This window comes from Manis javanica, chromosome 14 (genome assembly GCF_040802235.1).
Source record: "Manis javanica isolate MJ-LG chromosome 14, MJ_LKY, whole genome shotgun sequence".
Taxonomy (NCBI): Eukaryota; Metazoa; Chordata; class Mammalia; order Pholidota; family Manidae; genus Manis; species Manis javanica.
The window spans coordinates 62,388,318-62,532,496 of record NC_133169.1 but is presented as its reverse complement, the minus strand read 5'-3'; the positions used below and the strand labels follow the sequence as shown (position 1 = coordinate 62,532,496).

Here is a 144,179-nt window from a genome sequence, read left to right as displayed (position 1 = left end):
ATGCCTCTCAAACTTGGGCATTCCTGCTCTGCAGAAGGGAACTACTTCTATTGCTATTAATATGATGATGTAAACACTCAATAACTAGTGCTTTTGATATTGCAGTTGTACTAATGTGACATTTATTTACATGTGAAGAAAGTATCAGAAACATAGTTTACTCAATATCACATCACTGGTAAATACACCACAATCTATGTGACTCTAAAGCCAATGGCCATAATTTATACATGTGATTGCTTCTAGGCAGATGGTAGGAATTGTACTGTAGTTCTGAGAGCCAGTAGCATGGAATTATTGAGGTAAAATTGATAAATTCTGTAAGACTAGCCAGGCATCTTCCTTTCCAATAATTTTTTTTCTTAAATGTCTGGGGGTCACGATGCCAACCATATATAGAAAATGGTTAGTAAAAGTCTGAAGAGAAATACACTGACCCAGGAAAAGGCAGGGTGGGGAAAGATGAGATGATCAAAAAAATAGAAGATAGTTAAGCTAATGGACATATTCTTCCTTTAAGTAAATAGAAATAGTTTCCAGTATTGTTATGTGAATATGTCCCCATAACTTCAAATGTTACAACCAAGCAGTTTATATCTGTCAATATAGTATATATAGAATTAACTATACCTTTTCTGCTTCCAACCATTTCTAGAGTTTGAAATCTGGCCTGCTGTGGCTTCATAGGTAATATTCTCACTGAGGTGGACATGTTGTTTTCTGAAGGTGCTGCAAATTGATTATAAAAATTAAGCAATCTTATTTTACTTGGAAGACATGTATTGATATTTAACATGGTCTTTTAAAATGTTCACATTCTCCTTCTAGTTCAACTAAGCTAAGGAAAATTGTACTAGTGACCACATTAAATCTAAGCATGAAAAGAACGTAAATCTCAGATACAAATGTACATATTGCTATCAATGTAAAGCTATGAATTTTTAGTTTCTTTATACAAAATTAAGTACAACTTGTGACTATTATGTTTCATAAAAAAGAAACAGCTATGGTAAACATGAGAAAAATAAATATATGTAAATAAGGCAATTTTATCTTTTCTAAACTGATCATTTCAAACATCTATTGTATGACATAATAGAATCCCTTAGTTAATCGCAGTGTAAGGCAGATTTAATGGATGTAATTTTTCAGACATTTAATTTTTTAATTGCTTTCTCTTCAGCTTTATTAGCACAATGCCAACTCTAAGTCATTCCAACTTTAAGTAAAAAAACATTTCTTTTCTTCTGGTTTCAAGAAAATGTGCTATTCAGTGAAGATGTCACACAAGTTCAGGCATTTATACATAGACCTGACTTTCAGTGTTGCTAAAAGAGGCATCTATTGTTTAGCTTTTCCAGCAACTCTTGCCCCATAATCTAATAAAATTAACACTATTTTACTCTGGAACTCACCCTTCTTTAGCTCCATCTCTTCCAGAGAGCATGTCTACTATGGTGTCATCCCTAGCTCCCGACCACTACTAAAGCTATGAGATCCAGAAATCAATAAAATAAAAAAGCCCACAATTTTAGTCTTATTAACATGAAAGAATCTTGCCAGGACTTTTCCACAGCAATCTAATCAATTTACACAACTATCAGTAATGTGGGAAGATTTCTCTTTCTCATAGTCTTAATAGTTGGTACTACCAGATTTCTAACTTGTGGAAAATTAAAGTATGTGAAATAGTATCTCATTGTTTGATAATTAGCCTAACTTTATGGGCTTATTAATACATTGACTTACTCTTCTGTGATATTTGTTTTTATATTATTATATATAAGAAATAACTTTTCCTTTATTGTGTTCACTCAGTCTGATGCTACAGATCTTGAATTCTCTTGTATAATCTTTCAATAGAAAAAAATTGTTCTTTATAATTGTCAGGCTATCATAAACAAGACTTTAGGAAAATGGCATACAGACCTTTTACCAAGACACCTAATTTTTCATAATTTCATATAGTTTTAGTCAGAAAAATAGGAAGATATATTACCCACAGATAATCTTATCCTATTATAAGATGAAAGATGAATCAGAGTATTTCATTTGATTCGAAATACTCAGGTCTGATTTGTCCTGAGGTCAGTTTTCTATGCCTTGTCTTAACTGCAGACACTCTCCCTCTATTACTCAAGAGGAAGAATCTTACATGGTAGCTTATTCCCTTAACTTCCCATGTCTTCTCCAATCCTCCTCCCTAACAATGGAGCCCAAAGCAGCACAGGATCCATGTGAGACAGAAAATGATTGAATGATCAAGCCCCTATAGACATAGGTATTAGAATTAGAGTACTTCCCATGCCAGTGAATAATTTTCAGATTTTTGCATTGCAGTAACTTTCAATTATCCAAAGAGGAAACCTCACAATTTCCATAGCAATGCTGGACTTAAAATAGAAAAATAAGAATTTAAACATGATATACAAATTACAATGATTCTATAAGATGTTTAAAATGAAACCCTTGTTGCTACCCCATGTGCTAAATTCACTTTGTGTGTATCTAAGTCGAACTTCTCCAGAGATATAGGAGAGAGAGAAAGTTACACTGGATGGAGTTGAACAGCCAAGACAGGAGATTCAACAGGAGAGAGAGATCAATATCAAGCCACTGAAATAAAAGGCATGAAAGTTTTAAGTAATGGGGTTCGCTAGCTGAAAGTACTGAAAGAAGTCAAATCGGCACTTGGTCAATGTGATTAGACCATCTGTGTTTGTTAATTGTCAACACTTGGCTAATTGAACTTAGTCTGTAAAACAACCTGAGAGAGACTATCTTTCTTGATGATTACAGTTCAGTGGGATGGTGCCCAATCCTTAAGACAAAACTGGATGGTAAAATTGGCAAAAGTCTGGGAGAAGATTTACATTCCAAATAGGCAGAGAAAGAATTTACAATTCTGTTTCCTAAAATAAATGCGCTAAGAAAAGGGAGGTCACGAGCCTATAATCAGTAAGAAACCTGCCTGAAGTTCGATCAGGCCAACAGGAGCGTCAGTCTCAATTGGCCAATAGAAATGAAGGGATGTGTCAGCTGGTGTGGGAGAGTGAGAACACGGGAAGAGTGGCAGTTTATGATATAAGCGTGCTGAATTTTGGGAAAAGACTCCCTATTAAGAGTCTTACAGTATATATTCTCCAGCTATGTACCCTGAAGACTTTCTGGCAAAAACCATTATGTAAAATGTGGATGATACATTTAAGATTTTCTTTGGAATTAAAACTTTACTTTTGTTATCTCAATATTCTGGAATAGTCAGATGATTAAGTATACCTCAGCTCAAACTCCCAGAAGTGAAGGTGAGATCTGCAAGTTTATTTAAAAAACAAACACAATTTTGAAATAGTATTCTTAATATATCCATATGTAGATGGCCAATAAATTTGCTAACAGGCTTAAAATGATCCTTAGTTTGATGTTGACCTTTTTCAAACGTATTATTGATACTTCTTTTCATTGACTGAATATATTTTAAAAATACATTGAAATCAAATGAACCTAAGGAAGAATGCACTTTCTCCTAGTTTTTGGGAATTTATTTATAAGATATATATGCAGAAAAGAAAGAAGCTGGTAGACGCACTGCAGTACAATAACCAAACAAATAAAAAACATAATAACTGGAAATTAGTAAACACGTTATCCTCATTGTATCAGTTTCAAGGAACCTTATATATATATACACATTAGAAGTAATAAATATGAAGACCAGGTTTGTATTTAGGAAAGAGTATATATGTGTGGAAAATACATAGTACACTAGATTGCATTTGCAGGGTGAGTGAACCTCTTTAAAATTTAGAAGTAAGGATGTGTTCATTCAATTTGAGGGTGACTAATATTTTGTGAAGAATTTTTTAATATATTAAAGGTGATTATGCTAGTGATGATTTAAAAAATTATCACTAGCAGAGTTTTTGCATAAACCCCAAATCTCTTTACCTTTTCAGTTAAGATTTGAAACATACTTTCATGGCAGTTTCTTGCACAGGTGGGAGAGATACTGAGCTGTTGGGATAGTATCAGTAAGCCAAGAAGCTCGTAAAGCCCTTTATTTTCTAGGCTATGAGAATTACAAAAAGGTCTTTAAATAATTCCTGAAACTCATTACATACTTCTGCTATGAACAAAGCACCTTGCTGGGCATATAACCACCTGGGAGAGAAAACAAATGAGGAAACTAGGCACTCAGTGTTACATATGCTGAGTAAATATTCAGGTTATGCCAGAGCCAGTTTTTGCAATGCAATGTTCTTAATGCTACACCGTGGATCTTCCAAATGTATTTCAAAATAAACAAAACATTGATTTTTCCATAATTAATGCAGAAAGGACAAGGTATAAACATGTAACTATCCTCTCTAGAATGTGGAAATAAGACTAATAAAACCTGGATTTCTGCAACATATTACACCAGTGAAAAGAGGGCATTAATAATATATGGGGCAAAAGCCAAGATAAAAATAAGGACCACTTTAAGCTTTGAAGTAAATTGATTGATCATATTAATCAAAAACAAAGGGATGGTAGAATAAAACCATGCATGGTAGCTTATAATAAATGACTATAATTAAAAGCACACTTAGAATTCAACAAAATGTCTATTGATTAAAATATATATTGATTCCTGGGTCTCAGGAAATAGAGCCATTGTGTGTGTGTGTGTCACGTCACTAAACAGGACAAAAAAAGACATTCAGGATAACTTCCAAAAAAACATCAGCAAATCTGAGTTCTCTGTAAAAAACTCACAACAAACACTCTGATTTTTATAAACCTCGGTATACCAAATACTTGGAAAACATGATTTTTATATATTTTCACTGCAAAGGATATCTACATTTCAGATAAAAGAACATTTCTCAAATACTTAATAACATCTTGAAGGAAAAGCTTGAACTAGACAATCAGATATTGTTATTTAATTCTGTGTTTTCTGACAAGTTCATTAAACTGTGTATTGTGTTATCTTATTAAATGTAGCAATGGCACAATAACTACTGCCTTAAAGAAAATAAAAATTTGAAAAACATAGAATGAATTCAGACGGGTAAACAGAAAAGTTTTAACAAGTAAAAGTGTATGGGATTCTCCTTGTTTTCACCCCTATCTCTATTTGTTTCACTGCACAGAGTTGCTCAAGTTTCTGCTTATAAGTTTATTTCATATTAGGTGGAAAAACTATTACCTTCAGAGTAGTCAGCAGGAAGTCAGATACAGAAACTATTGTTCTGTTTTTATTATCAAATTCTGGTCTTAACACATAATAAGACAGAGGAAGGGAAGCCCTTCATCATCCTTACCTTTGTTGACACTTCGTTATGGGTGTATAGTTCTCCTCCATCCCTTTTAGTTTTAGGTTTAGCCAAATGATTTTACTAAGCAAGAGAACAGAGTAGAAGTTAACAGTGTGTCAGCTCTTAATCCGGGTTTAAGAAACCTAGGAGAGACCCTTTCATCTCGCTCATGCTGAGAACACGTACTTCAGCTCACCCACTGATTCAAGGAGAAGGAGAAACACCTGGAACAGGCAGCTCCCTCACACACTTGCAAAGAGAAATAGGTCCACACCAGCTGCAGCAGCTTCCAACACAATTGTCCAGCTGAGATCAACCTGCATCACCAGAATCTCAGAGGACCCACAGATGATGAAAGTAAGATATTACCATTCAAACCACTAAATTCTGGTGTCTGACTTCCTGCTGACTACTCTGAAGGTCTTAATTTTTCCACTGGAGACAAGTCTGAAGGAGAAGCAGAGCTGTCCACAGTCTGGCCTTCAGGATTCATCAGTTCTCACATGCAGCTCTGATGAAATCCCCACCCAGTGTTCACATCACCTGCAGTTTTGCAATCACATGCTTTCTCAAGATAGCAGTAACAGTATTGCCATTTTCAAAACCAAACTCCATTAATGATAATCAAATACTCAAAATTTATCTGCCATTTTTAAAATGTGTGATCATGGGGTGGGTTGCAAATCATGAACTCCCTACAGGTGCCAGCAAGATAATGAAGTCAGTGAACTTGGCAGAGTTTGCCTGTGGTTAAATGGAAAGGGTGCAGGTATGATTTATCTTCAGCTGATTGATGCCATCTGAAAAATAGGAGCCCCAATGTGTCTGATTATCCTGCCAGAAATATGCCAATGTTTAAAAGAAAGTAAAATAATTTTACAAGTATTTAAAAAAGTAAAGTGCTATGCAGGCCAAAGAAAATAGCCTGCCAGTTTGTATATTTTAGTTTAAATGTATATAAAACCTCAAAGACAGCTTGCATTTTTTAAATAAGACCTAGAACATTTGAAAATAGCCCATGGATCTCAACTGCACAGTAAATCTTGAAGAGCTTAACATATTTGTATATGTGTAGCATACATCCATTCGAGAATTCATTATGTTATATCCATCAATGCAATTTCAAAAGCTGAAAATCAACTACTCTGGAGAATATTGAAAAATTATCTGCTAATTATAATGATATAAGAGTTTATGGTGAAAAAAGACACTTAACCTAACTTGGCACATTCTAAAGGGTAGCTTATGAATCTCAGGTGATGATTAAAGTAAATATTGACCTTGATTAAAGCTTGCATGTTTCACTCAGTAAAAGTAGAAAAATAATTGGTTGGGGAAAGGGGACAGGTTTTGATGTCATTTTGAGGCATATGTTACTAAATTCCACATGACTAGGAAATCTGCCCCAAGCAACCAGAAACTTCTACAAACCACTTTACACTTTGGCTTCTTCCAAATCAAACCGTATGTTGGTCTCATCTCATTTTTCTCATCTCCTGAGCCTGCCATATACCATGTGACATTAGACAAGTCAACTTAAATTTGGATGTTATTTATTGAGAAATGGAAATGCTGTAAGGATGAGGTTTTCAAAATTATTGTTTAATTAATTCATTTTTAACTACATATTGTTTAAGAATGATTCTTGAAAACATTAAAAATATAGCTTGATAAAATATACTTTAAAAAGGTAAGAAGATTGATAGAAAGTGACAAAATGTTTAGAAGGTAATCTAAATCTAGGTATATAGTAATTATACACACACATACATGACAAAGACTGGAAAAATATCAAATGATTAAACACATAAAACAATCACAAAAGCAATAACTCCTCTTGCCATTCAAAGGTTTGTAACATATTTGACTCTAAACTTTCTAATAGCCAAACAAATGGAGAAATACAAGTAATGATCGGAGTGTCTATAGAGGAAGAAGAAATCAATAACTCTGATTTTATTTTTGATTCTCATAAAAGAGACTTTAACCAAAATTCCTCAAAGAATTAATGCTATGTAATGCATCTCCCTTATAATAAATATAGGGATGAACCCCACGGTTTCCTGTAATATCATTCAGGAGGGTCCAAATATTTCATGACAATATAAACCATTGGATAAGGAATATAATGCAGTATATACAATATGCTACATAATATACTATAATAAAATCCAGTTACACATTCATAATGACATGGCTTCACTTTGAATGAAGGTCATAAAGTACCTAGGATGGGGTTTTTCAACCTCAACATGATTAGTATTTTGAGCCTGATATTTATTGTTGCAGGAAGCTGCCCTGTGCATTACAGAACGTTTATGACTATCCCTGGCCTCCACCCACTAGAGGCCAGTCCACCCACTTTCCCAGTTTGACAACCTAAAACATATACAAATATCATCAAACATCCCCTGTGGTGGAGGCAAAAATGAATCATGATTAAGAAGTACCATCCTAGAGAAATAGAATGCACAAAATCCTCCGTAAATAGTTCTTTCCACTGAGGCTTTGAAAGCTAGTAAGTGCTGTCAACTCAAGCTCAGTGTATCTAAAAAATACCTAGAGTACAAGTATTTGTCAGAAAAAAAATGGTATCAATAAGGGCAGAGATTTAGACTTCATAAAATAGGCTTCACTGATGTTGGCTGAGTGAGAAACTCCTAGCTATTTACCACAAACTCACCATCTCTTTTTCCTGGGCTAGAATAAAAGGCATTTGCAGCCCCACATGTAAATAAATTAGGTCATATGGCAGCATTCTAGCCAATGGACTGTGAGTAGAAATGATAAGTACCATTTCTGGGCAGAACTTACAAGAAGCAGGTCGGAACCCTCCTTACTCTTCTCATCATTCCTCTCGTACTAGATGTAGAAAACGATGGTCTCCAGGGAAATGGTAAATTGACAAGATGGATGGAGCCCTAGTTCTTGAAAGGTAAGTGCAGAAAAGCTAATAGTCAACTAGGAACACCAGTGTTGGTCTGTTTTGCAACTGAGAAAGAAACTTTAAATATGTTTGAGCCCAAAAACAGTTTGGGTCTAGGTATCACTGTGGATTTGCTGACACTAATAGCACAAAGGATAATACCTTCTTCCAACCTGATGAAGCCAACATAGACCTCTGCAATTCATCTCATTATTTTTAAGCACTGCTTTAGTACATGGATATTTGTATGTACTATCATGTGAATATTAGTTTCATAAAAGTTTTTATCCTCAAAGGTGTTATTTTGAATGCAGATGATACACCTCATAACGCAGGACAGAACACAACAGAATAAAAGAGTAAACAAAGAAACACATAAATTATCTTGCATAAAAATTCTAAAGAGAAAAGTTACAATACTAGATTCAATTTTTATTCCTACTTCTGCACAAGGAATATTTAAGTTAAAGCAATTGGCTTTAATTCTTAGGTTGCCTCTATGAAGCCTCTAGAAATCAATTGCACTGCCCGTATCAGTTCTCCTTGATGATTTATCAGTTGCCATGTTACATTTTAAGCTCTCCCTTATTTCCTAAAATCATGAGAAAGACTGTGAGCCACTTGGGGTTAGAGCTGGGGTCATAGGTACTTTGTTTTGTTAGATAACATCTAGTATATGGTCTCCAATTTACAGAATAAGAAAAAAAAAAAGAAAGAATGAAATCAGAGAAGCTGAACTAGGTGTATGTTTGGTGGGATGGAACTAGGAGGGCATAACCATAGGTGAAAATTGCTAAAACGAAGAGCTCCACCAGCTCTTCCTGGCATGGCCTGAGGAAAGGGTGAGGCCAGAAGTTCTTAGTCTCCTAAATGGGAAGTCCCAGTGCCTCTGCAAGTGACCGTGAACCACAAGAAGCCCCAAGGAAGCTTCAGGTCTGTGTCTCCTTTATGTAAGGCAGATGCTAAGGATTTTGTGCATTCTATTTCTCTAGGATGGTACTTCTTAATCATGATTCATTTCTGCCTCCACCACAGGGGATGTTTGATGATATTTGTATATGTTTTAGGTTGTCAAACTGAGAAAGTGGGTGGACTGGCCTCTAGTGGGTGGAGGCCAGGGATAGTCATAAACGTTCTGTAATGCACAGGGCAGCTTCCTGCAACAATAAATATCAGGCTCAAAATACTAATCATGTTGAGGTTGAAAAACCCCATCCTAGATACTTTATGACCTTCATTCAAAGTGAAGCCATGTCATTATGAATGTGTAACTGGATTTTATTATAGTATATTATGTAGCATATATTATGTAGCATATTGTATATACTGCATTATATTCCTTATCCAAGGCATCCTCTACTAACTCAGACTAATCATTTAGACAAAGTTCTCAAAAATCACGGTGTATTCTTACTCCACAACTCCTTTACCCACTCCCCAAAATCCAGGAATTTTGAAAGAAATTACTAGGAATCAGAGTATGTTTGATGTTGGTAAAACCCTATCCCTATCATATGGATTTTACTGAACTTTTTTGGCCAGGTAAGCTAAGGGCACAATGCCTTTGTGTTGTTGTGAACAAGGACACAGTATGTTCAATTCAGAAAAAATCATGGATAAGTGTACTGAAAATAGTTATTATTTTCTAAATGTGTTATGTGTCATGTAAAAATGGCAATCTCTGATAGACTAAAAATAACCAAAATTCCTTGTGAAGCTATTAATAGATCCACCAATGATAATACAAATAAGAACTGATCCCTGAAATAAATTAACTGAAAAGTTCTAGTGTCTATTATGATTTGGTTCTGTGGCTTCTAGATCAGGAGTCATCAAACCTTCCTATAAGTAACTATCTAGTAAATATTTTAGGCTGTGAGGGTCATGCGTTCCCTGTCACAATTTCTTAACTGTGCCATTCTAGTAAAAAAAGCAAACATAGACATTATGAAACATTTAAATGGGTGTGGCTGCATTCCAGTAAAATTCTGTTTATAAAAACCAATGGTAGGTCAGATTTGGCCAGTGGACCATAGTTTGCCAATGCTATTCTAGATCATGTTATATAAATAAGGATCTGTTAAAATCTTTCTTCTATATTATGAGTGAACTTTAAAGGTCTAAAAATCCTTTTTCTGAATGTTGTTTCTTTTGCTGGAGTCTTTATTTTGCTTTCAGATCTGTAGGTAAAACACTGACATAATTAGTATAATTATTTAAATTCCATTAAAATTGGAACTTGACTCTAAAGCTACTTGAGTGGTAGTAGCACTTTTATCCATAAAAATAAAAGAGTAAATGGGAGTTCTAGGCAATACCTCAATATTTGCATTTCTGCAAGGGGAAACATTTCTCCATGTGACTTGCATTTCTGCACATCTTGGAATCAGTGGCTCTGGCAACTTTTGTCTGCACTATATTTTCCAGGATGTTTGCATAGTGAAGAGCTTCAGAAGGTAGAAACAACATCTCCATCTAGATCAAAATACATTTGCTTGCTGTCCAGTATAACAAAGATGTTATCTTCCTAAAAGGTAAAACTTGAGTGGGTTTTCTTGCAGCCCATTATAAAAGATGCAGCTTCCTTGTTTTAAGTTAACAAAGGACTGAGAAATTACATAAGAAATATACATTGTACAAAAATGCATGCAAATCTCTTTGGACTTTTGTCTTACGTAGCTCTTTGTTAGGTTCAGAATGCAGGTGAGGGGTTCTCACATGCCGGTAGTGTGTGAAGCAGGGTTCTCCTGGCTCAGATGATGCAATTGCTAAACTTTAAGGAACTTTGCAAGACGGTTGTTAAGCCACTGGTAATTTAAAATCAGGATAGTGAAATATTTACAACACCCAAATCAGCAATGCTACAGATTACAAATTAAAGCTCTTCTCTTTCTCTTTTCCTGATTTTTGAGCATATAACTTATGCCACAATTAATGACAACACTGCTCCTTGTTGCCTTTCCTGAATTTTACAAATGAGTTTTGTATAATATCCCAAGGTAAATGGATATGAATATTGTGCATTAAATACATGTGTGTTGTATGAATTTATTACCATTTGACCCAGTAATTCCACTTATAGGCTATTTATTCTTATAGAATAGTTTATCATATCACAGCTACCAAAAACAAAGACCTGAAGAACAAAAATGAATTATTTAATTCTTGTTTAAATGCCCTGTTCCTATTTCTAGTAAGCTAGACATTACTCATGGTTTAGGCAGAAAATAATATGAGGAAAAAATTTATATCACAAAATCATACAATGTAATCATCACTGTCAAAGTCTGGGAGAAGTTGAGAAAAAGAAGGAGGTATTAAAGGACAAAGTAACAAAACACTGTAACTACACATGTAAACTGTCCTGAAAAATAACTTTATCTCAAGAAGTATGAGGACCACACCAGAGTACCTATGAGGAAATGATCACAGGCAGCTGAAGAAGTTGCTTGCCTTGCCTCAAGACCTTTGATAACCTATAAGGATGTACACCTAATAACTTAACTGTATACTGTCAAGGACGTAAGCATTGTCTTCAGACTTAGCATTTAAAAGTCAAGGTCACCAACCCTGAAGATCCCACACAATAATATCCACTTGTACAATCTGACCCACAGGTTCCTGAACAGGGAATATATATTAAAACCTCTTGACCCTTGCTAAGTCAGGCTACACCATATTTTCTTCACAATCATTCTGGTAATAGTATTGAGAAAACCAGATACACATCCAACTGCAAAGTATTATCAAAGCAATAGGCAAGGAGAACATCACCTTTTCTGAACACCTGAGAAAAAATTACAATTGTACAAATCAAAATGTATGCCTGCCTAAATGCAGTATTATTACCAGTTGAAATGGAAAAAGTAAAGCAACTAATTCATCAGAAGATCCTATCTGTGTATTTCTCTGACCTGTGCTACCATGAAAGATTGCTATGCTTGTAGCCTGAACTGCCCTTAAAGATTTAATTATTTGTTGATGAATCAATGAGAATACACAGTAAATGCTTCAAAAACTCTTTGGTGGCATGGGCCAAATACTAGCTGTGTATAAGGTATATAAGGACTGCACTTCTCAAACTCTGACATACCTACTTATCACCTGGGCAAGTTTTAATATTTCAGATTCTGATTTAGTAGGTCAGGGGTTGGACCTGAGATTCTGCATGTGTAGCAGGCTCCCAGCTGATGACATTGCTGATGGTCTTCAGAGTAACATGGAATTAACCATGTGGATAGATTATTTTAATAACCCTTAATTATATTTTTCCCATGTAAGACTTTGGTAACTAGAAATTGTAACACCTGTCCCAGACATACCTTTCAGATACTTCATCAGGGGATAGAGTACACAACAGCCCTGCTTCCTCCATACACTGTTAAGCTAGGTGGCCCAGAATGAGACAGAACAAATATGGCTGCACCAGTATCAGGTCCCTAAACTGGCTCTAGTATATACCCTAACCAGCCTCTTACTAGAAGCTGTCTTCTGCCTTTGATTATTGATAGAATGGGCTCCCTAAAGCCTTATCAGGTGGACCAAGAATAAAGACATCACTTACAAACCTGGGGACCTTGAACAAAAAATTGACAAAAAGTTGAACAAAAAATTGAAAAAAAAATTGACAGTCTATAGTAACTGGACATAACAGTACTTAACAGCCAATCATTAAAATAAAATTCAACCAAAAAGTAATTCAAACAAAACCACGTAGCTACTATGAGTTATTATATTACCTTTTACTTTGCTCACAATGACCCAGACCATTGCCACCTTGGGAAATTATATTACCACTGCTCGATCTGTGCCAGCAGCTGAGCTAGCCCAGATGGGTCCAGATGGATCTGCCCTCAGTGTTCCAGCCTGTCTGTCTGACCATTTGAGATCTGACCATCTGGGTTACATAAAGATATTGTTCATACTGAGACTTACCCATGGAGTGTGAGCTTCCTCAGCTGCATATGTGATAATGCCAAAATTGTTATCAATCTGTGTGGATTAAATAATTGCATTCATTATAAATGGAACAAAAGCAGAGAAACTGGGAAATTTTCTTCTCTAGCACATGGTACTTACATATGATACTGAATTTGTTGAGATTTGCATGCTGCCAGTTTCAGGATTATTTGAGTCTTCATGAACTAAAATGCAGGCATTTTTCCTCCATCTCAAAATTAAAACTAATATCAGATACTGATTATGCAGTTCTAAACTTTCAGCTTTCACAGTGACCTATTTTTGCATTACCAATTTTTCAAGATTTATGTTAAAACATATATGCATGCTACATATATTAGGAATATGACTAATGAAGAGAGCATCCCCTGACCATTCTAAATAAATACAGAGCAGATTTACAAACATGAGTACTGCATACTTGCTACTACAAAATAATATTTGTTCATTTGCTTTAATATTTTTTCTGTTACAATAGCATCCTTTTTAATTTTGTTTTGATATCTATTTCTTGTGAATTTTTTGGTCAATTTAAACAAACAGTTCTTGGATTTACTTTCAATTTTCAGTGCTTTTCTGTTGCATTAAATTTGGATTTTATTTTTGTCATTTTCTCAATTTTTTTGTTTTCTGAATTCTCTGGTTAAATGATAACTTCTTTGTTTTAAACTGTTTTTATATTTTTTATTATTTCAAAAATAATGCATTCCTATTGTAAAATTTTAAGAGTATGGAGTAAGATAGTGATGCACCCAACCCAACCACCTTTCCTTTTTTATATAACTAATTTTTCTTTTAACTCATACACCTGACCTAAATATTTAATTATACAGAATTCATTGTAGTGGTTTAAAAATTAAAGCTCAGAATAGACAGATCTGTCCAGCTGTCCACTCATATCATTGATTTTAACTTGTACAGAGCTTTCCATTCTTTGAGAGTATCTTAACTGATTGAATTATTCTTCTAATATGTATTTTCTATGTTTCTGTTCTTATGTTGCTTTCAACATACTTGTCCACATATATCAGTGCTCCAGTGTATTTATATTGAGAATATGGATTCCTATACGGCAATTGTTTTATGTACATTTTAAAATTTGAAAGGCAAAATAAAGTTAACCTACGTAACCGTACCAATTTTTATTTTCACAGAAAGTGTTTGAGAGCACCTATTTTTCTATCTTCTCAACATTTCATTCATTGTCAGTGCACAGCTACAAAATTAAATCATGTTCTAATACTCATTGACTTTATTATACATGAAATTTTCTTTTTGAAATGACTTGTATCTTGGAAATCATTAGTAAACCTTCATATTGGATTATATTTTTGATTCAACTAGAACAGTGTTATTTTCTCTTACCACTGCTGATGTCAAAGAATCTCACATTTGCTGTTTCTGCTAGTTGAGTCCTTCTGATGGAGGGTTACCACCAGGAGTAGTGTCACCATGGATGTGGAGGTCAGGTCACTGGGTTCCTCCTCCAAGCTGTCTGACCCTCATGGATGTCACCTGATGTGAGTGACTGCCAGAGATATTCAAAACCCCTGAGAGGACCCAAAACACCAGAGAGGTTAATATGATGACTATAAGGAGAATAATAGCCAAAGATTGAAAAATTCCCCAGAGATTTGCAGGAGCCAAGATTTAATCAATCAAATAAATCAAATGAGTTCTAATCAGACACCGATTTGACCTAAGTCTGGCTTGTCTAATTGTGTCCTGTTACAAGGAGAGCAGATTCTTATTTGGCTTTTGTAAATATATACATACTATCATAAAAAATAAGAATATTTAATAGGAGTTTCCAAATTCAGGAGGGATCAGGTAAGGAGAGAAAGATTAAATGTTTCAACTTCTGTTTGCAGAACTATACTTTGTCAAATTGCTGTAAATTACTGATAGCTTAGAAGAGAGGAGAGAAAGGGATCTTTTAAATCTGGGAAACAAAACACTGAGGAACAGAACTGTTTTAAATGAGGTCATAAAAATTATAATCATCTTCATCAGTTTATTCAGTCTCATGTAATAAATTATTGTTTTGATCATGGGTTCGCAGATTTATGGTGAGTGTTCCATTACAGTTTTAGAAGTTTGTACCCAGTTTAGTGTTATGATCTAAAAGTTATCAGAACCCTGTATTCTAGAACAGTTTTCAGGGCCTTTTCCATGTGTCTCTTTGAAAATGAAGCATTTCTTGCCTGTAGCTGATTATATATACTTTTAGAGAATAAGAGTAAAACAGTAACTTTGAGTGACAAAGGACTTAAAAACAACCATGATTAAAAATCTGGTGAGAGTTCACCAAAAAAAAAAATGATGCAATTGAGAAACAAATTGTTACTTTTGTGATATACAATATTATAAAACAACTAGAATTATGACTGGTAACATTATACCAGAATGTGTAAGATTTTTACAAATTTCATATAATTTCTCAGTTATTTTAATGATCTATATCCCAAATAAATATAAGAAGGTTAAGCATTACATTTTACTTGACAATGTCTCTCATGCAACTTAACATATTGAATAAGCCTAAATAAGTTAACATTTCTCTTTTTATAAGGAGAGAGAACAACTCTTTTGAGATCTTCCAGAGGACTTCTGAAAAATCTCAGTTTGAGGTAAAAAAGATTTCATTCAGAATTTGATTTGGTGAAGTTTGTTAAAATATCAAAGATTTCAAGCATTTACACAAACAGGAGTGCAAGTCACTGTGTATCAGCATTTACTTACTCATTCAATTAAAGTAATGAAAATATTTTAAAGGCAAATACAGAAAATTACATAGTCATAAGAAATCTTAGCTCTTTTAATATTGGAAAGACCCAATTTTTCTAAGTAATCAAAAGCCTGATAACCACAACATGGAACACAGGAATATTTACTAAGACATAGGATCTTTATTTCCTGGACACATTACATTAAAGGCAAAGAAAAACCTTTTATAATCGTTTATTAAGAACAGACCAATAACCTAAGAACTTATATGATTTTAACAAAGAAAAAATTAAGCTCTAATTTGTTATTAGTACATTAATGAGTTCATTTTAAAAACCCTTATAAATCAATCTAATTAACCCAGCTTTAATTTCAAAACATATTATTTCTACAACTTCCTTTATCCATTTAGGTTCTGTCTTATTCTTTTTTTCTTTTCTGAAACAATCAGTTTCCTCTCTCACGTTTTATTTTAAACAACATTATTTTTCCTTAGCAAAAACTCTTCCTATATTCCTTCCAGAGTCTTCACCTAACACTACATTCCATTTTCTTCCCAGGCTTTGTAAATAAAGTTGTTCCCTTTGCTCTTATTGTTTCTAGCAGTCCCATTTTTATATATTGATTATATATTTTAACTATTAGTTAGTTGCATTTACTTTCCAGTGAAGTAAACTAGGAAGCAGGCAATTTTGAACAACCTTATATTAGCATCCTATAGTATAATACATATTTATAAAACTTATGCTTTCTAGAGACATTTTTATAGTACAGTTTTTAATGTGGCAAAAGGTACTTATTAGTAGACCTAAACATCTTTTGTCTCTCTATAAAAAATTAAGACCCGGAATTAGACAAATTTAAACCTACATTTAGCAACCAATGGCTCAGTATACTATCTTATTTGTAAATTATCTACAGTGAATTTCCATTATTTTGTCCAAGTTAGTATAAACTTTATTTTATTTACATTTATTTAAATTACTTGTTTTCAATAATTATGCTTAGATTAGACATCAAACAGCTGACCTTTATCTAATTTTTCTTGATAAATTTTTTAACACAGAGTGTGAAACAAGCTATATAAAAGAAATGTGAGTTAAATTTTGGAATGAAGAATTTGAACTTTCTAATATCCCTGCATAAACCTATGCATAGCACAGACATGAAGCTATAGTTTTAGGTAAGAGATTAGGGCTCCTCACTGTGAAGTAAGAGCTGAGACTTAATACACTATTTGTTCACCTAGGGGAAGTATATAGAAGAAAAATAGCTAAAATTCAAGGCCTCGGCTTGGTGTTTGAATACATATAATTAAGCAAAGAGATCAGAGCCAGCAAGAGAAAAAAAGTGTCTAAAGAAAAAGCTGAAAACAATAATGGAACTAGTATTAATACATAATACTATTATGCCCCTGATATTCACAAACAATGAGATTGATTCACTATCAATGTAACATACTTTGAGGCATTTTTTCTTACAGAAATCATGGGGAATATGTCTCCATTTTCACTCATGATCCAGAAGCATGATTTATTAAAAAGATGGCCCAGATTAAAAGTGAAGGCAAGTTCCAAGGTAAAAAATAAACCATCTGGCTTTATCATCCTCAGACCAATTTGGCTGTACAATTGCTGACTAAGTGTTCAATTCAAAAGACTGCAGAACAAAGAAGCAACAGATCCAGTGACTGGTCTCAAAGATATTCCAAGCTCAGGGCAGCAAGGGGACCGGACATTATGTTCTTCCAGGGAGAAAAAGCACCACATTGTAAGGGCTGAAATTAGAGACTTGGAGCTTAATGGGGATTTGAGAAGACAGATGATTGTGTCTTATGCTGAGGATGGATGCCTTTAAAAGGAAGAACCAGAACTGGGCATAAAGGACATGTGGCCAAAGAATGCATGCATGGCTTAGTCATCTTCTGCCCATGCTGCCGGTGAGAGATGGATAGTCACTCTAGGCCTACAGGGAGGGCCAAATACTAACACTCACCCTGAGCAGGTGAGACAGATGGCAGGTCAGTAATCACAGGTATAGTCTGGGGCAGAGGGACACATCATCCTAGGGAGGGTCCCATGCAGGGCACCCCTGGGAGCACAATGACTTGGCAGGGAGTGTGGGGAGCAGCCTTTGTACTGTCAAGAGAATAGGGTGACCCCTGGTTTCTGGGGGAGGATGTGGGTTTGAGCAATTCTGTGGGTTGTCAGAAACGTGAACCCCACTACTTGAGGAAAAACAGAAATTGTGTCTGGTCTCTGGGAGAAGGAGGTGGTCTGACTGTGGGCCTTTATCTGTGGTAGCAAAATGGGGAAGTAAATTGAAGTGGGGCCATTTCAGGCTGTCCTGGTTTCACCATGTATTATAGGCACATGTAATTCAAGGCAGCTCATTATACTGGGCCTCCTCGTAGCACTCTGAGGAGACCAAACATGGCCACACTGTGGAGATGGGAATGCGCAAGAAACGCTGAGGCAATGCCATCTGACACATATTTTAGGAAAACCTGAAGAACAGTGAGCAACAGAATGGGGTAAGGCTGTAGAGTTCCTGACAGCCTGACGCGTGTGGATTTTCCGGTCTAATTTGCATTTAATGTGCATTTTATGTTCTTCTTGTTCATCTTTATTATAGAATACAATTTCTTCATTCTAACCAGAAATCAAATTAAATTAGCTATAAATCTCATTTGATTTTCTTTGTTAATTCTGAGACAGGAAGTGATTTCTTTTGCAAAAATAATATGTTGGGTTGCAATCAATTTCTAGGAAGGAACTTTACCATGAAAACAATATATATGTGATGCATTACCTCAACTGGTGTTTCTCTGACAGTTATGAAGATGAAGCAAACCTTCCGAGTTTCCCTGTACTAGTGGGACCTGCCTCCACCAACTGATTTCAGGGATAAGAGGGTATTACTGACATCTGTCAGACGTTCCAGAAAAGTTCTGAGCATTTGAGGAGCCTGTCTTCTATCCTGGCCCATCTGGAGAACCAGGGAAAGAGCGAAGCCAAAGCTCATCAAGAGGCAGAATGTCCAAGGATCCTCAGTGAGTGGGAGCAGATGAGGCTCACTTGTCTCACCATTCAGCTACAGCAGTAAGACAGGCCATGTCGGTCCAGGGAGAGGGGTCCCATCCCACTGAAGCAGAGTTATAAACCCCCTGCCACTCTCAGGAACAGAAGGAGGAAATGTGTGAGAGGCTGCCATTTAATCTGTCAGACATCACCACCTTACTTACCTAATGCCAAAGGAGCTCTCTAATCCATGCCTGTAAAAGGCCTCCAGGGCTGGTTTACCGTGACTGTAGTGCCAAACTGACTTTGCCAGTAAAAGACCCTAGACACCTGCAAAGGGTCTGAATGTACCTTCGAAGTAGTCATACTCTCACATGCTAGCATTTTTGTTGCAAAGACAGAATTCATGTAATTACAGTATTTTTTGTTAATATGACATGATCATCTGTAATCTATATTTGATTACTATACAGTTTGGCTACTATATTTCTCATTACAAATAGTAATCGATGCAAAGTATGTATTTAAACTTTGTCTTTTGTACTGAATAGAAAGTCTCAAATCACATGCTCTAGAATCATGAAATGAGTCTGAAGACTGTTTTTAAGATTCTTCATATTTAATAATTTGTTGTAAATTATATTTGCAAATCCTTTTCAGTCAAGGGACACATATCAAAACAGTGAAATGACTTTGTAGATTCTTGGACATAATTCTAACATCATCTTAATGATCACAGATAAAACCCCCAATGCTCAGGCTTTCATGCTTAGTATTTAAAAATTCCCTTTGTATCTCTGAATAAATAAGTAAGAAATGTAAGTTATTTTTAAAGAAAGCATGTGTCTGTAAGAAATTCATTTTAAATATTCATATTATCACTTCCTGGCCTCATCTTTAGCCAAGGTCAGTTAATTCTACCCACATACTAAGATGAGAATCTGCACATGCTACCATAGATCACTGAGTAGTGTGTTTTTCATTTTCCAAGCCTCTCCCTTATTGTATTGTTACTGAATTTCATTTTGTTTGGAGATGGTACTATGTAATATATAATCTGCGAATCTTTTTTACTCTATACTTGTATATAAGTAATTTTGAAGAAAATCATTTAATTTAAAAATGTATATTGTCTAGTTTTAGGTTCAGTAATCAATGTTAACTGTGTAGTTAAAATCGGCTATACACTGAAATTACTTATATATTTAGTATTAGAGATGTTTTAAATATGATTGTGGGTTTATGAAATTTCCTTGTAATTCAATAAATTTCTGCTTTGTGTATTTTGAAACTATTAGGTGAAAGTAAATAACTTCTACATTTCCCTTGAAAAGAGAATATTCGTGCATTTTACTGAGGAAGTCCATTTATATCAGTAGATGTGCTAGGTCTTTTGTTCAGAAGCAATGGTTTTATTACTACTTTAAGTTTGGTTTTAGAGAAAGTAGAAATGTGCCTGTTTAAAATACTTGAGAATTCTTCGGAATCTCATGTCTGGATTCTCTCCTAAGTACGTAAGGCACAGAAGTAATACAGTGTATTAAAGTGTCTAAAAAATAAGAAATTGCTATAAACCCTAAATCAAATGTCACATAACGCATTTAAAAGCAAATGTGGGGGAGCCCCGGTCGGGACCCCGCCCTCCCCGCGCACCGCCTCCAGCTGCAGGGCGCGGAGGCGACGGGCGGAGGCGGCGGCGGGGAAGGCGGAGGCGGGGAAGGGGGCGGCGGGAGCGCGGCAGCGGCGGCGGGGGAAGGGGCGGCGGGGGAAGGAGCCCCGGGCGGGACTTTGAAGCGCTGGGAAAGCAGCGGTAAGACGTCTTTCAGGAGCGAAGCGCCATTGCCCGTCAGCTGACAAAGGACCTCAAGGGAACTTCATGGAGGTAAAGTCAACCTTCAGACTTTGAGAAATGATGAAAAATCGGCCAAAAGAGATGTTCAGAAGCTCCTGGAAATAGGTCAGAAACAAAGAGAACAAATGAAGTGTCTCAGGAAGTCCTGCAAAATCACCCTAAAGAAACATCTGAGAAAGCAGAAAACCTAGAGGCTGCTATTAATATTTTAAAGACTGAAGTGGAAAGAAGGAGCAAATTGATCCGAGATCTTGAGAACGAGGAACGTTCATAGGAAATGAAGACCCAAAGGCGCAGGGGGCCCGTGTGTTTCTGTGCGGGTTTGAGGGAGAAGGGGCAGGCGTGCGGACCTCTGGCTGCTGAAGGAGTGGAGAATAAAAGCCTGACAACCAAACTCTTGTCGGGAAACAAGCTATGTGACCTCCATGCACAAGAGTCAGAAAAAATTCAAGCCCCGCTGAAGGAGCCTCGTGTGGGAAGAGGGGTTTATTATGTAAGGCCCAGCAGCTTACTGGTCTGGAACAAAAATTAGCTGTGGCCAAAAATCTGCTGGAGAAAGCGGCCCTTGACCGGGAATGCCAGCCGAAAGCAGTGACGGAGACCGTACAGCGCTGCCCGTCAACCGTTTTCCGGGATGGGTCTCACCCTTTGGGTCCCGTCACCGAGGCCAACTCCGCCTCAGATGTCCGCGCGGCCCAGGACAATGACACTGACTCCAGAAGTAAGGAGCAAGAACAAGCCTAAGAACACACTTCTATGAGCAATGAGAGCTCTGGAGCTGAGACAAAAAAGGAAAAATATCATAGAGTTCTCCTGAGTGCAATTCTCAAAAATCTTTCACAGGAGGCAAAGATCTGCTCAATGAAGCACACAGAAAATCCCCCAAGAGGCGACATTAAAGAAGCGGAGCCTGACCCACAGAAAACTGCAAATGCCTCCTCGTCCTGAATGTGAGGTGAAAAAAAAAATCCTGAAAAGCAATTGACCAGCTTTGAAGGGAGGGTGATGAGAGAAGAAAAAATACTGTAAATACCAAGGAACTGTGTTAAAACAATAAAATAAAATAAAAGCAAATGTTGGTGTCCCGTGCAGTATAATGGATATGAAGTAGTGTAGAGAGAGAAACTGCAATCTGTGAAATACAGCCTGTAAATATGCAACTGTCCACTTCCCAGGGACAAATGACTATTTGTGCCAGGCAAGTGCTGCATTAATTTTACTGCCTATGCATCTCCTGGGAGGTAACTGGCAAACTACCACATTTTAATAAATCACATTCAAGTTTCCTCTGATCCATTGCCTTTCTTGTTTACAGACATTTTTTCAGATCATCAAATTTAAGATAAAAACACCTAGAATCTGAGATATAGAAGGCCAGTTTTTATATATATTTTGGATAAGAACTGAATACCAAATCCCTATTTTCTCTTCAAAATGGATTTTAAGAGGTATACTTACAGGATCCAGACCCCATCTTAACAGGAGCTTATTGTACACAGTGTTTAAATATATTGGTGCATTCCACATTCCTATCATTTTTTCCCTTGACTATTCCAACCGATGTCCCCATTCCATAACCCATAATAGGTGGAATGCTTTATCAAAAATGCAGCTCTTCCTGTGCTAGGCTCCTGTTAAATGCCTCCCTTAGTTTCCTATATACCATTCAATCTCTGTGTTTCTGGTGCACCAATCACAGTCATCTAATTTTTTCCCATTCACCTCAAATTTGACTATAGCAATAGCATGCTGTGTGTAGTTACACACACACTCACACATTCACACACATTTGTTTATTTTTGAAAGGGTTCTCTATATGGAGAAGTTAAGTCAATGTCAGACTGGCTTTGGTTACAACTTATATTTAACAGTATATTTTAAAAAGCTCTTCTATACCAAGAATAGATGGCATGAAATGACAGCTGAAAGCTACTCATCTTGTCACAACATTAGGAGGGCAGGCTGTAAAGAGCACCAAGTGATGCCTGAAAAATAGTATGGAAAATGGAAAAGTGAAAAGATAAAGAGGATTTTGCCTCCATGTGTAATGTTAATAGCTACTGTTTATCTACTGTAGCTTTACTTTTGAAATTAAACTTTCTAATTTGTAAAATGAGTTATGATACTCATATGCCCTCTTAGGTTGTTATGAAAAATAGTGCTGTTTAATAAAGAAAATCATCTACAGTTCCAGACAAACAATAGAGATTCAATAAATAGTTGACAGGATTCACCATAACTTAAGGGATCTATTTGATAACAGAATTCAGAAGGTTAAGGTAGCATATAAAGAGATTTCCTTGAATGATTATGGTTTGTTTTGGATGAATTATTTCTAAAAATAAGTTCACAGTAGAGGGACCAGGGGCAGGCTGTATCAAGATGTGCCATGGTGACATGAAGATTATTTCAGAGTTAAGAACTATCAAGGCCCAAAAGATTGAGAAAGAAAGTTTGACCTCCCACCCCACAATTGCATAAAAATAATTTAGATAGAGCACCTGCTCCAGGAGGAGAGCTAGTACCATAGATGGCTATATTATAATGTAAACTAGGTGTGGTAGACAGGGAGGGATGTGGCTAAGTCTTAAGTCTTGTTATTGTGTGGCCCGGTAAATATATGATTACCAAACATTTACTGTTTTCATATTCCTATGAATTACTTTCCTTTCGTTTGAAGTCTCAGGCCCCTGCCCCGTTCTCCTTGGTACATAATGACATACATACCTCATTTTCCCTGTCTTTGGAACCCATATGTATGGCTTCCCTAGAAGTATGTAATTAAACTTTGGTTTTTTTTCTCCTGTCAATCTGTCTCATGTCAATTTGATTCTTAGACCAGCTGGAAGAATCTTGAAATGCAGAGGAAAATTCTTCCTTCCCAGAAACAGCAAGGATAAGTGATAAGCTCCAGTAAATGGAGTGTATGATGAGAACAATATGCTTTGCCTTGCAGGGGATTGAAATCTTATCCTCACTCCCCTGTTGGTTACAGTGAGTTATAATAAGATAAAACTTAAATCTGATGAAAATGTATCGTTGAATTATCTGTTATGCTAACAGATAAGACTAGATAAAATAACATTGATTTATATATGAGCAGACACTAAAACTGTTTGAAGAAGGAATCCAACAATAAAACATGATGAAATGTACCTTTATATGAAGAAAGGACAGGAAGAAAAGTCCAAAACACCTTTTGTAGCTTAACAAAGAAATTGCACAATGCTGTAAAGCTTTTGGCAATAATGCTTCAATATAAATATAATCTAAATGTTAGAGTAGACAGTAGTTAGACATGAGCAGGAGAAAGGGGCCAGCCCATCACCAAAGAAGGCTCCTCCCTGGGCAACCCCTAAGCCCTCCTTAGATCCCAGCTCCACAGTCAAGGACACTTAGCTTCTCAGGAGTCCCAGACAGACAAGGACACCTAGATTGTCAAGAGGCCCAGGATATACACAAGGTCCAAAGACCTTGTCCAAAAGTGACCCCACCTCATTAAAATCACATCTAAATCTAATCAGCATTGTGGTTTGGGTCCTCTGTGAGCTTCAATTAGGTACTTACAGGTAAGGTGCCTGTGCACTAAGACCTAGAGTTGTCAATCAACCTGTCAATCAAAGGACATATGGCACAGGGCAGGACTTCCTGCCATCTTAAGCAAAAAAAAAAAAAAAGCCAATTCCACCCTATTAGCTGAGCTGCTTCTGGTTTCCAGACAGCTTGTTCTTCGGTTTACAGAGAGTGTGTTTTAGCTTTAACCAAATAAATTCCTCACTGCTTTTTCTTTTTCTTGCTATCTGGTCTCTCGACTGAATTCTTTCTTTCAAGAACACAAGAATCAGGGAAACACAATGTGTTCCACAGGTAACATAAATATAACAAATTAAATGAGTTAACCATTTTGAATTTTAAATTTTAATTATATATCATACTTCAGGAGACATAATAATTTCTCATTTATGAGACTGGATTCCTTAAATGAGTATTTTGCACAAATAACTTTATGGAGGATGTTTTCCAGAACAAGAATATACATTTTCTCACTATTTCTCATGCTGTACAGAATGATAGAGGACTGAAGATTGGGAAATGCTGCCAATTAGCCACTAATTGATAAGAAGGTTTATTCCTGATATGGTTTATATGCTTACAACTTTCCCAAACTTTTGTCTTGTGTGCTTGTGTGTGTCAGGGAGGGGGGAGGGGGGAGGAGTGTTGACTGACTCCCAATTCTTCAATGCCAAGGTCAACACCAAAGTCACAGAACAACTCCTCCAGAAAATCTTTGTTAAATCTTGCAATAAGTTTCCTCTGACTGCCTGCTTCTCTATGAAGTCAACTCTGAGCTAGATTTTAATGTGTAGGGCATTCATGAAGAAATGAATTCCACCATCTGTGGAAGAAAGGGGGAGAAAACAAGAGCCACACAGCAATGTTCTTCAGTAGAAGATTTCTCATTGTATCAGTGTCTTTAGTGTATGGTGCTAACTAAAGGAGAAAATGAATTTAGAATGAAGGAGCTAGTGGAGAGAATTATTAATGAACTAATACTTGATAACACCTAAAGAAGGCAAGAATGGAGATTTCTAAAAGAGAATATAGAATAACCTGGACAAGCAGAAAACAAATATCAAGGTGGGAGTTTTAAAAGCATACCTATATATGTAAATGAATTGCATGTAAAGAGAACGTGACAACAGATATTCAAAAATTAATTAATTGAATTTAAAACTAAATTCATCTGAAAGAGACTCACTTAAATATAAAGAATAGAAATTAAGATGTTAGTGGTTGGAAAAATTTAAGTAAAATATTCTAATTAGATTTTAAAGGAAAAAAATATGAAGAGAAAGCAAGAAATATTTTTATAATTTAAAAAGTATAAGGTCATCAGGAAAACACAAAATGATGAATTTCCAATCACCAAATAGCAGCTAAAAGTATGTAAAGTAAAACTGACAGAACAAAAAAAGACAAATAGACAAATGCAAGGTGGATTTTAGTACAGTTTTCAGAGTAACTGATAGAATATTCAGACAAGATAATGGTAACTAGTTGAATAAGCACATAAAATATCAATTTAGAAAGATGTATTTGAATAGACATTAAGATATTTTTATCTAATTGACATATGTGGAACATTTACCATATAACTGTGTAATACACATTATTTTCATGTGCATTTTGAACAGATACCATGATAAACTATACACTAGGCCATAAAGTAAGTTTTAACATTTTTCAAAGAAGGAATTGAAAATATATAGAGCTATCCTCCAATCATAGTGTATTTCAGCAAGGAATTTTTTAAAGAGAACTAGAAAATCCTCCTATATTTATAAATGAAGCAGTGTACTTCTAACTAAATGAGCAAATCAAATAAACAGAAATTAAAAGTGTCTTTTGCTGAATGATACTAAAAATACAATATTTAAAATGTGTGGGAGGATCTAAGGCAATGTTTACAGGAAAATGTATAGTACTAAATGTACATTTTAGAAAAGAAGAATATTGATGGTCTAATGATAGAGCTAAAGGAGTCAGAAATTAAAATTAAACTCCATGATGGTTGAAACAGAGAACCAATAAAAATAATTATAAATATCTGTAATACGGAAAAAAACAAAACCAAAATGAACCTCCCCAAAGAACAATAACCAAAAGAAATTCCATAAAATCAATGTTGGTTTTCGAAAAGCTAGTAAAATTGATAAGTTCCTAGCAAGAATGATCAAAATAAAAGGACAGTGTAAGGTTGGAGGCACCGGAGGGAGGGATGAGCACGTCGGACACTGATGACGTGCCAAAGTCCCGGACTGCTGCCCACTCCCAACCTGAAAAGTGTGCCTTGGGCTAGCCAATCCTTGCACAGCTGTAAATCTAAGCTCCCCCTCCCCCTACCTTCTTTAAAAACTCGCTGCCTGCCCTGCTGGGCGCGACTTCTCACCTGGGATTGCACTCAAATAAACTGCCTGGCCTTTTGTTACCTCTAGTCACCTGCTTATTTTGGTTAGAATTTATCTTACAGACAGAAGGTAGAAACCAACAATATTAGAAATGAAAAGGAACATCACTACAGATCTTTTCAAATATTGAACATACAGGAGTTCTATATGAACTACTTTATGCCAATAAATATGAAAATGAACTTGAAATACCCTAATAGCTTGAGAGAGACAAGCTATGAAAAATTATATTAAAAAAGTGAAAATAAAAATGGTCTAATATCTAATAAATAAATTGAATATCTGATTAATAGCTTCCCAGCAGGTAAAACTCCAGGCCTAGATAGATACATCAGTGTATATTTTCCCCCTATATTTCCTAAACAAAATACCCATACCATATACAATCTTTTTATGTTAAGGAGATATAACGGAGAAAGTTTTCAGTTCCTTTGATTAAGTAAATATAATGCTGATACCAAAACATGACAAATACATTAAGAGAAAAGAAAATCATATACCCACATTTCTCCTAAAGATACAAAAATTTTAAACAAAATATTATCAAACTAAGTCTACATAGCATATCATGCCCGTTTGCTTCATTTGAAGTAAATTTAACATTTCCAAACTCAATGTAATTTACCATATTAAGAAAATAAAGAAAATAATATAATCATACTGATAAATGATTAAAAGCATTTAATAGAATTCAATATATATGCAAGATAAAAGGAAGTGAAAATATTTTAGCAAATGAGAAATAAAAGTGAAATTCCTTAGGCTCATAAAGTTGTCTTTTTAAAAACTGTATGATATAACCTAATAAATGTTAAAATATTGCAAGATTTGGCTCTGACTTCAGAATGAGAAAATATGTCTTAGGTACAGCATTGTACTGGGGTATAAAGTCAATAAATCAAAATCATATATAGAAAAATTAAAGGTAGAAAAATCTGACATGCAAGCTACACAAATATGTATACTGAAAAATAAAAGTAACCTGCAGATAAACTATTTGAACTTATAATTAATTTTGGAGCTGCTGAATCAAAAATCTATCTATATACATATAAAGATCCACTGTATTTCTAGGTACCAGCCACACAAAGTTGTAAAATGATATTTAAAAATATATATATATTTCACTTGACATTATCGAAAACCATCAAAAAGCTAGGCATAAATTTAACAAATCTATCTCATTCAACTACAGAAAAATATAAAAATTACTCAGAGAAATTTGAGAAGACCCAATACAGGTATATGCCATTTCGTAGTATTGGAAGATTTTAAAGAAGGCAATTCTCCCAGCTTTGGCTACCAAATCATTGCAATAAAACATCCAGACACGCAGCCCGCGGACATCATGTTGAAGCTTCCGGGCGTCCCTCCCGCAGGCGGCGCCACCTTCCCGCGCTCCCTCCGCCGCCGGCAGAGCGCTGGTAACGCCCAGGAGCTTTGATGCTTTCCCACGCTCCCGTTAGCCTGAATTTAGGTGCAGAGATCCGCCCCTTTGGGCCCCTGCAGGCCTTGGCCCCTCCCTCCACTTCTCCCAGCTGTTCAAGGTAAAACGGGCCCCGTGGAGGATTGCAAAGTTTTCCCAGAGACCCCCAGTTGCTGGGGCGGGGTGAACCATGAGGTTCGTCCCCTACACGAGGCCAGTCCTCCAAGCCTGAGAGAGGCGGCTGTTGACCTCCTGCACAGAAGTCAACACGGAGTGACGCAGAATGAGGAACAGGCACACGTTCCCAACGAAAGATAGAGCCTGAAGAAAATCAAATGACAAGCCTCTCCAGGATGACACGGCTTCTTATTGGCTTCTTAGGGACCTGGCCGCAGAGTTCCTCCTGGAGGAAGGGGTAAGGGGGTGGATGGAGTTTGGGGAGCGGGGCCGAGTGGGCGGGGGCGGGGAGCACACTGAGGCAGGAGAGGGATGACTTAGGAGCACGCTGGGAGAGGAGGCTGAGCCATGAGCAAGGAAAAAACCCTGTCCCCAACCTCTTACCCTTGTCTTCCTTCAGTCTCATTAGATTTAGAGGGAACTGGCCCAGGTGAGGAATCACCTTCCTCCCGGAGCCACACTGGGATAATGAGGGAAACTGAAGGCATAGTTAACTGGTTAAATACTGCTAAAAGGTAAAGAAGGATGAGAATTTTCCAGGTCATAAATACTTTAGCAAGAGCAGTTTCAATAACTTCTGAATAGATGACTGTTAAGATGAAACTTAAGTTCAGGTAAGAGAAAGAGTCAGGTGGGGAAATGAAGACACCAAGTAGAGAAACTGTTTTCAATAATTTTGTTGTGAAAAAACGGAGAGGTTAGCTGAGGAGTGATGAGAGTTTAAATTGAGTTTTTTGTTTTGCTTTTTTTTTTTTTAATGAGAGAGCCTTGAGTGAAATTTTTACAAATGGGAAAACAGTATTTAGGAAATGGGGAATTTATAGTATAAAGTCTTTAAAAAGGCAGGGGCAATAAAATAATCAGAGGAGATGAGAAGATGGACAGATTATTTTTATGGAAGGGAACTGGATGGGCAGATAGGTAGGTAGGTTTTATGTCTGGTATCAAGAAAGTGGTACAATTCAAATTACCTGTTGTCTCTTTTCTCCCTCAAATAGGTGGTGAAGTCGCAAACTAAGAGCTGATGTTGTGGTGAGTTGAATGTTCAAGGAAACTGAAATTTTTCAGGTTGATACACATCATAAGAACACAGCTGACCAGCAGCCATTTACTAAACATAGTAGGGACTCATTCATAAAAAAAGTTGGCAATCGTGAATTCATTGTGGATCCAATCTGATCTTTCTCTGTGACTTTCTCCAACAATGATCCTCACTGCTTATTAGCTTCCTGTGTATTGAAGCTTTCTGCATAGAGAGAGCAGGTTTATAGTCAAAAGACAATGAGCCACCTATACCAATGTTAGAAAAAGAAAGGAGAAATATGAAGAAATTGGAATCCACAGAAATAAGGACTGCCAAGATGTTATCCATGAAGGAGAAAAATAGTCCAGTGACCCCAGATATTGTTCTCCGTGATAAGGAATAAAGAGCCAAAGTGGACCTAGCATTACATTGGAAGACAGACGGTGGGGTCTCCGGTGGGGATGGTGATCTTAATCTTTTTTCAGATAATGGGATAGTAAAACTCAAACTTAGAATGTTGAGTAAAATGAATCTCAAGGACAAGAGAATATTGTAATCTGATGACACCTTTTTGTCAAACATTAACTCAAAGTAAGTTTTTGATTGAAAATAAGTGAGATTTCCCAGGAAGTGAGTGAAGTGATAAAACAAGGCTACCAAGGAAGAAACTTAGCTTTCATTTATTATATCAAATAAATTAAAATGAGAGTTTCAGATTATCAAATAAATGTGTCCTAAAATAATAATTAGTTTGGTTTATAAACCAAAATATAAACCTCAATTTCTTCAGTCAAAGAATATGTATGGAAAATACTTAAAGATGACTTAAAAATACACCTCATAAATACAAGAATATAATTTTCTACATTCTGTAAGTGTGTGAGACTGGAAAAGTGTGTACATATTTGAAAAATAATATGGATTACATGACTGATTTTCTTCATAATCAAGGCCCCCCTTAAAAGGTACCCTTTAATTACTCTAGTTTGAAATCAAGTTATGATTAAGATTCTTATTTTTCTTATGTATCAAGTATTTTTTGATTTGAGTAAAAAATAGTCCATATCAAGTTCATTTATGAAAGATATCACTAACAAATTTGCTTACTCATTGTCTAATATATATTTAATAAAGTATAATTTTCATGAATAAATTATATAATGCTACATGGGCATTCTACTACCACATTTAAATGTTTTTATTGTTATAGTTTGGGGCTTTAATTACTTTAGTTTCCAGTAGACAGATCTATCTTTGAAATGACAGTGATGGAAGCACTCAATCCTTCTGACATAGGCAGTGTAGTTCTGGAAAACAGCCAAGCCCTGGGCGAGTCAGGAAAAGCTTGAAGCCAGTTCATGTGGCCAGCTGGCAGGGCAGGTTAAGTGAAAACAAACCAGCTAGATTCCAGGAAAATAACTGATGGCAAAACAGATTGCAGTTTCTAACCAGTTCAAATCAGCGAGATTTGGGAAATCAGAGAAAGCTCATTATACTCTCATTAACATACTAAAATCACACCCAATGGTGCTATGACAGTTCCAAGGTTGACCATATCAGGGCAAAGAGTGGGCATAGCCCCTTTTCCCCAGAATCCCCTCTGTACTGGGAGAAAATCCCACCTATCCCAATGAATATTCTACCCCCTGCTTAAACTCCAGCTGCAGGACTAATCAACCAGAACTGCCCTGTACTGCTGGCTCCTCGAGCGGACCCACACCCCTTCCTTGCTTGCATCCGCTCCACCTATTCATGAAGTCTTTCTCCATCAGAGTCAAGACCCCTATCCCAGGTAGAGGTCTGACTTAGCACACAAGGAGCCCTCCCAGGATTGGATTTCCCAACAATACTTCTACATTGTGTACTTAGGGTATTTCATATTTAGTGGCAACAATATTATTCTATTAAAGGCTCTTTTTTACTACTTTAGATAATTTAGGTATTTTAACTTCTCATGTACCATCAGTTCAAATAACTGAAAAGGAATAACACTTGAGAAATGCAAATAAAATCAACCTATTATTAGCCAAAGTAGTAAATGTGACAAGAGAGAAAAACATAGGTGGGGAAAATGGAAGTTCCAATGGCCAGGATCCTCACCTGAACCTAAACTACTTGATGATGTAACTGGCCTACTACTAGACTAATGCTCCCACACTCCTAGGCTTGCATTGACTGAGTTACTATATAAAGAGCTCTGCCCAGTGCTCTAGGCGGAGGCAGAGACAAGGAGGACTACAAGGAGGATCACAGATCTGCAGACTGCTGGATGCAGACACATCTTAGTGCTCGACCTATCACCAGGAGAACAACGGTGGGCAATAAACCCTTTTAGCCCAAGAATGTTCCATTGTCATTCCTCAATCTCACTGAATCCATAGTGAACTTGTTTGCAGCTGAAACCCATTGGCAAGACAGCAGACGACTTCAAGCTAAATGTTACACTAATGCATTTGTTCTGGGGAAAATAATTGGTAAAACAGTATGCATATTTATTCATTTCTTATGGCTTAATCATTTAATTCTCATCAATAAAATTACAAAGTTGTGCAAAGACAGCCATACTCTAATTATATGCATCATGTTTTTTTAGCACAGTAGAGAAGAACACCAAATCTGCTATTTAACTTAAATTATAAGGCATAATTTTTATAAAAATACAATTACATCTAAGTTTTTACAGCATTTTATAAATTTTACTAGGTTGCTTAATTTGAATACTTATTACTTCATCTTAATTTTGTATATCTTCCAATATTATTCATTGTTTTGGAGAAAACAAGTTTGAAGAATACTAGAACCAAAATCATTCAATTTTTAAGAATCACTTATCATTTATTCAACAAATATTTATTTCTTACTATGTGGCAGTTATATTTAAGATTCAGTTTATATTGATGAAATAGAAAAAATATTGTCATTTAAAATTAGTGACAAATCTATCATAATGATAAAGTGAAATCATTTTAATACAATACAAATAGCTCAGTAATTCTTGACCAATTCAGTTTTCAGTTAGTGGTCTAAAAACACTACTTTGTCTGACAGAAGAAATACAAACAAAGAGTTAATGCTATTTTACTCTGGTGTTTGAGGAGCCATAATTGAGACTGTGTGCAAGTTTGCATTTTTTGTAACTGGTTCAATTTGTCATAATCAGGAAGAACTATTGTTAAACATGGAAACTCCAGTTTTAAAGGCTGTCTTAAAAAGTTAGATATGCTTCCAATACCACATTCATTGTAATGTGAACATTCTAACATATGGTACAGCTCCTAAATGCCTTAGTTTACATTAATATTGAAAATTAATCCTAAAAACTGCCATTTGCCAATAAATAAAAATTTCAGAGAAGGACTTGAAAAAACAACACACATCAAAGAATTCTGAAGGGGAAAGTTTACTGAATCACGATGTGGAGAAACCTGATACATACATAGTTAATGGGCTGAATATCCAGGTCCAACAGAAACAAGTTACAAATATTTCAGTGAAAATTCCCACCATGGCTCCATTGGACAGTGGTTCTGCTGGAATTCCTGAGTTGAAAATAATAGCTATATGGACATCAATTACTAAGAGAGTAATTATTTTGAAATGGCCTAGAAATCCTTATGTATTTTGTTATTACTCTTTCTTTAGGCCTGTGTTCTATATAGAATATGCCCATTGGAATCTCCTACAACAATCAGAATAGTAACTGGCTCCGTTTTCCATTTACAGTTAGACAGTAATGCTGTGAAATGCTTTTGTAAATACCATGGGATAAATATCTGTATTTCCTGCTTCTACCAATTAAAAAGCAAAGTCTGTGGCTCACTGTTTTACATATTTTCTAACCATTGTTTGTATCAATAGTGTCTTTTATTTTCCCAAAAATGTCTTGCTTATAATCCAATTTTCTTAGCTACATTCATAGTGACATTTCAATTTTCTGTACTTCTGTGAGAACTATTTTGCTAATAATAAAATATTTTGTTTTTTGAAATTTAAATAAAACTTAAATGACTTCATACTGATGAATGCAGTTAAATGAATTTCATGAACGTTTGCACAATAAATCACATCAAACTGTATAACATAGGAGAAATTGATGAAAATACAAGAGAAATAGAAACCATATGGCAATGACGTATGGTATGAAACATAGTTCTTTATGCATTTCCAAACAATTGTTTCACTGAAGTATGAATGCCACCTGTCAAGCAGTGTCCTTCCTAGTAATATAGAGAGACATGTTCTTTGATAAGATTTCAGTAATAGCAAGGAGTTTTTGCCACTTTTCAGAAAATCCCTGTATTACATCTGCTTCTCACACAGACCCATCCATGATGAGGGGACAAAAAAATGCCTCTATCCATTCCCCCAGATATTGTATATTATATGTTTCTGTGGCATTATATATATATTTTTTTCAGAAACCAACAAATAAATGTTCCTTAGGATTCCCAGAACCTAAACTCAGCCCCTGCCTATACTCCAATCTACAGATTTACACAAACAAGAAAATAACATGACATTAATCTTAACAATCCTGAAGGAGAGCAAATTATTCTCTGACTATAAGGAAAACCTTGAGCAATCCTAAACTCAACTTTTCTGGATTAGTTTCTGTGTATCATTCAAGATACTTGTGATACTTCCATTTATACAAGGAACTATCAATACTAAAAAAAATGCAATGAAGGTTCTAAAACATGTTTTAAATACACCAGTATGGAAATAATAAATCAGACTTACCATTCTACAATAAGACTATATAAGAAATTGCATAAATATATTTCAAGTATGGCAGATAGCTATATTTCAGGGACAGGCACAATCATGGAGCAGCAAACAATTGAGATCTTCAGGTTTAAAGCTTCAGCTCACACATGTGTTGGTCATTCCCTATCTGCCCTTTCTTGTCCCCTTTCCAAGTATTTTTGCCTTGTTTTGTGCCACAGGAGTTTGTTCTCCATGGACAAAGACAAAAACCTTTTGTATCCTTTAGTTTGGTCATGTTTGAACAGTGATTTCCTATCACAGATCAGAGAGTGAGAGGAGAAAGCTGTTTGGTCCTTATTTCCCAACTCCCTTCCCACTGAGGCAGCCGGTGTCAGTACAGGGGTTACTCTCCCAAGGACCGCAGATCCTGCACAGACACCCTCTGGCTGTCCCCTCCAGCCCCTTCACACCTGCGGAGAGGAGCAGCTTCCTACTTTCATTAGCCCTGGACTCACTCACCTTCCCTGACAGTTTACAATAGTTTCTAAAAACCTTTCATTCCACCACCTGGATTAACTGTTTACATCTTTACATAATTTTGTTCAGATCTATTTTTTAAGTTAATGTAATTTTTGCAAAAATTATACCTTATTATACCAAACTGAAATGATGCAGAAAATAAAAATATATACAATTTGAAACATCTTAAATTCAAAAATAACTTATTAACATTAGGTAAATATTGGTGGAGTCCTTTTTGGTATATTTACATAAAGAGGAATATATGTGCTTTTATAAAATTGAGCTCATAGGTTCTATTTTTATTTAAAAATATTCAATTTAATTGTAATGAATTTAACTGAAGGAAAAACAACAAAAACAAAAATGAAGGCATGGCTGAATTGTTTTTTAAATAAAGTATCATTGATACACAATCTTATGATGGTTTGACATATACAACAGAGTGGTTTCAACATTCACCCCTATTGTCAAATCCTCACCCCTCCATTGAGGTGTCTTACTGTCTATCAACATAGTAAGATGCATGGTTGAATTTCTAATCAAATTGTTCACAAGAAAGACACTTTTCTCTCTCCAAAGCTAACAATAATAATTTAATTAAATTTAAAAATCCTTTATTAAGCCCATGCCAATTGCCCCTTGTTAGTGTACTGTTTTCTGCTGGGAAATGGACTGATATGAATGATGACATCTCTAAATCCTAGAGATGATACAAGTGTAAAGTCTAGTTTATCTTTGACACATTATTGATGCCTGTGGTCTTACGAAAACAAGGGGCTTTATGACAGCTTTCATAAATTCTGCCCTCAAAGTCCTGGATTAAGAAAAAAATTCAAAGCTCCTAGTGGATGATAAAATCAAGAGTGTTCCTATTCATTCTCTTTCATTAAATGCTAAAAACAGAAAGCACAAAAACTATAAGCATTAGTCTTCAGAGTCAAGAAGGCTCATACTGCATGCCCTACTCTATGCCATCGGTTTAAGGGATCTTGTTGCAATGACAAAGGCTCATGGAAGAGCCTAAGGCAGAACTAAGCCCTCCCCACCTCTGCACACAGCAGCTGGATCTGGGACTGGTAAGCATAGATGACAGCTGTGTGCTTTTGCAGAACCGAATTCTATCCACACGTTACACAGAAATATGGAATGGAGAGAAGAGAAACTTTGAAAATAGACATGAATAAAAAGAGCAGAGCAGTGAGTTAAAAAGCAGCACAGAGCCCTTGATCATCCTAAAATGCTGAGGTTCAACACATCTTGTTGGATCCGAGTTCTAGTGAGCCAAAATAAACATCAATTCTCAGGTTCCTGGTGAAGAGTGAGAGCCTGGGAAGTTGTGCAATGGGTACAGGACAGTGCAAGTGAGACCACAAAGGTTATGAAGAGGTTTTCAGTGTTCAAGGAGAAATAACAGGAATACATTGGCTGCCTTATTTTCCAACATCATTGCCAAAAGCCACAGCATAAGCCTATGTGTGCAGCAATGTGACTCCTCTCTGGCAGCTCTTCTTTCATCAAGGTTTTAGCTAACAATTTAGCAACAACTTGTTATCAGAAAAGCTGAGCCAAATTTCTAAACCAGTAAAAATCTCATTGTAGAAATTATCAAGGCAGACCTTTCCAATTTTATCAACTCAGATTATTTCCATTAGGACAAACATATTACATACAGCAACTGTAATAGCCAACAATTATGTAAACAGATTACTTGTGAAAAGAACTTTAAAAAAAAAGTACATATTTTGTTTTCCTTGAGATATCAAGGTAATCAAACCCAGTTTCTTTTCACCCCATTAGAACTTCATCATTCTTTATGAAGTTGTTTATATCCTGCTGATTTTTATGTGCCTGCTCTAAGAAGGACTGTTGGGTCAATATTCTGACCATCTTGGGTGTGTAACTATGCAATGGTTAATCTAAGTAAACATCATGAAAAAAGTGACATTTTAGTGTAAAGAAAAGACTGCTAAAATGTTGGAGGAAGCTGAGTATTTTTCTTTCCTTTCTATAAATACAGAATTTAGAGAAGAATGGGCTATCAGATTTCTGTTCAGCAATTTAGGGTTAAAGACCAGGGGCCTAGAGATGTTTAATCCATACCAGATGTGAGGAATAACAGCAGGAAAAAGGGAAAAAGTTTTCAATCACACATCACTATAATTTTTAAAAATGGAAACATTTTTCTTTTATGCTGGCTTTTTAAAAAAGTCATACACACTTAAAACTGTATAAGGGACTTGTTTTATCCCACTAACAATCAGCATGCTTTAATAATGTATGTGTAATCCAAAGATAGACAATTTTCAAAGATTATGCACATACAATCCCTAAGAAAATAAATGTTTCAAATCACTACAGATGACTGTTTTGTTTGCTTTAGCCACAGATATTTAAATTTTTACAAGCTTTTTTTTTAGGTTTCTAGACATTTAAAATTCAAGTATTCTAGACTATGAGGTCACTCTTTTATTTTACATTGTAAGAGAAACTCCTTTCACAAAATGTTAGTATCCAATTTTGTTTCCAGATATATTTCTATGTTAGGTATTTCTATTCTGTTTTAATGTCCTCACCAAACTCTAGCAGATCTTTTAAACTCTGGATAAGCTTTTCTATTTTTTTCTTTGCATTTATTTACTCAAAGTGATGGAGAAAAAATGGAAATTTGAAATTATCTTCCAGAAAGTCATAAAATTAATTTTTAAATTCATCTCTAATGAAATATACTTATCTCCTCATATTTTCATGTTATCTGCCTTTAGTGCATACACACTATTACCTTTGGGGTCTTTGATACATGAACAAAGGTCTATAGCTTGTGACATTTCTATTTGGCTGTCACCCTATGAACATCCTTAGTATTCTTCACCTGGGCACAAGTCTATTTTGGGTCATTAACTCTAAAAACATGAAATGAACCAAAATTCTTGAGCATACCACTTAAAAAAGAGAAGGAACAGGATATTCATTCCTAATTTTTAAAAAAACTAATACATGTGCCAACATGGATGTAAGCAATTATTTGTAAATTTATAACATTAAAAAATAAATTTCTAACACTAGAGTTAAATGTCATATTTTCTATAACATATGCAGGATAGAAGTTGAAAACACATTATAGAAGAGTATTTGCTAACATGGGATAATATTTTTCTATGTCGTTAATGAACAAAAAAGTAGGGAAATATGCTAAACAGATGAAATTAGTTCAGAGAATGTTCCTGTTAAAGGGTATATGAATAATTTTACTTTCGTGATGACTTTTCTCTCTTGTATTTTCATTTACTAATTTTCTTCATTTTGTAAATAAAGCAATTTAAAAATGAGACCACAGGAATTATTGTAGTGGAGTCCACTGTGTTTATTCTGATATCTCCATGTATTTATTATTTCAAATCACAACATAAGCTATGAGTATCAAAGTCAAAGTGTTAAGTAAAGAAAGACTCTTTGAACAAAACCTTCAGAGGGGCAAGGCTTTTATATTATCTGGTGGAGTAGAAAGGACATACTAGAATATTCACAAATATATCACTAATATTCTGTGGGGACAGAATATGGTGCCTTCCAGATCCTGCTTCAAAGAAGCATTTGCTGTCCCAGCTACAGGGAGTCAGCAGATAACATACAGCCCCTCCGAGCCTGCTTCCACTGTGAAGAGCGGCCTCATCAAAGGGATGCCCTATCCGAGGGGCTTACATCCAATAAGCCAATCCACCCAGAGGATAAAGGCCATCACCGCCCAACTCGGGATGCCTCTGAAGAGCTGCGTGTTCCCCAGCACGCAGTGCCCGATCTTCAGCCGCCCGTCGTGCTTCTGCTTCTCAGCCCCCTGCTCACGCAGCCTCACCCGTGCCCCGCCGCCGTGGGCTCCTCAGCGCGGCCGCAGCCACCGCGTACCCACAGTGCAGCGGGCCTGCGGGTAGGGGGGGTGGGGGGGCCGCCAGGGGGCACGGCGCCAGGGATGGGCAATAATGGTTAAAATTTTCCTAGGTTTGATAAAGTCTACAAATGGGCAAACATAAGAAATGGACCCCAATTACAAGAAACATACAGGCAGCTCAATCAAGGAACTGCCTGAATTGATTAATGATAATGACAGAAAAATCACAGGAAAAAACTGACACAGAGGAGTGAGGATGACACTTTTCTCATAGGCAACAATAGACACAGATTCACATGAAGTATCATTAGTTTTAATTTTAATCTGAGAAAAGTAAAGTACACACATTATCTTCACTATGTTTCTAGTCTTCCTGGATGTTTTAACGTATTTATAGTATTTTTCAGATTAACTATTAGATACTTTATTCCTGGTTGAAAGGGAATTTTGTATTCTGGTCTTGTACTATGGTTTCATTTTATGATCAGAAAAGGGTTTGCAAAACTACTAAAAACATAAGAGTACACAAGGAGTGTAGAAGCATAAGGAAAATGGAATTCTAAAGCAGCTTATCCTATGGTTTCCAATTTTTTGGACTTACTGTACATAACATACATGAAAACCCACCTTCTAAATGCTGAGATTATTAATTTACAAATGTCAACACCGACCTCTCAGAGTAACTGCAGGAAGCTCTTAAAGAATTTAAAGCTATTGGGATTATGTATGTAATTGTCTATCTACCGACCTACCTACCTTACCTGTATTTTGAATAAACGCAACAACTCCCATCTAACGTGTTACTTCTGTCTGCTTTGAAACACACAAAAGAAACACAAGTGAACATGGCATGTCATGATGGAATTACCTTTATGTACCTTATATTCTCAAGTCCACCTCTCAGTAGTAATATGACACTATTTACATGAATGTTTTTAGAAACAAGAACACTAGTATCTTTAATTTCTAATTATCAATGATTGCCACAAAATCAAAAGCTTTTAATTGTGCAAAATATATTAAACTTAGGATATCACATTTGATAAGATGTAGTCACCAGTATTTACAGAAAACAGTACAGCATGGGACAGACACAAAGATCAGTGACACAGACTGGCAGCACCAGGAACAGACCCACACAAATGTGACAAGAGGATTTTTTGACCAAGGTTACAAAAGTGATTCAGTGGAGGAGGAAGAGCCTTTTTTTATAAAATGGTGCTGGGACAAGTGGACTTGAGTAACCAAAAATTATCCATCTAAACCTCACACCTCATACAAAAATGAACTGAAGTGGATCAGATATGGAACTATGTGTAAAATCTAAAACTCTAAACTTGAAGAAGAGAGGAGAAAATCTTTGGAACTTAAGAGTTAGGTGACAAGTTCTTAGACATGACATCAAAGGCAGTCTCCATAAAGGAAAACAGCTGGTATGTCTGGTTCATAAAAATTAAAAACATTTGTTCTGTGTATGACCATGTCAAGAGAATGAGAACAACAAGCCACTAACTGGGAGAAAATATCTTCAAATTACATATACAACAAATAATTCATATCCAGAACATATAAAGAGCTCTATCAATAATAAGCAACCCAACTAATAGATGGGCAAAAAACTTAAACAGACAACTCAGAAAGGAAATATGCAAATGACAAGTACAGAAAAACATGCTTAGCAAAACTAGTCATTAAGGAAATGCACGTTAAAACCACACAAAACACTTCTGCGTTCTGTTAGAATGGCTTAAAAACACTCACACAATCACATACTGGTGAGGATGCAGGCAAACAGAATTACTCATACATCAGTGAGAATACAAAAATGGTAAGGTCATTATGGAAGCTGGTGAGTTTTTAAGGAAGATACATTCTTACCATATGACCAAACACTAACACTCTTAAGTATTTGTATGAAAAAGACGAAAACAATTTATCAAAAAAACCTCAACACTAATGTCACAGCTTTACCTATAATCAAAAATCATGCCAAACAGCATAAGGCCTTTGAATATATGATACGCTGAACTGTTCTACATCATGAAATGGAATACTCAGCAATAAAAGTAAGAGACTATCAATATATGCAACAACCTGGCTGGGTCTTAAGGGTTACGTTTGAAATAAAAAAATGTAAAAATCTCACAAGTTTATATACTAATTGACTCTATTTATATAAAATTCTTGATGTGAGAAGAAAAATAGAGATGGGGAGTAGGTAAGTGGTCACCAAGAGTTAGGGAAAGGAAGGACCGATGTAACAAGAGCCACATGAGGGATTGGCTTTGAGGAAACAACATCTCTTTATCTTGATTGCAATGATGGGCATATAAATCTATACATGGTAAAATGTCATAGAAATATACATAAAAACATAAGCAGAATGACACCTGCCATAGTAGTGAAATCTGAGGAAGGTCTGTAGTCTGGCCTATGGTGTTGTTCCAATCAACTTCCTTGTTAGAATAATGCACTGTGATCACAGTGGGGGAGCTACCTCAAGGGGTTTCTGCAACTTCTCGTGAGTTTATGTCAACATCTAAAAGAGTTTTCAAGTTCAGCAAATCTTAAATAATATAAACTAAAAAAATTAAAGACCCCAAGCAGACACATCATAATCAAACTGCTGATTCTCAGAGATAAGGAAAACAAATCTCAAAAAGAAATGAGAAATTATTTTCAGCCTCCATTTATGCCAGCCTCCATTTATGCATGGGAGAAATATCTTTACCTGTGTCTGTTACCTTCACAATTCCCATTATTTTAGGTAACATGCTCTCCTCTTTGAAGACGAGAGCACTGACACAAAAGTGTGCAAAACTGCTAAGAGTTGGTAAAGAATTTAAGCCCAGGTCTACTCTATTGAAGTCCAGTTATTTTGTATACATATGTAAACCTTTTCAACACAGCTTTGTAACTAATCAATAACAAAGTATACATACCAAGTGTAAGTATATACCCCTTGTTTCAGTACAAACTCAGAGGACTATAGTGTGCTACTCCTTTCTACCCTATACCATTTCAATGATTAAAAAGAAAGAAATTATCATGTTAAAGCTAATTTGCATCCGTTAAAATACATTAGATTACAAACAACAGTAAATGTCTGGCTAATTGAGGCAAAACAATGATTTATTGAAGGGATAATAAGGATGCGTAATCAATTAAAGTAACAGCTAAAACAGCCAAGTCCTTCAAAAAAGAGGTGGTGAAAGGGCCAGTAGTAGTGGCTCAGTAGAGGCTGGCCTGCTTCACTTTCACTTTTCTGGGGCCTGAAATGTCTGTTTACTTGCAGGAGGATGTGTTACTGCGAGAACGTTTTTGGTCTGGCAGGTAAACGTTCTCATCCTGATTTTCTCCTCCCAGTTCTCAGGCTCTCTTCTTGTGCTTGCTGAGCATCTGAGCAAAGGCATGGTTGAAAACATGGCAGCTGAAGCGCTCATGGGCCGCATTTTCCACGTGCGCCTGCAGGACCTCCAAGCTGTGGAAAACCAGGCAGCAGCCCAGGCACCTGAAGCCGCTGTCCAGGGTCCCCAGCCCCTTGGGTGTCTTGGCCCTGGAGCCCTCCTCCTGGGCTGGAGGCTCCCCTGCACTGTCAGCCGGCTCCCTCCCCTGCAGGGCATTGTTATCTGAGCTGAACTCCTTGTCAGTGAGGTGTTTTGGTGCAGACACATAAGAGGGTCTTCTCAGAAAAACTGCAGTCTGACTTTTTGCTGTTAAAAAGACCCCAGATATTGTTTGGGCCACTTGAGAAAAAATACATGGCACCATTCTGGTCTTTCTTGAGGCGGGCTCCAACACTTCCACCCCACCCCACCAGACAGTCACATCTCTTTTCAGAAAGACACGCCTGTAATAAATTTCCCTGATGGGTGCTGTGCCCACATGTTGTGGGGACAGAGAGGACCCACCCTGCTGACTCACAGGGACTGGAGAGGAGGAGGAGGAGGAAGCTTCCCGTTCCTCCCAGACCTGGGGCGGAGTCATCTCAAGGGCCCCAACATGAGGAACATCTTCAGGTAACTGGGTGATTCCTGGGAAAAGAAGTTTCAAACAAGAAAACTAGAGTAAGTGTGTGAAGTGTGTAGGAGTTGTGATGGTCTTGAGAATATTCTATGTGGGCACATGGCCCCCCAGGTACATATGTATGTGAAGTCAATGAATGCCATGTGTGGTATATTTTATCTGAGGTATGTGTGTGGTATGATTCTGTGGGAATGAGGGTGTGGAGGTCTATGCATGTTCTGGGACATACCTGGTGAGTATTTCTCACATAGGTAAGGGGGTGGTGAATGACTGTGTACATGTGTGTGTGGTGAGACAATACACGTGAACAGGGATGGTACATGTACTTATTGTGAAACAGTTAAGACGGAGTGTGTTGGAGGAAGTGTGCCGGGGTTCCCCAGAAGCGCAGCTCTCTGAAGGGCTGAAGGCTTTGGGCTGAAGGTTTTATGGGTGAGGTAGTAGGTGGAAAAGAAAGACTGCACATGAAAGTGCATTCCCATCAAGGCATTAGGAGTTTTTGAGCGCATACACTGGCTCTGAGGGAACTAAAACAAGCTACGTGTGTGAAAGGGTGTACATTATTTATGGGTTAGTCTGTAGACAGCAGAGTCTGAGAATGATTGCATGAGGAGGGAAGGCGCAAGTGTGTATCTGTGTAACACTTGTAGAGAATGGGAAAGACGCATCTGGAATGAAGGCTTGTGCACATGAGAGAAAGTGAAAAGGAATAATGCAGCTGTACCTGGTATGGAGGAATATAGGGTGTGTGTGTGTGTGTGTGTGTGTGCGTGTGCTGGCATGCGTGCATGTGTGTGTGAGTTTGTGCTGACCTGAGGGAAGAGGTGGTAACTGAATTCCCACACTGTTACCAGCACAGCCCACTATCTCACAGCTGTCCCAGTGTTCACATGGGGAACTGTCCTATCCTTGAAAGCACACCCCAAATTTGTCCCTCCACAGAGGCTTCAGTCTTAGTTCCTCTGCCCTGAAGCCCTTTCCTATTTTAGAAGGGAAAGTGAGATAAGCAGGGATTGGGCTGAGCCACCCCAGCTACTCATCCTGCCCAACCTTTGTGATCTTCCTTAATGTCCTCAGCAGCAGCACGAAGCTGTCCTGGAGATGACACGCAGGAGAAATACTCAGAGGCCGAGGACTGTTCTGGTGTGTGACTGCAGTCTCCGACCACCACGTGTGCCTCCGGCTCAGGAGAATCCCCTTGAGTCTTCTCGAATTCTGAGGAAGGAATATAAAAAAACAGATGAAGCACTTTCTGTGACCTGTATCCATTCCAAAAGATATGTTGACTGAACAATCATGTTGGGCATTGAAACCCCCCATGAAATTAAGCATTTGAAACCTCACTTGCTCCCAAATACAAGGAAACAACAATTACGAAAATTGTGTGTAGTAGATGTCAGTGTTTTGGGAATCTTGTGTGTGATATTTCTAAAGATGTATATAGAATATCAAAAACTAGTGACTAAAATTGGCTATTAGCTCCTTTGTCCTCATGGGAAATTATATAATTAGAGAGCATGGGTGTACAAGTTTTAAAAGAATTCTGCATGTCTGTCTATCTATCTAGATTCGTATCTATATTGTATGGAAAGATAGGGATGTCAATATAAATATAGAGAGGGGTAGAGATACAGCATTTTTGCAGGGAATTCCTGGGCAGCAGCCATGGTGCTGGAGATGCTCTAATGAAGATTTTACACACTTGCTCCGGACTTCTCTTGTGGGAATGTATTTCTGTATTTCTCCAAGACTCTTAGCCTCCCTATTCAGATCTTTTAAAAATTCTTTCAAAGGAGGCAGACACACCCACATGATACTTTTCTGCCCCTGGATTGGAAGCGAACACCCTGGGCAGTTCTTGGACAAGGAGTCATTTATGGCCCTGCTGAGGGAAGGGACTCAGTTCTGAGCCTGGGCCATCGCATTGCCCTGTCTCCCCGCCTGGCTCCTCCTCAGCCCCTTCTCGCTCTCAGCCCACACCATGGTGAGTAAGACCATCTACAGAACAGGTGGGGCAGCGGAGTGTGTGCCAGGCTGGGAAGCATGAACTGCCAGTGACTACAAAGAAGAAAAGCCTTCTCCCAACCTGCCCTCTTCCTGGACTTGTCTTGGTTTCACCGGTTTCAGAGGGGGCCGAGGCCCTGGGCCTGGAATGCCCTTCCTCCGGAGCTACGGTAGTCCTGACCATGTGACTAAGTTTTCTGCAGTGGGAAATGAGTGGCCAGGACACGTGCCCCAACCAGGCATAGGCATGAAGTCCTCCTCTGTGCCCTGCCATGTTCTTCCCTTTTCCATCTAACTGGCATGTTGATAACCTGGGGTCTATTTGAAAGCTAACTGTTAATGATAAAACGTTTTTATCAGCAGGGAGGCTTGCCCTGTTCCTTCACATACACTAATTGTTACATAAGAAGTAGATACATTCCTTTGTGTATTATTTACTAAGGCCTAAAGGACTCCAACTAATGAATCTACTAAGTTAGTGATATAATGAGTTTTGAGAAGCAAATAATTGGACCTGGTACATATTAAGAAAGCCATTACGTTAGAAATTACTGTCTTCCCCTTTGGTTATTTATGCTACATGTGTGTTATGTGCAAATTGGTGTGAATGCGCCTTACATGTTTCATAGTTTACACAAAAAATATCTCTGAACACGCGCTATTTGTATTGAAGCTGAATTGAAGACAGACTCACTTCCCAAGCCTCCCTCCAAGGCCCCACTGGGGTATGCTGAAATCCAAATGTCATGCTCCCTTCATAAGCCACCACTGGGACCCTCAGTTCTGGTCCTGATCTGTCCCCTCCCACTGCTGAGCACTGGCTCTTCCTCAAAGGACTTGTTTACTTTTTAAACCTCACAGTCACCACAACTATTTCAGTTTCCCACTTTTTCTAGAAAGAACCGAACCTTCTCAATTCAACCATTGTGGTTAAATGGTATTGTATGTACATATGTGTGCAAGTGCATGTGTGTGTGCCCTGCTGGTTTTTTATGTACATTTCATAAAGGAGCCTCACATTTATATCTCTATGCTCTGAGACAATGAAAGAAAGGTCTTCATGTTGGAGACAATCTAAGAAATCGAGTCATTTTCTATCTGACTTCACACTCTCATCCCTGCACCTCCAATTTTAGGTTCCCAAACTTTTTTCCTAAATATTTACTTACCTCTATGAGCTACACATTCTTCATAAACTGGAACAAGTATTATTGGAAAACGTATAACAATATCCACTTACTTAACAAATGCCTTCAGTTTTGTAAAAAAACAAATAAAGGGAAATACATTATATAAGAAAAGACATACTAATCGAGCACTACATCTGTGATACAGGAACCCAGAGCGGCACGATGTAGGGAACACAGGTCCTATGCCACAGAGACAAGGACCTAGTCACAGGAACCTGCTCTTGACCCTCAGATGATAGGATCCCTTAGAAAGACCGGTGCACTCACACTTCTCCTCCCTCCCGCCTTCCTGCCCTTTCTCTCCCATAAGTAGGAATCCTTGCTCTTTTTCTTTAGAAAACAATTTTTAGATCCCCAATGCTCAGAGAATATCACTGACACACCTCCTGACATCCTGGCAGCTTTGGGGGAACGTGTGGTTTCAAGATGTTTCCTTTTCCTTTTGTGCTTCATGGTTGAACACTTCAGAGAAGTGAGCCTTCCTCCCCGGAGCTCTGCTGCCAGAGGTTCGAGTGATGGCAGTGAAGAGTGAAGTCAGTATATCCACCAACAAGCAACTGGAAAGGCTCTCCACACTCACTATCCAAGAACAACAAGCAACTAGAGAGGCTCTCTCCGCACTCAGTCACTCACTGGCCTGGCCGGTGCTTAAGTACACCAGGAGGGCCATTATGATGTGACACAGGGTTCCGGAGCATTCTGACACGTGCATCAGAGCAGACCACTGATGGGGGGTGGGGGGGCTTTTACCCAACACAAACTCTTATCAACTTGAGTTTTTATCTTGCACTTCATATCAAAATTTGGGAACCAATGATGTAGATTAAAGGAAAGATAATTACTTTATGTACCTAGTGTAACCACATTACTAAATCTCCCCAAGGGTGAGAATAAGGCATTACCTGAATCAGGCTTAGAACCTTCCTGCCCCATACAACATGGTAACTGCCATATCTTAGCAGTACCATATAACATGTACATATAACTGATATGTGAGGTGTATGTGTATAGTGGGTTTGTAAACACCTTGTGATTCCACACAGCTCCAGCATTTATTGAATTTTCCCCACTATAGGAAACAGGCTCATGTATTTCAACAACCCACTGTCTCTTTTGAAACTCTCTTCCCCATCACTTCCCCAGAGCCTTCAGGGAAAGAGGAAGCCCCTGGCTTTACATCCCATGGCCCTCATCATGAATCCTGAGCTCGTCAAGCATGAAGGCTTCATTCCCTGCCTTCTGTTCTAGGCCCCGGTCTCCTGGAAACCAATGGGCTCTGCACAGGGTTTGAACTCTAGTTAGCTCCATTCTACTTCCACCTTCCCACTGACTGTCTGCTCCCTGAGGGGCAATATGTATTTCCTTCAAACTGAGCAGTTGCTCTACAGCCAGGCCATGATCCAGCCAGCTTCAGCCTTCTTTACCTCAAGTAGGTCCTGCCTCACTCTGTTCCATGCACATGGGCTCGGACTCTTGCAGCCACTAAACAGTAGGCACATTTCCCAAGATAGTCTCAGCCTTGTCAGCTATTGGAAAAACCCAAACCAAAAATTAGATATTATTTTACACATACCAAATTGGTAAAAATTAGATCATCCTATATAAATAATTGTAAGGATATGGATTAAAAAAGGAACCTTCATGATATAAAATGAAGTATCGACCTATGTAGCTGTGTTGGAGAATAATTAGCCAACATTAAATTAAATTAAATATACATATAACCTATGAACCTATTATCTCATTCTAAAACGTGATCTTTACAAGGGTGATATTCATAGCATTATTTATAATGGAAGGGAAGTGGCATTTTAGTTTTTAACTCAAAAAGAATGAATAAGCAACATATGGTTGATAAATATAACAGAATACATTTCCAAGAATAAAAGCCAAGCCCATTATACTATATGCCTATAGGGCAGGGCATCAAGAAGGAATTGGAGATCAGGAACAAAAAGAAAATATAAATCAATGAAATAACCATAAGCTAGTGACTAAGGAGAATTCTTAAATTAGTAGTCAATAATTAACTAAAGTTATTTCTCAAAATAAAATGGTTCAGATTAGGTCTAGAACTAAGAGAAAGGATTATTATAAAGATACCCTATGAGCTTCCTATTGCTGTTACAGCAGATTACCACTGTGTAAGTGGCTTTAAATACAGATTTCTTATTTTGCAGTTCTGGAGATCATAACTCCATTATGGGTCTTACTGCCTAAAATCAAGATGTTAGCAGAACTGCTCCCACCTGGAGGCTGTAGGGGTGAATCTGTTCCCTTTTCCAGGTTCTAGAGGCTACCTACATTGCTGGCACACCTTCATTTCCTTCATCTTTAGCATACATCACTACAACATCCACTTCCACTGTCACATGGCCTCTCTCTCTCTCTCTCTCTCTCTCTCTCTCTCTCTCTCTCTCTCTCCCCCCACTACCTCCTCCCATAAGGACTCTTGTGATTACATCATTCCCACACAGGCAATCCAGGATAATCTGCCCTTTTCAAAACCTTGAAATAAATCCCACCCAAAAAGGCTCTTTTGACACTTGCAGTAACATATTCACAGGTTCCAGGGATGAGGAGGTTGACTTCTTTTCCAAGGGGGTGAGTGGAAAGAGATTTTTTTCTCAGCTCCCACACCAAGACAAGCACAGAGAGTGTCAAAGTAAATTCACCAGCAGTAAAATACAGTAGGCTGAGTGAGAATGGAAATCCCTAATTAAACAAGAGCAATAGGAAAAAAAGAGAGCATAGCAACTAGGTAAACATGCTGAGGAAAACAAAGTTGAATGAAATAAAGAAAAAAAAAACCCTGTTTGAAAAATGTAACCCAAGGAATAGACAAAGAAGTACATTAGAATTCTTCATGCCATAGAACTGGCAACTGGCTTTCGTACAACAAGGGCGTCAAGACAAGATGACAAGCCAAAGCAAAGAAATAAAAATGGAAAGCAGAGGGGAAATAAAAATGTAAACAAGGTCAAAACAGGATAAATAAACAACTTAAGACCAGAAAGAAACAGAATAACAGAATAAATCTTCCAACTGAAAAACTGACATATCCACTTGAGAACAGTTATAAAGGGAAGGACAAATACACAATGAGAAGACAGATAAAAAAAGAAAGGTGAAATGATGTAACGTAACAATAAAAAGGTTAGCCAATAAACCAGACAAGTATGCAAGGTATGCCACAGTAAAACACCCCTTACAATGAAGACCTGTAACCATAAATTCCTAAATTGCAGTTACTTTTTTTTCCTAAAAGGATAAAACAAACAAAATTATTCAGGTATCCTAAGAGGAAAAGCAATTCATGGCAAGTGCTAAACATCAAGCTGGCTTTACTCTTCCATAAAGCAACATATATTGCTTGAAAATAGTAGAGTATCTGCAGATGCTGAGAAAAAGAAGGTGTAATACTGCAGTATGATCTGCAGACAACTTGTTTTCAAGTGTAAAAGCAACTGGCAGAAATTGTCAAATGTGCATAAAAAAAAATTGTTACAAGAGTCATTCCTGAAAAAGTCACTTAACTCTGCTGCCATAGAGCCAACTCAAAACATGAATGGAAAAGAAACAGAAACAAAGCACAAATGCAATGCTTCCTGCCAAAATACAGTACAATATTGACAATAAGTACCTGAGGGTGGAGATGGAATTGACTCAACTGCTTTGCACTAATTCCTATGAAGACAGTTTGGATCTCGGGACCTCAAGGGCCAATCTAGGTCCCCTGCTCTAGACTTTGTCATCCTTTTCTGTCTTTCCCTGTGCACAACACTATCTAAAATATAAAGTTCCCTGTGCACCACGTTTGTCATCTCTGTACTTTTGCTCACTCAGTGTTCCTGCCTCAAACACACAACAATGGGGGCTTAATTGTTATTGTATTCAGTACAGTGTATGGTTTATCAGTCAGCTTTAAAGTTCTCCAAGTCAGGAATTTCAATGTATACATCTCTGTATCCCGAGTCACGCATGGTAGTGGGTCCTCAGAAGTTAAATAAAAGCCAAGCATGAGTAACCATAAAGTTTTAAGAGCAACAGAATTCTCAGCCTTATAGCATCCAGAATGAGCCTTACTTGAAAATGCCTCCAAAAAACTTGACAATGAAATCCAGGCAATCAAGAGGTGATTTTTAAAAATCCGTCCTATACTGTGAATATGGTAAAATGACCAGAGGAGCACTGAAGAGATTTCAATACCAAAATAAAACCCAAGTACAGAGATAATGATCACAGAGGAGAGTACAGATTTTAGACATTTTTACAAAGTAGAAACAGCTGCACAAAGTAGGAGCCAGGGAGAAAGGAGGTAGAGAAAAATGTGCTTGCTTCATCCATAATGGCAGGATTGCATTGACACCACATAAAAATGAAACTTAAAATTATACCCATCTGTTTTCTGTTACTCTTAATCATAAGGGGTATTTTAAGTATTAATAAACTTCTATGAAATATTTAAAGTTCAACACTCTTAGCTTCATTCCTATTTTTTTCAGATAAATTCAAGTATAATTAAGCTTAGTATTTTAATTAAATAACTGCAGTATGATTCAGTTTCTGAAAAATAACTTTTTGTTCCTCTTTCTATACTCCATTCCTTTTTTACACCCAACTATTAATTTTTCCTTCTCTTTGTATTTAGGCACAGCTATGGGTGTTCAACTAGGAAGACATCCAACCAAATGTCAAAAATGGTTATATTTGAGTAATTTGGAGTAATTTTGAAATATAACTCTTAAGAACTTTTGGGTTCCATTTTAATATGTATTACTTATATAAAAACACTAAATTCATACTAAAGTTCAATAATGTAATCTGAGGAAAATAGCTTGAAAACTTTGGATAATCAGTTTAGCATTCCTTGAGTACCCCCTCCTTTAGAAGTATTTTTCTTAGTATTGTCATCACATCTTTGAAAGTTTCTGATTTTTAAAGGAATCTACTAGTCTTGATTAGTACTTTTGATTGTCCTCTTATAAGTACAAGGTGGAATTTATGTGATAGCTGATTATATTTATGTAAAATAACTTCAAAAATGACCTATGAAAGCACAGAAACACATTCAGTAACATTACTGACTCAGTGTGGTACCCCATCCAATGAGAGTAAAATACATATAATTATTTAACTATGACTGCCCAATGAGATTCCTTTCCATGAAGACATTCTCACAGGGTCAAGATTTTTTTCTGACCTCGGCCCTTTAACATTTAGTAGTCACTTAGGCCATGACATGAGTTCTAAATGGACAATTACAAGTATATACAAAGTTGGGCTGAGTCAATGATAAATTGCTTACTACTAAAATTTTAATGGAAAAAAAGTCCCCAGGAAACAAGACGTCCACCAATATGTAAACCCTCTAAAGGCTGGCTCCATGACCTACCTTGTGCATTGGTATATCTCTACCATTAGCAACAGTAGTAGACACCTGAAATTTAAGTAGACACCTGGAATAAAGGTGAATGAATTCAGATAATCACAAGTATGTTGAGCTCTTCTCTGGCTTTAATTGGTTAATTTACATTAGCTAAAGAAACAATGAATCTCATAATAGAACATGTATGTACTCTAACAAAATATTTTAGCTTTAAAACTTAAAATTCAAAAAACTGGATATTTCATATTTTATATAGAAGAAAGGTTGAGAAAGTTTCAGACTGTTAAGCAATCCTCTTGACCATATGACTAGTGAATGTGGAGTCTTGCTACTAAACTAAGACAAAATGAAATGAAAATGGTCTTTCCTGGACCTAGAGAAACTGTGTTCTGTTGTGAATGCTGCTCTTAATTATACAGTGTATAATCTTACTAAACTCATTTCTTATCAGGTTTCTATGTCAGTGGAAATCCTGATGTCATAAACCAGGCATGGAATTTTTAATAATGCTTCACTTTTAAACATTCCCAAACAGCACACTGTGTAAAGGTCAAAACACTGACCAAAATAATGTCTGCTCGATGCTGGCTCTCATGAGGTAAGCTTAGATAACAGACTTCACAACCTACTGTTAACATCCAATTTCTACCAAGTCTCTCTATTAAAGTAAAGCTGTCCAAAGAAAAGTGTGAGGCTGAGTACAAGGAAGAAAAACAGGACATGAAAAGTCGGCTGTGAGTTACCTTCTTGTTTTTTGGCCACTTAGCCTCTGTATCTGACAACTGGTAGAAGGTAGAATAGTAGGTCAGATAAGCAAAGAAAACACGAGGGGGCTGATATCCCAAACCCTTCCTTTGATCTTCTTTTGAACTCCATCATAACTCCATATTGAATGTGTAGCTTGAAAGGAAAGAGACAAGTGAGATTAATCCTATGATAACCTGGCTTGAGTCAGATTTATAAATGTAACTCAGAGTAGTTTAAGAGCACGGACTTGGGAGAAAGCTCTCAGCGTGAATCCCAAATGTGTCACTTAGTACCTATTGGATATTAGGCAAGCAAGTTGAACTTTCTTTGTCCCAACCTGCATATTAAAGTGATGGCTGGCAATCCTACAGAGTTGAAGATTAAGGGATAAAAGTCTGAATACCCTTCATGGGTGGTTAGTAACTCTCATCCATGTATCTATAAAGAGGATACACATATATCAAGAGTTTATTGCATACTGAGTATTTTCACGTAAGATGGATATAAGAAATGACAAATCTAAGTCAAATGCAAATTTAAGAGTTTAGCAAAGCAAATTTGGTAAAACTAATGTAAAGATATTTGAAATAGCTAATGTACCTTCAGTACTTATTCTGTTAAAATATTTTCACATCCTACTTAATCTTAATGTGAGTCATTTTGGTCAATTTCCTTTCCTTGTTCTCGGTTATTAGGCCAAGATGGCAATTCTTACTTGCTTTTGACAATCTTATGAAATAATTTCTTTCTAAAATTCTCCTGAAAATTGGCATTGTGCTGCTTTGATGAATATGTCACTGTTTTCTTCATTTAAATTTACTTTAAATTTGCACTTTAAATTGTGTGTGCTGACCAATTAGGTGCAAAAAGTGATGTTTTCTGGGAATGGCTGTCTTTTACTAACTGTGGTGATAAAAACATCTCTTCCCATGGTGATAAAAGGATATTTACCATTTCATTTTGTCAAATTACCTGTAGTTAAGTTTCTTTATGGGAGTCTGCATAATAAGAAAAAGTAATGTTCCACAAGTTTTTAATAAACTAACTCAGTCACCACAAGAGGAAGCAGTTACTCACCAACAGATGATATGCAAACATACATCTTTTAGCAGAGGCATAAGTGCTAGATGTCTAGTGCCACTATTTGAGATTTCTTGAGGTTCTATTTTACTTCATTTTGTCTTACTTTTTAAAGTATAATAAATTAATTTTTATTTGTATAATCCATTATCTGCATACCCATAATAAGTTTCTATCCTAGTTAACAAGAATAACCTTTAACAAAGATGATCTCTTTTAAATAGCTACAATTGCCTCATAATTTTCTATTATTAAATGTATCTCAACATTTAATTTCAAGGCAAAAAAGCAGAGCTGAAGCAGTGAACTACACTTCATGATTAGCACAAATGAGAAATATGAGGCAAGTATAGTCCCCAAATTATTTCATAGAGAAAACATTCTGGAGCATATTATTGAAAATCAGTTTGCATATATACTTGACTTGTAAAAGGTTTAGGTAAACATAACTTGAACAAACATATAAAAGGAAAGAAACAAAAACACCTTATTTCTTATAACACCTCCACAGAGATTTACTCAAATGCATGTTTAAATAATAGGCTAGTTTAGAAACAAAACAAAAAGACAAGGGATGTTTAAGATGGAAATGTTCACAAAAAGAACTTACTAATCCATCACTGATGCAAATTTCTCCCCTGAAGCAATAATTGTAGATTGCTTATGTTTTCACCTCTTGTTTCCCTTGAAGGATGCCAGGCAGCTTCAATTGCTGTGTTTTAGTTTTAAAGAAACTGATTTCTTGATTCATAGTGCTGAAAACATGGAGTTTCAGAGTCTGCTCTCTGTAATTGCTTCTAGAGTTTTCTATATTCAAATAAAGAACGGAAGAACACTGATTCCTTCCTGGCTTCTGTTGTTGTTTTTGTCATTTCTTACATTGGCATAGAGTTCACGTACATCTTTTTCAGATAACCCTTTGTGGGTTTATTTTTTTTGTTCCTTAACTGAAGAATGGCAACCACTTTCCTGAGTTCATAATGAAGAAGTCGTCACCACTATCACTTCCTCAGAGGAAAGACTGTGAACCTTTCTTCGTGTAATTCTTCTCCATCATTCTTACTGCCAAGAAGGTCTTACTGCCTGTGACTCCTGAGTCGTTCTGGGTAAGGAGGGTCGTGGCTAGATACCCTTTCAGTGTAGAGCAATCCCCCTGCTGGTATGATTTGTTCAAATATTTCCTTTCTCTTGTCTTTACCATGTTCTTCCATTTCTTTAAGTTAAGCTACAATGTCTAAGTGAAGTTTTCCCTGATGACGTCAACACTTAGTCTTTTCTGAATTTTTTCCCTATTGAGCCTGCAATTTAGAAGTATATATTGAGCCCTACTTTCTTCTATTAGTAAGTTACTCATTTTATAAGTTAGAATTCCTATAAAATGCACACAGGTGGTTTAATATATGCATTAAATCAACTGGAACTTCGCCTGAACTGATGGGCAGCATCATTGGACAAACCCCGTAATGCCATTTTTATCTTAGTACTGCTGAAATGCAATGCTGTGAACATACGTCCCCAAATTCAGTGAAACTGGGTGCTGCTGGATATATTGAAAGGCAGAAGTAATTTGCCAATTTTGAATGAAGTATTATTTTAGTAAACATAATCCTGGTAAACTTGGAAAATCTTGGCGGAGCTTTTTTTTCTTTTACCAGATTTGTAGGTTTAACTATGCAAAAAGGGTGAAAAGTACAAGCAAAGAAGGAAACAAATGCAGAAAAGCACGACACTGAGCAAAATGCAATGAGCAAAATGCAAACATCTCCTTTAGATTCTGTACCAAGAATGGGCAGTCTAAACCTCACAGGCTATTACCTTAAGGGGATTGACGCATGTTTTAAGTGTCTATCCAACACACAGTCCCAAAGAAATTTGCATACAAACAGAATTTCCTTATAAAAAGAAGGCAGATTCTGAGGTGAGAACTTAATATGAACCAACAAACTATATAATAAAAATACCTTTATCAAACGCCACAAACACACTCTGTGGTAAATTTATTCCCAGGATAGAAATCAAACCAGGACATAATCTAATTATGTTCCTAATTTTAGCACAAAAACAAAGTTAGTGGCCAAAGATCTAATTCTTAAAGGAGAAAACATACCAACTTGGGACAAAGAAACTATGAGCATTTTCTAGGGGTTTTTTTCCTACTATAATTTGTGTGTATTTTTTAATCAATTCTACCTTTTCCATTGATTTAAATATAACATGAATATCCTCAGTTAATTTTTCATACGTTTGTAAAATTATGCTAGCTATAACGCTTTTCCTTAATTTATTCTGAGGTTTTGAATGTTATCTTGAGATCATATTACAATTATCACCAGAAACAAGCATACATTAAGTATTATTTTGCCAGTGAAACATACCTGATAGAAGGTAGTTAAAAACCTTCCACAATCTGTCTTCCTCTGTCAGTATAGACACCCACCTGCATTACCCTCAGGAAAAAGGTGCCTTCCCTGGCAAAAATAGTTGATATACAAAGGGAAAAGTTCCCTGTTAACTCAGAACAATCCTTCTGTATTTTGGAAAAGAGAGATTTAAGAAACCCTAAAAACTGGAGAAAGAAAAGCTACTGAACAGTATGTGAAATTACACTGAGCATGGATAAGTTGTAGCAGCTATGAAGTCTTTCTTCTGCTTCCCTTGACCCTTTTAATCTAAGATTTCTGTTAGGCCATTTGATAAGATGCGTAATGTTAGTGAAAAGTCACTTCTTTTTAAGAGTGGAGAGAAAGTTTGCTGCTTCACAACAGTGAAGGCTAAGACAAAAAAAAGGAACTGTTAACAAAACTGAAAGTAGCTAAACTATAAAAACGAAGGTGAATACAAATGAAACAGACAGGACTTACTCAAATCATATCCCTTGAAACACATCACAGAAGCAAAGACTCAAAGAGTGTCCTATAGCTTTGGTGTCAATATTAAGCTTGTGAGTCCTGTAATCTACTGGGATTGACCTAAAATTCCAAAATGCAAAATTATTTTATAATTACTCAGCTTTTTTGTGTGCATTTTAGTGAAGTTTCATGTATGATTTGGGTTATTTAGATGACCACTTAGCCTGCAAACCTTTAAATGAAAGTAGGATTGCTAGGATCTCCATTTTCATCTCTAGTGTTCAATGTGAGGTATTACCCCCCCCTTTTTTTTGCCATTTATATAAGGACATTTATTGTAGCATTGTTTGCAAGAACAAAAAACTGTTAACAACCTAGAAGTTCATAATTATCGAGTTAACTCAAATATAGCACACCTATGTTATGAAGCATTTATTATGTGGCTGTTAAAAAGACCAAGGAGGATTTATAATGTAGATACAAAAAGATCTCTAAGATGTACTGTTAAATAAAAAAGCAGTATAACATCCCACAGCTTGTGTAAACCAAGTGGAGAGTATATACATATGTGCTTGCACACGCACAGCCGGTAACCGGGAGGATATATATGAGCCTGGACTCTTGGTTGTGTCTGTGAAGGGGAAGCCGGTACTCAGGGAGGATGACACGTCCCCTTCTGCAATGCTGGAGTTTTTAACTTACAAGTATGCAATTACTAGATTTACCATATCAGAATTTTAAAAAGTAGGGCTTGAAAGAACTGTGCCGATAGAGCCCATACATACGGTCTATACAGGATAGGCTTTGAAAGGTGAACGGTCACTGCTGTCCCCAGCACTGGGGCGCCAGCACTCAAAAGACGAAAGAAAGGGGACTACGCGGGTGGAAGGCAGTGAGGATGCTACGGGCCAGAAGGCGGCGCTACAGAGAACAGGCCGGGCTCTGCCTGTGGGGAGCACCCAGTTCTCAGAAAGTGACGCTGATGGTTTCCGTAAACACCCAAGAGCTGCCGCATTTGATTGCTGTACCCTTCAGAGCGGTCGGGTGACAATCGGGATAATTTGGGGAACCCTTGAGCTCAGGTTCAGGGCTTAAAAAATGTGTCAGGACCTCCTGTGGGACCCTCAGAGTGGAGCGCGTTACTCACTGGCGGCAAACACTTGCCTACAGAGAAAGGACCCAAGTTTTTCAGTCAGATTTGTCATCTGGCCACAACTTTGGGTAGAGAAGCGAGAGATTAAGTAAGCCACTCTTTTGGTAAAAAACCAAAGCGTACAAGCACAGCGGATGCTGCCCTGATGCTTCTTAAAAATGGGCTGACAGCGGAGCACAGCAAGGGCGCCACAGAGGCTGCGCGCCTGGGTAGCACGGCTGGACCGCTGACGGGCCGCGGCGACGCCGGGAGGGAGCCAGCGCTCCCCGGGGGGCGGGGTCTGTTTGTCGGCGGGGGCGCGCCAGGCCCGCCGGAGCGAGTGCGGCGGCCGGGCGGCTTGGCTCTTCCCGCGCGGCCGCTGCCCCGCATGCGGCCTGGGGCCGGACTCCCCGACGCTGGGCCAGAGGCGGCTGTCACTGGGGGTCCGGCCGGTAAGGCGGCGTGGGTCGCGGGGCGGGCTCGGGGCCGGCGGGCGGTGCCGCGGACGCTCGCGCTCCTCGTCCCGGAGCCCGGCCGCGGCCGGCGCGCTGTCGGATCCCGGAGGTCGCGCTCGGGCTCCGCCAGCGACAGCCGGGTGGCCCGTCGACCTGTCCTCCTCGGCCTCCGGGCCCCTGGGTGCCGTCCCCCGCTCCGCCTGTCTGGACCTCGCGGCCCTCAGCCTGGGAGGCCGCGCGGCGGGGCGGCCAGGGTCCTCGCACCGCACCTACCGCCGGGACGGCCCCTGCACGGCGGCGGCGGCGCCCCCGGGCCGGGCTGCTCCGGGGGCGAGGGGCGGAGCGCGCGGTCTCAACGCCCCTGCCCACGGGGGGGCGGTCCTGGCAGGCAGAGAAATTCCCTTGCCCCCAATGGGGCCAGGCGGGGGAGCCTTTTTCCCCCCCCAACTTTGAAGAGCAGAATACATCAACAGAACTGTTCCTGTGGCCAAAAATAAAAGTTTATATTTAGGAATTTAAGAATTTTGATGTAAATGCTTTCTAAATGTGTAGACTTCTTAACCAACATTCAGAATCTAATTAGGTACCTCAGATATTTAATGGAATTAAGTAAATTTACTGGTGCATATTAATTCCTAATCTAACATTTTTAGTGCCATTCCTGATGGTATTCACAAATTGCTTAAAAACATGCAAGAAAGAAATCTCCCAGATGAGCATTACTATCTACAGAGAAGAGCTACACTCTGGTAAATTACATCACAAATTTAATTTTAAATAAAACTGAATACCTCCCTCCCCACCCCTAACCACTATAGTTGTTATCATATGATTGAAAATACTGACTCCTGAAGAAGATACCTTTTGTTCTTAATAAAACAAGGTCTTAAAGTAAAGACATCATTTTACACTACATCAAATTGGCAATTAATAAAGTTTGGAGAATAAAAATGCTAAAATGTTATTTCTTTATTGCAGTTCTAATTGAACTAATTGGATAAATCTAAAGGGGACAGGTTTAATGTTTCAACAAGAATTCTCATTTCTTCAGCTGTCATCTGAAATTTCTGATGATGACATTTTGTCATTTTTGATAGCTCCCTTTTACTACATTTTGGGAGTAAAATAACAGATGCTCAGGACTAACATACTGAATTAGAACTCAATAATGGAAAAACAAAGTGTTTACAAGAATTAATAAGCTATGAGGCTACTTTGCCAATTTAAAAGGTGGACATCAGTGACACCTATTTAAACACTGTGTGCAATGAAATGGAACAAAAACATAATATGACAAAGTGACTACAACAGTGACAGAATCCTGATCGGGTCATGATTTGGAATAATTCAGTTCAGGGTCTTGTCCGTAGATGGAATTAAATCTCACTGATCTTGGGCAATCCTTATCACTACACAGTCTTAAGTTTCCTCATCTGTGATAGGAGAAAGTTGGGTCAATGATCTCTAGGTAAGTATCCTGCTTTAATGATTTCCATATTTATCTGACAAATAATAACTTCAATAGGGCCTGTGAGCACAGCAAAACTTAGCTGAGTCTGATTAAATTCTTTCAGTATTGCTGTAGGGAGGCAAATTGTCATAACTCCATCATAAGACATGTAATAAAAAAATGGAGTCAGATATCTCAATATAGTAGTAGCACAATATAATCAACTTACATATTTGGGGAGTGATCCCATGGAATCTATGCTTAAATACACAAACCAATGGAATCCTATTTATATTAATAAAAATTAAAATATCTATTTAAGAATGATCTTGGGAACCACTTATCTAAACCTAAACCAGTTCAGGAGGAAGGACATGGAGACCCAGAACCATGAAGAACTGCCTAGAGACAGAGTAAATGGCACCTTCACAGCTCAGATCCTGGCCTTTACATATCCTAAGTCATGCTGCTTTCTTTTGTCTACTCTATTGTGTTAACTCTCCCTTCTTATAAATAAGGAATACAAGAAACTGAATGGCCCAAATTCTATTGCTCTGAATTTAACTGAAAATTATTACGTATAAAGTATACTAAAAATTGTTCATTACATATGCAAAACCAAAACTGTTTAAATAATTTTACTATTTTAAATGAAGTAATTGAAATGTGTTTTTCTCTGCTCCCTCCTGAAATTGCAGTAAAGAGATTTAAGAAAGAAAAATGCATAAGCCAAAAAGGAAAGAGAATAGGAAAGGTGATTACAGAAATTAAATATAAAATTTGGAAGGCAGATATACTAGTATTAGATGACTTAACCAAACTCTAGACTGGCCAGGGAAGAAATAGAGAACAAACACTGAGGAATCAGAGAAAAATTAAGGACTTTGGAGGAACAGCCCCCCTGAAACTCAGCTACAGATTCTCTGTCCTATCCTGTGGATAAGAAATCAATTTTCTCCCTCCTTAGAAGAAAATCAGAATTTTCCTCTTGGAGAGATTTAACAAGAGAGATGTAGAGCTGGGAAACACATGGACACCAGTGAGGATGTGGAAACCAGATTGAAAGAGATTAAAGGAAATTCTTCCTATTAAACGGTGAGATACAATATCCTTCCTTCTACTTGGCCTGAGAATACCAGCAGCTAAAGTTAAACGCCTTTTAAGTACTAGAGTGGATAATTTCTCTCCAGGGAATCTCACCAGCTCCAAAGAAAAACCTTAAGACATTGAGAGGTGGGTATTTGACAATAAAAAAGGCCCAGACCTAATACCTACAATGAAGACCAGCAAATCCATAAACTACAACCATGCCCAAAATTCCAATGGTCTATTTTAATGTTCCATGTATCTTTCTGAAAAAGTATAAAGACTAGATTAAATGAAGTTGGTGATTTGGTCAAAGCAATGATCAGATGAAAAGTGTTAAATGATTTAATAGCTTCAAGAAAATAGGGAAAGTAACATCAATAAAATTAAGTGGTATAGAAGGCTATAAGAGCATCACATTGTGGAAAATAACTTACTGAAAAGTTCAAAATCTAATGGGAAAGAATTATATTTAAATACAATAGCTGGAAAATAAAGTTGAAAAAATCTATAATCCCTTTATTCATTTGTTTAACACTATTCAATGAACTCCTAGAAATATAGTAGTAAAGACACAAATTTTGGAGGGGGGGAGACATGATCAAGGTAAAGAAATGAAATAGTGTAAAGATAGTGTTGGTGCCCAAAGCAATATACATATTTGATGCAATCCCTATCAAATTACCAATAGCATTCTTCAATGAACTGCAACAAATAGTTCAAAAATTCATATGGAACCATCAAAGACCCCGAATAGCCAAAGCAATCCTGAGAAGGAAGAATAAAGTGGGGGGGATCTCGCTCCCCAACTTCAAGCTCTACTGCAAAGTCACAGTAATCAAGACAATTTGGTACTGGCACAAGAACAGAGCCACAGACCAGTGGAGCAGAATAGAGACTCCAGACATTAACCCAAACATATATGGCCAATTAATATATGATAAAGGAGCCACGGACATACAGTGGGGAAATGACAAATCTCTTCAACAGATGGTGCTAGCAAAACTGGACAGCTACATGTAAGAGAATGAAAGTGGATCACTGTCTAACCCCATACACAAAGGTAAACTCCAAATGGATCAAAGACCTGAATATAAGTCATGAAACCATAAAACTCTTAGAAAAAAACATAGGCAAAAATCTCATGGACATAAACATGAGTGACTTCTTCATGAACATATCTCCCTGGGCAAGGGAAACAAAGGCAAAAATGAGCAAGTGGGACTATATCAAGCTAAAAAGCTTCTGTACAGCAAAGGACACCATCAATAGAACAAAAAAGTATCCTACAGTATGGGAGAACATATTCATAAATGACAGATCTGATAAAGGATTGACATCCAAAATATATAAAGAGCTCAGACGCCTCAACAAACAAAAAGCAAATAATCCAATTAAAAAATGGGCAGAGGAGCTGAACAGACAGTTCTCTAAAGAAGAAATCCAGATGGCCAACAGGCACATGAAAAGATGCTCCACATCACTAATCATCAGAGAAATGCAAATTAAAAACACAATGAGATATCACCTCACACCAGTAAGGATCGCCATCATCGAAAAGACAAACAACAACAAATGTTGGCGAGGTTGTGGAGAAAGGGGAACCCTCCTGCACTGTTGGTGGGAATGTAAACACTTAGGGAGGTAATAGAAAAGAACAGTGTGTAAACTCTTAGAAATCAAGATGACGTGGGCTTTGAGCAGAGTGATAATGTTCATCCATTGTGGAAAGCAGTATGGAGGTTCCTCAGAATGCTCAAAATAGAAATACCATTTGATTCAGGAATTCCACTTATAGGAATTTACCCTAAGAATGCAGCACTTCAGTTTGAAAAAGACAGATGCACCCCTATGTTTATCGCTACATTATTTACAATAGCCAAGATATGGAAGCAACCTAAATGTCCATCAGTAGATGAATGGATAAAGAAGATGTGGTACATATACACAATGGAATATTATGCAGCCATAAGAAAAAAACAGATCCTACCATTCGCAACAACATGGATGGAGCTAGAGGGTATTATGCTCAGTGAAATAAGCCAAGCAGAGAAGGACAAGTACCAAATGATTTCACTCATATGTGGAGTATAAGAACAAAGGAAAACTGAAGGAACAAAACAACAGCAGAATCACAGAACCCAAGAATGGACTAATAGTTACCAAAGGGAAAGGGACTGGGGACGATGGGTGGGAAGGGAGGGATATGGGTGGGGAAAAAGAAAGAGGGCATTACGATTAGCATGTATAGTGCGTGGGGGGCACAGGGAGGGTTGCACAACACAGAGAAGACAAGTAGTGATTTTACCACATCTTACTATGCAGATGGACAGTGACTGTGAAGGGGTATATGGGGGTGGGGGGACTTGGTGAAGGGGGGAACCAAGTAAACATAATGTTCTTTCTGTAATTATAGATTAATGATACCAAAAAAAAAAGAGATAGTGTTGGAAGCTAAGAAGAAAAAAGAGGGGGATATGACATTTTGGAAGAGGACTGAAATTGCAGATTGGGTAGCCAGGGAAGGTTTCACTATGACTTTGTAGGAAAAGACCTGAAGGAACTGAGACAATCCGGAATCCCAACATCTGAGATGAAAACATTGCCAAGAGCATGGCTGGCCCATTCCAGGAACACCAAAAAGAAGTGTTCTGGAACTGAAAAAAAATGAGAGGAGTAGACACTTAGGGAGGTAATAGAAAAGAACAGTGTGTAAACTCTTAGAAATCAAGATGACGTGGGCTTTGAGCAGAGTGATAATCTGAGTCTGACACAAGTTAGGAGGAATGAAAAGGGGAACCTCAGAATTGAAAACAATATTGGACAGCACACAAAAGAAACAAACATTATGCAAATGTAATTTACAATGCAACCAAAAAGAAATAGAACTAAACAGTAAAGAATGATAGAGAGGGGAGGTGGTTTAAGATGGAGGCATAAGAAGGGCCTGAATCACCTTCTCCCATGGATACACCAAAGCTACAGCTACATACAGGAGCATTCCCTCGGAAAAAGACCTGGACACTAGCTGAATAGCTCCTCTGAACAGACGATGAAAGGGCCACACTGAGATGGAAGGAGAGGCAGAGACAGTCTTAACAACAGCCCTCCTTCCAGGGCAGTGACCCACAGTGAGGAGGAGCTCACATATGCGGACCTCTCCACAGAGCAGGGGGTCTGTGCCCCACGTCAGGTACCCAATCTTTGTGACCTGCACTGGAAAGATGACCCCCCAAAACATCTGCTTTGAGAAACAATGGGACTTATTTCAAGGAGACTCAAAAGGCTATAGGAAATTGAGATTCTGATTTTCAAGGGTTCACACATAAACTCGTTGACCCTGGGACCAGTGCAAAAGCAGCAGTTTGAAAAACGTCCAGACTGTATGAGAAGCAGATTCATTTGGTAATCTGAAATAGTCTGCTGGAGAGGCTGGGGCCTGGTGGGATTTTCTCAGACAACTGAAAACAGAGTGTCTTACATACATGTGCTAGATTAAAAACTCCTGTGGCTTTAACTCTGTATCTGGAATTCTTTCCTTTGAGAAGAGGATGGACACACACACACACACACACATAGCTTGGCATATATGAATCTCATACTAACCACAAACCAAAAACACATAATAGATAACACAAAAAAAAGTAGGCAGTTAGAGAGACAGGAGCAGGAGAGGAGAGAGGAAGGCAGCCGCCCACCCAGTCTCTGGCCAGAGACCGCCCTGTCTCCTTCAGACCAACCCGTTCAGTGGTTCAGCACAAACTGATAAACAGAAGATACGGTTACTGGGACCTTCCTGATTTTAGAGCATATGCACTTATGGAAGACCTTATTGTTAATGACCCTGATGCCACCATATCATTATTGTATCATTTACATTAAAGTTTTGACCCCACCATGCATCTCTCTTGGATGTTCAATGACAAACACAACTTGTACAAAGAGGCTGAAGAGGAGGAAACAACATCCAAAAGACCGTGTGAGAATGATAAAATGGGAGGGAGGAAACCAAATAAACCCCATAAAAGACACAATGTAAAGCCTAATGAGTGGCTACCCACCCTTGGGGTCAGCCTGCTTCTCAGTCTCAGGAGTGTACTGCCTTTTGCTTTGCTAAATAAAAACACCCTGCAGCTTTAACTGTCTATTGGGTCTCTAAACTGAATTCTTTCCTTCAAGACAAGAACCCAGGAGATCCACCATGCACACTGCCCAGTCACAAAAGGAATCTAGCCATAACATTAAAGAAAAACACCAAACCACAAAAGAGCAAGAGAAGAAGAAAGGAACAGAGAAGAACTATCAAACCAATCAGAAAACAATCAACAAAATCGCAGTAAGTACATACCTATCAATGATTACAGTAAATGTAAATGGCCCAAATGCCCCAATCAAAACACATATGATGGCTGAACGGATAAAAACAACACCCATCTCTCTACAAAAGATTCACTTCATATCTGGAGATACACAGAAATTCAAAGTGAAGTTATGGAAAAAGTTATTCCATGCAAATGGAAATGAAAAGGAAGATGGGGTAGCAGTAGTTATATCAGACAAAATAGACTTTAAATCAAAGACTGTAAAAAAGACAAGGGCATTACATAATGATAAGGGGATCAATCCAAAAAGAAAGTATAACATTTAAAAATATTTATGTACCTAATGTAGGAGCACCCAAATATATAAAGTGATAGTTAACAGGCATATAGGGAGAAATTGACAGCAATACAATAATAGTAGGGGATTTTAATATCTCATGTCAATGGACAGATCACCTAGATTGAAAATCAATAAGGAAACATTGGTTTTAAATGACACATTAATCAGATGGACTTAACAGATACACAGAGTGCAGTCCTTCCAAAAGCAGCAGAACACATATTCTTTTCAAATGCACATGGAACTTTCTTAATGATAGACCACATGTTTGGCCACAAAATAGGTCTTAATAAATTTAAGAATATTTAAGAGGACCAAAATCATATATTTTCCAACCACAACAGAATAAAACTAGAAATCAGCTACAGAAGAAAACTGGAGAAAACACAAACATGTGGAGACTAAACCACACACACCTAATGAAAGGTTCAGCAAATAAAGAGAAAATCAAAAAATACCTGGAGACTAATGAAAATAGAAACACAATGATTGGGATACAGGAAATCAGTTCTAAGAAGGAAGTTTATAGAGATACCTCAAAAAACAAGAAAGATCTCCAATAAGCAATCTAACCCTGTACCCTAAAGGAACTAGTAAAAGGAAAACAAAGCCCAGAGTCAGTAAAAGGGAAGAAATAATAAAGTGCAGAAATAAATGAAATGAAGACAAAAAAGCAATAGAAAAGGGCATTGAAACTAAGAGCAGGTTCTTTGAAAAGATTTTTAAAAAAACGATAAACCTTTATGTAGACTTAGAGAGGAGAAAAGAAAGAGGACTCAAAAAAATAAGAGGAGACATCATAACTATACCAAAGACTCAAAGGATTGTGAGAAACAGCTACACTTATAGCCAACAAATTGGACAACCTAGAAGAAATGGACAAATCCCTAGAAACATACAATCTTCTCAGACTGAATTCATGAAGGAGATTCTGAATCAGTAATCAGAAAACTCCCAACAAAGCCAAAGACCAGACGACTTTGCTGGCAAATTCTACCAAATAATGAAAGAGTTAATACCTTTCCTTCTTATATTCTTCCAAAAAACTTAAGAGGAGGGAATGCTTCCAAATTCATTTTATGAGATCAGCATTACCCTCATAACAAAACCAGACAAGTACACCATACAAAAAGACAACTCCAGGCTAATAACCCTAATGAGCACAGATGCAAAAAATCCTCATGAAAATATTAGCAAAATGAATTCAACAATACATTGAAAAGATCATACATCCTAATAAAGTGGGATTTATTTCAGGTATGGTTTGCTAAATTGAAGGATGAAAGTCATATAATAATTACAACAGATGCAGAAAAAGCATTTGACAAAATTCAACACCCATTTATGATAAAAACGTTCAATAAAGTGGCTATGGAGGGAATGTACCTCAACATATTAAAGGACATATGACAAACCCAGAGCTGACATTATATTCAATGGTGAAAAGATCAAAGCTTTTCCTCTAACATCAGGAATAAGACAAGGATGCACACTCTCTCCACTTTTTTTTTTTAGAGACCAAGTTTCATAAAAGTTTTACTTGAAAAAATTGTTTTACAAAATACCATTATTCTTCCAATCAAAGAACTTTCCCATGGGTACATGTAGCTTTTTTGCCACAGAGATGATAGATGACAGTCAAAGGGGAGAGGTTTTTTTAAATAGCCACCTAGCTGCAAAACCTAGAAGTAGTAGATGTTTTTAAGGTGCCTTTAAAATGCTCAAGCAAGTAATATAATTGTAGAATCTCTCTGAAATTTAAAAAATTTCTTTAAAATAGTCCATATGGTATGCACAACTTCACAGCTGGTACAAAACTGCCTGTAATTAGTTCAAAACACAAAAACAATGCATATGAACATATTCTTTGAAAAATAATTTGAAATACTTCCATTGCTTCATAAGGCAAACTTAGACAACAGTGTTGACAATATTAAGAGAATTAAAAAAACAAGTTGAATATTAAGGAATTCAAACATTTACTTTGATTTTGTTTAACACCACTGATAAAAGAGAACCTGCTGCCAAATTAATTCAGGATGCCTTATTTCATACTACATGTATTTTGCAATACATATTCTAAAGAGATGCAAAACTGGGTTCTAGGATGTAAACTCCCATTTCCTAGGCAGGCCTAGTTTTTCTGCTGCATTCTGGCAGCTCTGAACTTTGAAACTCTCTTTGTAGTTTTTTCTGATACTTCTGACAGAACTTCTTTTCGTTCTGGAATAGTGGGTAGCACAGGATAACCATGGCTGGGTGTGGTGTTAAGAAGGGTGATACACATTCTTTTTCTATCACAGTTCCAGAAAAAGCCTCAGGTGTCCCTGATAAGGGCAAAAGTTTCTTTTGATGGTTTTTGTGCTCTTCCTCTAAAACGCTCTCACTGGTGTCACTACAAGTAACCTCTTCACAGCTAATGCTCCTCAAAATGCCCCTCCTGTCATTGAAGTCAGCAGCACTGCTTTCGCTGGTATCACTGCAAACACTGTTCTCCCTGCTGCGACACTTCAGGATTGACTTAGGAGGGACATATTCTCCACTCACAACATCAACAAAGGCTGTGTAAATGTCAGCAGGAGCCCGGATAGTAAGCAGCTCTTGAGCAGAATGACCACTGCCAGAGCTGTTCTTTCATTTACACTTAGCTTCTTTCTTGTCACTGAATTTTAAAGTCGTATTTTTCCAAGTATTTATTCGGACCCTCTTAGGTTCGACAGTGTGATTGTTGGTAAAGCATTACTCAGCCCCCAATGCATCATGGCCATTTTTATTACCACCATCCTCCTCCTCCTCATGACTGTGATAAGAATTTGAACCATTCATTGAACAGTTCAATTGACTGTTCACGTGACAATTGAAGAGTTCTGAATTTGTAACATCCTTACAACAACCGCTGGGAGTAACAGGGCCCGTTGCTTGGTGCAACACATCCACATTTATGTTCCAATCTTCCTTTTCCTCCTCAGATGTTGGATCTTCTCTTTGCCGTCACAGCATCAGGCTTGCTATCCGGTTCACCCAGCAATTCTTGTCTCTTTCTTCAAGTCAAGCCCACACCGTTTCTTATCAGCAAGCAAATCCCTGGATTTCACATCGTTGGCAAAATCTGCTTCAAAAATATCTGAAGGTTTTGGGTTGGAGTGAGGTTTATGAGCAATTCGGTGTTTTGCTTTAAACTCAAAGCCACTTTTAATTTCTTCTGTCAACAATATCACCTGCAGCATCACTCATTTTCTGCAAATCTGTGAATTCAACTCTGAATTCAAAATTTTTGTCACTTTAAAAAAATCGTCTATTGTTTTTCTTACATCTTTTCCTGCTCCTCAAGGAGCCGCACCACTTCGGGGCGCAGCGGCCGCGAACGAGGCTGAGGCGTGGGGCCCGGGGTCCGGAGGGGCCTCCACGGAGGGGGAGTCGGTACCTTGGCGGGGCTAAAGAGGCCTAAACAAGTGTGTATGCAGGCGGCGTGGCCGGCGGCTCCCCGGTGCCCGCGGACTCGCCCCCACGCACTGCGCGCTCCGCGCGGAGGAGGCCGCGCCCGCCTTCCCCGCTGCAGCGGCTGCCGCTGCCCGCGCCCCGGCTGCCCGCGGCCGCATCTCACTCGCGCGTGCCGCCCGCCGCCTCCGCGGCTCAGAGCAGCAGGCGGGCGGTGGGAGCACGGGGCGCCTGTCCGGGGGGGGCCGGGGCGGGCCTGGAGTCCCTCCCTCCACTTTCATTCAACATAGTGTTGGGAGTCCTACCCAGAGCAATTCGGCCCGAAAAGGAAATAAAGGGCATCCAGATTGGAAAGGAAGATGTAAAACTGTCACTGCATTCAAACAACTTCATTTTATATGTAGAAAACTAAAGACTCCACAAAAAAATACTGTTATAACTAGTAAACAGTGATGATATTTTGGATCTGACCCCAAAAGCAAAGACAACAGAAGCAAAAACAAGTGGGACTACGTCAGACTACTATGCTTCTGCACAATAGAGGAAACCAACAAAATGAAAAGGCAAAACTTACTGGGTGGGAGAAAATACTTGTAAGTTATATATCCAATAAAGGGTTAATATACAAAATACATAAACAACTCATACAACTCCACAGAAAAACAAAAACCCAAACAATCTGGTTAAAAATGGGTGGCAGTCCTGAATAGACATTTTTCCAGAGAAGACATACAGATGGCCAATGGACACATGAAAAGATGCTTAACATCACTAATCATTAGGGAAATGCAAATCAAACCACAATCAAAATTATCCCAAACCTATAAAACTAACTATTATCAAAATAGTAAGACATAACAAGTGTTGGTGAGGATATGGAGAAAAGGGAACCATTGGGCACTGTTAGTGGGAATGTAAATTGATGTAGTCACTATTGAAAACAGTATGAAGTTCCTCAAAAAATTAAAACCAGAAATACCATATGATACAATTCCACTCTGGATATTCATCCAAAGAAAATGAAAACACTAATTTGAGAAGATCTGTACAGTATTATTTATAATAACTAAGATATGGAAACAACTAAGTGCCCACCAATGAATGAATGGATAAATGTGTCAAAAAATTAAAACCAGAAATACCATATGATACAATTCCACTCTGGATATTCATCCAAAGAAAATGAAAACACTAATTTGAAAAGATCTATACAGTATTATTTATAATAACTAAGATACGGAAACAAACTAAGTACCCACCAATGAATGAATGGATAAATGTGTACACACATATACTCAAAGGAATACTATTCAACCATAAAAAAGAATAAAATCTTGCCTTTTGTGACAATCTGGATGGACCTTGAAGGTATTATGCTAAATGAAATAAGTCAGAGAAAGACAGATAGCATATGATTGTGCTTATATATGGAATGCTTATTATTATTTAATAAGCAAAACAAATGAACAAACACAAAAATGAACTCATAGATATAGAAAACATACTGGCGGTTCAGAGGTGAGGGGATTTGGGCAAGTGCAAAATGAGTAAAGTGAGTCAAAAGCTAAACTTCAGTTATAAAATAAATCATGGGGATGTAGTGTATAGCACCATGACTGTACTCAATCATATTGCACTGCATATTAGAAATCTGCTAGGAGTAAATCTTGAAAGTTCTCATCCCAAGAAAAAAAAATTGTAAGTTTTGTATGGTCATGATGGTAACAGGGCTTACTGTGGTGATCATTTTACAGCATGTACAAATATCAAGTCATTATGTTGTACACCTGAAACTAATATAATGTTATGTTATTATAAAATTGTTATACCTCAGCTAAAAAACAAAAATAATTTTAAAATTATTTTTAAAATATTAGAAAGAATACAAAGGAGACATAGGACATCCAATATGTACACATTTATAGCACTTTCCAAAAGAAAATCAAAACAAGGTTTGTATGCTTTCCAAAAAAAATTTTTCTACCCTTCCAGAAACAAAAAGTTAAGAAGACTTGGAATATGCATATTGAAGAAATGTACATTATGTGTTAGATAAAATGAATTCAGAGTGGTTTGTGCTGACACATTCTTTCAAAATTGTTAGTAGAATCTAAAGATAAAGCATTCTTTGGGTAACCTAGCAAAAAAATGGTATAAGCCTATAAGTGGAGAAAAGTAGGATAGCCCCAGATTTCCACACAGTAATATTCAATCGAACAAGATACTCAAGGAAAGAAAATGTGAATCAAGTAGCTTATTTTCGGCTGTCTGTCCTTCAAGTATAGAAAGAACTTTCAGTCAAAAATTGACTTGAAAACCACTGCTAAAGGATTGACAAAGATCACTGTTTCAGTGTAGTATTACAATCTAAGACAAATGTTAAGGATTAAAATTACAACACAGAATATAAATATATGTTTCGACAATATGTTTAGATAGAACTAATAACTTGGAAAGAAAAGAATGAAAAACTATTTGAGGTAAAGGAAGTCTGTTGATGAACTTATTTATCTACTATATTCAGGAACCAAAGTATATAATTTACAACTAAACAAAGATGTGCTAACATATTTAGCAATTTCAAGAAATTCATTATACAAATGTAATGTTATTATCTAATACCAGATGGTAAAAGAAAGAAGAAAGGAAGAGAACTTTGGATGCCTTAACACTTATTACAGAAAAATAATAGTTATCATAAATATTGTTTAAAGATATAAGCCATTTCCAATAAAGGAAAAATGAGAGATTTCATATACTCTTCACACCTAAATCATCCTGCATCATTACCCAAACATGAGTTGAAAAATGTACGCAGGTTAATCAGCAAGTCTCATAAAGCACTAGAGAGGAGTTTCTCAACAAATGTGTCAAGCACACTAGGACGGTGTTGGTTTACGGGCATGCTGGGGTATCAATCTCACTGGGCTTTGCAAATTCAGGAAAGGGCTGGACTAGACAGACTCCTCAAGGGGTTATATCCATGTAACAGTGACCAGTCTTTTCTGTTAACCCCAGTATGTTATAAAATATAATCATTTTCAATATACTATTATGTAAAAAAGAAACTTTGTAACACAGCACTGCATGAACACATAAGAGAATTCTTACACTGTTCTTCAGTTACTCACTCATATGACTTTGTTATCCAGTAATTAACTCTAAGAAAACTTTGGAAGACTCCTAAAGAGAATTAAAATGAAACGCAAACAGGTAAATAGAAATACTGAGAGGAAGAAAAAGTTGTTAATTGTTGTAGATTTGGTTTTAATTAAGCTTTTAAGTGAATTTTTTTCTGACTTGCTGGGTTGAAAATAAAATGCTATAGCATTTTATGGAATCATTAATGAAGAGAAGCGATGTTTCTATGTTAAAATTCAAAACGGGAGGTAGGCAAAAAAAAACTCATTGTTTCTGAGATTCACTCAATTGGATGAAAACTAATTCTTAAATTTAGTTTAAAAGTTGCCTTCATGTTACCCTTTTTGAAAGCTGTTATACAATTGGTCTAATGGACAGAAAAAAAAGAGGAGAGGAGTAACACTGGGTATTCAAGCATCAAATTCAGGATGTTTCATTTTTTAAGGGTAGTAGATTAAGCATTCTACCTAAAATATTTTACGTTCAGAACAGTATGACTTCATAGCTCTTTTTCCCAAATGGCGCCACTGATGTCATTATGACAGCCCTCTGTGCTCTATCCCCAAGTCATTCTTTAATCCCAATAGGCACAAGTTTAAGAGTCTCACATTGTGATAGAAAAGAATGTATTCTGAGGTCCAAGGGAGTATATTATCAAAGTGTAACAACTACAAATGAGAGGACTGGATAATATAAACTATAATTATGAGAATCTCTGTAAAATCAAGTTTGCATTTCTAAGCATATTACCAAGAAAATGATTAAATTGCCAAAATATTTATTATCAGACTTGTGTGTAGAGGAAGTTAGTTGAAAGGTCTACTACAAAAGAAACTGGACAGGGTTACAGGCAAGAAGAGTAGAACAGCAACTTTGGTGGAGAATGGTACAAAGTCAGAACAGTACCCCAGGTGAGGCCAGGAACCCACTGTTCCTTAAAGACCTGCCTGTGGAGGCAGCTGGTTCAAGTGCGCAAGGTAAGGCCAAGTCTACAGGAGGGGTACCCAAAGCTTCAGCTTGAAAGATTAATTTAGTGTAATGCTTCAGGCAGGTCATTAAATTCGTTTCTCTTTTTAAAATTGAAATATACTTGACATATAATATTACATTGGTTTGAGGTATACAACAGTGATTTGACAATTCATTCCATAAGAAGTATGTATAATCAGGTGCACTGCATTGATGTTCTCAAAATGCACCTCTTTGAACAAAGGTTAAACAGTTTCTTTGGAAGCCTAGTGTACAATGTACATGCAAAACTCTTTGATACATTAAGCAGCTTACTGATAAGCTGACTCAGATAATTGTCAACGGAACATGATAATCTCAGAGTGTGCTTTACTTCACCAGCCTTTGTTTCTTGGAAGCAGTATTAACAAAGTTGACAATTTAGTTGTAGCATCTTAAGTACAATTTTGCTTTGGGAACATTGTTTGCTTTAGGAACTTCAGAAACTTAGGAGTAAGTGTAATTATGGAAGTTATCATTGTCTTAGTTTGAATTTCCCCAAAACAGACACCAAGACATAGTATTTGGCACAAGTGGTGTAGCTGAATAGTGATAAGAAGAAACAAACAGGAAAGTCGGAAAGGAGAGGGAAGACAGAAGAACCAATACAAGATAAGCAGTGGGTTACCACTATGGACAATTGGGAATAGAATTGTCTCACAGGTGCCCTACAGAGGGACCGAGAATACTGAACATAATGGCTGAGGTTGTTGAGGATTTTCCTAGCTTAAATATCAAGCACTTCTTTGGTGAAAGCACTAAGCAGAGAAGCAGACAGACGGAGACATGTGCTGCATAATATGGAATGCAGAATGCAGGGAAATTGAACAGTACAGTTTCAAGTGAATTCAGAGGCAAGCTGGAGGATACAGAAAAAGGAATTGTTAGAGTTTGCTACAATCCATCCCTTGAAACTGTTTATGCCCCATGTTGTGTGCATTTGGTTATTAATATTTCAAGGCATTATCCAGATGGTTAGGAAAGCTAAATTAATAACTAATGCTTGCAAGTTACTAAAGAAGCTGGAGTTGGAGTTTTATAGCTCCAAGAGGTGCCAATACAGTAAGTGATGTTTATCAGCTTTCTTTTATCTCCCATTCTAGATTTCTTTTTCTTTCTGTCATTACTTTCACTGATCTAGGTTGTTTACCCTGTGGAATGCACTATCTTTAATCTCTGAGAAATACGAGCCCCTAGTTATCTTGGATTGCTGCAATTGCACATTTACTGTTTCCACTGACTGTTGTTGAAATATCAAGAGGCACCACAGTGATTTCCAGCCTCCAGACCTGCTCTACCCTTTCTGCAGTATCAGCAACCTTAGGTCTTCATGATTATCAGTGTTGATCACATCCAAGAATACAGTAACTTCTTCCTTCTCTCCTGCTCTATTAGAAAGAGCAGACTTTTTAAACTAAGGGGGACACAACACTATTCAGTAACCAGTGGTTCACTATACACTGTATCCTGTTATCAAATATACATTCAGGCTTCAACCAAGACCATCATTCCTATGTAGTTCCTTAGCTGAGCTTTGAGAAGCCATCCCAATGTTCCCTCAGACAGCAGCCTCCAGATGGTGTGACAGGACTGCATGCCTATCCTACCTTTTTATTATAACCTCCTTATAATAAATGTGGTTCTAAGCCAATGTTGTGAAGGATCACATTTGATTTAGACATGCAGACACTCTACTCAGATCTCCTTTCAAGGAAGAAATTTCTGCTTTCTCTCAGAAGTGCAATCAACAGAACCCTCAGCTCTCAGTTTCAGCATCTTCCTGGGATAGTCAGTATTTGGTGACTTGATCTAGGAGCATAAAGCCCAACCATTTCTCCATGACACAGGACCACTCTGACCAGCAGTATGTGCTCCAAAGCTCCCTACTATCTGACCATGACTTGTGAGATATCCTCACAGCTCAGCTTCTCCCTGTACTGAACCCTGTTTTCCTCTTCTTTTCATAGATTTAGCTGCTAAATAACATGTTACACTCCTAACCCATTTCCGTCTGCTCCGGAAAATCCAGCCCAGAACAATTTGTTCCCAAAAGGCAAGATGGTAATTCCTCATGTTGCCTACTAGTTCATGTACACAAGCAGTCCAAAGTGCCCAGGTGGCAGCCATAATTTATAGTCCAATGGGACATTTGGTGTGTTCACATGGAAAAGACTGTCCCCTTGGGGATCAGACCCCCTAATCATGTGGAGTGCAGAGTTTCACAGACAAGAAGAAAAATGTCTCCCTCTGAGTCACTGGAAGTGATGCTAAGTGGACCACCTCCCGCTCCACCCCCTATGTTCTTCCTATTAAGGACAAAGTATAAATCTGGAGTATTTGCTACAATTTACATACTGCCTACAAGACAGTAGGATCACCAAACTGACAAAGTGTCGCCTGTAGCTTGGCATTTTAACAGGATCTTTGTTGGTTATTCTCCCACTCTACCATCAGGATAATTTCTGAATGGCGCAGTATATGGTAGAAAATGGAGATCCCACAGTCCTGGGTGTACTTCTGTACTTCCATTGAGGGAAAGAGGATCCCCTGGTTTGTTTTAATATGTGATATCCCCTGCTGGTGGACCAAACACCCTCTCTGGGTAATGGTGTTGACTGGAGCTCTGTATGGATGAAAGCAAATATACTTGGAATATATATTTTCCTGTAAGAATAAATATGTGACCTTTCCAGAAAGGAAGGGGTCCAATGCATCAACTTGTCCCCAGGTGGACAGTAGGAATTTCTGAGTAATTGTGGCATGTGGTAGCAGCAGTAACTAACTGAGCCTTGGTTAAAGAAAGCCTCTGCTGTTGGACCTATACATGGCCTCTTTTCTCTGCCACGATGGCCACTTCAGAGAGTTCTGAGTTGGAAAACTTGTTCAGGTCTAGAAACTGGACAAGGCATGATGAAAGCCAGAATTCAGTCTCCAAGATGTCCACATCTTTACCTTCTACTGGTACAAACTGAATAGTACCCTTGTTGGCTTCTCACTGACTTTTCCCTAGGGATGACATATTCTGTTAAACATCTGTAATACTTGGCAGTCAAACCCCCTTTATTTGCCACTCCTATGCTACCCCTCCTTATGACAAATGCCATCCAGCTTATGGAGGTTAACTGCTCCTATGTGGCTTCTACTTTTTCAGGATTCGGTCATCCCCATTATTATTTGTGAGCCTGTGTCAGTCCCCTTGGCCTTCCATAACATCCTGTTTGGTTTTCCAGCCTTGTATAGTATATTCTCTCCAGCTTGCCCACTTCTCAGACCCTTTTAATCTTTTCTTCCCCGACATGTCACCACAATTCTGACATTTCTACCTCACTTAGCATGAGCCATCAGTTTTTCCATAGGTCCTTACCAAGGTATGTAGTCATACCCCATGAGAGTGGTCCCAGAATGAAAGCCCACTTATATTGTGCTGATTCCTGACAGTTTATGAGACAGACATGGCTTAGGTCATAACTTAACCCTAGGTTATGACCTAGTGTCCTGAAAGGGCAGAGGGACTAACCGTGAGTGACACACATGACCTGTAGGGGAAAAGCATTTGCATTATCTTACATAATTTTAAAGCAATGGAAGAATTTTGCCTCTTAAAAGGGAAGGGGACACCATTTCTGTAGGCTCAGAGAACTCAGAAGGATTTGAGAATTCTTGATTTGGAGGGACATCAGCTCATCCCCTTTCCATGTATCTGGGTCCCATTCTTTCCCAACCAGGGTCCTAACCATCACAAGCAGATCCTGCCTTTGCTGAGAGTTTAGCTTCTTTTGGAAATTGTCTTTTCTGATAATCAGGCTCTAAGTCTGATTCTCAGCTTGATATTCTCTCCTACTGCAGGAGACAATAGCCTCTTTGTTTGCTACCAAGGAGGACTTCAGCCTTTTCACATATAGCTTGTAACTGACAATCACTTTTCATTTCCTAGGAAAAAAACAAAACAAAACAGCTTTTCCAAAGCATCAATGAAAATGGATAAGGATGTAGACTAAGACTGTTCCTGCCACCTCAGAGTTCCATTTGTATTGAGTATCTCCCCTCTGGTAAAATGTTTTAGGGTTTCATTTATTTCCCTTTCAGGACCTCTCATACAGGAGATATTCAAAACGATGCATTCCATCTACTCTGTATCTATAGCTTCATTACTCTTATAATCAAGTCCTAGTCCTAATTTTTAGCATAATCTTCTCTTCTGCTTCAGGAGGTGAGAATAGCTTTAAATGCAGTCATAGATATGTTTTGTTTTTTAGAGCATGCTCTGAGTGAAGAGTTGGCTGCTCTGATATTGCCATCTTTCTTCAAAACTTTTGGGGCAGTAAACAAAAGCTAGCCAGTATAATTCTGCATTCTTGGGGCCATATCCCTTACAGCACTCATGCTTCTGGAGAAAACCCTCAGGCAGAGGAGCAGAAAGAGTCAGGAACTTGAAGTGGACAACTATCACCTGTACATTAACTGTCTCTGGTGTTTACTCAGAGTTGAGTGGAGGCTATAAAGGGTGAACATAAAAAGTGTCTCCTATAGTCATTTAATTATTTCTCTTACAAAAAGCTCTTACAAAAACCTCTAACTACCCCATAATTTTCCAAAGAGTACATCTAAAAATAAAATGTATCAATTAGAATATATGGAATACATAGTTAATCAATTGCTTATAACTGTCTTCATGGTCACTTTAATAATATAAGCCATTCAATTTTAAAACATTATTTTTCCAAAATTTTGTGTATGTTTAAAGATAGAAAAAGTGAATGACAGTATTCTAAGATTAGTAAGTAAAGTTCTGAAGGACAGCAATCCTATACACAAAATATAATTATCATCTTCTTACAGGCAGACAATCTTAAATTTATATGTAAATTATAATATATTTTGTATAATGATTTGATCGGAGAATGTGTATTCAAAAGATGAGCTTTTTGCAATAACAAGTATGGAAAGGAGTAATCAATATTCTGTACTATTGCCCACTTAGCCATATATTCTATCCTTTTGTGATGAAAAATGGCATTATACCTACTTTCCCAACTGATATTCCATTAAAAAATATTTGATTATTAGTAATAAAAAAAGCATGTTTATATAACCTGTTTTATAATGTCATAAAATAGAAAAATTAGAATTTATGTTTTAAACTATTTTCTTTAACAAGTAGCTTAAGAATATAAGTGAAATGGAACAATGCATATTAAAATTTAAACCAAAAGGGAAATTCACAAGAGCTCAATAAAAATAAAAACCCAGCTTCCTAAACATATTACTTCCATTAATGTAATCTCCACAAATTTATTCCTTTACTTTCTATTATTTCTTTGCATATTATTTTTTTCTAATTTTCTATAGAAACGGTACAAGTTATCTCATACTAAGATAATTGTCTCACATTTGGTTTGCTCACTTGTTAATTTTTCCATTGACTTTCTATCTGGAAAAAAACAGTGTTTTCATACAACTATAGAGAAAAGTTAAAATGAAAACTTTTTTTCATACTTTCAAGAATACTTCACATTCCAATGATTTAGGAAGTCTCCAATCAAAGGGAAAAAAAGAGAGCATATTTAGGTCCAAGTGAAAAGAAACAATGCATTAGAGACTTACAATGTATTTAGAAAAAAACAAATTTAATGACAGTCTATGAAAAAGTGAGAACTATCTAAAAATGTGAAATATAAATATTTACAACACAGGCATTGCTCTAAAGCTTCAGTCCTTGTTTTTATGGCCATCTATCTTAAGTAATACATGATTTTGAACCACTCTTCTGAAAAGTGCTTTCCATAAACCACAATAATGATGATGCTAAATCATTTTTATAAGTCATCACAACAAACTTATTACTCCTAAGTTTAAGTTGTTAAATGACTCCACCTAAAGCATTTATACAATGCTGCTTTCAACCCCGTAACATTTCCTCGTGCCTCTCATTGACTGTCATTTACCAATCTCAACTCTTTATCCCATGGGTGCATATGCCTTTCCTCTTTACTTTCCTTCCTCTGAGTTCATCCCAAACACTCAGTTGTTCTCACAGGTGCAGCCACCACCAAAAAGCTTTATTCATACACATTTCCCTTTGCCCTAAGGGGCAGAGAACATGGAACTCATCTCTATACACTAGCATCAATCATTTTTTGTATTGCATTTTTTCCATTTCTAAAGATAAAATCAATCCACCTTTTGAAGTAATCCTACCTTGATTATGTTATATAATTTTATGTTAGATTTAGAACAAAGACAGCGTTACAAGACTTTCCTTTCTGAGGCATTTGATATATTATTGAACTCTATCCAAAGCATCTTTCCCACTAAAGACAGTATCTGTGCCATAATCTGTGGATTCAAAGTTATAGGTAGAATATTGGCCACAGAGTTTGTTAAAGCTTTTCATAAAAAAAAAAAAAAATAGCCACACCATGCTTGTCTATCTATCCCAATGTCAAAATTCAACTGAAAGAAATGGAATCTGTTTTTCAAAACTGACCCAATATTTAACTAGCAAAAATAAAAAGCTAAAGAAAGCTTATGAAAAACAAATAAAGATAATAATATCTTCAAATTCATACTTACAACTAGCAAGGAAGCTATTTTCAAATTGTTATTTGAAACTCTGTACATAAAATCCTAAAAAATAACTGTCATGTAATTTTATTTGCTTGTATCGTTGTGGAACCTGAGAATACTAATGGACCTAACACAGAAAAACCTAAGGCAGAGCTCCCAAATAAATGAATATTTAACGTGGGGTTGTCAAAGAAGAGGCCTTGAAAGAGACCCAAACATCAGACTAAAATACTTCCATATTATACAGGAATTAGTGGAGAGATATTTTAAGATTAATTTACAAGATGATATACGAAAACAGATTTATCTAGTTCCCAATCTAAGTTCTTCCCAGTGTTGCTTTTATTGATATAATTTGAAAAGGGAAGATTGCTAAACTGTCTGTCTTTATGATACGGCTGAGAACAAGATCAATTGAGTGCCTGCCTTCTTGGAACATCTAACGCTGAAATAAATTATTCCTGCTAATCTCACAATTACATGCTTTCACTGAAAAAAAATGAAGCCAAAGAGATAATTGTCTATACTCTCATAATCTACAAAATAGATTCATATACACATGATAAATACAATGAGATTTTAGATCAGAAGATAATTTAGTGACACATGGCATATATAAACCCAGCCACATAATCCAAACAAATATCAACCTAATAGCCTCTTTCCTTCCCTGGTTCTAGTGTTTCCTCTCTTACAGCTATTACAAAAATTTTAGAATAGCAAAGTTCGAGGATCACTATATCAGAGAAAGAGTAACTAATGAAGAGGTAAGAGAAAGTAAGTGCTAATAGATGAGTCTTTCCAGATTACAGAAGAGTAGGCAAACAAGAGCACAATTTGAAGATTAGCCAAAGAAAGAGCAGGATGAATCAAAATAATCTTAGGTTGAGAGCAGAAATTTAGGAAAGTTCTAAATTTACTGAATAGAGCCATCCACAGACATGTTCTGTCATGGGAATAGACAAATTTCAGAAGAAGGTTGGAAAATTATTGGACATTCTCAGTAGGAGAAAATGATAGAAAAATCAACAAGGAAGAAATAAAAGAAATAAAAGAATAAAAGAAACTAACAAATTCCTCCTCCTGGGGATTGTTTATTTATGAATTACCAAGATTTGGTGCATTTGCAGGTGAAATTCCTTCAGGTAATTATAAAATTCAATGGTTGGCTGTGTTGGCAAATGGCTGAAATAGCTCAGATGAAGTGTCATTAGATTTGGAGAGGGATTATGAAATATGCAGGGTCTGTTGTTATCAGTGGGATGCAGTCAAGTTGATAGAAACTGGCCAAGAGGAAATGAAAATTTGAGACAAATACAGAAGCCCTTGGAAAAGAGATTCAGAGAGTAGATTACTTACTCTAAGAGGAAATTTAATTTTGTAAAAGTTTTAGTCATGTGAACTGTAAAAATTAATAGACATTGAGTAGGCAAACCTCCCTACTTCTCACATGAGCCAAGGTGGTATCAGGAGACTCCTCGTGTAGGCATTTACTTTGTGGGAAAGGGAATCAGCAGGGGTAAGAGTAATTGTGTTTCCAAAATTTAACACTGTGAGAATAATGCTCCTGTCCCGAAATCCTGGTAGAAGGACTTAAAGTTGTGTTCTCATGACACACTATGACTATTAATATAAAATTTGGGGAGGGGATCTGATTTGAATGAAGGATACTTAAATACAGCTTAAAATAATTAATTATTGGGTAATGACAATCCTCCTAAGTCATCCCTTCCTGACATCAGTAGGAATAGAGGGTAGAAGAGGGGAGAAAAAAGGACAAATTGAAGGTGAAATGAAGGATATGCACAGCAGAAAGGGGTTTCTAATGACAGCTGAGAGAGTCTCAGAGTTGGAGGGAGGTGTAAGAATGGGCAAGAACAGGCAAGGCCTGGGCAGAGTTGGATCTAACGGTCGGAGAAACCACAGTGAAGGAGGGGATTAAACCAGAAGTTTCACGCTAAGGAGCACTAACAGTTTCCTCCTCCTTGGGATTGTTTATTTATGAATACAAAATTGATGGAGTTCACTTTAAATTTGTTTAAATTAACTGATAATATCTGATAAGGCATTATTTTAATTTTGCAATATCTTCAATTAAAATATTTTCCAAAAGGAGAATTTTATTGTAAAAATACAGTTTTGATTTTGTTATTGGAAATACTTGTACAAAAACAAGCCATTATAGTTATTTATAGAGTGTAAATACTATTTCTTTCACACACACATACAATTAAGTAAATAAAAATCATTTCACAATAACGATTCTTAGGGGAAATCTTGTAAGCATCTATAGGAATATATATTTTTCAAAAGTTGACCGCATATCTTTCTCTACTTATTAACTGCTAAGAAACATTGGATTACATTTATAAATGTCACATTAAATTTCAGTACACTACACTGTGTTCCAGCTTGGGTAATGACCCTATCAAAATATTTTAGAATCAGAAAGTGTGTATTTTATTTAGATAGATTAGATCAGCTTCAATGGTGCCATGATTTTCTCTTCTGACATTTCTTGCAAATTAGCAACTTTTTCTAAGATATGTAGGTTATCCAGAATGTATGTCCGAAGGATGGTGGTTGGATGATGATAATGGTAAACAGAAATAATAGTCTGAGAAATGTCAACTAAATTCAGAAAAATGAACAGCAGATACTATAAATGAAAAAGCTTCAGAGATTATTTTTAGGTCTTAGTCTTATGTTTCCAAAAGAAAATAAACCCTGGTTGTCCATGAAATGTGACCAGAGTGTAAATTCCAAGTTTAGCTTCTCTAGCCTGCTTCATTTTCTGTAAATCTAAAACTGCTCTAAAAAAATACAGTCTATTAATTTCAAAAATAAATAAAAATAAATGGTCTCCCTAGATTCTATATATCAATCTTTGAAATTCAACAAGTAATTCTGGAAATAGTTATCTAATTATAATTTACAGAAATTATATAAATGGTTTTCCTCTATGGTTTTCATTAGGACTGGGTATTTGGAAAGAAACAGAAAGGATTTTGATTTTACAAAATTTTCCAAAACAGCTTTTAGGTACCATTTAATTTTTAAGACCTATTTTAAAGTTCTTTAAAAAAATTTATGACATTTGTCTTGTTTAAAATTTATGACATGTACTGAAATTGCTCCAGGCTAACAGATAACAGTTCACAGTGCTTTTAGTATTTTCTGAGCAATTTAGAGAGTGAATAATATTTATTGCTCATCTCAAGGGACAAATATGATTCCAGGCAAACCTTCAGTCAAAAAAAAATGGATGAATTATAAGAAGGTAATGCATTCTTATGCTATCTTAATGACATTTTTGAATTATACATATGGACTCATCAGAAAGCTGAGGACAACTTTATACTTTTGAGCCTCCATAGGCTCAAATGGTTGAGGCACCATTAATTCTAGCACCTCAAAAAAAATTAAGACTCTACTTAAAATGTTTTAAAGGGGAATTCTGCTTAGCATGGATAATTCTGAAAGCATGGAAACATCCTAAATAATATATTTATCCTCATGAAGGACTTAAAGGGAAATTTGTGCCAAGAAATATTCTAGACCACTTGTGTTTGTTAGCACCTATCTGCTATTCTTGGCACAAATTGTCTCCGAAACCACTGAAAAAGTATAATTACCAAAGAAACAAGAGCTGAACTAATCTATCTAAATAAAATTCACACTTTCTGATTCTAAAATATTTTGATAGGGTCATTGCCCAATCAAAGAGAAATCCAATATTTGTATAAATTATTCAGAGAGGATTTTATGAGTAGCTTTGCAAAACTTTCAAACAAGGTTACAGGAAACCTTGGAGTGCATGCCCAGTGTGTGTGAATAAGCTCTCATAGGGTAAACTAAGACAGTCTTATTCAAAGATTTACAGAAGAGAAGTTAGTTAATGTACTTCATCAACAGCCCTTCAAAGATCTTTTAAGGTAATAAAAATGCAGGGCTCTTTGGAGAAAAATGCAAAGATCAATGTGAGTTTTTAAGTATAAAGACAAAAGTACAAAGACATTGTATTCTCAAAGCAGGCCACTTCCACCCCAGACCAAGCCCCTGGCTCTGTCCCTAAAGACAGGGAAAACATTGAGAAGCCCAGCTCTAATTTAAGTGGATTAATGTACTTGTATAAATAATGTTACTATTACTCCTGTCCTAACAGGGAAATCTTAGGAAATGAGAGGTCGCCACTTCTGGCACTAAGAAAGGATGATGAAATTGAATTTACTCATTCAATCATTTATTCATGCACCCAGTGCACAGGTATTTAGAGCCTACTCTGTGTCTTGGGGATTCAGCAACAAACAAAATAATCTCAGCCTCTCCTTTAGGGAATTTACACTCTAAGTGACCTCGTTGGTTACAGGAATAAATGGACTTAACCACAGAGGACTTTCAGGGAAGAAGTACCACTTCAGAACATAATTATATAATCTGGGAAGAACGAAGAGCATGGGCACCACTAAGATGTCTGTCTCTTCTGTTGTTCGTTATAGAACTTTCTTCGCACAATCCCTTTCTGCTTGCAGTGCCCAGACTTAGCTATACCCGGAGCCCAATCAGAGACCGCAGCTGTTATACTGTATATAGCACAAACGAAAAAGAGGAACTATTCTTCAGTATTTGAGAACCTTTATCTTCCTCCGTAAAAAATGTTGCTCAGGTCATTGACAACTGAGTGAAGTTCCAACATGTGCCTTCACTGTTCATTTTACTCATTATAACAAACAAATAAAATCTGCATTATTAACATTGTCCCCATCACTCTCTAGACAAACAAGACGCTTTCCTTCCTATTTCAAGCTACCAGCATGGTGCCACTGAATGCACAGTTGGGAAAAGATATGCAAAAGCCCACCATTTTGTAGTATTTTTACCATCCGGATTGATACAATAAACATAAATAACCTCAGTATCGTAAGTGAGAGGAAATCCCTAAATTAGAAAGTGGTAACTTATAAGTATTTATTAACATGTCACTATAGTTTACTGTTCATTTATATCATTTAATTTTTAATAACAGTTTAACAAATGACTTATAAAATTTCTGAAAATTTAACAATGGGCTCTCATGAGCAGTTGTGGACCAGCTTTAGCACAGCACTGCTTATGAGCTTCTAGTAAGCCCCAAACACCTATACACACACAATTCCCTTCCTGGTTTGCTCAGAACTTCTCAGGTTTTAGCACTGAATGTCCTATGTTCTAAAAAAGCTTTTAGTCCCAGCCAAACTGGGACATTTGGTTACCCTAATCCGTGGGCTCTCCAAAATACTTACGTAAGTACCTCATTAGTGATAGGGCTGGATCTTTTCTCTGGACCTACAGCCCTTGCAAAGTCTTTTCCCTCAGGGTTCCCCCCTGTGCCCCAGCTATTGGCTAGGGTGATAGACTGTAAAACAAACTACTGGCGTGGCCCCAACCACCATCAGATTTGAATAGCACACTGGTGCCATCCTCCTTGAATTTGTTGTAATTCATATAACTTGAATCCATCATCTCCTTTCAGTTTATTGGGACCAAGCCTTTGGCATTATTAGCCTTTTCTCTACGTAATGGGGGCTCCCAATGTTTACTTCAAAGAGTAACTGAAGATTAAATGGGACTATGATCATACAGTGTCTAGTATAGACATGCAGTAAGTAATAACTATTCCAACAATACTACAATTAGTTCTAGTTCCTTCTTAAACTAACCATTTTCTTTCCCTGGCAGTCCCTGCTGAAAGTTTTTCAGCTGAGTATATGCAGCTCTTCCATAGCCTGTCTCTATTGTATATGATTGAAGAAAGGAGTACTATGACTGGCACTTCACATGGAAGAATGAGGACCAGCCCAGATCTTGTTCCAATGATTCAGTCCCTGGTTGAGCTGTTTTCCAAGCCAGCTCTAAATAAACATAGCTAATTCTTGCATTTTACAGCAAATTCTTTATCTCACAGTTGTTTTGCAGATTTAACACATCCACATTTAGGAAAAATAACACTTGGTGTTATTACATTGGCTGGAAATCAAATCTAGCAAAATGTGGGTAGTGGAGAAGTCTTCAGTTTTCTCAGGAAATTACTTCTAGAGCTAACCTGAGAGATGATATAAAACATGATCCAATGCCCTACAGTAGAGGTTAGCAAACCCTTGACAGCCCTACATTCTGCTTTTGTAATAAAGTTTTATTAGAATGCAACCTGGGCCATCATTTACATGTCCTCAATAGCTGCTTTTGCTATTGACTGGCGCACAGACTCGGGTAGTTGTGACAGAGAACAAGTGGCCTGAAAAGTCTAAAATCTTTACTATCTGGCCCTTTATAAAGAGAAAAAGTGTGCCAATCCCTGCTTTCATGTCTAAGTCAAGAAATACTTTAATAGTTTTGCCTGATCAGGGGCGGAAGACTTCGGAAAAGGGGAATGAGGGTCTCTAGCTACAGCCAGATTTTCAAATAAGGAAGAAGACACACTCTGGTTCTTTCCCCAAATAAAGCCATGTAAGCTCTTGCTATGAATGCATTTACCTAGAATGACTGGAGACCAAGACTACAGCTACTGATTGTTTTGAAAGAATATCCTAATATCTGCATTGTCATATATTGATATGTTTATTCTAAAAATGCAGTGGTTGTTTCTGTTTGCCCTGCAGCTTTCAGGACACCATCATCATTTTCCAACATTATATCTAAATTTTCCGACAGCAAAGGATTAGCAAATTCCATCACTCTGGGCCAAAATGCAATGTGCCCTTCATGGAAAAATTTTTTCATCTTTTGTGTAGAGGAGTAATCATGAGTAAATGTTAAGAAACCCTTAGCATACACTGGGATTTATATAACAAAATAAGTATAAACATTTGTCAAAAAAATGTGTTAATAACACTATATTTTCTTATGCTTCACTAGAAAGTTGTTTAAATTGGCACCATTTCCATTTCTGTTCTTACATTGTTTTACTCTACATGTTTCAAAAAATAAAACCATATCACCCTGATTACTGAATTCTGTGACATCTGCTTCAATGACAGAGTGGAAAATGAGGTTACATTGTCTGGATCCTTATTCTTCAATTGTCTTTTTAGTCTCTTTAAAGAATATACCACATTCTTCTTGCCTAAAGCACTGACAATAAAAAGTACTAGATAGAACTGGGAAACTTTTCCAAGATTAGCATATCTTGACCAATTAAAAAAAAAATCATGTCATAAGTCTCCCTAGCTGAATAGTTGTCCTTTAAGGACTTTCCTGCAGAAAAAAAATTGAATTATTGAATCAGGCCCTAAAAAGTGGCACATTTCTACCCTTAACAGTAATAGAAGAAAAAAAGGCTGGAATAGAAAGACAATATATATACCTTATGAGCAGATGTCCTTTTCTGCTGCATTGCACACATGTGGGAATAAAGACAGGGGGAATAAATTGTTAAGGGTGTAGGGTCAGCCTGGACAGTTCTGTGTAAGTAGACATCAACAGTGACTCCCTCCCCAGTACCATGTATGGCTGTGTCTACGCACCACAAATACAGACACAGAGACACACACACACACATATGCACACATACTGAACAATTCATGGTTTTGAAAAAATTTAAAGTTAGATAAAAGTAGTCACCCCTCAAGCCAGTTTGAGCTCAAAGCACAAAGTACTGACTCTATCTAATTGTTCTGCTGCCTGCAGAGCCCAAAGCATGGTCAGAGCAGAGCAGAAACGACTTCTATAGGATCCCTTTTCACTGGGCTTTAAGCCAAATTTAATTTGAGCTTACAGGAGCATCTTAGGAAGGGTGGGAAGAAAGGTGGGCCCCAGTGATGATCATGAGGAAAATGGGTCACCCGTCCTTCCATCTGCTTCAGGCCACAGCCTCACAGCCATGTTTTCATGTGGTGGCAAAGGAGGAGGAGAAAGGCATCGGCTCCCTGTTGTCTCTGCTGTTAAAAGCAGCCCCAGTCTTGAGGGCCAATACTACCCTCTTTGAAAAACGTCACTTTACCTGCAGAAGCAAAATTAATAAGACTCTATTTACTGAAATACTCAGGAAGTTTGATTACAGCTTTACTTTAGTGCTTAACTATCCAGCACATCGATGCTTATATATGATTTGACTGTAACAGACAGTTGACAAACTGCTGAAGATTTTCATAATTTATTTGTGAAACCAACTTATTTGTGAGCCAACTCTCTCTGTTTTGCTTTTATCACTGCTAGTAATTATACTTTTTTTTTCTCCCCCTTCAAAAACCCAACTGTAAGTAAACTGACTCTTTCCAACAGGCTATACGTTTCTAAACAAAGCCCTAGTGATTTAAAGTCTTTCAAAATTGAGCAGAAAAACTAATACAAAATGGGATTTACTGAAATTTGTATTACATATTTTTCAAGATAAAATGTCATTGACTTAATCAATGTTTAATTATTAATACACATCAGTACAACTAGCTTGATAAACACTCTCAGTCTGGCATCTTTCTACCATAATTTGATAAGTGCTTAATGAATGAATAAAACACAGAAATGTAGGTGGTTGGGGGAGTTTTGACTATATTTAGTTTTCGTTGGAACTGTCCAGGAGCAGGGGGTGTGATTTTTACTATGTTAGTGGATTCTGGAGTGAAATTTGGGTCAATTTCTCCACCAAGTTGGAACTAGGCAGTTCTGGCCAGTCTGTTATCTATATTTCCACTCCCCTTGATCCCAAGAGAAAGCTCACAGGGAATGTGTAGACTGTAAGGAAGCATCTAGCCTAATATAAACACTGGCTGAAGTCCTGCCCCGCTCCCTGCTCATGTCTGGCTGTCTATCTCCTATAACACTTGGAGAGGACTAGAGAAAAGAGAGAGTTTGAACTTCAATCTAGAGCCTGATTATGATCTTTTATTCAGGTTTCACATCCTAGAGTGCAACAGGGAAATCTACCAATTAAGTCCAGTACCCCAGCTGGGTGACTTATGGATGGAGTGATCCAGCCAAGGTTTTCTAGAAAGCCAGCCTGCAGAAGCAAGTAAGCATTGATGCCTTCTTGGTATGATGTTGTGATTCATATTATTCATAATATTCATAATAAATATTTGGTCTTTGTGGTACTGTCATGTGTCCCCCACTCCCACCCCACCTTTTCCCTGGAACTGAGATCTTAAAACGCTTCAAATTTCCAGTGATGAGAACAATAAATTGTCTTGTGTTGAGTTAATGAGGTGACTTTCGAAAAGTACCTGGCAGGTTGACAGTTGAGCCAACCTTGTGATTAGGTGTTTGGAACTTTCAGTCCTACCCCCTTACCTCCAAGCAGGGGAGAGGAGCTGGAGGTTGAATCAATTGCCAATGGCTAATGGTTTAATCAACCATGACTGTGTAATGAAGCCTCTATAAAAACCCTAAAGAATGGGGTTCAGAGAGCTTCCGGGTTGGTGAGCACATCGAGATTGGGGAGAGAGGTGCTCTCAGACAGCATGGACACTCCAAGGCCTTTCCCCATACCTGGCCCAATCCATCTCTTCCATCTGGCTGTACCTGAGTTACATCCTTTTATAATAAACTGGTAATGTAGTAAGTAAAATATTTCTCTGAGTTCCATAAGCCACTCTAGAAAATTAATCTAACCTGAGGAGGGAGCTATTGGAGACTCCCATCTACAGCTGGTCGGTTAGAAGCACAGGTGACAGTGTGTGTATATGTGTGTGGCAGGGGGTGGGGGTGGGGGAGCAGACTCATAGGACTGAGCCTCTAATGCGGAATGTGGAATCTGACACTATCTCCAGAAAAACTGTCAGAATTGAGTTGAGCTATAGGACACCCAGCTGGCATCAGAGAATTGTTTGATGTTGTGGAGAAAAACCACTTCCAACCTACACTGGAACTGCTACCAGAACATCCATAAGATTTGGTAAGGTATAATCTTAGAGCTGGTGAGTGAAAGAATACATGAGAAATGATGGGAAGCAACTCATCATTTTGCTTCATGGTCCCATGTTGGCCATTGTTTTACATGAGCTGTTTTCTCAGCAAAGGCATCTACTTGGCAATGAGGGAAATCTTTTAACAAATTCCACAGGTAAATTATACATTGGGGAAGTTCTTCAGAGGGAAGCAGGAGAGAGATAATATTTGTCTTCATAGCTTTTTGGAATATTCAGTGTTTGCCATAGGAAGTCAGCTACTTCACAGTTCCAATGTGTATCATCCAGCTAGTGGGGTAGTGTTTTTTCGGAGTCCCAACATGCAATTGGCAGGAGATGCAAGAGGTTTGAGTCAGCAGGCAGTAGTCAGCCATAGGTAGCCGAACTGGGCAAATGTACAGAATTGGAAAGCCATGGCTATAACTGAGGCTAAGTAACAGGCCAAGAGTTGTGAGGCAAAGGAGGCTACAAGAATTTAAAGAGGTAAGTGAGATGCATCTCTTACACTGGCTTTAGTCTCTTCCTCCTCAGAAAGCTGAGAGGAAGTGACCATGCATTTGGATACATGCTGTTATGAGTTGACCACAATACAGCAGACCCAGTGGTAGCACCATCCCATCTAGCTTCACACACACTTTCAGAGAGCCATGGAAGAGACCTAAAAAATTTCCTGGGACCTTCTCTGGTATGGAAGGTGGTTGAGAATCAATAGACCCTTCATAAGAGGAAATGTGAACCGGAGAACTTGGCGCAGTTCCAAACAACACAATCTCAGGGGTAAAAAAATAAAGAAAATTACACATCTACATGTCTTGAATTGCAAATGTAAATTTAAAGTTACCTTAGAAACCAAATAAAATAAAATGCAAATCAATGGGTGTCACATGTCCAGTGTATAGCATAAGAATTATACGAAGCAGTAGTTCTCCTGACAGAGAGAGTTAATAACTGGAACATCAAAGAAAGTTAATAAAGATGGTGAGAATAAAACTGGGCCTCAAAGAATGCAAGAATAAGGACTGGCAGAAAGGAGCTGAGAGAGTGTACCAGGAATAGGGAATAAAGGCAAGAAAGGAAGACTTTTGTCAGTGGATTTAATATAGCTGAATATAGCAGGGAAATGAGCCTAGATCTTAGGACTTTGATGGCCAGAATTAAGCAATTGTTTTCATAGACATGTAAGGAGGAGAATATATCCACAACCTTAAGGATGGGACTGACATGAACCGAGGTAAGCTACAGGAGGAATAATCAAGTGCCACAATAGTCTTTTAGGAGTTGAAATAGAAAAGAGACAATGGCAATAATCTTGACATGAAATAATAAGTGCCTGAATTACAAGTGCTAACAGTAGAATCAGTAACAATAGAGAGGAAGATCAAGTATATTCTACTTAAGGACCATACTTGACATGGGATAAAATATAGGAATATTTCAAGGTTGACTGAATTTGGAAAGTGTATGAGTGGGTGATTTGTTGGCCCACACCAGAGAAATAAGAATTCCAGGAGGGATGTTCCAAGAAAAATAGGAAAAATTCAGTTTTTGGCTTATTGAATTTAAAGAAATGGCAAGACATATTAGGGGAAATACTGAATTGGCAGATATAGATGACATTATAACTCCAGGGAAAAAGAGACTAGGTCTGGATAAAGACTCTGCCATTCGTACTCTATCATGTAACAATAGAAGTCAACAGAGAAAAATGGTGGCCAGCATGACTGCTTTGGTGATAAAAGTGAATTATTACACCTGAAAATAGTTTATTAAATAAAAGTACTCCTGTAACCATCGCTGTGAAAGCAGTATTTGTATCACCTTAAAATTCATATGGTGAAACCCTAATCCTTAATGTGATGACACTTGGTGGTGGTGACTTTGGGATGCGGTTTGGTTAAAGTGAGGTCCTGAGGGTAGTTCCCTGGAGGTGGGATTAATGCCCTTGCAAGAAAAGGAAGAAACAGGAATGCTCTCTCCAATAGCATGCCCTGAGGCAAGGCCATAAGACCACACAGAGAAGGCAGCTGTTGGTCTACAAGCCAGGAAGGACCTGTGGCCAGACACTGAATGCTCGTGCCTTGACTGACCTTGTATTTTTCAGCCTCTGAACAGTGAGAAAAAAATTTCTGTTTTCAGCCACCCAGACTAAGGTATTTTGTTACAGCAGCCTGAACAGACTATAACAAGCATATTCTTCCAATTGCAGTCTGAAAGCATATGCCACTCTTTCATATTTTTTATAGATTTTTTTACTTGATTGTTAACATTATTTTTTGGAAGAACATTCCCATGCCTTGGTTCTAAGAGTGTATATGTTAAGTGCTTCAAAAAGAAAATCTAAGGATGCTTTGGTGACTAGATTTTGCAGAATGTTCTGAAAAATTCATATTTCTTTTTGTTGTTCTTGTTGTACATCAAAATAATTTTTTCCCCTTTCACTCCTTTCTTCTCCTTAGAGCAGCCACATTTCTGGTCTTGGATATCTGGGCTTCCCTAGGACCTGAAAAGAGGATTTGGTGCTCTGCAATGTCCTAGACTGGCATCAAAGCTTTGAGGGAGAAGGAAATGATGATCCAAGGACATGGAGAAAGAGAACTGGGTTTCAAAGGTAAGGGAGAAGCAACAGGGGTCTTAGAAAAGCAGATACCTTAATAAAACTACTTCACTGCACCCACGAAAGGCACTTGCAATCTGAATGCTATGCCCCTTACCATGGGAGCTCCAGCCACAGGCCAGAGCCTGCTGGGCAGCGAGGAAGGAGGCATTAAGGTTTATGGGGCTGCCAGCCTTGGCAGAGATTACCCCAGCCTGAGGAACTGAACAACTCGTTGTGACCATAGTGGACTGAACAGCAGAAGTTCTCCCGAACCTCCTTCTTTTCTTAATTCCGAGGTGTGTGCTGGGGAACTACCCAGTGAAACTACTAGTCCGGGCTGTCCTGCCAAAGCAAAAAGTTAACAGAATAGTATCACTTCAGGCTGCTCACCACATCTCCAGTGCAAGCTTGCACTCCCTCCTCGAGTGTGTACTTTGCCTTATTAAACTACTCTGCTTGTAATAATAATAAAAAAAAAGAGTATCACTTCAATTACCAAAGCACACCTAACTCACGGTGTCTGTAAATGAAGATGGGAAATAAAAGAAACAGGTCTGTGTCTAGCATCTTGCTTTTCAGAGATTTCCAGACTTGATATTTGAATTTAAATATTATTGTATAACAGGTTATTTTCCTTAAGAGGTAAAGAATAAATAATTTTTTACACATGATAATTTATATGATCACTGTGTGAGGTGTGTAACATAAGCTTTTGAATATAAGCTTTTGAAACTGATTATTACTCTAATGCCACCTTACAGCTGCTGCAGTCTCATTATTACGCACTTACCAAAGTCATGTCACTCTCATATTTTTAGAAACTAGTCATAGCTTGCAATCCCAAAATATAAAAGACCCAGAAATGCACAGAAATACAAAAGAAGCCAAATTACTATGTTTTGTCATTTAACCAACTACAGTGAAGTGCTATGGACCCTCTCCTGTAACACCACACAAGGACAGTGGAACCCCAGAATATTTTTCTCTGACTTGGATCCTTTGGATAACATTCCTTCTTAGAGAACAATTAAGAATTCACAGCACTGAAGGCTTCCTCTGCATTATAAAAGGACATTCCCATGAGACAATGTAGTTGACTTCATTTTCTTCTCTTCACTATATCATATGAAAATATGGCACTCATTATTTAATTAACTTAAAATACTAAATTTGTGTCTACTTTGTTTCCATGTTATACAAATCACAGTTCCAAGAAACTGCACATTTTTTATATACAAATGGCCAAGTAAGCCAGCTTACTGAGAGACTTGTGTTTAATTACAGGTGAAACACATTAGAAACCACAGAGGCATTTCTGGTATTTATTTTAACATTGACTATTCAAATCCAAGACAATATATATTAAAAATCTCTTTCTACATATTTTAGCTTCTCTGTCATTTGTTTTCTTTGCAGTGGAACAGGCCAAGTTTATCAAACCATTCTTCTATATAACACTTAACACACTATATTTCATTTTTATTAATAAGACTTTGATATCTATTATAACAAGTATTATTTCTCCTTCCTTTCTTGTAGTGTCTTTATGACATACATATTGCCCTTGAATGTGTAATAATCATATAGTAGCATATAGTTGCAAAGGTACACCCAAGGGCAGATGATTTTTTTATACTAAAAATGTATTTTTGTCATATTTTTATTGCAACAGACTCCAATCTGTACATAGAAGGAATCCTACCCACTAGTGGATATGGGCAGTTAAATTTACAGAGCTAAGTGAATAACAAATATTAGCATTATTTCATTGTGAGAGATACCTACTGCATATTGCAGAGTTTACAAATGTAATCATCACCTATTCCAAAACATCAGGAGTGTGGAGGCTGAGAAACTTGGCCAAGGCAAACATCAACTGCCAACTGTCAAATCTCATCTTACTACTTGGTTATAAGTGGTCCTCTGAATGATCTAAAATAAGGTCCTATCAGTTAATTTTAGATATTCATTTGAAATTTGTAAAAGACAAATTTAAAACCATTCTTTCTGAAAAAAAAATACTGAACTCCATCAAACTTAGAAAAGTTAAAATTCCAAGACAGTAAGAGCTATTATTTTGAAGAAGTTAAATTCCTTATATGAAACTCCCACCAGGGTCTGAGATTTCTGATTCTTGATCATTTTATTTTTCAGTCTGTGCATACCTACACATGTAAAATTACTATAAAATCCCAGTAAATTAAATCACCATCGAAAAACATTTGCTAGTTCCTTAATTGACTATGATATGATACAATATGAACATAAAATTTACTGCAGAATCAATGCTACATTGTAATCTAAGATCTGGGTATACATTTCCACAAAGCAGTGATGGATATGAGAAAGTCATAAACTAGAATTATAGATTAGTCTAAAATGAGAGTGCAATTCAGAAGACTAATACCATCCTCAAACTATCAAAAAAGGATTTATTCAGCACCTATTTTATGTGGCACAATCTTTATGAAGTTCAGTCTCAGATTAAGTATGTGTATCTTTCCTATCTACAAGTATCTATGTTAAGGAGGCTCTAGACAGAATGCCTAGAAAATAAATCCATGCCAAGGATAAAGAAACAAGAATGCCTTAAAGCCAAATTTGAATTTGCTGCAATAAAAATTCAAAATTCTCTATATTTCAGTTACTTTTCAACCTCTTCTAAATAGTTGTTGCTGTTAAAATGGAAAGCCACTGGCCCATGAGCATGTGCTGGGCCAGGTCACCAGACCAGGCCTTAATGCCCAGCCTAACTGCAGTGTCAACCTCCCCAAGAAATGTAGTCTTAGTCAATCAGGCATTTTCTGGCCAGCATAAATGAGGTAATCTCTCACATGAGCACTCTCCACCCCCAAAAAGAAGAAGAGGTCATCTATATGGTAAGACCCCCATGCTCTTCCACTAAGTGAGAGTGACCTTGCCTGAAACAGTCCCTTCTTTTCTTTTGTTTATAACATTTTGCCTATAAAAACCTTCCATTTTTGTATACCTCCTTGAAGCATCTTTCCACATGATAGATGGGCTTCTGTCCCATTCACAAATCAGTTAATAAAGCATATTAGATCTTCAAATTTACTCAGTTGAATACTGTTTTATAACAATGCAAATTGTGGATCATTCTTAATATATGCACTTGCACGTCCACCCTTCTAAAAGTGGCAGTATTAAGATGCCAGCCTAGAGATAGGGAGAAGATTAAAGATGGCGGTGTGAGAATAAAGACAGAGGCCTGCTCCCAAAATGACATATAATACAAAAATATAATTAATACAACTAAACCAGAAAGAGCAACAGAAAGAAGACTGCACCAGACTGCATACACCTGGAGAAAAGAACAAACCTCATGGAACAGGGTAACATACCAAAGTCATGATCTTGTGGGACCCAAGCCCTTCTCCAACACCAGCTCACCAACAAGAGGAAGAGAAATGGAGTGGGGAGGGAGTAGAGGCCTGGGACTGCTGAACACCTACCCCTGGAGGACTACTCTGGATCCACATCTGGCTGCTCTGGGACAAAAGAAAGGCAGGCCATCTGAGAGATTTCCTAACAGCAAGAGGGCTGTCAAAGGGGCAAGGTTTACACAGAGCTTAATGCTCAGGAGAAAGGACAGGTAGACAAAATTGTATGGGCTCACTCTGCACAGAAGATTGGGAACTCTCAGAAGCTTCAGGTGCTCCATCCCCCTGGCTGGCTACACAGCTCCAAGGACATCCACTGTGAAATGCAGCCTGATGTGCCTTTGACCCGGCCAGCCTGCAGCTCTTTCACAAACCAGCAGCCCCTGGCCTGTCATCAGATCAGCCAGAGGGAAGCCTCACCTACTGCAGCTAAAAACACAAAACATAGAGGCTTACACCTGTGTGTTCAGCCCACTGGTTCTTGCAGTGGGGACAGGCATAGCAGCTGGGAAGCAGGAAACAGCACTTTCCTCCCCCCAGGCACCAGCACCACTTCCCTGTGACCCCCGATATTGCTACAGGGGCTGAGCAGCTCAAGAGCATAGAGCTTCTGGGCACTAGAGGGCGCCACATAGAAATATGAAATGTCAAAGGAACCTGGTTCAAACCAAAATCCAACAAACACCGGAAAATGGCTCAAGTGAAACAAAACTCATCAATCTTCCTGAAAGAAATTTCAAAATAAAAATCAGAAACATGCTCTTGGAGGTACAGAAAAATATTCAAGAATTCAGGAATGAATTCAGAAAGGAGATCCAATCATTACAGAATACAATGGAAGGATTTAAAAGCATATTAGATACTGTGGTGGAGATGATAAATGAAATAGAAATTAGAAAAGAGGAATACAAAAAAGATGAAGCATAGAGAGAAAAAAGGATCTCTGGAAATGAAAGATTACTGAGAGAAATGTGTGACCAATCCAAATGGAACAATATTCGCATTATAGGGGAACCAGAAGGAAAGAGAGAAAAAGCGATAGAAAGTGTCTCTGAGGAGGTAATTGCTGAAAACTTCCCCAATCTGGGGAAGGAGATAGTCTCTCAGGACATGGAAATGCACAGATCTCCCAACACAAGAGACCCAAGGAAGATAACACCAGGATATATAATAATTAGAATGGCAAAGATCAAGGATAAGGGCAGACTATTAAAAGCATCCAGAGAGAGAAAAAAGATCACATACAAAGGAAAACCCACCAGACTGTCATCAGACTTCTCAGTAGAAACCGTACAGGCCAGAAGGGAGTGGCATGATATAGTTAATGCAATGAAACATAAGGGCCTTGAACCAAGAATAGTCTACTCAGAAGGATTATCATTTAACTTTGAAGGAGGGATAAAACAATTACTAGATAAGCAGAAGCTGAGATAATTTACCTTCCACAAACCATTTGTACAGTGTATTTTGGAGAGACTGCTATAGAAGGAAGTGTTCCTAAGGCTATTTAGCTATCAGCAGACATAATAAAACCACAGTAAAGAAAGTAGAACAATTTATTACTAAGCAAATGCAAGATTAAATCAGCTACCCCCAAAGTCAGTCAAGAGATAGATAAAGAGTAGACAATATGATGCCTAATATATAAAGAATGGAGGAGTAATAAAAAGGAGGAGAAAAGAAAACCCTTTAGATTGCATTTGTAGTAGCATACTGAGTTAAGTTAGACTCTTAGATAGTAAGGAAGTTACCCTTGAATGTTTGGTAACCACAAATCTTAAGCCTGCAATGGCAATAAATACATACCTATCGATAATCACCCTAAATGTATATGGTCTGAATGTACCAATCAAAATATATAGAGTCACTTAATGGATAAAAAAATGACCCATCTATATGCAGCCTGCAAGAGACTCACTTCAAACCAAAGACATACACAGGCTAAAAGTGAAGGGATGGAAAAAGATATTTCATGCAACTAATACGGAGAAAAACACCGGAGTTGCAGTACTTGTATCAGACAAAACGGACTTCAAAACAAAGAAAGTAACAAGAGACAAAGAGGGACATTATATAAAAATAAAGGGGTCAATCCAACAAGAGGATATAACCATTATAAATATCGATGCACCCAACACAGGAGTACCTATGTATGTGAAACAAATACAAACAGAATGAAAAAGGGAAATTGAATGCAATGCATTCTTTCTAGGAGAATTCAACACTCCATTAACTCCAAAGGACAGATCAACCAGACAGAAAATAAGTAAGGAGACAGAGGCATTGAACAACACATTAGAACAGATGTACTTAACAGAGATCTACAGAACTCTACACCCAAAAGCAGCAGGATACACATTCTTCTCAAGTGCACATGGAACATGTTCAAGAATAGATCACATAATATGCCACAAAAAGAGACTCAGCAAATTCCAAAACATTGAAATTATACCAACCAGCTTCTCAGAGCACAAAGGTATAAAACTAGAAATAAATCATGCAAAAGAAATGAAAAATCCCACAAACACATGGAGGCTTAACAACATGTTCCTAAATAACCAATGGATCAATGACCAAATGAAAACAGAGATCCATATATGGAGATAAATGACAACAATAATTCAATACTGCAAAATCTGTGGGATGCAGCGAAGACCATCCTAGGAGGGAAGTATATTGCAATACAGGCCTATGTCAGGAAAGAAGAATAACCCCATATGAACAGTCTAAACTCACAATTAATGAAACTAGAAAAAGAAGAACAAATGCGGCCCAAAGTCATTAGAAAGAGGACGTAATAAAGATTATAGCAGACATAAAATCGAGAAGAATAAAACAACAGAAATAATCAATGAAAGCAAGAGCTGGTTCTACAAGAAAATAAACAAAACAGATAAACCCCTAGCCAGGCTAATCAAGAAAAAAAGTATATACAGATAAACAGAATCAGAAATGAGAAAGGAAAAATCACTACAGAGAGAATACTATGAAACATTATACGCTAACAAACTGGACAACCTAGAAGAAATGGACAACTTTCTAGAAAAATACAACCTTCCAAGGTGACCCAGGAAGAAACAGCAAATCTGAAAAGACCAATTATCAGGAATGAAATTGAATTGGTAATCAAAAAACTACACAAGAACAAAACCCCTGAAACAGATGGCTTCACTGCTAAATTTTATCAAACATTTATTGAAGACCTAGTACCCATCCTCCTTAAAGTTTTCCAAAAAGTGGAAGAGGAGGGAATACTCCCAAACTCATTCTACAAGGCCAGCATAACTCTAATATGAAAATCAGGCAATGTCCCCATAAAAAAAGAAAACCACAGACCAATATCCCTAGTGAAAAAAGATGCAAACATACACAACAAAATATTAGCAAACTGAATTCAAAAATCCATCAAAAACATCATCCATCATGATCAAGCAGGATTTATTCCAGGGATGCAAGGATGGTAAAATATTCAAAAATCCATCCACATCATCCACCACATCAAAAAAAAGACAAAAACCACATGATCATCCCCATAGATGCTGAAAAAGCACTGACAAAATTCCACATCCATTCATGATAAAAACTCAACAAAATGGGTAAAGAGGGCAAGCACCTCAACATAATAAAGGCCATACAAGACAGACTCCTAGCCTGCATCATACTTAGCAGAGAGAGCTGAAAGCTTTTCCTTTAAGATCAGGAACAAGACAAGGATGCCCACACTCCCCGCTTTTCTTCAAAATAGTACTGGAGAGCCTATCAATGGCCATAAGACAACACAAAGAAATAAAAGGCATCCAGACTGGTAAGGAAGAAGTCAAACTGCCACTGTTTGTGGATGACATGATATTGTACATAAAAAACCCTAAAGAATCCACTTGAAAACTACTATATCTAATATCTGAATTCAGCAAAGTTGCAGAATACAAAATTAATACACAGAAATCTGTTGCATTCCTATACACTAACAATGAACTAGCAGAAAGAGAAATCAGAAAAACAATTTCATTCACAATTGCATCAAAAAGAATAAAATACCTAGGAATAAACCTAACCAAGGAAGTGAAAGACCTATACTCTGAAAACTACAAGACACTCTTGAGAGAAATTAAAGAGGACACAAATAATTGGAAATCCATCCCATGCTCTTGGGTAGGAAGCATTAATATTGTCAAAATGGCCATCCTGCCTAAAGCAACCTACAGATCCAATGCAATCCCTATCAAAACACCAACAGCATTCTTCAACGAACTGGAACATATAGTTCTAAAATTCATATGGAACCACAAAAGACCCCAAATAGCCAAAGCAATCCTGAGAAGGAAGAATAGAGTATGGGGGGGGTTCTCACTCCCCATCTTCAAGCTGTACTACGAAGCCACGGTAATCAAAACAATTTGGTACTGGCACAAGAATAGACCTGTAGATGAATGGAACAGAATAGAGAGTCCAGCTATTAAGCCAAGCATATATGGTCAATTACTGTACAATAAAGGAGGATTGGATATATAATGGGGAAATGACAGCCTTTTCAATAGCTGGTGTTGGCAAAACTGCACAGCTACATGGAAGAGAATGAAACTGGATTCTTGTCTAACACCATACACAAAAGTAAACTTGAAATGGATCAAACACCTGGATGTTTGTCATGAAACCATTAAACTCTTAGAAGAAAACATAGGCAAAAATCTCTTGAATATAAACATGAGCAACTTTTTCCTCAATGCATCTCCTTGGGCAAGGGAAACAAAAGCTAAAATGAACAAATGGGAAAACATCAAGCTAAAAAGCTTCTGTACAGCAAAGGACACCATCAGTAGAACAAAAGCCATCCTACAGTATGGGAAAATATATTTGTAAATAACATATCTGACAAGAGGTTAACATCCAATATATATAACGAACTCACAGGCCTCAAAACCCAAAAGGCAACTAACCCTATTAAAAAATGGGCAGAGGATATGAACAGACATTTCTCCAAAGAAGAAATTCAGATGGCCAAGAGGCACATGAAAAGATGCTCCACATCGTAAATTTTCAGGGAAATGGAAATTGAAACCACGATGAGATATCACCTCACACCAGTTAGGATGGCCAACATGGAAAAGACAAGGAACAATAAATGATGGCAAGGATGCGGAGAAAGGGGAACCCTCCTACACTGCTGCTGGGAATGTAAACTAGTTCTACCATTGTGGAAAGCTATATGGAGTTTCCTCAAAAAACTAAAAATAGAAATATCATTTGACCTGGGAATCCCACTCCTAGAAATTTCTGGAAGAAAACAAGTTCTCAGATTCAAAAAGATATATGCACTTCTATGTTTATCGCAGCCCTATTTACAAGAGCCAAGATATGGTAGCAACCTAAGTATCCATCAGTAGATGAATGGATAAAGAAGAGGTGATACATATACACAATGGAATACTATTCAGCCATAAGAAAGAAACAAATCCTACTATTTGAAACAACGTGGATGGAGCTAGAAGATATTATGCTCAGTGAAATAAGCCAGGTGGAAAAGACAACTATCAAAAGACTTCCCTCATTTGTGGAGTAGTAGAACAACAAAGCTAAACTGAAGGAACAAAATAGAAGCAGACTCACAGACTCCAAGAAGGGACTAATGGTTACCAAAGGGGAGGGGAGAGGGAGGGCAGGTGGGGAGGGAGGGAGAAGTGGATTGAGGGATATCATGATTAGTGCACATGGTGTGTGGGGGGTTACGTGGAAGACAGTATAGCACAGAGAAGACAAGCAGGGACTCTGTGGCACCTTACTACACTGATGGGACAGTGACTGCAATGGGGTATGGTGGGGGACTCGACAATAAGGGTGAATGTAGTCACCACATTGTTTTTCTTGTGAAACCTTCATAAGATTGTATTTCAACAATACCTTAATAAAAAAATTGTAATTTCTTAAACTATTTCTATCAGTAATTGGATTTGACATACTTTCTGTAGGAAAGACACATGTAGCACTCACATGAAATGCATAATTTCTTATTAGACCTTTTCATAATTTCTAATTATCTAGTTTTATCCTACCTATTCAACCTTGTTGATCTGTTTCCCCTGATAGAACATTATTTATACTATTGCTTCTTTGGCCTCTGTTGAACGTACAATTTGTTTTTTTAAATTATTAATATTTGTTATATTAATGACTGGACATATGCTAAGTAAGATATAATCCTGTTTGAGCTACAAACAATATAACAAATTTTAAGCAAGTGAAAAAATTCTAGCACCTTGTTTTATTTAGATCCTCACTGTTGGCCCTAATTATGCTGCTAAATCTCAATATTGAAAATAAAGGTGGTTTTTAACATTGCAGGCTGATGATGATGTCAGGCAATTGTTATCATTCCATCTAGGATTACTGACAAGAGGTTATTATTCATGATTGCTTAATTTAAGCACTATTAGAATTAACAAAATTTTTATCATCCAAATAGCAAAAACTGGAGCAAATCCATTTAAAATTGAGTTCTATTCTGATAAAGATATATAAAGCATATAAATCACCACATAGTCAAACATACATCATTAACAACCTCCCCCAAATGTGAAAAAAAACTAGGTCACCCAACAATAAATTAAGGACTAAGCCCTTGAGCATTTTAAGAATTTCTTCCTTTCATATTTTTCTGTTCAAGTCTTGTGTAAATGGCTCAGTGAAAATGACCCTTGGATTCCTCAGCTTTTTAAAGCAATTCCTTTATTAGACTCTGACTTTACCATTGATCTTGATCTCTTCATTCTAGGGCCTATGCAGTCTCTAGCATTCTTTTTTCTACTTCCAGCAGTAATGTCCTTCAGTCCAGCAATCATTTCTTGAGTTTAGTAATAGAAACTGGCTTCCCTGTTTTTCACCTTTGCTATGTCCTGAAACACAGCTGGTTCCAGAGAGGGGTCTTTCTATACTGGTTCACCCTGGAAATCAATATGACTAGTCAAACTTCAACCTAACTTTGGTCTCCCCAACACCCTAATTAGTTTGTGAATCCTCACCTCAAGATGATACATACCCCTCTGCCTAACCTTGTTCACTTCGTATTTCTCCTAGGAAAAAGAAAACTACTAAGGAACAGTAACATTTCAATTTGGTTGAAGTGAATCAAGGAAAAGAGAGGAAGAATGTAGTTGACTAGCCTACATGCAACATTTGATGTCTATGGAAAAATAGTATCTGTCTTTACTTACTCCCTGACCAACTGATCAACTGAACAGGATTAAAACCCCAGCGAGGCAAACTTTTTTCCAAAGTTGGTACTTATCTTCTAAAGCATTAAAGCAAAACAAACAAATCAAACAAAAAGCCCAGAAAACTCCTTGGTCAATTTTTCAAGCATGCTGAAAACAACTTCATTTTTAAAAGTGATAAAGACTATAAAGTATTTAACTTGCCTCTCCTACACCTGTACCCTAAAATAAGCAAATAATTGAAAAGGAAAGTTTCTCTATGGAAGTAGGATAACTCCTAAATGAAAAACTAATGACTAATTAAAATGTCACCATTTAGGAACCATTAAGAACTTAACAGAGCTAGACAATAATCAAAATAGGTACTGATGTCCAAGAATGTGTCAAATATTCATGCCTTCCCATGGAGGTACACAGTACTACCAAGTGTTTTATTTTTTAAAAATCAGAATCCTACTTAGCTTCCAGATCTAAGTATCAAATTACAGGAAATATAGGGGTCAGGGGACAATAGTAAACATTTTAAAAACTGAAAATATCTATAACATAAAATACACCTTGTTTAAAAGTATAATTAATACTGATTCTGACAGCATAAAGAAACTCTATACGTATTCATTCACTTCCTTTCTTTCAGGAATTACACCCCTGTGCTATTCTATTGTCCAATGTGTGAAAATTATGTATGAATTACATATGAATTCCCATACATTTCATATAGTTTTCTGATTGCTTACTGCAAAAAGTTATCCCAGATCCTGTTAGTCTCTCAAGGCTGAAAGATTAATCCCCTGCTGAAAGGAAAGGAGCTACACATAGCAGCAATTCACCGGAGAGTTCCACTTTATGAGGGAAAGGTGCTGGGTTATATAGGAAGGGGCATGAATTGATTGAGGTGTCACTTCTACGGGGCTAGTGGCTGTTGGCTAGGTGCTGGGATTGGGAGGGGGGCGAGAGGTGATTGGGCTTCAGGTGGCGCCGGCGGGAACTGAGGACCCCGAAGAGAAGCCAGAAGTTTGCCATCTTACTGGTGGGGACCCTTCATTCCCCCCTTTCTCCTCTATGGGTTTGTGGACGTTGCTTTCTCTCTGGCTGCTTCCTGCTGAACAGGGGCGGAGAAGGGAGTGAGGGCTTGAGGATTGGGAGGAAAGGGTTGATAGGACTCCCCGCAGTAAGGACGAGTAGATGTGGACTTCTTCAGGTTTGGAAATCAATGAAGGTTCCCTGTAACCATAGGTTGAGGACCTGTTGATTCCAATGGTGACAAGAGGATATGGGTGTCAGGAGCCAGGCGTCTGCGGCCATTGTTTACAGGAACAGTTTCCAGTGGAGAGAGGGGTCCATCTCAGCATGTGGTGAGTAGGTCACCTGAGGGTGAGGGATCTTCTGTGGCCAGAAGCTGGTAGTTCCTGAGTAAAAGCTGGTTGAAAGCTTGATTAGAGATTTTTCCGACTTGGGATTTGATGAACTTTATTATACAGGGTAAGAAGAGACAGGCTAGAAGAATGATTATTATGGGGCCTGCAATGGGCCAGAGCTAGGTGAGGAGGGGGTTTGTTAGTATTGAAGAGAATGGGTTGGAATTGGAAGCAGAGTGGAGGCTGGAGGCAAGGTCGGTGAGTTTGGTAATGTTAGTTTCTACAATGCCGGAATAGCAGCACTCTTCCCAGAGGAAGACGCAGGTGCCGCCCTTCTTGGCTGTAAGCATATCTAGGGCCCACCGGTTTTGAAGGGTGACTTTAGCTAGCAAAGTGACCTGTCTTTGGAGAGAGGCTAGAGAATCGGCAGTGGATGTCAGGGCTCCCTCAAGTTTGGCATTGAGATCTCTAACTGCCTATAGAGAGTGACCCAAGGCTTCTCCCGATAACCCTGCCCCAATGGCTGAGGTGATCAAAGAGCTACTGACCATGATGGGAAGGAAAGCAGCTCTTTTTGTGCATGAGGGCAAGGGAGGTTGGAGCTCAAGGAATTCTGCCATGCTGTAAAGTGTTAACTGTGGGATTAGGGTGACGAGAATGCAGGGTGTATCGGAGTTGAGAGGCAGTCAGTTGAAAAGACTACCATTACACCAAAAGAAGGGTCCCGGTTGCGTAAAAGTCTTAGAGCCGGAGGTAGGGGTGTAGATAGAGAGGCAGTGAAGTGCACTGGAGTGGGGGTGGAGTTGGGCCTACACAGTGGTGGATGGTGAGATTATCTGCGTATTCTGGTTCCCATAGGGGTATGTCTGCCAGGGGGCAGAGGGGTTGTCTTTCTGCATGGAAGGAGTAGTTGGAAATATTAAGGGGCATGGCAGCCAGCAGTGGGCGCTGTAGTGATGCACACAAGAAATAATTGGCTGTGTTAAGGGTGTGGTTGAGAAAGATGGTGGTGTCCTGAATGAGCTGTAATGAAGAGTAGGAGAAATGGGAAGAGTGGTGGAGATAAGAAGATGAAGAGGCGCCGTCAAGAGTTTGGATAATGACTTTTTCGGAATGTCTGATATCTGATGCAACTTGAGAGATCTGGGAATGAGAGGGAACATACTTTTGAGAGATATGAAGGGTACCGTGGGGGGTCGAGGACCCCCCCCCCATAGTAAACTGAGGCTGTGACTCTGGCAGCTCATCAAGAGTCCCAGGGATCTGGGATTCATAAGGAGAATGAGCCGTTGGGATATTTCATGAAAAGGTTGAAGGAGTAATACTGTGGGTACTGGAAGTTACTCATGTAGTGAATTGCACAAGACCAGTAGGGACATCTCTTGTAGGTGTCTGGCTATCGCCTGCAATAGGCTTGTTTTTGGTCATAGAGGAAGCAGAGGTAGGGAGAATAAGGGTAGCTGCTAGTGAACACTTCGTTGGAGGGAGGAAAGTGGAGGTATAAAGGCTCAGAGCAGCTTTTCAGAGGGCAGTGTGGTGTGGCAATGAGGGCAGTAACTTTTGTTTGATGCTGTGTGTAAGTCTCTCTGACTTTGAATCGCCATACAAAGGAGGCTGGGGTGGCAGGGAAGACAATAAGAATGAGGAAAAAAGCAAGAGAGCAGTAAAGGAGGAAAAAGTCATGATTCGGGTATGGATGGCAAAGGGGTTGAATGGGATTTTGGAGGAAAGAGGACAGTAAGGTGAGGAGTCTGGAGGGAGGGAGAGTCTGTAAACTTTTGTAGATTAAGAGATCTTTTAGGTGGTGTGGGGACTGAATGGTAAGGGGCGCCCTGAATGTCAGTTTATGAGCTTCTTTCTGCAAGAGCTGTCTAGCGGCTAATGCTCGTAGGCAGGGGGCAGATCCCTGAACTGTGGGGTCTAATTGCTTGGAGAGATAAGCTACTGGGGCAAAGGATGGGCCATAATATTGGCTTAGGACTCCTAGAGCTTGACTGGACTTCTCATGAATGTATAATGAGAAGGGCTTCGACAAATCAGGAAGATGGAGAGCTGGGGCTTCTACAAGGGCTTGACGGAGTTTAATGAAGGAGTGGCGGGGTGAGGAGGATAATGGTTTTTTAGGGGGGCTCTTGCTGAGGTCGTATAGGGGTCTTGCCAACAGGGAGCAGGGAGAAGTTAGGGATCTATGCTCTAAAATATCTAGCTAGGCTTAGAAAGGAAAGGATTTCTGTCTTGGTTTTGGGAATGGGCAGGTCAGAGAGGAGCTATTTTCTGTCTAAGGTAATGGACTTTCTTTGTTGAGATAGAAGGAATCTGAGGTAAGTGACAGAAGGGGAAGAGATTTGAGCTTTGACGGGGGATACTCGGTAACTTCTGGAAGCTAGAAGGTTAAGTAGGGAGGCAGTGTCAAGTTGAGACTGTTCCCACGAGAGACTGCAGAGTAGAAGATTGTCTATGTATTATAAGGTGGACTTGGAGTGATCATGATGAAACTGTTTGAGGTCCTGAGCTAGGACCTGTCTAAAAATATGGGGACTATCTCGGAAGCGTTGTGGCAAAACTGTCCAAGTGAGCTGTTTAGAATGTATTGTGTGTGGGCCTGTCCAGGTGAAGATTAAATAAATCTTGGGAGCAGGGGCTTAGAGGGATAGAAAAATGGGTCCTTGAGATCTAGGACTGAGAAGTGGGAAGCCGAGGCAGGGATCTGCGATAAAAGGCTGTATGGATTTGGAACTAAGGGATGGATAGGGACAACGGCTATGTTGATGAGGCGAAGGTCTTGGACAAGGCGGAAAGATCTGTTGGTTTTTTTAACAGCTAATATGGGGGTATTAAATGGGGAGTGAGTGGGTCTGAGCTAATTTTTAAGAGATATTGAATGATGGGTTGGAGGCCTATGAGGGCTGAAGTGGTTAGGGGGTATTGGGCCTGACAGATATACTGAGAGGGGTCACATAATTTGGTAAAGGCAGGGGGACATAGGGCCATGGAGGGGCTTGTAATGTGCCAAACTTTGGCATTTACAGGGTGTATGAGGGCGGAACTGGAGCTTTTATTGCGTAGAGGGGGGTCGTCGGTTATGAGGGCCATCAGAAAGGGAGTACTGGAGGCTGTGGGAGTGGATATAGTTATGGAAACGTGGAGGAGGGAAAGGATGTCTCCTCCTAGTAAAGGGATGGGACACTGGGGTATAACCAGGAAGGAGTGGGAGAAAGGTATGGGACTGTCTAAGATTGTGCATAAAAGGGGGGGGGTTAATGGGAAAATCAGTTTACCTCCTACCCCGACTATAGGAGTAATAGCTGGCATGGTAGGGCCCTGGTATTCTAACAAGACTGAGAAGGTGGCTCCTGTATCTAGGAGGAAGGAGATGGGGCGACCGTCTACTGTTAAAGTAACCCTGGGCTCCTGTTTGGTGATGGAAATGGTCAGACGAGAAGCCCCGGGGCCCCATCAATCTTCTTCTGCCAGGCCCACTACGGCGGGCTTAGGATGGGGGTTGTTCGTCCAGCCTCCCCTTCAGGTGGTTGGGCAATTAGACCCCCAGTGGCCCTTTTTGTGGCATCTGGGGCATGGGGTGGTAGGAGATCTGGGGGAGGGGCACGCCCTTGACCAATGTCCCTCTTTTCCACACTTGAAACAAGCTCTTGGGGGGGGGCTTGTTTGTAGAGGGGCGCCCAGGTTGTGGTTTTATCAGCTGGGCCAACATTTGGAAATTGGCATGATCAGCCTTTTGTTTATGGCGTTCTTTCTCCTCTTCCTGCTTATGGAAGACTTTAAAGGCAACTGTTAGGATCTCAGTCTGTGGGGAAGCGGGGCCCTGTTCTAACTTTTTGAGTTTAGCTTTAATGTTGGGGTAGCCTTGAGCTAGGAAGTATGTCATAAGGACATGTCTTCCTTCAGGTGTTTCTGGGTCCAGGCTGGTATACTGTAATAGGGCTTGAGTGAGTCTGTCTAAGAACTCGGAGGGGGTTTCATCTCTCTTTTGAATTATGTCTTGGAGCTTTTGAAAATTGACTACAAGCTGCCTTTTTCAGACCTGCTATTAAACAGGAGGCAAAAATATCTCGAGAGCGGAGACTCATGGCGGTGTTATAATCTCAGTGTGGGTCTTGTTCAGGGACAGCAGTGGGGCCAGGGGGATAGGTGGGGTCAGTCTTGTGGGTTTCGGTAGCGGGCGTTTGGGCGAAGTCCCAAACTCGTCTACGCTCTTCAGGGAGGAGAGTATTGGCCAGGAGCATGAAAATGTCATGATGTGTGAGGCTGTAAGACTGGAGGGTCCATTGAAACTCCCTGATGTATGTCGCGGGATCAGTGGAAAAGGAACTTAGGCGTTTCTCTAGTTGGGCTAAATCTCCTAAGGAGAAAGGGATGTGAACACGCACGATGCCTTCAGATCTTGCTACCTCCCGGAGGGGGGCGATAATTTTGGGAGGCTCTCGGGACTGAGTCTGAGGGGGACTGAAGGGTTCTGGCTCAGTCTGTGGGGGAGTGACGTGGTCTAGCTGTGCCTATTCAAGCAGGTCCTGAAGTGCGGAAGGGGGTCAAAGAAAATAAAGATAGAATCAGACCCACGTGTTGCCAGCCTGCAGCCCAGCTGCTTACTTCTGCCGCTCTAGTTGGGCTTGAACTCATGACTCTGAATTAAGAGTCCCATGCTCTACTAACTGAGCTGCAGCAGGGCTCTAGTTAATTGCTTATGGATGCGTAAACAGAATATTCTTTGTTCTCCATTCCTGCCACATCCACAAGTGGGGGAAGGGCATATTTAGAAGCAGGGGCAGTGTTTCTACACATCTTCAAGGTCTCCCTATTTTCAGAGTGAGGAGTCTTGGCAAGATATGTTTTTGTGGACAGATAACTTCTAAGGACTGCACCAGTTGTTCTCTAGCTTGTGCTTTCCCATGCTGCATTTAGACATGGAGGAAGGTGCTTTCCCATTCTCCCTACAAACATGTGAGAAGACAAAGGCGGTCCCTAACAGGGGAGAAACAGGTGATGAGGGCAAAGACGGAGGAGGCTCCTGGGACCTAGTTAAAGGGGGGCTGAAAGGCTCAGGCTTAATCTGCAGGGAATGAAGGTGGAGGAGGTGAGATGGGGGAGGCGATGGTTGGGGAGGAAAGGAGAAGGGCTGTTGTAGGAGAAGAAGGGGAAGGGAGTGGAGGCTTCTGCGGGGGCAGCGGCTTGCAGGCTAGGAGAACTTGGGAGGGGGCAGGGAGAGGAGGAGGCGGAAAGCTTCGATATAGGGAATCTCCTTCCATTTTTTCAGGTGCTGGCAGTAGTTAAAAAGATCGTGAGTGATGTTAGGATCAAGAGTTCCCCCTGCGGGCCATTGGTTGTTATTGTCTAGGGGGTATGTCGGCCAATCTTGGGAGCAATATTTATGGAGAAGTTTTGGTTTTATATCAGGCGTCAGGGAGAGGGTAGGCAGATGCTTAAGCAGGCATTCAAGAGGTGAACTTTCAGGGAGGGATGAGGAGCCTCCCATGGCTAAAGGACAGAGAAGGAGACAAACAGGGGAAGACGAACGGAGATCTTCGGACTGGAAGCAGACCGCAAGGAGACAAAGCACGTCCCCGATGATCCTTGGTGGTCTGCAGAAACTCGTATACGAGTCGGAATTTCTTGGGAAGTGTGGGTTGTCACCCAGACTTCCCTAAGAAGGCAGAGAGCCGGAGTCACGAGGTACCTAGCACTAGGCATTTTCAGCGGACGGAGCAGAAGGAGGAGGGGAAAAGGGAGCGTTCTCATCCACAAAGGAGTCACCTCGTTTATTGCTTTTGGGGGGGGATGCCTGAGAGTCGGCCGCAGGCATGAAGGCCTGAGGCTGGGATTTATGACTGTCGGAGGAGGGGCCTGAGTGTCTGCCGCAGCCATAAAGGCTTGAGGCGGGGATTTATGGCTGTTGGAGGAGGGGCCTGAGGGTCCACCGCAGCCGTGAAGGCCTGAGGCGGGGAACATTCCCTCCTCATCCCCGAGCGTCAGGGCCTTGCCGGACGATCACGGTCAATGGCACTGCGATAGCTCGGAGAAGAGTGGCTCACTCCGGGGGGAAAACTTACCTAAAGGCCAGAGAGGAGTGGTGAGTGTGATGAGCTCGCGCCGGAAAAAGAGGACGAGGGCAAGCTGCTGCTGGTGTCGGGGGGAAGACGGGGCCCAGTTGGGGTGTCCCGTCTCCCGGGTTTCGGCACCAATGAAAGGAAAGGAGCGACACACAGCAGCAATTCACCGGAGAGTTCCGCTTTATGAGGGAAAGGTGCTGGGTTATATAGGAAGGGGCATGAATTGATTGATGTGTCACTTCTACGGGGCTGGTGGCTGTTGACTAGGTGCTGGGATTGGGAGGGGGGCGAGAGGTGATTGGGCTTCAGGTGGTGCCGGCGGGAACTGAGGACCCCGAAGAGAAGCCAGAAGTTTGCCATCTTACTGGTGGGGACCCTTCACCTGCCTTTTTAAATATATTTTGAAACAACATTTGGTGAATCAAGATCTAGGATGCTGCCCAGCTGTAGAACACAAATATATTAAGTATATTTTTAATGACAGTTACAGAATAAAGAACAAGAAAAATGAACATTTACTCTAAAGATGTTGACAATGTTTTCCATGAAATTATGGTTTCAGGGAGAAGGACCCACTAATGTGTTTCTTTGCTATCTTAGTGTCAGCATTAATTATATTTCTAAACAGCAGGATATATATTATGGACACGTTGAGCATAAAATTACTGTATTTTTCCATGTATATTAGCACTATAATCTTGGCTCATCATTAAAAAAAACACAGGACCTTGTGGCATCCATTTTGTCTATTAACCATCAATCTATTCTCATCTTATTTTGGGACCTGCCCTTCTTTTCCTTTGTCTCATTTATTTTCTGCTTTATCCTAAAATAATTTGTATATTTGTAAACTTCAAAACAGCTCCGCTTTATGTGTGATTCAAAACTGTTTTCATCTGTCCTGCATTGAATATATGCAAGGTTTCCACTCACATAAAAAAATCAAATTTCAGGGTCTAAGCCTCTTTGTAGAGGCTTACAATTATCCTGGGTCATCAAAGAGAGGGTCGCCTTTAAGAGGATGTATTGTCTGGAGATGGGAGACTAAGACAGTCAAATCTTAATTGAAATCGAACATTCCATAGGCAAAAACTGGCTTTTGTTAACCAAGAAACTCAGTTTTATGAAACTTTGGCAGAGATTCTCAATTTCTCCAGCACATTCTCTTTTGCCCCATGGTTCTCTCAGCTCCTTTTCCGCTCTGCCCATTCACTCTACCCAGTTTATCCAAGCAAGAAAATTAACATTGCCTGTGTATATTACAAGATTTCTGAATTCTGCTTTGACCAGTGGCTATTTTTTCTCCCTCTTCTTTTCCCCTCTCTCCCCCTTCCCTTCTTTCTTCTTTTTGTTCCTGTTTGTTTGTTTACTTAAAACTTTCTGCAGCCTTTACATATATGTTTGGTAATTCCTGTCCTTTTGGCTGGGGAAGGGAAAAAGCTCTTAGGATTCAGGTGGAAGTATTGGGGGAGATGGGGAAAGGAGGCAGATATTCTTGTTTTTATATTATGTAAGTTTGATGTCTAACATTATCTCACCATACTGCACTGAGTTCCTTTGGATAGATACTTATGCAGGAAAGAAAGTGATAAATGGGTAGGTAAATCAAGGGAATAATATCTTTTAATATGGCTACCATTATCATCATATCAGAGAAAATTAGGTTCACCCTAATGATACAGAAAATCCGTATTTACCATGGCTGAAACACACAATTTTTGTTTTTTACTTCTCTGTATTCAAGCCAAAGCCCAGACTTGGTATGACAAGTTCAACAAAATAATCAGGGACCCAAAGTCCTTCCAAATTTTGAGTTCACCATTACTTTATGAGGCCTTCATCTGTATGTTATCAAATATGGCTAGAGCTCCTGCCATTATTTCAACATTCCAGCCAGTAGAAAGTAGGAAGAGCAGCAGGCACGTTCACGTCAACATAAGCTGTATTTACCACTGACATTTATGTCCCTTTGGTCAGAAATTGGTAAGGTGGCCAACCTATCTGTAAATGAGGCTGAAACAGAATATATTCTGGGTAGATGAATATATTTTTAGCTCTCTCCGCTTTAAACTTCAATAATTTTACAATATCAGAAGAGGAAAATGGGTAGTAGGAGAAACTCTCAATCTCTGTCACAGTTATTGTAGAATTATCAATCTAGGATATTTTACACTAAACAGAGTCTGAAACTACATAAATCAATATTTCAAAGGCTAAAATAAAAAACAAGTGAGACCAACTAGAGATAAGGGACGGAGGAAGGGAACAATGAGTAAAAAGAGGCTGGTTGTGCAGCAGCTAATTCAGTGCATGCTGAATCCCTGAAGGGCCCACTTCGATGTCTTACTGGACCAGATTTTGTCTTCTAACCAGGAGAAGCAGAAAAGGCAAGTAGGGAACACCTTAAATTATCCTTGACCATTATTTCTTTAAGATTAAATAGAACATAATGATGGTAAGTGGAAACCTGCTATTTCTTCATAGAAGAAAACTGAGGTAGACCTCTAAAGCATTTGCAGCATGTTAGGGGAGCCTTTTGTACCTTTTATCTTATGGAATTAAGATAGTCTATGTAGAGCATCCATTCACTCCCATAGTTTTACAGGTAAGGAACCTGAGGTTCAGAAAGACGAAGTGACTTACCCAGGGCCACAGAGCTAATAAAATTTAATATTAGTACTAGATATAGAAGCATTCTTTTCCTATTTCATGTAAATATACTCTTGGCAGCATCCCCTTGTTCATCAAATTTTAGCTTCCTAAGTCTTGGAAAGGTTTCGGCACATCAGTTTAGAATTGTTATTTTCAGATTGATGTAGCATCAATTTTAAAACGCCAGTATAACCTAGAGTCATTTTATATTAGCTAACATCTGTGTTTTTATGAGGATTCATTTGATCCACTGCTCAACCCCTTTTCACCCATACTGATGCAGCGTTTATTCATCTTCTACTATTATTAATAATCTTGGATATTAAGAAAGTCTGTTATTTCCTATTCAAAATATTCTGGACTTAACCAATTCCACCCTTCACAGTTACATAACTCTAGGGCACAAAATTCACACTGCAGTCTAGCCATGTTGTTCTGCTCTTGGACATAAACAATCTCACCGAACATTAAGATTAAACAATGGTAACTCTATGATGATGACTAAATAAGACAAAAAAGGTGATGATTATGAAACCCACAAAATACCAACATTCACCTCTTTCAGCTAAAATGAGTTTCTGCTTCTTTACCAATTACAGCTTTATCCTCCTCTAGCCAGCCCTGCTACACAGAGATGCCCAATCATAGATTTGCCTGCTGATAGCACCTAACCTAGATCTAGCTCCTGTTCCTTTAGATCCTTTCCAAAATTATTCAGACTAAACCCAAATCCTAAATGAGTTTTCTAACATCCTTGTAGTGAGATTCCCTACATTTCACTATGTAATGCACTCTCCTTCACTGAAACCAGTAATAAACCCAACTTGTTAAGTAGATGTACTGGTGGTCTTTAGGTCACTGACGTAGCAATGGGCCTAATACTTGACAGTATAATCTTGAAGTGCCTTTGGGTACATGAGAGATTTGGGAAACCCAGTTTTGGATATTAGATAAAAAGGAAGGATGGAATATATATATAAAACATACACACACATATTACAGCTTATGTATGTGTATGTATATACACATACACAAGTTATCAATTTTTATGCCAATATTTGACAAACTAGTATACACAATTTCAATAGATTTAATAAATGCACCATGATGTGATGTTTCAGAAATTGGAAAAGGATTAAATATCATTGAGAGGGTTTTTCACTTCAGAACTATGATAGGATTTACTTTATGACTGTTACTTTACATTATGAATCATACAGAAAATTCTAAGTGTATTTCATTATAGAACAAAATAATAATTTTGATTATTATAGTGGATTTGATTATATGTATTTTTCTATCCAGACTTATTGCTGTGAAGTATTGTACAGAACATAATTTGGGAAATATTTCAAAAGAAAGTTGAAACATTAGGGGTAGATGGAATCCCTCAGAAAATAAGCATGTACCAGAGCAAAAAAAAACAAAAAAACTTACAATGCGAATAGTTCCATTTTAATTGGTCACACAGTTCTCAATATTCTATCATTTTTAGAGATCCTATTTTCTCTCTGTGCCTCAGCTTCTTTGTATCCCTCTTCTCATTTCTATTCCATTTACTCTCTCCTTGACCGTACCTAATCTGCTTTTAATACCCTCCATTGTGCTCAATTGGATCTCCAACCAGCATTCCTGAGTTCTTGAATATCTTTCAGTACCTCCATGAGCATATTAATGATTTTTATTTGAACTCCCTTTCAAGAAGATTCATAAGGTCAATGTCATTTAAGTCTTGCTCAGTTGTATTAATAATTTTACTCTGAACCAGGTTCCTTTGGCGTTCCATATTTGTATATGGCACCATCAGAGTCCAGAAGCTCTACTCTCTGGAGCTGCTCAGCCCCTGAGGCAATGTCGGGGGTCACAGGGGAGTGGTATTGGTGCCTGGGGGAGGAAAGAGCTGTTTCCTGCTTCCCAGGCGCTATGCCTGTCACCACTGCCTGAACCAGTGGGCCAAGCACCCTGAATGTCTGTTGGTACCTGGTCACTGCTTCTGGGCCCCCTTGTGGACAGAGCTGGGTAATGTATATGGTTGTGCTGACCTATGTTGGCACACTTACTGGAACTCTGTGTGTGTTTATGTTAAGCTGAACAGGAGTTGATGCAGATGTCTGTGATGCTAACTCACTACCACAGCGTTTCTTTTAGGTTTCCTTTCTTGCTTATCTGTAACTTTTCTCTTGAGAGTAAAAAATCTGGTTTCTACACTCCCATCTACTTAGTTGTTTAACCTGTGTATGTGTAAAGCAATTTCAAAACTTTTAACCTCTACATGTTTGAAATAAATTTACTAACTTGAGGCTAGTGTCTCTGCAGTGTGAAGCTCCTTTTTATCTTTCGCCATACAGATTTGTTTTTTGTGCAGTATTTTCTCCTGCTCTAATGCAGCTCCTTATGACTCTGAGGGCCTACACTGTGTCCAGCAGTCTTTACAAGCTGATTACCTTTGTCATTTTCTGAGGCTACTAAGATGAATTCTGTCTTGGGAAATTACAATAATCACCTAGTAAGCAACAAGGTCGCTAAGATGAACTTTCTGGTGTAAGGTGTGTGATTTCTCTTTTTTAAATTACCAAATATAAAGTTTCTATATTTACAATTTTATGGACCACACCATACTGTATACTCTGTGTGCCAGCTGAGCATGAGAGAGCACAGCAGCCTGAGGGGCAACCAGATCCCTTCAGTTTCTGAATAAGTTCTCTCAAGCATACTTTCCTCCATTTTTAGGTTTCTTTTGTCAATGAATTAGTTTCCTATTTTTTAGTTTTTGTTGTTTATACTTTTACTTGACTTGTTTATACTAAAATCACAACTTAAAAATTTGTTGTATTTGTTCAAATACAGAAAAATTACATGCACATTTATGGTACTTAACAGTGGACTCATGGACATCTTTTTTTAGTCTTCTATAAGCCAAAATTGTCTTGAGGTCTGTATTTTGTATTGGAGGTATTGTGATTTCTAATATCTTAAAGTAAAAATCCTTTTAATTCTATGTTCGAGTTTGCTTAGAGTTCTATTTGTTTTCCAGCCCAGGAAATAGTTTAAAATAGCTATCTATGCTAATTGCAAGGTAAAATCGAGCCGAAATAACCAGGCGAGGAGGCTACAAAGGAGACAAAAGTTTAATAGGGCGCAATCCCGTGCGATGTTTGCCAGTCTGGTTAGTCACAGGCCAAAGAAGTTGCACCCAGTAGGGTAGGCAGCGAGTTTTTAAAGGAGGTAGGGGAAGCCAGAGCTTACTTAGATTTACAGCAGCGCGAAGATTGGCTAGCCTAAGGCACCTTTTCCTGGTTGGGAGTGGGCAGTAGCTGGGGATTTTGGCGCGTCATCAGGCCGGTGTCCGACGTGTTCACTCCTCCCTCTGGTGCCTCCAGCCTTACATTCCAGCCTTTTGGTTATAATGGGCGCCGACTCGATCTGGCTACTTCCAGCTGAGGAGGGGCGGTGTGGGTAGGGTTGAGGCTGGTGGGAGGCCAGAGGCAGCTTGGAGGGAAGGGGCGAGTACTGATGTACCCACATGGTCTTGTGCACTTCTACTGTCCGACCTATCAGTGGCCGAAGGTTCTAGCAGATATGTTGTCATCGTCTCTCAGGACAGATACATCTAGCATGATCACCCAGGCTTTGCCCCGTCCAATACTGTTGTCCAGACGATGAGAGACAGACTGAGGTTTGTCCATAGCCTGGACAAAAGAATGGAAAGACGAGCATTGGGTGGGACAAGGGGGTATCTTTCTTAGGAGTGAGAAGTAAGGTAGGTAGGAGAGGTGTCCAGGGGAACCTACGATAAGAGTATAAGGGTTAGAGATGACTGGGTGAAGAGAGACTACAGCCTCATTGATTATCCGTAGGTCTTGAACAAGCTGGTAGGCCCTCAATGGCTTCTTGACTGGAAGGATTGGAGTGTTACAGGGAGAATTAGTTGGTACCAGAAGCCTTGGGGAAAGAAGATGGTTAATGATAGGTTGGATGCCCTTGAGATGGGCTTGGGAAATAGGAAATGGGGTCTAGAAGGAGAAGAGGATGGGTCCTTGACACAGATGGGACTGGAGCATGATGGCTCGACACTACAGGAGTAGAGGTGTCTCAGACTATCGGGTTAACACCGGTCGACGGTATAGGAGGGTCTGTGGAGGCCTCAGGGCTACAACTTATATTGGCTAAGATGATCAGTGAGCTTGGTTGGGGATGACTAAGAGGCAGGGAGATAGAGGCACCAAGCTTGGAGAGAAGATCCCTCCCTAACAAAGGGATGGAACAGGATGGGATGACTAGAAATGAGTGGGTAAGAGGATGGCTCTCAAAGGTGCAGGCTACCGGACCTGTCTCTAGAGGCTTAGAGGGGATTCCCATGACACTCACGACCGAGACCTGGGAAGGATGTAAATGCCCGTGATAGGAAGGTAAAACAGATTAGGTAGCCCCCATGCCTGAAGGGCATCAAAAGGAGCCGTGGGAGAGGAAATTCCAGGACTCCAAGGAAGGGATACCAGGTGTCCATGGCTCCGTGATAGGTGGAAATGGGCTCAATTTACCCAAACACTCCAAAGAGCTGAAAAATCCATTGGGAACACTCGCAGAGCAGCTGCCCTAGGATTGCCTAGTGCCTGTCCATGATCAGAGCCCCTCTCTAGGAGAGGCAGCTAAGAGCTCCAGCAGGGAAGGGCCCCTCAGTCCCAGACCCTATAAGCAAAACAGTCCCAGAGAGAGTCCCAGACCCTATAAGCAAAACAGTCCCAGAGAGAGTCCCAGAGAGAGTCCCAGACCCTATAAGCAAAACAGTCCCAGAGAGTCCCAGACCCTATAAGCAAAACAGCCCCAATGTATGCAGTGTGGGACATGTTTTGCAAGCAAGAAGCTACTTAATAGTCACCTGAAAATTCATTCAGGAGAGCTCGCTCATACATGCCTTGAATTTGGGAAAGGATTCCGCTATAAGGCAGACCTCATAAGGCATTATCAGGTTCACACAAAGGAGATAGACTTACCCGCTACCCACAGCATGGCCCTGGGCTCAGCAAGGGTGATAGGGCTGTTCAAGTCCAGGCAGCTTCACTCTTGAGTAAGTTCAGCAGGTTCAGAGGGGAGTCCCTCAGGGGGACCTGCCTCCCACGAGACTCTGTCGTGGGGGGATGACCTTCCCCAATCAGGCACTCTACTTTCCAATGACCTCTCTTACTGCAATCTGGGCAGGGTTTGGTCGGCTTATGGGTCAGGCTGGGGCATCTCTTTGCCCAGTGGCATTCTTGGCTGCACTGGAGGCTCACGAGCTCCGGTCCAATCTTTGCTGTGATGAGACCCCTGTCTTGCCGGCCACAGGGCTGCCGCAAAGGCTCAAGTTCGGGACACTGTCCTCCTCTCATGTTCTCTCTCCATCACAGGTATTAAAGACTTTAAAGGCCATGGTTACCAGGTCACGGAGTGGAGTTTGGGGTCCCTCTTCTGCCTTTTTAACTTATGTCTCATGTAACTAATACTTGTTATGGTGAAATCTAGTTCTTTACTAGTTTAGGAGTAATGAAACAGTGACTATAAATGACAAAAGAGTTACAAATGACAATGGTTAAAGATCTGATGAGAGCTTACTGTAAGACAGTTGACATAAGGAAATTCGGATATTTCTGTAACACAAAACACTCAGTAACAAAGTTTAGCATCATTCCCTTTGACAGTGCTTTCTAGGTAATTAAGCAGGTAATTTTATATCAGATAAATAAGCCAAATTGGCCAAATACTTTCTCTAATGAGAAAAAAAAAAGCCAAATTGGCCAAATACTTTCTCTAATGAGAAAAAAAAGCCAAATTGGCCAAATACTTTCTCTAATGAGAAAAAATTCCTCTGATACGTTCCAGGGGCTCTCTGGAAAATATCAGAGTTAACTAGAGGTAAAAGCACCTTTTTGAATTTGATTTTGGGAAGCTGTTAAAGTTTCTTAAGGCATTTGTCTAAATAGAATCATAAGTCACTATGAAACAATACTTATCTATTTAACTAGAATGACAATAAAAGATTTTAAAGGCAAATACAGAAGGTTACAGTTATTAGCAAAGCTTAGCTTTTGGTCCTTTTCATATTAAGATCTCATTATCTTAAATACTCAACCATTTGAGACTTTAAGCATGAGAAACTGCTTTGATAGAACAATTAGAGAACCTTTTGCAATCTTTCAATATTAAGAGCAGACTAACAGTTAAGAAAACTTTGTCTTTTTAACTGAAAACAAAATTATAATTTTGCTGTGTACTTGATACCAAGACTCATTTGCTTTAATTTTATGTAGCATGACCACATTAAATTCTTCCACAAGCTTTCTACAACTTTCCTTTTACATTCAGTGTTCTCCATCTTTAAATAAATAGCTGTACTTTAGAACAATTACCTTCTTTTACCCTCAACAAAATGAATTTCTATTCTTTATACTTTCTCTTATTAAAACATACATCTTTTTTTAACAAGTAGAGATGTTTTCTTCTTTAAGTAGCTTTAATTAGACCTTAAAACCATTAGGAACTTTAATTTTCAGTGAACACTGAGAAGTGGGCTATTGTAAACCATTGTACAAGCATTCTTTAGGCTAACAAATTCATGAACACACTTTATAATTCCTGAAACCATGTGCTTTACAGCATAATCTCTAAGCACAAAATACGTCTACTTAGCAAAACTTCAAGATTCTAGGTCACCACAAAAATATTCAGGCTGCAGGCAGGAACACACACTGCAATACACAATCACTAAGATGTTCACTTGCTACGCCAAGCCCACCCACTCCCAACAACCACACCAGACCACCTACAAAATGGTGGGTGTGGGAAGGGGTGTAGGGTCGGGAGAGAAAGGAGGTTGGTCTGTGCTAGGAGGAGTCTTGTCGGTAGCTTCCAGAACCAGAGGGGGGGGTGCCTGTTCCGGTGGGGAAAGAGGGCGGTAAAGGCGGAGAGGGGGAGGGTGTGGTGCAGCCACCAGAAGAGAGGAGCAGGAAGACAGCATGGTTGAGAATGTAGGACTTTAAGATGGCAGCGACACATGTGAGGGCAAAGAACTTAAAGATGGCAGCAATGCGGGGGAGGGGGAGGGGATCGCAAGCTGAGAGAGGCTGGAGACCAAGGTCCTCTGGTGGATCTGAAAAGGAGGAAGGACTAGGCAGAGGAAGAGGCTGACAATCTTTAACTGGAGATCAGGCCAGTAGAACCTGGGTCGTTGAACACTTAAAGGTCTAGGCAGGAGCGCAATGTCCAAAAAGCCTGGACACATGGGACTTCAGACTACTTCTCAGTTCAGCGACAGAAATTAGTTAAGTTGGTGAGGAGGCTAAAATCAAAAGTTCCCTCCGAGGGCCAGTGAGATTGATTGTCTAGAGGATACTGGGGCCAAGTTTGAGAACAGAGTCGGACCAGCTTCCATTTATGGATCTCCTCTACTATATCTAGGGTCGCCAGATTGAATATAAGACACCGCAGAGGGTCTGAGCCTCCAATTTAGAGGACTGGTTCTCCATGTCTGTTATTACCCATTTCCCAGAGCCCCTAAACTGGCCAGTTCAGCATCCCAAGCTCACTCAGGTTAAGAGGAGACAGGGAAGTGCCCGGCACTTCCCCGGAGATATGGAAGCCTGGGTGAGGACGTCTCTTCTATCTCGGGACCAGAACAGGCTTAATGCCTGGAGAATCTGTATGTCGCTACGATTTCGAGCCAGACGGAGACGGGACTGGGAAAACAGACGGGGGGAAAGGAGGGACTCACTGAATCGCTGTCAGAGGTGCTGAGAGTAGGTCCCAGATCAGGGAAGGAGGGATGGGAACTGCCGGTGGCCGGCTGGAGCTCCACACCTTATCTCCCTCCTGGGTTTCGGCACCAGCTGTGAGGTAAAATCAAGCCGAAATAACCAGGTGAGGAGGCTACAAAGGAGACAAAAGTATAATAGGACGCAATCCTGGGCAATGTTCGCCAGTCTGGTTAGTCACAGGCCGGAGAAATCGTGCCCAGCAGGGCAGGCAGCGAGTTTCTAAAAAGAAGGTAGGGGGAGCGAGAGCTTAGATTTACAGCAGCGGGAGGATTGGCTAGCCTAAGGCACCTTATCCAGGTTGAGAGGGGGCAGTAACTGGGGATTTTGGCACGTCATCAGGCCGGTGTCCGACATGCTCACTCCTCCCTCTGGTGCCTCCAGCCTTACACTAATGTTCCTAGAAAGTCAATGTGTTCCCTTGAATCTGAAGTCTAGAGCATCTTTGGAGAGGATTCAAGAGTTGGAGGACTTGCTTGCCAAAGAAAGAGACCACTTTCAGGACACGCTGTCTGACAGAGAGGGAGATGGCGGAAATAAGAGACCAGATGCAGCAGCAGCAGCTGAATGACTTATGAGCAGCTTCTTGATGTAACGTTAGCCTTGGACACCAACATCAGTGCTTACAGAAAACTTCTGGAGGGTGATGAGGAGAGGTAAGTAACTTTGGTGTCACCCTACCGCAGTCTGCTTTTTGCCCTTACTTTTTTTATGTAAAGAAAAGTAAATAGGTCGGGCCTGGCCGGAAACCAGGGTGCGTGTTCGAGCACGCGCCCAGACGCCACCTCCCTACCCCGGCGACCCGCGGGGCTTCCACGCGGGAGAACCCTTCTGGATCTCGGGATCCCGGGCCCAAAGCCGGGCATGTTCCTCTTCCACAGCCACATTGGCGCACCTCAGCCGGTCCTGCTAGGTATCCCGGATCGGGAAAGGTGTACCCAAGTCCTGCCATCACGGCAACTCGAGCCCCCTCCGCGACCCCTCTACCCCACTAAGAAACACTCGATCCCTTCACCTTCCCGGAGACGGACACCCTGCCCCTTCCGAAGGGCGTGGGCACTGACCCCGTCCTCCCGCTCTGGCTGCAGCCCCAGCCCCTCGGGAGAGCTCACGCGGCCGCCTGGCGAGCACTCACTTGAGGAGCAGCTGGTCGTGCTCGGCTTTGATCTTGCCCAGGTCGATCTGCAGCTTGGTGCGCTCGCGTCCCGTGTCGTCCAGGGCGCCGCACGCGTCGGCCAGCTCGGTCTCGTACAGCGCCTTGAGGCCGGTGAGCTCGCGGCCGCGCACCTCCTCCCGCTCCTGTCACCTGTAGCTGCAGCGCGCTGTTCTCCGTCTCCAGGCAGCGCGCCTGGTCAATGTACACGGCCAGCCGGTCATTGAGATCGCGCAGCTCCTTCTCCTGCAGCAGCGACAGCCGCGTAGGGCTCAGCGGCGTGGCAGGGCAGCTGGCACGGCTGCTCGCCCGCGGCGGCACGGGGGTCGCGGTCGCCATGGCGGGCGGCGGGGCGATCGGCGGCGGAGAATGAGCAGGGGACGCTGCAGGAGCGAAGCCAGGACCGAAGGCACACACCGGCGACCAGCGCGCTAGGAGAGGCCGACGTGGGGAGGAAGCAGCACCTGCGATGGCGGGAGAGAGGTTACAGCACAAAGGGCAAAAGGGGAGGACTATGAACCGATCAGTCGTAAAATGCCCTTTGTAAGGAAACACGCGCACACACACTCGGGAAGACCGCAGAGAGGGTTACCGGGAATGCCGAGCAGAGTCCGCGGGCGCCGCCGCCCCCGCCGCCGCCGAGTCTCCCGGCCGCAGCACTTTGCTTCCTCTCAGGCCGTGGGGCGCGGCGGGCAGGGAGAGGGGCCCATGGGGAGGAGGAGGAGGCAGCTCAGACCACCGCAACCGCTCCCCAATATGGCCAGGGAGCTCTGCGTCCCCACCTGACCGTCATCAGCCAATGGGGAGCAGGCGGCGCGCCCGAGCAGCCTGGGGGCGGGGCCTGTGAATTCAAAATTCTACCCCGGAGCAACCGTCGGCCGGCCGCGTGGGGCTGGGCGTGGCGGGGGAAGCGCTGAGGGCGGTCGGGAGGGGCCACTCGGGCTGCTCGCCCGCCCTGCCACCCTGGACCCGGCGCGCGGGAACCCCTGCAGGGGGCGGGCCGGCGGCTGGCGGGAAGGAGCCCGGAGACTTTCGGGGCGGGCCCGCGCCGCCGCCCACGCCCGGCAGTTCAGGGAAATTCAAATGTAAACGGCCCCGGCAGCCACCCGTTAGAACTCGCGGAGGCCGGGATGACCTCGGCGTTGTAACCTTACACCCGCCGGGCGGAGCGGCGTCGGAGAACGGTCTGGAGGCCCGGCCGCTGTGGTTACGTAATCGGCGCTGTTGTCCAAGCCTTTTTTTTCCTCTCAGATGGAAACTGGTGTTGTCAGAGCACCTCCTCCCTGCCAAATTGACGTGCTCGGGTCTTCAAACCGACAGATAAAGACCCCAGAAAAAGCAGAAGCCCTGTCATTAAATCATTTGCTACCAGTGCTGGTGGTCGGTCCATGATTTCTGTATTTTTTAACAATTTAGGGCCTTATAAAATCAAAACCACCTCACAATTGATATTATTAAAATGTCACTGAAGTAAATAGCACAAGCTGTTGTCATCCTTCACTAAAATACGATGCAGCCAAACCTGAAGTAGTGAAAATTTAGGTAGAAATGACTTTTTCCTTTTAAAAAGGACCAACTAAATTGTAATTGGCAACTATTCCTAATAGAATGTCCATTAATCCCCTTGAAAAGTTTTTAACTTTTAGGCTGACATTTGTTGGGATTAGCTAAGTGCCCTGCACTGGGTTTTTCGTGGGTTATCCATCCACACAGCCGCTCTGTGAGAGGAGAATTGAATTATTTCCATTTGAAAATTCATCCTTTTTATAAATGAATTTCCTTAAGGCTGCCTAGCTGGGACAGGACTGCCCTTGAACCCAGACGGTTTCAAATGTCTGCAAAGCCTCACCCTTAACTATAACCTAAAAAGGCACCTCACAACACTTTAGGAACTTGTCTGTAATGACAGGTTAGTTACCTTAATAGTGGCAAAAATGAGACCAAGATGTTCTTTAAATATTAATCAAGTCATGTACATAAACATTACTGAAAATCACGGGGCTGCTGCTCCTCTGTGAGCTTTGGGCACTCTGAGTGATGATAGTGTCCTTATTAATGGTTCTACTTCCAGCCCTGTTATGTAGAATGCCGTAAGGAGATTAGTCTTTTCCCCAGCTGAAACCTCTGCAGGGATTTGCATGTTTTTAAAAAATGTTTAAATAGAAACCCTTAAAGGTTTAGGATAACTGAAAAGTCATAGCCAAATGTGGACAAACATACATAAAAATAAATTCTGCTTCACAGTACCAGGTACTGAAAAGGAGGCATGAACAACGTAGTATAGGTACCCCAAGGACCAGACAGGCCTCTGCATCCTAGAGGAGTCAACTGCTTGGAGTCAGATGATCTGTGAGCTGGGCTTCGAAGAATGTCAACCTCCAGGGACTGGCAAATGGATCCAGTACTTTGTGGAGGCCTGTAAATGGCAATCCACAGCCCCAGGGGAGAATTAAAGGGAAACCCCAGATGGAATCCCTAGTCTCCTTACGGCAGGTTTATTTCAAACCACATTGTGTAGGGAATGTTTTAAACTAGGAAATAGGGAAGTCTGGGAAGAGGATTCTAGTCAATCTTAACTTTAGGCCTGGCTTTCACTAGTCAAGAAAAATGGAAAATTGAGGAAATTGCCATAGAATTAAAACAAGTAATTATTTAAGCCAAACCATAACAGTTATGCCTTGCCAAAAGCAAAACAAAAATAGAAAACCAATTGAGTCAGAAATTTTATTCAGTAGCTCCTGCATGCAAGGAAGTACACTGCATCCTATGAAAGATTTTTTAAAGTATGAAATGTGGTTCATTCTCTCAATAAAGATACTGAGTATGGAATATATTTGTGTGAAAATGAAATGTATACATGTGGATAAATAAGTTAATCAATCAAGTCATGCATGATAAAGGCCCAAAGGAGTAACATTTGATCACTGGGACTGCTAAAATTTAGAGAATGAAGAAATCTCTTGAGGCCAGGACAAGAGAGGACATCATGGAAAAAGAGGATTTGAACTCGACATTAAAATAGGGGAAACTTATCTCAGTAAGTGACTTGATTTACAAAAAATTAGCCTTACACACAAGTTTTTCAGAGACAGAACTATTCAATAAAATGAGATGACTGTATGCTCTGTAAATGCTTCTACTTGTTTATGTTGAGAATGCATATTAGAAACTGGGCAAGAAGCATCTGGAATTTGGACACCCACATACCTGCAATTTAACGTTACCAAAAAGATTCTGTTAAAGTCCCTGAAGAGAGACAGAAGACATTGAAAAGTAAATAGGGACCTCTCTGGTTTACTAAAATATATTGAGTAATAAAGCAACTGAAACTTTCATATATTGCTGATGGGAGTGTTAAAATGGTAACAACCACTTCAGAAAGTGTTTGTTCTTTATAAAGCTAAAAATTCACCTACCCTCTAGTCCAGCAATTCTACTCCCCAAACAAATGAAAGCATTTCTACTAAAAGACTTGTACAAGAAGTTCAGAGTAGCTTTATTCATAAGAGCCCAAACTAGAAACAGTCCAAATGCCCATCAACAGAAGAGACAAATAAATCATGGTATATGTACTATTAGATAATTAAAAAGAATGAACTACAGATACATGCATCAACATGTATGAATTTCATGAGCATTATGTGCAGCAATAGAAAGAGTACATTTTATATGATTCAGCTATAGGAAATTCAAGAACAAGTAAGTGTAATCTATGTGAAAGAAATCGGAACTGGTTGTTAAGGAACTTTCTGGAATGATAGCGTTATGGGTACTTGAATAAATACAGTTATCAGAGCTCATGAAATTGTACACAAGATCTGATCATTTCACTTTATGTAGATCTTATCACAAACAAATAAATGAAAACATTCTGGTCTCTTCTAGATTAGCTTTAAAAACTCACAAAATATACTTTGAAACTTCTTTATTTTCTGTAAGTAGATAAAGTTTCCACCTTATTTATTGCCTGACCTCTAAAGTTTTCTGTGGACTCTTCATTTTTCACGCCCATGCTATAAAACCTGTGTAATTTTTTTAGGTGTTAGAAATCATATACAGCCTTAATATATTTTTTTTAAACTGGGCTTGATCAGATTTAAAAGATGTATTTGAGGTGTTAAGGGTGAAACCCAATGACAAAAGCTGCTGCCATTTTTGTCTTGGGAAGACTGGAATGTGAACACTACAAACTAAGCACCTAATAAAAAAGAAAGAAATCTAAAACAATAGTTTCTACCTATGAAATTGTTTTTCACTAATACTTTCATTTTATTTTATCAGATTATGTATTTGGGCACTGAGCCTTCTGTTGTTCAGGTACAAATACTGATCTCTCTTAATCCAGGGACCTAAAATCTTTCAATAACATAGCAAGTTTCTAAACAACTGAAGACGTGTCACAAGCTTAACTCAAAAAGCAGAATGGAGATGAAGAGGAGAAAAGGGGAGTTAGCAGAAGGTGAAGTAACATTGTGACCGATAAAGGATATTTAATATATAATTTTATATTTTGTATTCGGAAAGCAAAAAAATTACCTATGGCTTTAGTAATACATATTTAAAAGTTTGACTAAATCTCCTGAACCAGAGAGGCTTTGTAAAGGCTGTGATTCTCGACTGGACATGGTGGGGAAAGACAGAGAGCCTCCTGTTCCTAAGGGGCTTTACAGATTTTGGGGGCAAATGAGAATTTTGGGTTTATCAGAAGAGATCATGGATGATAAAGTAATAAGACACTGCCATGGAGAACACAGAGAAAATACAGCACATTGTTCCTGCCCCTGGTCTCACGGGAGCTCTTGAGCTACCCCCAGAACCATCTAAGTGTGTATACAATTACATACCAGAAGTAACTAGATCAGACAAGCCGTGATAGCCGTGACTGCAGAAAAGTCTCATCATTGTGACATTTGCTTGAAAAAATCACCCTGTAGTAACTTGAATCAACTGTTTCACAAGATTTTCAAAAACCCGTTGTCATTTAAAAGAAATTGCTTTCATTTCTCTAATCTTAACCTCTCAGGTTTTTTTTCATTTACTGTGTGCTTCCTTTAAGGAATTTCAGTTGGGTTGATCTCAAAGTAAGAGATGGAGAAAAGAGGCCTCAGTTGTCAGAGGAGAAAGGAAAGTCACAGAGGTGAGTCCTACATTTTTACTTTTAAAAGTCAAGTTTCACCGCAAAATAATTAAGATTTCGTTCCTCCTATGAGCCCCTGTGGCTTTATCCTCTAAAGCAGTCATTTGAAAGTTAGTATATTGCTATTTGGTCTATCATTTCAGCTGAATCTTAAGATTCTTCAAGGTAGCAGAATGTCCCAGGCAGACACTGTAGATGGTGAAATGCTCTCACTTTTCTGTCCACAGGCCCTCATATTTAAGTAGAGCGATAGACAACCACAGACAACTTAAGTACCCTGACCCTTCACCCATCAGTCATTTCTCATAACGAGTCTCCCTTAACTAAGAGATACTTCTACATACTTCGTTTGAGCAAAGCCTGCTGGTAGACATGAGTCAAGAGATACTTTTTAAAATTCTCAAAACTATTACTTAAAAGACCTTGTAAGAATTCCATTTGAAAAACTTACTATTTTAAATTACCCTTGTGTGAAAATAAGAGTCTGAACTGTAATGTTTATCTTAGTGACTATTGTTGATAAAATAGAACTAAATACAGTAAATAACATGTAAGACCTTTTCTCTTTAAATAATAACAGCCTATTTCAGTTTCAGGTTTACTATGTCATCTCAAATGCTTGCAGCAAACTTGATTATGATTACTGATAAAGGCACAAGAGGAAATCAACCATTTGATTAAAGATGCATATTTAAAAAATTGAGTGTGGCATGCTAAGCAATGAGAACGAGAACCATAGATACATCACTTGCACCACAGGTATATCAGATGCCCCAATGTGGTTAACATCAGACATGTTGATTGATCTAAAAGATGTTCATCCAATAGGATACATACCAAATACAAGAATAAGACACACATATCACATATTAGCAAGCACAGTGTGAATGACAAGGTTTGGAAATTTGGTAGAAGCGGATTACAGAATTGCATTGTAGGATCAGATTTTATACTCTTGTAGATCACCAGCAATACACTATTTCCCTTCCTATTTTTTTTAAAGCTCAAAAAATGATTTGAAGTTGATGATCTTGGTGTCTGATCTATGTCTGCCACTGGGACTGGAAATGAGAAAAAGCATGAAGAATACTTTAAACATGGAGTGTGCTGATTTATCCAATCACTAGAAAATAAAACTGAAACTGGGGGACCAATAGAGATAGCAGCATTCAGGTAGCATAAAGGCAGGACAGTGCAGGATATTCAGGAATACCCAGTGTGAATCCTGCTCAGTCACACACTATGTGACCTCTAGCATGTTACTTAACGTCAGTGAACCCTCATTTCCTCACCTGTAAAAATCAGAGAAAGAACTACGTACAGGGACGTTGAAAGGATTGAATACACTAATACATGTAAAATATATCTTGTACCTAGTGAGTGCTCAGGAAATATTTATTCCTTTCTTTTCCTCTACAAAAATAGATATTAGAATCTTTACCTTCCACTTGGAAAGGTACTATTTAATTTAGCATATAAAGCATGAGAGCAGTACTGAGAAAAATCAGTGCCTGTTACAACACTGAGTTCTCAAAATGTTAACCATTCTGCTTTGTTGTGCTCGCTGTTTATTTTGACATAGAGTCAGTAACTACACAAATATTGAATATGTAGCGATCAACTTACTATAACTTGATTCCTTTTAACAAACTTTCAGTGAATACCACAATAGTCAGCTCTAGAGAAATTATGAAATAATCAAGACACAGTCCCCACCCCACAGAAACTGACAGGATGTGGAAGGAAGGGCCTATGTTAGTACTTCTGACATGTGCTCTGCTGAATCTTTTTACAATTATCTGTAAGCCAATGAGATATTATGGCTGTTGAGTTTGGATTTCATTGTCAGTTTTATCATTTCTTTGGTTTTTAGATATTCAGGCATAGTTTGATTATTTTGGATTGACTTTTTTAATAGAAGGAATAGAACTTTCCATTAGTATTGTCAAAGTATGAATGGGCACCTACTTAATGGGGCACCTTGCAAAAGATGGAAGGACATAAGATCAATTTTTCTTAGATACAATATTTAAATCTAGATTTTTCCCTTTGTAGGTCCTTCCACTACTTCCACCATTTGAAAAGGAAAAATAAAAGTACATGCATTCTGCAAAACCACAAAATCAACCACTACTGCCTGCTGGACCAAAAAAAGGGTAGTATTAAGGGTGCAGTCATCTGTCTGCCACTGGCTCTTGGTGAGGTAAGAAAAGCTAATTTGCATACCTACACTCACACTCACCCCACCTCCCTCATCTCCATGCCTCCACCATCTGGCTGGCTTCCCCTTCCCTCCCACGCCAGCTTCTCTCTACATTCCCTGACTTGGAGGGGGGCAGGGGTCAGATAAGTTTGCCTGTCCTAGGAAGAGACAAGAACAGGCTTCAGCAGCACCATGGGCCATGGATTTCTGACATTTGAAAGGAGATGACACAAAGTACCTCCCCTCCCACCAGCAATGCTGTCTTTCTGATGCCTGTTATCTCACTCAACACTGCTGTTCTCTCTATCCAGGAACATAGGTAGGTCTGGAATCTGGTCTATTTCATAATGGACAGTGGTCTAATGTCAGGCAAGTGCCTAATTCCTTCCCAGAGTTTCTTCAGTTTCATTAGAGTTTAAGGTTTGTGGGGCAAATGAGATACGATATCATTGAGTAAATATAGCATATTTCCAGAAAGCTGCAGGAAATGGTGAGAAGGTACATTTAATATGAATTTGAGCAGTGATAGCACAAATGCCATTACTTATTTAGAAACTGTCAGATAAATAGGACTTCGGTGAAGCAAACTAAGATTCTGAAACTTCACAAAATAAAGAGTGAAATTCCTAACTAGTAAACAAATACAAACTAGCTCTTCACAGACAAGAAATTCTCCTATTTACCTGAGAAATAATGCAATCTGGATAAAGTGATGTTTCACTAATAGAAATTATTGTTCACCTAGGATTTGGTTACAAAAATAGCAGTATTTTCCCCCTATATTTCATTCTTAACTCTGACGTTTTTTTCTCTTTTTCTGCCTTATAGTAATACAAGCTATACACCCCCTTTAAAAGAAAATCTGACAATGCTACTTTAAAGCAAGAAAGGCAATAGAAAAATCAACTTTAAAAATTACAAAACTGTAAATATTGGTTCAGATTAAGAAGCTGATTAGAATCTTGGAGATAAGCTATGTTAAGCTTAGTAGGAAAAGTCTTGCTCCGCAGTTATATTTCAAACACAACAATGTAAACTTGAAAAAGAAAAAAATATTGTGAGATTTTGATGTCAGAATTTTTACCTTACTAAAAGAACTTCTTAAAAGAAATTGTCCAAGCATAACCTTTTATTTTAATAGCAGAAGGAAAGAGAGGCCAACAAACTTCAACGTAGAGTATTTAACTGAGTTGGAAAACGTTAAACAGACTCAGATCTGTACAGAACACCAGATGCTTCTAACCCGTAGGGGCATCTGTGACCCTTCTGGCTGCTCCCCCTCAGAGCTGTTTTCCTATGTTAGGGAAATTCCTCACTTTTTGAGTCTAAGCAAGAGACAGAGTTCGCCTCTCACTCTAGATGCTAAAAAAAAGCCAGCCAGGCATTTCTTTTGCAGGCCTCGGTTTGGCCAAATGCACCAGCCCCCCAGTGTGAGCCAAAGCAGTGAGGACAGAGCACCATCCCACACGAACTGATGGCAGGACGGCAGCTAGTCAGTTCTTCCCCAGCAACAACGATGGCCTTCCCAGACCAGTTCTGTAGCCTCCTGTGATCTAGGACCTCCAGCCTTCCCGTGATTCCGCGAGCTACCCCACGTGTCTTCAGTATTTTCCATTTCCGCTTCACTCAGAGTCGCCAAGACCTGTTGGACACAGACCACCTGGAACAGTGAGTTAGAATTCAGAAGAAAGGAACCAAGGAGTATAGTTTCTCTTTTAAGCTCTATACTGCTCATAAAAGACATCTAGTTGAAGGGAAGATCACAATAGAGAGATGTGTGTGTGCTTTTCTTTAATGTAAATCAGGAAGGTGTGTCCAGGAGAATGTATGGGGGAAAGGCCGGTTTCAGTGACAGTCTAGAAACAGTGAAGGGAAACCTTACCCCTTTATCTACTTCTAGGCCTAGATACCTTACACAGCTTTAAAACGCCGGAGTACAAAAAACTGTATACATTTTACAACAACATAAAACAGAATAATGTACATAAAGACCTGAAAATGGTTGCCTATGGGAGATAGAAATAGGAGTGGGGAATGGTTGAATAAATTCTTGTGCAAACTACAGGGCTTAGATCTGAAAGCCGTGGGCCCTTGTACTTGGTGCCCTTTCCTCCACCTCTGTGATCTCCAGAAGGCAACGAGCCTCCAGCAGCCCGTCCTTTGGGCTTGGAGTGGAGCAAAGCAGAACGGTTAGCATACCAATATTCTAGGCATTTTGTTTGGGGTGATGGAAAAGTTGGGAAACAGTTGATGTTGATGGTTGCACAACATCATGAATTAGTGGCACTGAATTGTACACCTAAGATGGTCATGACAGCAAATTTTAATTACATTCATGATGTTGTTCTATACATCTTTACCACAATTGAAAAATATTAATACTGTAATATACCTAAAACATTGGAACTGTGCACTTTAAATGGGTGAATTGTACCAGAGGTGAATTATATTATACTTAAACAAACTGCTACAAAATTAGTCTAAGCAATTTGGATTTTTTTCACTTTTAAACATTTGCCTTAGGCACTAAACACTGCAACCTTCTGTGAACTGAGAAATTGTTCCTCCTTCTAATGCATAACTAGTCACTTCCTCTCACAGCACATTAGACACGTATATCAATAGAGACAATAGAAATGCAAATGTCCTAAGGTTGGGAATACATCAGAGGTTTGTTATTGAAAAGAAATAGAAGAGAAGACATAAGAAGGATCTAGCAGAGATGTTGTTCTATCTGTCCTCACCTAGAAATTGGCAGCACTGCCAGAGAGAACTGAATTATCAAGTGAAAATGAAAATGATAATCAGCTGCAATAGACTTTTTTTTTTTTTAAATCTATGAGGTTTAAATGTGAAGTGGCTGGCTCCACGCCCACTGAGCATATGACAGCACATCTGAAAGCTCCCCACAATGAATCAGCTGCAGCAGAAGGGCCTGAGCTGCAACGTGAGGCCAGGCCTGCTGAACTCCATAGCTGCACATGGTACAGTTTCTTCATTTCTAGACAGGTTTCTGTATTTGCCCTGCACATTCCCTTCTCTATGCCATTAATCATGCTGCTTCCTGCACTGGGAATGTCCTTTACACTTATCAGCATGTGACTGAACCCTACCCATCACCCAAGATTCAGCCAGTATAGCATTCTTTCCCTTTTCTAGCGTCCAGCCAAAAAGTCTCCTTCAAGACAAATCAAACAGATTTCAAAATTGTTGCAAACCCAGCTCTCAGATATTTTGGACTAGGCAGGGGTTAGGGGACGGAGATCAGAAATGCCGAACATGACTCTCATTACCAGTAAGACAAGCAAGATTGTATTGATTAGAGAAAATACTCTCCCTACTTCTCATACAATGTGAATCCTCCAAGTTTAGTCTTCCTAGATCAACTGATGATCTTCTTTCAATATCAAAGAAGGCATTTCTTTGTAACTATTAATGTAATACACCTAGTAATTTTTAACATCTTCATTCAAAGTAATAGCCTTTCTTTACAAATCATCCTTTTATAACTATTGTGGGAAAAAGATCTTGCATATACATTTTTTGTCTCCTAGTTTGACATTTAACTTTTGTTGAATTGGTATTAATGGCTATTTTTGGTGGCTTCCAAGGAAATATTTGTATTTCCTAGAACAATTGTTCCTAAATCTTTTAAAAGTCACATACACAGAAATTGATAATTATTTTTATTTACGAATACAGAGGCCAGGAGCCATGTCAATCATATCCCCACTTCCTCTGCACAGGGCCTCAGCAACTTTATTTCACCCATCCATCCATCCATCCATTCCCTTTTATCTCCATTCCCCACTTCTGTTTCCATTTCCCACAGGCAAGCATTTTGAGTGTTAAATGTATATTACATTGTTTTACGTGTTATTATAAAAGTACACAGCTATTTAGTACTCCTGCATGTTTAATCTGTGTAAAGAGCTCATTCTGTTCCTTCCTTTAGCCCTCAGCATGGTTTTTGAGATCTACCATGTTGTTGTATGCTCATCTAGCCTGTTACGTAGGACTTCCTGGTGGACATCTCCCACTTTTGAGTACCCATCCCCATTGATGGGCACCAGATTGCACCAGCTCCCCACCTCCACAGACCCCATCTCACTGAGTACCCCCATACATGTCCTATTATGGACATGAGAGGGACTGTTGGGTTGTACGGTCTATAGACACTCATCATGGAAAAGTCCTGTCTACTGCTCTCCAGACTGCCTGCTCTAGTCTAAAAGCTGAGCCCAAGGTTTCCTAGAGGCCTACAATCCCACCTACAACTGGCAAGAAAATTAAAATATTACACAGCACACTAGGGTGGAAAGATGAAGTTACTCCTAGAAGGAAACAGGCCCTGGAATCCTACAGCCTCAAGCCCCCCAGCCTCCCCAAAGGCAGAAGTATCAATACTTCAGACTCGTAACCCATCCCAAGGCATTTCTCTGTGTCATGACTGGGATGAGGAAATGACAAAGGAAGATACACACTCTACCTGCCATTATCTTCTTAAAGCAACGAGTCAGGTCTTGGGACTGGGTGGAATGGGGGAAGAACCCCTGCGAAACTTCTCAGGGTGGCTCTTACTGTAATCTCTGTTCCCCCAGGACCCCCAGAGGTTTGCAGGTGTCGATGAGGAGCAGAACACAGTGTCAGCACGAGCAGCCACCAGCACTTGCAGAGTTCCTGCCCATTGCCACCGTGCTCAATGCTGCAGCTGTTGCTTGCCATCCTGCCCCAGTCCTGGGAGCAAATACTGCTATGCCCAGTTTAAGAAAGAAGCAAATGAGCACATAACAGGTCAAGGCTTTGCAGCTGAGGGCCTGAGGCGCAACTGGAATCCGGGACTTCTTAACTGCAAACCATAATTTCTTTCTATGCCTTCCTGGAAGATACTGCAAAAACAACGGGCAGAAATAAGGCTTGCAAGAGAAATTTACCTTGATTCCTTGGGGAACCTGGGAGTTTTATGTGCAGAGCTAAAGCTCCCTGACAGGTCTGTCCTGTGAGTGCTCAGAAACCCAACGAAAGCACACGTCTCATTTTTTTGCTTTGTTACTCCAGGTTTCTAAAGATTTCAGTCTGGCAATTGAGATACAAACTTGTAAACTTCCTTTGGAAAAATATGATGACCTGAGAATTGTGGAATTTGCTCTGTTAGATTCAAAAAAATTTTTTTTAGTATTTTGTTTTCCTTCAGACGTATAAGTTGAATGACTGATGTGTTTTCACAGTCCATAGACTGAGGTTGACAGAAGGAGTGAAATAGACATCTTTTCTATTCCTAAATAATGAAAAGAAAGAAAATATCGGAAAGTTTAGTTTTTGAGAAAACTAAAAAAAAAAATCCTAGCTAATGGAATGATAAGGAGATAAATAGTTCAAGAGATGACATCTTCATTTGTTCATATGAAATGTAAAAGCTTGTGAAGCTTCTGCAGTGGGGATTTTCAGGATTCCCAAATATATCAAGTTCTGGAAAAGGCAGAAACCGTTGCTTATGTGTTTCCTAGAAAGAAAGATAATCTATTAACCAGGCAGGAAGCTAATCTTTGCACACACATGGCTGGGCCTACATTTCATAGTTTCTAACACCCCCAGGACCTGATGACGGGGACAGACTGACACAATCCCTGCCCTAGTAATGAAGCCATTGCAGACGTGCTGAGTTGTTCTCTAGACTTCTAGAAAAGCATCTCTGCAGTCTTTCCATCTCAGGTCTTGTATTAGATGTATTATGGGCACTATATTATGGGAAACAGACTTAGGACATTTGTGTGAGACAAAGAAATGGGACTTCAAACAAAGACAGCTACCAAAATAGTGACTTCATCAACTATATTTATGCACACATAATACAGACATTAATTATGGGTTTCCATCTACATATTTAGAAAGACTGTAGATAGCTTAACTTTTAGATGTGATGAAGGACAATGATACTAAAATATACATGCATGTGTCTACACACATTTAAGACTAGAAGCCAATTAATATTCATGGCTAGAACAATAATGATACATTTTTGGACCTCTTCTTTTAAAATTTAAATTCTATTAAAAAAGTAATCAAATAAGAGATCTGTTCTTGATTGTATGTTCAGAGTAATCACAGAGTGTTTACCTTTGACATACCGCCCATTGCATACCAAGACACCAGACCTGTCCTCTATTCTCCACTGGTCACACCTCTGCACTGGGTCTCAATAAATTTTTTAAAGTCTTGAAAATAGAATATTAGGAAAGAAGACATCATTTAATTTGCTTATTGCTCTGCTATGGAAAATAAAGCTCACCTTTAACTGTAATACATGGTTAAAGGATTAAAGTCATGTGTGGTAAATGACAGGCTGCCCTCTGACTGTGCCCGTGAGTGGATTCCTGTAAGTCTTACTCCTGTCATGTCGTTCTACCCTCTCACCATGGCTGGCTGGTCTAGAGCTGAACTCTGAGCGAGGAGGGTACAATCCACTTTTCTCTCCCAGGAAGGGGACATTTTGACCTAGAAGTGTCTGAGGCAGTGAGCACTCTAGGAGGGAATCTCTGAAGGTGAGTGTGTTCCTGCTCACCGAGGTCCCCAGAGACGTGTGGCTGCCACTCCCTCAAGGTCCTCAAGAGGGCGCACTCCTCCCTCAGGGACACACCGGTTCCCTCCCACAGGTCCCTCTACCCCTTGGGGTTTCGGCTTCATCTCTCTTTCTCTCTCTTGTTGGTTACTTGTAAGCAGAGAAAATTCAATTCAACATAGCACAATACCCATGTTTAATATGATATTTCAGTGCCCCCATGGAATTTATGGTAAAATGAAGATCATAGAGTCATATATTCTACCTAACATTATCTTTTCTGGAGTACAAGAACTCCAAACAGCCACGGCTGATGTGGCTTAGAATTCTTCGAAGATAATTTGAAGCAGCGTATTAATAAATGATTTAAGGAATTTGTGGGGAAATGTGGAGCCTGTTAACTAAATGCTAATTTTTTTTAGTTAAAAATGTCTGATAGACTTTCTCTAGAATCCCAGCATTGTACAGGAGACAATTTGTGAACTGTCGCTTAAAAGCCATCCAATCTCTTATAAGCAAATGAGAGTCTTCTTTTAGGGATAAGCACCAAATGTGAATACGTTTGATGACTTGCTCAGGATGCAAAATCCTAAGTCATTATATAGCAGTGAGGTTTCAAAAAGATTTAAAGAGCAAGAAACAGAGCACAAGTCTTACCGACACCTGCAGACTACAGTAGCATCCACAACATACACGGTCTCCTGTCCTGCCACTCTGAGCTGGATTATATTGTCTCATAGACCCAGTCAGCTCTGGACGAACTTAATAGGTGCATATTGTTTAGTGTGGAGGCGGGCAGCATAATTAAACCTATCACTTCTAATTCTTCTCAAGTTCAGATGAAAGCAACAATTTTGGATGTCTAACACTCAGGGTGTGTTTCCAGTTAACTAAAATCGTAGTAAGCACCTCTGGCTTCTTCAGGATCTCTGTCATGAAAACTAATTGAGTGGTCCTGCCCTCTCACCACTCCTTTCTTCAGAAAGCAGTAATATCTTGCTGTACCTGAAAATCTCCATCCAGGGCATGGGAAGGCATCATAGAATCTGTCTGATCTCCTTTGTGCTCCAGAAGAAACTGGGGGCCAGTGTTGGGCAAGATTAGCTGTTGTGATTTGGGTTGGAGTTCCAATCTGTACCTAACTAAAACATCTTTTCATGGACTCCTACATTGATCCCTCAAGCAATTGTTTATAAGAGAAGATATTAAAGAATTCTTAGGCCTACCTTTGTAAGGCTGTCTTATAAGACTAAGCCTTCCCTGGTCTAAATGAGAATGTCAAACATCTCCCAGGGGTCTCATGGTTAGGTTCGGTGAATGACTCTTACTGTCAATCCAAACTGACAATTCTCCCCACACTGTGAGCACCAGTGTTTAGTCCAGGTCTTCTTTGCAGCCCTAGCACCTACCATCATGCAAGTTCAATGAATATTTGTCAAATAAGTGTTTCTAATTTATCTTCCCTACTAGAATTTAGTTCTCTTACTAGAGTAAGAACCACGTGGACTTAAGCTTTAGATTGCACCACAGGTCTGACAAATTTCATGCACAGGGAAAGAGCTTAAGACATAACAATGTGTGTTTATTGAATGAAAGAGAAAGCAGTAGTTTAGCAAATACCATGAAACTTCAAATGTAAAAAATCTTCAGTCAAACTGTAGAGTCTGAACAAAGTATCTAAAAAGACTGCTCAAAATGAGGATGAGAGAGATAAAAGGGTACAAAAATCCCAATCATAATATAAGTTGGTCAGAGGGATGGTAGTACAGGATCGTGAATACAGCCAATGGTTCTGTACCTTCTTCCTATGTTGACAGGTAGTAACTGCAATAGTGGGGTGAGGATTTAATAATTGTGGGTACCTGTTGAACAACTATGCTATATACTTGAAACCAATATAATTGTATATAAACTATATTTCAGTTAAAAAAAAAAAGACCCAGTTCTGTCATGTAGTCAAGTCATGCAGTAAAAAAAAAGAGAAAGACTACTTAGAAACTTGGGGCTCTATGCTTGGAACCAGAAGAGTAGATCCAGACACAAGCTCAGGAGAGAGAAACTGGGGTGGGCGGGAGGTTCAGAGGAAGGGCTCACCGAGAGGTGGAGCACACTCAACATTCACCTGGGAAGACAGGGTGGGAGTCAGCCCCAGGCCAAAGCCCACCGCTGCCTGCTCACAGAGGTTCCTAAATAGTCCCCACGCCCCTCTGACAGTTGGCTGAATCAAACCAAAATCATTCTCAAAGCTGCTAGGCTCTTTGTCCTCTGCTTTTTCTGCACCCAAGGCTTAACAGGGAAGATAAAAAGACAACAGAAACACTCACAGTAAAACAGTGCCATGAATGGGTGACTTACTTCTCATCTGTGGCAAACATCCCCTAAAGGGTTCACTCAGCAGCTCTCCCAGCCTGGAGTTCGGTGGGAGGAGGGACGTGGCCGGACTGATCTCATTCCTCTTCCTCCACCCAGGCTGTCACTCATCTTGACTGAAAATCATTCTTTACCTGGAGCTTCAGTGGAACCGAGACTAATGAAATACCAGATGCAAAACAAAATATTTTTAAATAAGGAAAGAAGAGACAAACATATAGTGCAGAAAATGCCTCTTAAGTATACACTTTAAAATGGCTAATAGTTAATTTTTTAAATGTGAATTTTGCCTCAAAAAGAAAAAAAGCAAGTGGAGTCACCTTAAATTTGCCAGTCATGAAGTTTGTCCATTGCACTTTGTGTCTGTAAACTGCTGGACTAAGACTAACAGGAACTCAGAACATGAGGAAGCCTTGGACATGGAATCTGGATTTTAGTCCCAGCTCTGTTTCATCTTGGGGATCCTATAAATTTATTTCATAAAATACCAGGATTGGAATATCTGGTCACCTAGATCTCCTCCAGAAGTAAACTGTTTGATTTAGAAGCTAGAGGCATTTACATCTTTATTTTATTTTATTTTTTTTATTTTTTATTTTTTTTGAGAGGGCATCTCTCATATTTATTGATCAAATGGTTGTTTACAACAATAAAATTCAGTATAGGGGGGTCAACGTTCAATGTACAATCATTAATCCATCTCAAGCCTAATTCTCGTCAGTCTCCAATCTTCTGAAGCATAACGAACAAGTTCTTACATGGTGAACGAATTCTTACATAGTGAATAAATTCTTACATGGTGAACAGTACAAGGGCATTCATCACAGAAACTTTCGGTTTTGATCATGCAATATGACCTATAAACAATCAGGTCAAATATGAATATTCGTTTGATTTTTGTACTTGATTTATATGTTGATCCCACATTTCTCCTATTATTATTATTATTTTTATTTTTAATAAAATGCTGAAGTGGTAGGTAGATGCAAGATAAAGGTAGAAAACATAGTTTAGTGCTGTAAGAAGGCAAATGTAGATGATCAGATGATCAGGTGTGTGCCTATGGACCAAGTATTAATCCAGGCTAGACAAGGGCAGCAAGACATCCACAGATGCAGAAGATTTCTCTCAAAGCAGGGGGGGTGAGGTTCTGAGCCTCACCTCTGTTGATCCCCAAATTCTCGCCTGATGGCCCCCCTGCGACTGTGCCTGTCTTAGGTTGTTCCTCCCTTGAGGAATTTTACCCGTCTCTGGCTAACCAGTCATCTTCCGGGGCCATACAGGGAAATGTAAAGTTGGTAAGTGAGAGAGAAGCAATATTGTTTGCAAAGGTTAGCTTTTTACTTCTTTGCAGATTTATGCCCTGTGGCTTCTATGCCCAGCACTTGTCTCGAGGTATCTTTACCACCTGGAGGAATTATGATACTCGGTAAATTCGATATGAGGCACGAATTCTATTTAAGCGTTGTATTTAGGAAGAAAGAAGAAAAGCTATAGATGTAGCATATGAAGGAAACTTGGGAGGATTGATTATTTCTTTGACATATCTTCTTGTATAGTACCTTAAGCATGTATAGGTTTTAAACTACTAACTAATTTGCACACACATATTAACATAATAGGAATACGGTGACATAAACAAAGCAAATCTATAATTACCATCCATCTCCAGTGAAGCCAAGAAAACCATTTAGGCACCCTAGGCATTTGTGAAAATTTATCTATGATATGATGGATATTGTCCAACTGTACTTGAACCATCAGACAAATTAAAGCAGCCCATTTCTGGGATCTGCTCACATCCCATATGTTCTTTTAACCATAGATAGTCTATAGTCATGAGATTTTGGAGTGCTACAACTTGCACCCCTCCCAACTCCTGGTTGAGTTCCAACAGCACAGATCCGGTCAAATTCGTTTGAGTGTATGCACATGCCAGCCTAGACATCTCCCTCCTCATTCTTATGGCAAGTCCAGGAGACAGTGGGCTGGATGCAGCCACAACCGCATCATCGTCCGGATCCCTGTGGAGGCTTTTTGATGACCATCCTCCGGCACAAGTCCTCCAGAGAGTGCTGATGCCGGAAGCTCCTCCTCATATCGTATCTTAGTTCATTTTCTGGGTATCCAAGCTAGGCCTTGATCCTCTGCGTAGAAACAAACAGACCCTTTGCCCACACTTTGACATGCCCTCTATACCACTGTGCAGAACTCATTGGAGGTCAGCACACAGTAACTGCTTTTTTTTTTTTTTTTTTTAATTAAGAGAAAGGAATATTATCAGAAAAGAGTACCTCCGTAGCTGATCATCTGACACCCTTTAAGTGATCAACATTAAGGATATTTAAAGCATGCGTTGATCTTTGATTTACTAATAGTTTTATCCTGTTAAGGAGTAATCCCCCTTTTCTTTCTTTCTCTCTTTTTTTTTTTTTTTTAAATTTTTAATCTACACTTACATGAAGAATACTATGTTTACTATGCTCTCCCCTATATCAGGTCCCCCCTAACAACCACATTACGGTTACTGTCCATCAGCTTAGTAAAATGTTGTAGAGTCACTACTTGTCCTCTCTGTGTTGTGCAGCCCACCCTCCCCTTGCTCCCTCCCCCCCATGCATGCTAATCTTAATTCCCCCCTTCTTCTTCCTCCCACTTATCCCTCCATGCCCACCCATCCTCCCCAGTTCCTTTTGGTACCTGTTAGTCCATTTTTGGGTTCTGTAATTCTGCTGCTGTTTTGTTCCTTCAGATTTTCCTTTGTTCCTATACTCCTCAGATGAGTGAAATCATTTGGTATTTCTCTCCGCTTGGCTTATTTCACTGAGCATAATACTCTCCAGCTCCATCCATGTTGCTGCAAATGGTTGGATTTTTGCACTTCTTATGGCTGAGTAGTATTCCATTGTGTATATGTACCACATCTTCTTTATCCATTCATCTACCGATGGACATTTAGGTTGCCTCCAATTCTTGGCTATTGTAAATAGTGCTGCGATAAACATAGGAGTGCATCTGTCTTTCTCAAACTTGATTGCTGCGTTTTTAGGGTAAATTCCTAGGAGTGGAATTCCTGGGTCAAATGGTAGGTCTGTTTTGAGCATTTTGATGCACCTCCATACTGCTTTCCACAATGGTTGAACTAATTTACATTCCCACCAGCAGTGTAGGAGGGTTCCCCTTTCTCCACAGCCTCGCCAACATTTGTTGTTGTTTGTCTTTTGGATGGCAGCTATCCTTACTGGTGTGAGGTGATACCTCATTGTAGTTTTAATTTGCATTTCTCTGATAATTAGCGATGTGGAGCATCTTTTCATGTGTCTCTTGGCCATCTGTATTTCCTTTTTGGAGAACTGTCTGTTCAGTTCCTCTGCCCATTTTTTAATTGGGTTATTTGTTTTTTGTTTGTTGAGGCATGTGAGCTCTATATATATTCTGGACGTCAAGCCTTTATCGGATCTGTCATTTTCAAATATATTCTCCCATACTGTAGGGTTCCTTTTTGTTCTATTGATGGTGTCTTTCGCTGTACAGAAGCTTTTCAGCTTAATGTAGTCCCACTTGCTCATTTTTGCTGTTGTTTTCCTTGCCCGGGGAGATATGTTCAAGAAGAGATCACTCATGTTTATGTCTAAGAGGTTTTTGCCTATGTTTTTTTCCAAGAGTTTAATGGTTTCATGACTTACATTCAGGTCTTTGATCCATTTTGAGTTTACTTTTGTGTATGGGGTTAGACAATGGTCCAGTTTCATTCTCCTACATGTAGCTGTCCAGTTTTGCCAGCACCATCTGTTGAAGAGACTGTCATTTTGCCATTGAATGTCCATGGCTCCTTTATCAAATATTAATTGACCATATTTGTTTGGGTTAATTTCTGGAGTCTCTAATCTGTTCCACTGGTCTGTGGCTCTGTTCTTGTGCCAGTACCAAATTGTCTTGATTACTATGGCTTTGTAGTAGAGCTTGAAGTTGGGGAGTGAGATCCCCCGTACTTTATTCTTCTTTTTCAGGATTGCTTTGGCTATTCGGGGTCTTTGGTGTTTCCATATGAATTTTTGAATTATTTGTTCCAATTCATTGAAGAATGTTGCTGGTAATTTGAGAGGGATTGCATCAAATCTGTATATTGCTTTGGGCAGGATGGCTGTTTTGACGATATTAATTCTTCCTAGCCATGAGCATGGGATGAGTTTCCATTTATTAGTGTCCCCTTTAATTTCTCTTAAGAGTGACTTGTAGTTTTCAGAGTATAAGTCTTTCACTTCTTTGGTTAGGTTTATTCCTAGGTATTTTATTCTTTTTGATGCAATGGTGAATGGAATTGTTTTCCTGATTTCTCTTTCTATTGATTCGTTGTTCGTGTATAGGAAAGCTACAGATTTCTGTGTGTTAATTTTGTATCCTGCAACTTTGCTGTATTCCGATATCAGTTCTAGTAGTTTTGGAGTGGAGTCTTTATGGTTTTTTGTGTACAGTATCATATCATCTGCAAATAGTGATAGTTTAACTTCTTCTTTACCAATCTGGATTCCTTGTATTTCTTTGTTTTGTCTGATTGCCATGCTTAGGACCTCCAGTACTATGTTAAATAACAGTGGGGAGAGTGGGCATCCCTGTCTGGTTCCCGATCTCAGTGGAAATGCTTTCAGCTTCTCGCTGTTCAGTATAATGCTGGCTGTGGGTTTATCATATATGGCCTTTATTATGTTGAGGTACTTGCCCTCTATTCCCATTTTGCTGAGAGTTTTTATCATGAATGGATGTTGAATTTTGTCAAATGCTTTTTCAGCATCTATGGAGATGATCATGTGGTTTTTGTCTTTCTTTTTGTTGATGTGGTGGATGATGTTGATGGATTTTCGAATGTTGTACCATCCTTGCATCCCTGGGATGAACCCCACTTGGTCATGGTGTATGATCCTTTTGATATACTGTTGAATTCTGTTTGCTAATATTTTATTGAGTATTTTTGCATCTACATTCATCAGGGATATTGGTCTGTAATTTTCTTTTTTGGTGGGGTCTTTTCCTGGTTTTGGTATTAGGGTGATGTTGGCTTCATAGAATGAGTTTGGGATTATTCCCTCTTCTTCTATTTTGTGGAACACTTTAAGGAGAATGGGTATTATGTCTTCTCTGTGTGTCTGATAAAATTCCGAGGTAAATCCGTTCGGCCCCGGGGTTTTGTTCTTGGGTAGTTTTTTGATTACTGTTTCAATTTCTTTGCTTGTAATTGGTTTGTTTAACTTTTGTGTTTCTTCCTTGGTCAGTCTTGGGAGGTTGTATTTTTCTAGGAAGTTGTCCATTTCTTCTAGGTTTTCCAGCTTGTTGGCATATAGGTTTCCATAGTAGTCTTTAATAAATCTTTGTATTTCTGTGGAGCCTGTCGTGATTTTTCCATTCTCATTTCTGATTATGTTGTTTTGTGTTGACTCTCTTTTTCTCTTAATAAGTTGGGCTAGAGGCTTATCTATTTTGTTTATTTTCTCAAAGAATCAGCTCTTGGTTTTGTTGATTTTTGCTATTGTTTTATTCTTCTCAATTTTGTTTATTTCTTCTCTGATCTTTATTATGTCCCTCCTTCTGCTGACTTTAGGCCTCATTTGTTCTTCTTTTTCCAGTTTTAATAATTGTGATGTTAGACTATTCATTTGGGATTGTTCTTCCTTCTTCAAGTGTGCCTGGATTGCTATATACTTTCCTCTTAAGACTGCTTTCGCTGCATCCCACAGAAGTTGGGGCTTAGTGTTGTTGTTGTCATTTGTTTCTATATATTCCTTGATCTCTATTTTGATTTGTTCATTGATCCATTGATTATTTAGTAGCATGTTGTTAAGCCTCCATGTGTTTGTGAGCCTTTTTGTTTTCTTTGTAGAATTTATTTCTACTTTCATACCTTTGTGGTCTGAAAAATTGGTTGGTAGCATTTCAATATTTTGGAATTTACTGAGGCTCTTTTTGTGAGCTAGTATGTGGTCTATTCTGGAGAATGTTCCATGTGCACTTGAGAAGAATGTATACCCTGTTGCTTTTGGATGTAGAGTTCTATAGATGTCTATTAGGTCCATCTGTTCTAGTGTGTTGTTCAGTGCCTGTGTGTCTTTACTTATTTTCTGCCCGGTGGATCTATCCTTTGGGGTGAGTGGTGTGTTGAAGTCTCCTACAATGAATGCATTGCAGTCTATTTCCCTCTTTAGTTCTGTTAGTCTTTGCTTCACATATGCTGGTGCTCCTGTATTGGGTGCATATATATTTAGAATGGTTATATCCTCTTGTTGGACTGAGCCCTTTATCATTATGTAGTGGCCTTCTTTATCTCTTGTTACTTTCTTTGTTTTGAAGTCTATTTTGTCTGATATTAGTACTGCAACCCCTGCTTTCTTCTCACTGTTGTTTGCCTGAAATATGTTTTTCCATCCCTTGACTTTTAGTCTATGCTTATCTTTGGTTTTAAGGTGAGTTTCTTGTAAGCAGCATATAGATGGGTCTTGCTTTTTTATCCATTCTATTACTCTATGTCTTTTGATTGGTGCATTAAGTCCATTTACATTTAGGGTGACTATTGAGAGATATGTACTTATTGCCATTGCAGGCTTTAGATTCGTGGTTACCAAAGGTTCAAGGTTAGCTTCTTTAGTATCTTACTGCCTAACTTAGCTCGCTTATTGAGCTGTTATATACACTGTCTGGAGATTCTTTTCTTCTCTCCCTTCTTATTCCTCCTCCTCCATTCTTCATATGTTGTGTGTTTTGTTCTGTGCTCTTTTTAGGGGTGCTCCCATTTAGAGCAATCCCTGTAGGATGCCCTGTAGATGTGGTTTGTGTGAAGCAAATTCCCTCAGCTTTTGCTTGTCTGGGAATTGTTTGATCCCACCATCATATTTAAATGATAGTCGTGCTGGATACAGTATCCTTTGTTCAAGGCCCTTCTGTTTCATTGCATTAAGTATATCATGCCATTCTCTTCTGGCCTGTAGGGTTTCTGTTGAGAAGTCTGATGTTAGCCTGATTGGTTTTCCTTTATAGGTGACCTTTTTCTCTCTAGCTGCCTTTAAAACTCTTTCCTTGTCCTTGATCCTTGCCATTTTAA

General features: G+C 38.9%; 1 protein-coding gene and 1 long non-coding RNA gene across 10 annotated transcripts; both read left to right on the top strand.

Annotated features, from left to right (window-relative positions):
* The first annotated feature begins 42,468 nt into the window (after positions 1-42,468).
* On the top strand, positions 42,469-43,901 carry LOC140846253 (uncharacterized). The gene is made up of 2 exons (XR_012125269.1): positions 42,469-42,562; positions 43,599-43,901. It is a non-coding gene; the product is annotated as an uncharacterized lncRNA (long non-coding RNA).
* Positions 43,902-48,183: 4,282 nt separating this feature from the next.
* On the top strand, positions 48,184-135,028 carry LOC118972007 (uncharacterized). 9 transcript variants are annotated; one of them, XR_012125263.1, is made up of 10 exons: positions 48,184-57,364; positions 87,587-87,705; positions 91,057-91,208; positions 101,669-103,160; positions 120,101-120,323; positions 125,877-125,957; positions 126,548-126,716; positions 128,013-129,828; positions 131,004-131,144; positions 132,762-135,027. XR_012125263.1 is itself a non-coding variant. In XM_073222004.1 (3 exons), the coding sequence occupies exons 1-3, from the start codon at positions 57,079-57,081 to the stop codon at positions 67,710-67,712; spliced, it is 621 nt and encodes a 206-aa protein (XP_073078105.1). In that variant the 5' UTR covers positions 55,089-57,078; the 3' UTR covers positions 67,713-69,865. The 9 variants fall into 9 exon arrangements, 1 of the variants encoding a protein (XP_073078105.1); XR_012125264.1 differs by lacking the exon at positions 131,004-131,144 and having other exon boundaries at positions 128,013-128,160; positions 129,557-129,828; positions 132,762-135,023; XR_012125262.1 differs by lacking the exon at positions 131,004-131,144 and having other exon boundaries at positions 132,762-135,025.
* The last annotated feature ends 9,151 nt before the right edge of the window (positions 135,029-144,179 follow it).

Excerpts from the sequence above, each read along its gene's own strand:
- LOC118972007 (XM_073222004.1), top strand. The coding sequence starts at position 57,079 with ATGCTTCTTAAAAATGGGCTGACAGCGGAGCACAGCAAGGGCGCCACA. Across the intron at positions 57,365-64,082 it reads TGTCACTGGGGGTCCGGCCG|ACAAGAACCCAGGAGATCCA; the intron begins GTAAGGCGGCGT and ends CTTTCCTTCAAG. Across the intron at positions 64,240-67,534 it reads AAACAATCAACAAAATCGCA|ATGTTGGATCTTCTCTTTGC; the intron begins GTAAGTACATAC and ends TTTCCTCCTCAG.